General features: G+C 39.6%; 3 protein-coding genes across 11 annotated transcripts in view; 1 reads left to right on the top strand and 2 right to left on the bottom strand.

Annotated features, from left to right (window-relative positions):
- The window catches only part of STK17B (serine/threonine kinase 17b), a 14,264-nt gene extending 12,894 nt beyond the window's left edge, over positions 1 to 1,370 (top strand). For both annotated transcript variants that reach the window (XM_054278024.1, XM_054278025.1), the window contains exon 8: positions 1 to 1,370. This exon is cut by the window's left edge and continues 336 nt beyond it. The gene's annotated coding sequence lies outside the window, so the exon portion shown is untranslated.
- Positions 1,371 to 24,978: 23,608 nt separating this feature from the next.
- LOC128938280 (baculoviral IAP repeat-containing protein 5.1-like) lies at positions 24,979 to 27,593 on the bottom strand. The gene is made up of 4 exons (XM_054278428.1): positions 27,456 to 27,593; positions 26,725 to 26,834; positions 26,318 to 26,432; positions 24,979 to 25,167 (listed from the first exon to the last, which is right to left on the bottom strand). The coding sequence occupies exons 1-4, from the start codon at positions 27,591 to 27,593 to the stop codon at positions 24,979 to 24,981; spliced, it is 552 nt and encodes a 183-aa protein (XP_054134403.1).
- Positions 27,594 to 33,457: 5,864 nt separating this feature from the next.
- On the bottom strand, positions 33,458 to 124,730 carry SLC39A10 (solute carrier family 39 member 10). 8 transcript variants are annotated; one of them, XM_054277711.1, is made up of 11 exons: positions 124,654 to 124,730; positions 107,111 to 107,258; positions 51,444 to 52,517; positions 50,368 to 50,569; positions 46,164 to 46,333; positions 45,001 to 45,219; positions 43,616 to 43,736; positions 41,949 to 42,317; positions 39,963 to 40,043; positions 38,034 to 38,224; positions 33,458 to 36,670 (listed from the first exon to the last, which is right to left on the bottom strand). In XM_054277711.1, the coding sequence occupies exons 3-11, from the start codon at positions 52,506 to 52,508 to the stop codon at positions 36,512 to 36,514; spliced, it is 2,577 nt and encodes an 858-aa protein (XP_054133686.1). In that variant the 5' UTR covers positions 52,509 to 52,517; positions 107,111 to 107,258; positions 124,654 to 124,730; the 3' UTR covers positions 33,458 to 36,511. The 8 variants fall into 8 exon arrangements, with proteins under 8 accessions (XP_054133686.1, XP_054133681.1, XP_054133684.1 ...); XM_054277706.1 differs by lacking the exons at positions 107,111 to 107,258; positions 124,654 to 124,730 and adding exons at positions 64,448 to 64,601; positions 65,812 to 65,913; XM_054277709.1 differs by lacking the exons at positions 107,111 to 107,258; positions 124,654 to 124,730 and adding exons at positions 64,517 to 64,601; positions 65,812 to 65,913.
- Positions 124,731 to 144,179: the final 19,449 nt, after the last annotated feature.

Genomic DNA, 144,179 nt, shown 5'->3' with positions numbered 1-144,179 from the left:
GACAAAAAGGTTCTGGCTTGCCAATTCGTGCAGCATTGGCGTGCTGGAAATGCACTTTGATTCTTTTATGCTGGTGCCTCCTTTTCTATCCATTGCTGGCAGTGGATTTAACTCCTGAGGAATTGGAACTGTTGCGCCAATGAAATGAATTATTTTTTTTAAGAAGATATAATTATAATATTTTTGCACTTTTCAAGTTCTAGTCAAAAGATGGTACTAGAGTGAACAAACTGAAATCTGAAATGAGTTTAAGCATAGCCTTTGCCAAACAGTGGTTGAACACATGCATGATTTTAGGACTACCTTTTCTTTTAGTAAGAAATTGGGAAGGGAAGCAGAGAAGCTGAATCTTGCTGGTTTACTGGAGTTGCTGGCTACCATTCTCACCACTTTGGATAGAGGCTAAATTTGGTATGTTTTGGGACTATGGTGCATCTCTTGGGGCCATTTGGAAACTTGTTTTACCTCTAGGATCACTTGTAGTTCTGCCTTATGGATCTGGCCTATTTGGGCATTATCATGCATATTCTGTGTGGTTATGCTGTGTTGGATCTCTGCAACACTTGGCATAGAAAACAGGTAGATTGTCAATCCTTGTCCTTATGGTCCTTGGCTTCTTACCATAAATTACATTGAAAGATGAAGTTTCTATGCTGATGTGAATATTTGAACTTGGTTGTTTGCTTTAATCAAACCTCTGAAATAGTATAATCTACTGCATTGAATTTTCCTTATCTTAAAAAAAAAACCAATCCCCCCCAAAAAACCCACACAAACAAGCCCCAAAACACAAAGCCTCTAGTTAAAAGTGTAAACTGAAAATAACCATTTTTGCCAGTGAAACAGCAATTAACAGTTTTTCTCTGTGTCCCTCTAATGTAGAAGTGTATCTTGCTGTCAGTTAGTGTTGCCCATAATTATTCAGCTTCATGCCTGCTCTGAGAAATGGACTGCAGTGTGTTAGTATTTCAAGACAAACTACCTAAAAATTGTTTTAAGCCTTTAAAATTGGTTTGGTTTAGTGGTATTTTTTAAAGTTCTGTGCCTTCCACTTTCACTGGTTTCTGGCTCTGAGGTAATAATGCTTGTGTCAAGTTTTGTCTTAAAGCAAATGCCAGTTGTGCCTTAACAACCTGAAAGTAATACTCATAAAATAAGCCCCTTAATCATAACAGAGCCTGTGAGCCTTTTTGGGCAGTAAATTTATTAAAACTCTTACAGATGTTTTAAAAGTAAATGCCACTTCAAAATTTTCCAAGATTTTCCACTCCTCAAAGGTTAAATTTAATTGTCTTCAAATTGGATTTGTTTTCTGTAATAAAATACCACAATCTGATAATCTTTTTCAAGTGTGCCTGTGGATTTGTCAGTAGTTGGGCAGATTGGCATTTTGGAATACGACTGAGAGGTGAACCTGATGAGTGGTAAAAGGTTGTGTTTTATCTTTCTTCACACAAGGAAAAAGCAGGGTTTTCCCAAACATTTCAGTGTAAGGTGTCACCAAAACTCATGGGGGGATTCAGGACTGTTGTCTTGGTGTGGGGGGATGCTCACATTGACAAGTGGAAAGCAGACTGAGGTGTAAGGCATGTAAAACTTTTCAGCTTCTGTTTGTCAGAAGAAGTTGTTCTCCAAGATTTAATGTCATATGAAATAAAGTAACAGGTTTGTTCAGCATAGACAAAGCTCTGATAGCTGGGTGTGAATGAGCCACACGAGGTCTCCTCTGTGGATTAATTCTCATGGAGCTTTTCTCAGTGGTACTGATTGTATATATGATTGCAGAATCACTTTGCAGGAGCCAGCTGTTGGATTGTGCTCAGGTACTTTACACTCTTAACTTTTCAAAGTCCTTGGCTTTTCCCACTTGGAGGAGTCTCACCTGACCTTTTGATTTTTTTCCACCATCATGGACTCCAGTTTGAACTGGGTAAGTTAAAACCACAAATTATTCAATACATATGTGGAAGCTCAAGTTCACTTAAGATAAAGAAGAAAATGCCAAAAAGTAGTGTAAATAAAGGTAAAAAAGAATGTTTAAAAAATTGTTGTAATTTAAAATTCTGCTGAAGTATTCCTGAATTAAAATTAAAACTGTTTTTTAGGATCTGGAAAATAAAACTGATAGCATATGTCAAGCACTTTATGATAAAGCTGTTATTTCTTAATATTTTTATCACAGCATCTGTTTACATTTCTTACTACTTTAGAGCTAACTTAACTTTAAATAATTGGTTTTATTCAAAGAATTTAAGTTTTGAAGACTTTATTTGTATTTTATATATGCTTAAAATAGACATTGAATCAGACTTTGTTTAGATAAGTGTGTTTGAGTTATTTTAAAATATTATTGTGCAAATTAACTCCAGTTGAATGTAAATACATGCACTGTAAGCAACTGTTAGTCTGTTTAGCTTCTTCTCATATGACTGGGACTTTCCAAGTGTGAATGAATGCTGAGTAACATTTGGAGATGACTGAAGTAATACTTCTATGCAATTAATGACCTTTTTCTTTAAAAAAAAAAATAAACTTTGCCATTTTCTCAAAACTTCCATTTTTTTTTTATTCACAGAATCAGAGGCTGATTGAGGTTGGGAGGGACCTCTGCAAGTCCATGCTCCCTGCTCCAGCCATCCCACCTAGGCCTTGCTGGCCAGAACGATGCCCAGATGGCTTTGGGTCTCCAAGGAAGGACACTGAGTCTCCCTGGCCAGCTCTGCAGTTCTCAGCCAGCCTCACAGTAGCTGTATGTTCTTGTGCTCAGATGTCCTCATGTGTTCCAGTGTGTGCTACTCACTCTTGTCCTGCCACTGGGCATCCCTGATGAGAGCCTGGCTCCATCTTTGCACCCCCACTTCAGATGATGGGGTGTGTTGATAAGAGTCTCCCTGAGCTTTCTTCTGGCTAAACAATCCCTGCTGCCTCATCCTGTCCTTGTAAGAGAGGTGCTGCAGTCCCTGAATCCCTTTCTGTGTCTCACACTGGGCACTGCTCCTGTGTGAGGGAAGGGAAGGATCAGCTCTGTCACCCTGCTGGTGCAGCCCATGCCATCAGCCTGGTCTGGGCACACTGCTGCCTCCTGTCCAACTGCAGGAGCCCAGGGCCTTCTCTGCAAAGGGGTTTTTCCAGCTGGATGGCTCCAGGATGTATCAGTGTGCAGGACTCTTCCTCCACAGCCCATTTCTCCAGCCTGCAGAGGTGCCTATGGACGGCAGCAGGAGCTGCAGGTGTATCAGGCACTCCCAGTTTGTGTCACCTGCAGCCTTGCTCAGGGCATGCTCTGCCCATCATCATTACCCAGGATCTTCTGGGAGAGTGTCAGAGGTCTGGGCAGGCAGTGCTGCTCTCCCTTCAGCTCCTGGCAGTCATTTCTCTGCAGAGAGTTGCTCCAGTCTGACTTCCCCTTGCTGAACCCATGCTGACTACTACCAGTGAATCATGAACTTAGCAGCTCACTTCCTGGAACTGTTCTCCACATGTCTGGGGTTTATGTAAAAAATGTTGCTGTTCCTATTTGTAATGATCTAGTTATATCTTGCTGTACTTCATGAGGTGATACTTTTTATATTAAATTCTACTGCCCTTTCTGAATGGCTGTGTGTAAGACAACTTAAATGCAATCTTCGTTATACATATTAACTTCCTAGGGCATTAATGGTACATTTGTTTCATTTTCGAGTAGATGGCTGAAATAAAAAAACAACAAACCCCAAAACAAGTGTGCTTTAGAAAGGGAATTGCACTCAAAAGCGGGGGTTAACTCCTGGTGGCCTGGGTAGCCTGTTTCTTCCAAAGGCACATTTCATTGACAGAGCTTTTCCATTGTTTGAAATGCACAAATGGCCTTTCTTTTTAGTGAAAGAAACAGTGTGTCCATGTGGCTGCTTTGGTATTGCAGCATTAAATTCAGAAATTATCTGAATATTTACATTTTTGCAGTGAGAGTTCTTACCAGGAATGATGCCTAGTTTTTTTAACATATCAAATAAACAAACTATTCTGTTTAATGGCGGTTTGAGACAACTGGAAATTTCTGCTTTTTCAAAAATCCTAAAGGAGGAGATGTCTTTGAGAAATGCATCACAGTGACTTTAAACTGAGAGTTGATTAGATAATGAGAAGAAATTCTTGACAGTAAGGGTTGTGAGGCACTGGAACAGGTTGCTCAAAAAAGCTGTGGATGCCCCAGCCCTGGAAGTGTTCAAGGCCAGGTTAGACAGGGCTCTGAGCAACTTGATCTAGTGGAAGGTGTCCCTGCCCATGGCAGAGGGTTGGAACTGCATGATCTGCAAGGTCTCTCCCAACCCAAGCCATTATATGCTAATAAGTGACCCTCCTTTCACCAGGACAGCAGTGCTTGTGCTCTTGCCAGGTGAGGCAAGTTGAGTTTGAAAAAATACTTGGTAAAATTGGGGCAGAACACAAGTGTGCTATTACTGTGTTTGTTTCAGAAACTGCTCATCTTGGGCATTGAGAACCTGGCAGCTGACAGGCTTGAAAATACTGCTTGGTCCACTCAGCATTGCAGAAATGAGCAAGATACAGAATGAATCAGAGTGTAGGAAGTCTGCTTAATTTAATGGTAATATTACAAGGCTGAATTGCCAAGTCATCTACCAGTGAGTAATGTGCTATGAGAGTAAAAGGAAACTTCTTAATAATTAAAAGCAGGTACAGGAATGATCCCATAAAAGTTCTTATCTGGTATCCCATGTAGTGAATAAACAGCAAGGTAGGTATTGTTATTGTTGTAAGAAGAAAGTTCTTCTGATAATGAAAAATACTACATGAATAAGCATTTTCTTTATAATGTTTCTCATATTAGCAATCTGTTTCTTTCTTCCTCAGAAGAGTACAAGCAGGTATGCTGTTTCCAGTTTCCTAATCAGACAATAAACCCCAAAAGGTCACATGCTAGCAAAGGGAATCCCATGCCTGGCAGTGTGTGCTGAATGTGCCACTGCTTGCTGTAGGTGTAGTTCTGGTAGTTGGAATAGCAGGGAACTCCCTTTGCCTGGTTTCCAGCTGGACTGGTCCATAGCATAGCCAGTACAGATCAGAGCTTGTGTGAATCTCCCTATGCTCATTTAGTATGAGGGTATTTCTCATTTCAAAATCAAAACCAGGTTTTGGTGCTGGCTTGGATTTAGAAAATGCGCTGGGAATTCCAGGTGATGTTGAGCCTTTTGCAGCTGGACAAACCAGAAATACCCTAGTGGTTCTTTGCCTGTGGTATTTGAATAAAGGGGTTTTTATGGTTAAAACTTGCTATCTAGACTCATAATGCTCTGTGTGCAGTTCACAAGATTGGTTACAGGCCTGAATTGGAGCTCATTCATAGGCATTTTTCAGCAGGTTAGTGCTGTAAAATGTAGTGCTACCATTTTTATATTGCTGTGAAAACATCCAGAAACCTCATTTAAAATTCACACACTATTCAACATGGCCAAAATGGTTTCAGATCCCATAGAAATTCAAACCTGGCCAGAGCAAAGTGTTAGAAGTCATACCTAATGTGCCAGTAGTTGATTTAGATTGGTCAAAGCATTGGATTCAGTGGAGGAAACACCCACTGAGTACCAATGAAACGGAATGAGATTTTTTTATTTATATTTTCTTGTATTCTATAATTTTCCAGGAGTGTGGGGGCAGGTTGTTTAAGTCCTAAGTCACTGTGCACAAGAGGGGCTGATGCATGATGAGGCACGTGGAAAACCTTCGGTTGCTGTTGTGGGTTATGCGCCCAAGCCCATTCTATCTTGGTAGGAATCATTTTGCAAACACAGCTGAGTTCCTTTGCATGTTGAGCTGAGGCAGCTGCCCCCCGCTTTGCCTGGAGACGAGCACCTGCACTCACTTATGGGTTATTAACTCCCCCGTGGGTTATTTCCAAAGGTGAGGAGGACACTGCCTCGGCAGCAGCGAATGACAGACGCTGCTCGGAGCCGTGCTCGCCATCCTTATTTGTAGGCGGCAGGCACGGCAGGGCTGAGGCTTTTTGTGCAGGCACGCAGGCAATCGCGGTGCAGCACTGGCACGGCTGAGGCCCGGCACAGCTGCAGACACTTTGTGGCAGTTTAATTCCCCTCAGGTGTGCTCAGTTCCGTGAGAGCCCTCACGTGTGAGGCGTTCTCGGCCGAGGTGCGTCCAGCACGGCCTCAGCGTCCCGGCCACGATAACGCAGCCGCTGCCGGGCTCCCGGTGCTGCGCCAGGCACGGCGACCGGAATTGGGCTCCCGCCGGTTTCCAGCGGCCGGGATGGGGCGGTGGAGCCCGGGAAGCAGAGGTGCCGAGCTGTGCCGTGTCCCGCTGCGGAGCGCCGGGAGCGGCCGAGCGCGGGGCCTCGGGGCGGCGGCTGAGGCGCTCCCAGCGCCCGGGGGCACCGGGCTGCCGGAGCGGGCTCTCTGAGCTGAAAGGTGCGGTTTTTAAAATTTATGATTATTATTGTTATTCTTATATATTTTTTATTTTTTTTAACCGAACTCCCTTTTATGAGTTAACTTTTTACCGCTGCCAGCCCAGCCCTCGCTCGGTGTGAGCAGGGCCTGGCGCGGCGCAGAGGCCGCGGCGCCCGGTCCCGCTGAAGCGCACGGCATTGGCACCCAACAATCAAACCGCGCTGTCTGTGCTGCGAACTCTGCAAAACGGGTTGACACGCAACCCAGTCCTCCTTAAAACTGCCCGGATCGCCTTTAATTGGCTTAGCAGGGCAAATTTAAACAGATGCTTTTGGTTTGGGCTGCTGCTCCTGTAGTGTTTCCAGAGAAAGTGACTCTCTCGTAGAGGCACCCCTTTAGAAACCACAGAAATGAATTTGCGTACCAAGGCTTCAGCTTGGTGCAAAGTACAAAATATTATGTCATTGTCTTGGTTTCTGCTGGACGAGAGTTCATTTTCCTCTCAGCAGCTGGCACAGTGCTGTGTTTTGGACTCAGTGTGACAATTGCATTGATAACACACTGATGTTTTGGGTGTTGCTAGGTAGTGCTTACCCAAATCAAGGTCACTTGAGCTTTATATTTCAGTTTCATTATGTATGACAGGGATTACAAAGAGCACGTTCGAAGTTCAGAGTCACCTGATGGATTCAGGTGATTTTACCCAGGTCAGCTGTAAAGCTGCTGATGAACCCGAGTCCATCAGATCACCTCGGGCGGGTTATGGGGCTGGGGCATTCGGGGTGCGAAGGGTTCCCAAGGGAACTGCGTGTATTGGGAGAAAATAATGAGGTGCAGGGATGTAGTTCCAGCCTGCAGAGCAAATGGTGCCGGGCTCCTATCGGAGCTTTGCTGCAGCAGCCGGAGCGGCAGCTCCCTCAGTTGGCAGCGAGGGGAATTCCCACCAGGCACAGGGATGATCTTTGCAGTGAACGATAAAACAGGGACGTTTCCCTGCAGAGGCACAGGCCTTGGAAAGCTTCAAATCTCTGCTGGACAAGGCTCGGTGCAGTCTCTTTCAAAAATTTTTAATGTGATTTTAAAAATTCAAAAATGCAAGTCAGTTTGCAAGAACAGTAAAGTGACATCAGGGAAGGTAAAAAGAAACGATACAAATTTAAGCAAAAATCATTGCATAACTGGTGGATGGAATTGTGATTTATTAAGCCCAGCCAATGATGCAATTCTTCCATTTGAACCTGTCATCAAACTTTAAGCTATGACAGCCATTAAAACAGAGTGTTGAAATAAACTGAACTTAGACCTTTGAATCTCAAAATATTGAACCAAGACTAATGAAGCGTATTCAATCACACAATTGTTCTCCCTTAAAATAGTAGTAATAATAGTACAATTTGTAAAAGGAAAAAAGTTATATAAAAGTTAATACAAATTAATTATAATATTGTTGATTTCATCTTAATTTATTCTGGTTTTAACTTTTGTGTATGTTTTGTTGTGTATATAATATGTTAGTACAGTGGCTTGTGTGTACAACCTGTAAATAAATAAACATATACTGGGGGGTGTGTTCAAAAATTTCTTGCTTAATCTTTCTTGTATGATCAAGAAAGTTTGGAGGTCACAGATGTAGAGGAGTGTGGTAGCAAGCAGTGTGGCTGGTTAGTAATGTAGGTATTTAGACAGTAATATAGCTATTTAGTTAGTGATATGGGCATTACCTGGACATTTAAAAGCTGTTTTTCAGAAAGCACTGTGTTTGTACGTGATGGCTTGGGCTTTATATAAATGCCCATCTCGCCACTGTAAGCAGCAGGTAACAGGTGTTATGTTTGCCTAATTATCCCATCATAAAAAAAACCCCAAACAATATTAAAAGTAGTAGCAAATTTAATTGAATAGTTAAAATTAAAAAACTAAAAAATTGATACAATATTATTTGATTAAAATAAGGGATAATTAGGTTCCAATAATAGCGCATTAGCAAAAGATACCGTGGGGAACGGAGCGCAGGGCTCTGGGACCCGTGCCACATCACGTACCAGCTTGCCAAGTGAAAATCACCCCTTCTATGCCATGTGTCAATGCCATCTCCTCCCATTTTCGGTTCGTCATATCTGTCTCCGCCCTCCTCACCACCCTTACGGTGCATGTGGCACCACTCGGTTTGGGGGTCACACAAGTCTTTGGGGGTCGTCTGATGAAGAGTTTGTAGTCTTCCTCTGTGTCCTTTAATTCACCTTTGGGTTACACACGTGCACCAAGCCAGTACAATGTAAGCCAGGACTAACATATCACTGCATCTACATAGCAAGGCAATAAATCCCTTATCATTAGCATTTTCTTGGGACCCAACCGGGTTTTTGCTCATTTTTAGCAACTGTATCTTCAGCTTCTTTCCTGTGGTCCTTGAGAACATCTGCTGGGAAGTGGGGTGGGGTGGAGCCCCTCCTCTCCCTTTCTTCTTTGGCATTACAACTTTTAACTATTTTATTATTCCCAAATATTAATTACTGTATCAATATTAATTACTGTTTCAATTTTTATCAGGACGAATCATACCTGTTTATCACACAGGTAATTTCTGTAGTGTGGGCAGCATGCCAGGAGAGTTAAATTGCATGTTGTGCAGGCTTCTGGGCAGGCAGGGCAGTCAAACAGTGAACATCTCTTGGTTTTCCTGAGTTAAATTCTAGCAATTGAATTAGCTGTGGAAGACTCAATATCCATTCCCAATACACTGAATTAATCAAAGACCTGAGACCTGAGGGGTGGAGAACTTGAATATGCATTTACTTCTGCACAAGAAAACTTTAAAAAGCACTCATTGGCAAGTTGTGTGAAGTTAATTTGGCCTTTACAGCTTTTGTTGAATGATCATTTAAAATTTAGCAGATGTAGAGTTTGCAGTTTGGGAACTGTAAAATCCCATCCTCTCATTTCACAAATATCACTTCAGTAATCAACCCCTGCTGTTTCTTTGATGTATTTATGTTTCAGTTCAGCAAAGCACTTACATTCACCCTTGAAATGTAACTTGACTTTAGTCACTTGCAGCTCAGCAAAGTTCTGGTGCATGTGCCTGGTATTAAATGTTTGGAATACAGGTGGGTGCCTCAGCTGAATTTGGGTCTTAGTGATTTGAACTTTTGCTACAATGAGGTTTAATATCAGGCACAATTACAGCAAATTTTTCAAGCAAAAAGTGAAATATTTGCTCTCTGAGAATCTGGTGCCTTTAAGATGAACACGTGTTATGCTATAATTTTGTGTTGGAGAATAAACAAATGGCATTTCATCATGGGTAATAAACTTGTCAGAGCCTCCCACATTTCTCCACGTGCATTAGCAGTAACAAGGCAAGTTAAATGCAAAGCAGAAGAATTGAGATGCCACCTTTCTCTAATCCATCGAATCACAATCCTGATTTGCAAGAAAGACACTGGGAAAGATGTCCAAAGTTGTGAGTTCACCACTGTCTTCTTCTGAAGACTTAAATGTTTTGTCATGCATTAACTTGTATTTTGAACCATTCCTAGGAAAGTTTGAGCCTGTCAGTGAAACAGCCAGCAAAGAATGTTTAATTGAGAAAAACTTTAATGGAAAGGAATTCCAAAGGGATTCAATGGAGTTCTTGACTATACAGAAACAGGAACCCATTTTTTGTCATCTCTAGGTGATATTCAGACCACATTGTCAAAATTCAGACTATGAGAGGATCTCCTTTCATTAAACATTATGAAAAGAGAAAAAGGTGCTTTTTCTCTAATAGAACATCACCAACTATTGTAACCAAACAAGAAATCTCTTCTGCTTAATCTAAAGCATAGAGACTTCAAATGCTTTTGTTTATCCTTCTTAAGCAGCAAATTAATCTTGTTTTAAAGGGATAAAGCTTTTGCACCTTGTCAGCCACACACAATTTAATCCCTTCAAGCTGATTTTTACTCTTAATTAATGATGTGGGAGTGCTAATGCATTGGAGATGTCCCTACATATTTTTAACACCCTCTAGTACTTAAGACAGCAGATGTTTTATATCAATGCCTCTGTTTTACCAGCTAAATCAATACCTTTGTTTTACCAGCTAAAATATATCTGAGCTAGAGATTGAAAAGTTGAAGACTTAGAGAATTTTGTCTAAACTTTCTACTTAAAATATAAAGCTACTGAATTGTTTAGCCCTTCAACAATTAAAAATGTTAGGGCTTATGTAAAGGAGATGAAGAAACTGAAGAAAGACAAATTTCAGGGATGTGATGAAAGATTTATATATTTTTCCCAAAGCAGAAAATTAAATTCTAACATTAATCATTGTGTTCAAAATTCTGTACTTCCATCTTTGAGCATAGATTTTAATCTGGTTTTGTCTCTTCTCTCAATGAAGTACTAACTTCTTAAATCCCCCAAACATAGCCATATTGTGAAAGCCCAGAAGCCTTTCCTAGAAAGCTTGGCTATAGATATCTGGCTACTATGGATACCTCAAAACTCCCCCTGACCTGCAGAAATGCCCTTTCAGATTTCATTACATAATCAGTAAATATGAATTCATATCCCTGCATGTGCATTCCACTAAATATTTATTCTCTAATTGCTACACTACCATAGTATAGGAGCTCCTTCCTTGTTAATGTCAAGTAGTTGGGTTTTCTTGTTTAAAAGGAGTAAGCTTGCCATGGTGATTTCATCATTTCAGTTTTCAGGGTGTTCTGATGACTGACAGTGCTAATGCAAGGTGTCACTTCAATAGCACAGGGTGCTGCTTCAGTCTTTGAGATTCAGGCAATTACACAATGGTTGCTCTCTTAGTAACCTAACAAAGCACGGAGAGTTCTGGGCTGCTGCCAAACAGAATCCCAAATTCCTTGTCTTCATTTTGGTGTAAGCAAGTTAACTGACCTTCCTAAACTTCCTCTTGCAAACTGCATTTTCTCTAGCTCCTGGTAGAAGCAAGGTCACCAGAGATGGGGTACCAGAGCTGAAGGATGAGAGAGGGGCTTTGTTTAGAGGAAATGGTACTTGTTGGGTACAGTGGTCTGTTGTCTAGAACCTGTGGCAGTGAATAAGGGAAGAAGTTAAATAAGTTTTCATACATTTAATTTAACAGGACTTGGTGCAGCTCATGTATGGGTGTGCTGTTGAGAAAATTACTGCTATGGTTCCTTGAATGAATTGTATATTTGTACAACAAATGAGTTATTGAACAAACATACAATATCTATTTTAACAGCATGCCCTTTTGGTAATTCCATCTCTATTGCCCAGTAGTATGACAGTAGTAAAAAATGTCCCTGTTTCTATATGGGAAAGAAGAATATAGATATTTGTTATAGGGTTATAAATAGCATTTTATTTTTATTTATTTTTGCAACTTGCTTATGTCAGTGAATTGGGAATAGAGAGAACTGCTGTCATCACATTTGTGTGATACTGGTGAGATAGTAAAAAATGTCAAATGGTGGTGGTAAATAATTTTTAAATGATGCAAAAAAATTGAGAATACTTAGAACAAATGATAGACTAAAGGACCTTGAATTTTTTGCTTTCAAAGGAAAGGCTGAACAACTATTGAATTACACCCATAGTGGGTGCAGTAATACTGAACTCCTTAATGCATCAACCAAATTTGTTCCACATCCACACTTGGAATTTGAAGTCAGATATAAAATATGACTTAAGTATTGGGCTATTTACTGCTTGAAATCTTTTCATTAAAACCACATGTTTTTGTTGTCCTGTATGCAGGACAAAGCCTGCTTAGTCTTGGTTCAGTAGTTAGGGTGGCTTTCCTGTCTTTCTTCTGCAATCCCAACTATCCTAGCAAAAACAAATAGTGGTTGGGGCTTGGGTGTTTCTCAGAAGTCAGATTCTGTTAGAGGGAATTCGTACACAAATACTGTTACATGCTAAAACATGCCCTGCATTTATTCACTGCTACTGTTTGTCTGTTCATTGGATTCACCTCCTTCAGGAACTCCTGTCACCAGCCTTACACATGATCCAGTTGCAGAAAATAATGTGGCATTTATTAATGTTATTGCAGGAAATCATATGAGGTGAAATCTGCTGAAATCTTAAAGCTTCCACGTGTTGCACGTGCTGCTGAATTGCCCCAGAGGTGTCAGCAGTCTGCTGAAAATGCTTTGCTGGAAGGCCCAGTGAATGCAGCTGAGCTGATGTTCCTCTGTAGGGAATGCAGAGCAAACTCTTGTTCCTACAGGAGGTTCTGGGTGAAAGGCTGAAGGTTCAGGCTGCTTGCCTTTATTTGGAGCCATTCTCAGTTCTGACATTGTGGCTCAGATGCCTGAAGGAAAGTGTATAATTCAGTACTTGACTAAAAGAGTTGATCAAATCAGTTTTTCAGGTACATACTGCTGTCTTAAGAGTATGGAGTGAATTTGTGGTTTGTACCAAAAACATTGCTTCTGATAAAACATAATCCATGTTCTGTTTCATCTTAGCTTCCTTACTTAGGGTCTTTAAAAAATCACTGGTTCAGACAGAATCAGAGAAGCATTGATTGAGAGGGGCCTCTGGAGTTCAGGTAATCTGACTCCTTTCACAGAGCAGAAACTTTAGGCACCCCTCCATCAGGTCAGGTACAGCTTTGTGTATCCAAATTTCAGAAATCTCCATGAACACAGATTTTTTGCAGATTACCTCCAGATGCTTCAGAGCTCCCAAGAAATAATTTTTTCCTGCTGTCCCAGCTGAATCTCCCAAGCAGAGATTTGTACCTGCTACTGGCTACAGTTAAATTCTACCTTAATTTCCACTTCAGCCAACTGAGCAAGTCCAGCTCTCCCAGACTCCTCTCATGCATGCTCTGCAGATTCTGATCCTCAGGGAATTACCAGCTACCTTGTGATTCTGGTAATCCTGTTATATAATTCTAATAATGATTCAATAAAACTGCCTTCCTTCTCAAGATGTTTGCTAATATCAAGGGATTTCTAGGAAGATATTGCATTTTTAATGTATTTGTAAGTGGGTTTACTGAACTGTTCAAAAAAAGGCAAGAAATTGAGAACTTTGCTGGGTATTTCTGAATATTGTGTGCTGAATGATCCATTTTGATAAAATCATCTAATTCAGATATGCAGTGATACTCAATTACAATTTTTTTTTTTTTAATGTGCTACGTGCTATCACTGATAGGGGAAAAAAAAAGTTTGTGCAAGAGAAGGTAAATGCGAGAATGGAAGTTCAGCAGTGTCTGGCTGATGTTGGCTACACAAACAGGCACCAGTTTCCAGAAGGTGGCACTGTCCTTCCACAAATGCAGGGTCTGAGGTTCATGGTTTAAAAGGATGCTCTTCTCCAGACTCTCTGAATGGTCTGTCTGCTTCTTAAAGCATAAAGCTAATTTCAGTCTGTTCAGGCTGATTTTTTTTTTTGCATTTATATGACATTGGGTAATAAAATTGCTTTATTAGCTTAGTTTTTCATTGCAAATTTGAATAATCATACATTATTCCTTCATTATAAATATCTAATTCAAGCAAAGTGTGTTGATGAAGTTTAAATTACTTAGTTGTTTAATTTCCACTTCTCATAAATTTTAAGAAAATCTTGGGTACAGAAGTTTTTCTGTCTTCCTGGGGCAGAAAGCAGAAGGAAAAAAAAAAGGCAAGGAAAAAAAGCAAACGTAAAAAAAGATCCCAGGCTGCAATCTGTGATATAATAAAAGTTATATTTAGAAACTAGATTATTGATGGTCTTTTAACAGGGTACTCAGGCTATTTTGTACACTTGATTTATGTGCTTTTCTTGATACTTTTCCCCCCCAATTGACACTGGCAGTGTCACTGACAAAATAAGTTACACTGATGTTTTGAATCACTGGGAATGATGCCATTCCCTTTTTTATTTCATGCCTTAGCTGTAAATAGGAAACTATGTTGAAGCATAAATTATTATTTCCTTAGCTTTTTTCATGTGAAATAAAAAAAAAACAAGCAGTAAGAATCCCATTTATAGAACTGGGGAAAGCAACACAGCTTTGATTTGCTTTACCAGTTGCAATTATTCAATTTGTTTTTGATAAATATACTAAGAAAGGGAACAAAACTCACTTTTCTCTTGACAACGTGTAGTTATACAATTGTGCATTAAAAACTGTTTTATAAACCAAACTATGAACTGTGCTGGCCTGCTGAGGTCTTGATTGTCTGTGCATAGCTGAAGTTTGTGCAGTTTGGTGTGATGTGAGAGGCAGGAGGCACAGGGGGAATGTGTTCCTGCACAAAGGGAGGGTGGGAATTATTGCAGCAGGGAGCTGCACCCCATCTCCATCCCTGAGATCAGCACACAGCTCTGGGGGTGTCACCAGATGGGAAGGGTTTGTGTGACACCAGCAGGGCATTAAACCAAAGCTGAGTGCATATTGCAAACATTCAGAGCTTCTGGGCTCAAACTGAACTTGGAATTTACTGTTAAATTCTCTGAATCTGAGGAGGAGTTGTGGGTCCAATGTGCTTTGTCCCCCTGTGAGGGGTTTGTTTGTGGGACACCTTTGGCAGCCCTGGCTGTGCCCAGCAGCGCAGCCTCTGTCCTTGGGTGTCCCTGTCCCGTCAGTGAGCCCAGCTGCTGCTCACTGAGCTTGTTCTGCCGCTCTCAGTGCCTGCCCTGACAGGGTGGGTCTCCTTTTGGGACACTGCTCCTGCTGGGAATCCTTTGGGCACATCTTTGTGCTCTGATGTCCATCAAAGTTGTCACTGTCAGCAGTTCTTGTGGGCCCTCAGTAGATGGATTAGGCTGAAATTGTCCCTGTCACTCTCTGTGGAGTTGCTGATGATGGATACAGTTGTGTGTTTTGTTCTCATCCTGGATGTGAGTTCCTGGCTGTGTCCCTTCAGGGGCAGGCACCAGGCACAGCAGAGGGACCTCGGGGTCAGCTGCCATTTCTGTCACCTCCGCTTCCATCTCACCCATGGCCATGCCAGCACCACCAGGGTCTGGGGAATGCACTCTGCTTTAGGTGGGAGAGGAGATGCCTCAGCAGAACCTGTGTTCCCAGGCTTTGGCAATGGAGCAGGGCATTGGTATTAATCAGCCCCATTTCCTTGCAGGACTTTGCCCTGATAGAACATTTTCAAGGGAAATATAGGCTGGATATAAGGAAAAAATTTTTTACAGAAAGGGTGATAAAGTCCTGAAATGGTCTGGCAGGGAGGTGGTGGAGTCACCATCCCTGAATGTGTGTAAAAAAAGCCTGGATGTGGCACTCAGTGCATGGTTTGGTTGAGGTGCTGGGGCTGGGTAGGACTCGATGATCTTGATGGTCTCTTCCAACCTGGTCATTCTGTGAATTCTGTGAATTTTGCATTGCAAAATGAGGGGTTTGGATCAGTTCACAATATCCTGGCATAGAATTGAACTAAAATAAATTGTGTCATGGTTTAAATTCAAGCCTGTACTGGAACTGATAGAAGCATTTGTGTGGTTTGATTTCTTCATTGTAAATGTGCATCATTTCCTACGTTTCAGTGTGTCTTTGCTCCCCAAGCCCTTACTTGATGAGCAAGATTAAAAACTGTAGTGATGATTAGGCTGTAAATGGGTCATAAGGCAATTTAAATGCCAGAACCTGATGTTCACACCACTGCATTTCTTTAAAGGTCTTTTCAAAACCCTTTTGGCATTTGTATTAACTGAGATAACTTTCATCTTATACAGTAGATTTTCTAATAATTCACATTAATTTAATTTGAGAAATTAATTTGGACAGCACTAGAAAGAATTTGGCAAGCACTCCATATCTTAATGTATATTTTGTCATCTGTATGGTGTACAAATACAAGAAGCCCAGTGTTTTTTCAACAGTGTGTCTTGACAGATCATTCAGGTGCTGTTGTGAAAGAAAAAAAAAAACAATTTCTTCTCTTCTTAAAACAAGTAGAACTTTGTTTTGAGAACAAAATTCTTTAAACTTGTAATTAGTTAGGAAATGTCTCAGGATCAGGGAATACCTTTCTTAGATCACATTACTGGTTAGTGTTAGTGCTGAAGTCAGTGTTGCCTGTGTACAACTGCTGTATTAATACTCCTATCTTGTGTATATATTTTATATGGAAGGAAGGATTTTTCTTTGCATTGAATTCTAATACTTGATTACTGGTTAAAATGTGTCACTTCGTTGTTGAAAGTACACTAAAAAATCCATCAAAATGTATGAATTGTTCATGTTGCTTAATTGCACTATGCAGTTAATAGCCAGTGTAAATTGATGTTGCTCCAACAGAATGATGGGAGTTGTGCTCTTTGATCAATTGATCCTGTTTTGAAATGATTTTCAGAAATAATAGTTCATGTTTTGAATAATTTCATACAAACTGCCTAACTACTTCTCTGGTGAACTCTGGCGATGAGCAAGGACAGTAAATTGTGAACCTGGTAATGGTTGAGTAAAGCAGAATGTGAAATAGAGATTCATTTTGATTAAGACTTCCTGCAGTGCTGTGTGGTGATTCGCTTGAAAACACAATAATATTTTTTATCTGGAATAATTTCTTTTCCAGAACAGACATCTGCGGACAGCAGTAACAGCAGACACGATACTGGAAAAACTGAGGAAGTGCAATGAATTTCTGGAAATAATTCTCAAGGGACTTAATAAATACTTAGAGAAAAAGCATCTGGTTTTCCCCAGATTCTTTTTTTTTTTTTTTTTTTTTAATTGAATTAGGAACTCCTTGAGTTTTTTTCAAAGACCAAAGACCTTAATTGGTGTGGAAGTATTTAGTAGGGATCCTGTTGAGTAATATAACCTTTGCTGTAAGGAGAGCAGCTGGGTTTGGGTCCCCATACACAGACTTGATCGTGTGCAGTGACTGCAGTGCAAAGTCATACAAAAACAAGAACAGAAGTGGAAACCAGAATGCTAGTTCAGTGCCAGAGAAACATCCCTACAGTGCAAAGAACAGGAAAAGAAATATTGTGAGGAAAAAAAAAATCTTAAAGCTGTTGGTTTTGTTTGTTTGAGTTTTTTTTTAATCATGGAGAACTATTGTGTTAAGATTGTGCCTGGTTGCTCTACTCAATCTCCTTAATGTTTGCTATTGCTGGGAAGGTATAAATAATAATTTTTTATGGACTGGAGGGGGATTAGCTGTAGAAGAGAGAATTCTTGTTTCTCCTCATTAGTTTATGTGCTACAGAGACTGAAAGTAAAGTTTTACATCTTTAAACTGATCTTCAGTAAATACTCTGGTAAGCATCTTGCAGAGGGTAGGACACAAGAATTATTGCTGAGGATAAACCTTTTTTTAAATCCAACTTTAAATGGTCTTTTAGGTAAATTGTTCAAATGTTTTTCTTAATGATATATTCTTAGGTAGTATTGGAAAGAATGAAATGGAGCCAGTAAAAGAACATGGGTATTTCCTGTATTGCAGGAACTAGGTTGTGTATGCTGTTTTGTTTGCAGATATGTGCCACTGATGTTTTACATTTGGGTTTGTAAAAGAAAAAAAAGCATCTCAGGCCCCTGTTGGGCTTCTGGTGAATGAAGGGCATTGTACTGGTATCATAGTGAGAAGGAACTATTTAATACAGAGAAATAAAAGTCATATAGGAAAAAAATAAGAAATACAAGAAAACAATCACGCCTAAGACCAGCCATTCCACTTCTTAACTTTTACAATTTTTTGCAGGCAGCAGAGGATTTTCTGGGACAGGATAATAGACAGACTGAGGACACTGTCACCTTGGTGTGAGCAAAGCTGGCTAAGCAGAATTGAGTGACTCTGGGAGCACTTGTTGAGCTTGGTGCTCATGCTGAGGATGTTCTTGCATCTCTGGTAAGCAAAAAAGGCAAAGATGAGAGTGACTTTGAATGGTTAAGTCAGCTTAGGTGCTGCTGGGAGGTGAGTGATACCTCTCAATCCTATTAGAAGGTAATTTCTGTTCACAGTTTTTCAATTTCTGCTTGCTTGCTCACACAGGGAATGGTTACACTACAGTGAGAATTTCTGCTGATAAGAGAATACCTGGAACAATCATTTTATGGATTGCTAACTAGAATGGCTGGTAGCCAGACGTAAACAGTTTTTAATTAAAATTACTTGCTTCATCTCTGCTGAGTCTCAGTGCATTTGCTGAATTTGCAGGGAATGTTACAGACAGGATTTGTTGACTCAAAGACTGTATTTTGGTTTTGTGATGCTGCAGGAAAAAGAATGCTATAGGGATGACAATTTTACTTAAAGATTTTAATTTACTTATAATGCACGAATAAAATAATATTGACAGTACTTACTGGAAAAATATGAGTGCTTTCACTGGATAGTGGTAGCATACAATGTTTTACATAAATCAGGACAAGGTCTCTTGTAATACGAAAGACATTTTATGTGAAATATAAAATAATAAAAAAGTAGGGGTCATGCATTAACCATAACTACAATTATTTGCCATGATTGCTTCTGTTTATCTTTTAGAAAGTCCATTAATTTCCTCAATAGCTAGACAAGACAGTTTTACTCTGCAATCCTGTGAGGAGGATCTTACTTTAGGTAATGTTTAGTTTAAAAACCAATGGTTTTGTTTGATACTTTATTATCTATTGATTGGTAATTTTTTCTTTATTTGGCTTGCATTGAAAGGAGTGTCTCAGCAGTCATGCAGTTGTTTCCAACAGCATTGTGCCAAAAAAAAGTGAGTTTTTTTTGTTTTTCTTTAAATGGGCCATAACCATGGAGTTTTATGATATGTAAGTATGTATTAAAAAAATAGTTACATTTCATTAAAAGGATTGGTCTATCAGTTCAATTTAACAGCAAAAGAGAGGTGAAATTACTGGTGGGATACTTATGCAAATCACCAATGGTACAGATCAATTCATGTAAGATACCTGATAAGGTGTAGGGCCTGATTTTCAGCTGTGAATTTTTCTAGGAAGGCATGGAAGCAACAAAGTTAACATCCTCTTAGAGTGCTGCACAAAATTGGGGCATTCTTGAAATGTCCTTGGAGGTTTCTGATAGTCCCATCCAGCCCACAGGATATTTTTTGGTATGCATACCTTTGATGCATTGAAGTGTGGTTTTTTTGGTGCTGTTTCTGATTTGGAACATCTGGAGCTGAGAGCTGAGCAGTAAATCTGCTCTGGGCACCAAGGTCAGTGTGGCCCTTGGAAGCTGAGTCACAGCAGGCTTTTATTTGGCATACCATTATCTGAGAAGGTCTTTGTTACTCAGCTAAAAGGTTGGTAACTGCATGCTTGGGGGACTTCTCAGTTTGGGAACAGCTACTAATATTGTAATACCTGCTGTTAGAAAATGATTTTAAAAGGTGGACTTTAAAGAGCTGCAACTTACACCAATATGTGAGAAATTTTTTGACATGGCAGATAATTTTTATCTGTAAGAACTTTTGGATGTCAAGATTAGCCTGACTTTGAATGTTTTTGAGCACCAAACCCTGCCACTGAATTCAGCTGAAGAACTTAATGTCTACTTATTTTGAAAAACGGATCCAGGCTAATGAAAATTGCTAAAAATGAAGAGAATCTATTTGAGGATATATTTTGGATATTACCTCTATTTCCCCTTTTCCTTCAATGCACTTACTTTGGCACTAGAAATACTGCAGATATAGGGCATTGATTGTACTTCTGGAAGCAAAACTACATGTTGAAATTGGAGGATGTATGCTGGCATTCTGATTGTATATGTCATTTTTTTCAAGTAATTACTGTATTAATAATTCAATCACTCAGGCTAAACAGTCGACAAATGTTAATGAATTCAAGACTTGTACAGTTCATCCTCCATTTCACTTTTACACAGCTTTGATCAAAATTCTTTTTGAACTAATGGAAAATGATTAGCATTTAAAAACTAAATAATGATAGCTTTTAATTTTGAAAGATGAGATAGAATCTACCTCAAATTGATGGTACATATTATGCCTGTAGTTGTGAGTTTATGGCTGGATATTAGGACTACAGGAACTGTATAAAATGCAACTCAGGCTTTTTGTAACAACAAATTTTTTCAAAAGCAGAATTAGTGAGCAATCCAAGGATAATTTGCAAACATACCCAGTGACTGCTTATGCATTCCTGTCAATGAAGAAGGATTTTATAGATGATGAAAGCTGTGTGTGTTGGGCTGCTGATATTAGAGAACTATTCTTTAATTATTCAAATACTAAGTCTGAAGCGGGATATGCTGAAAAAAATATGTGACTGAAACTTTGAAGTAGGGAAAGATATAATGCAGGTTTTAGCTGAGTTTTACCCAAATGCTAAATTCCTATTTCTAGACTGTACTTAACATGCAGCTTTCCTGTGTTCAGTTCAGTCTGCAATTGCTGGTAGCAGCTTATGTTGAAAATGTAACCTGGCTCCATCTCCCTTGGGTCTCTCTTTGGGCACTGACAAGTGACTGAGCCACGTAGAAATTTGGGAGCTCAGCAGTTCTTCCAGCACATTTCTGACCCACTGCTGAGCACTGTTATGTGCTGTGAGAGTCTCTTTCTATCCCTGCTGATGCTACTGCCTCATCTGACAGACATTCAGGTTTCCAATCCCTATTGCTTCTCCAGAACTATGGTGCTACTCAATTTTCCCTTATCTGTGTTTATCAAATCACTCAAAACCCTTGTAACTTTACAAAGTTCGCACTTTATTGATATCATGCTGTGCTAGTGGGTTATAAATGTGTTTTCTGAATTTCTCAAAGCATTTTACCTGTGAAAGCTTTCTTCTCTTGTGGGTAGGCTGCTCAGATTTCCTTTCAGATGTTTTCTTGAACCTTTCTGAAAGGGAGAAGGAAGGCATCCTCCTTCAGCTGGTGATGGGTCTCTGATCCATAACAGAGAAGGTTACTGCCATTTCTCCACCAAAACTTCCTCTCCTAAGTTTAGGCTTTCCTCCACAATATCCATTTTCATTAGTGGAAAATTCCCTTTGTTTATACTTGAAAACAGTCACTTATGCATGCAACTGTACTAAAGCTGTTCAAAACTTCAGAGGGATATTATTATTTTGAATTTAATATAAAACTAAATGTGATTAAACTTTCTAGCAAGTAAGAACTCTTATTCTAAATACAGTCTCTCAAAGAGGAAAATTGTTTTTTGTAAACAAAACTTTAATGTTCATCTCTCTCCTCTTAAATTGCACTATGTGCCTACTATGATTTCATGTGCTTCTGCTGTAATGACAGAAGGGAATAAATTGCCTTAAAAAGCACTTTGAGGTAAACATTTGAAGAGCTGATATTTCAGTTTTGAAAGTTTGTATTTTTCCCTTTGGTAATGCAAGAAGATGGCCTCTGCTGATGGCTCCTTAGGGAGCTATCAAACGAATAAAGAACATGGAAAAAGACAATAGTTTGCATATAATCAAACTCGGAGGCCCTCAGTTTGTTACAACACTGGAAAAGTGCAGTTTGGCAATACTGGAAGGTTGATGACTAAAGAAAGTGTAAATTACAGAAGGACCTGGAGGGGGCACAATTAGCTAAAAAATGAAAGTAGTGAATATCCAATGTTCTTGTAGTTAAGGGAAATAGATATGTTTTTTCTCTCCTTGTTTTGAATCAAGTGAGTACTATTGAAGCCCTCACTCCAAGTTGTACTTAAAACTATACTAAGTTACTTCTTAGCACAATATAATACTTAGTTAAAATTATATATTTGATTGTTTTATGAGAATTGCCATTTCTTTTTTTTTCATGTTAGAATAATAGTATTTCTACACATTATCTTGCTGGGAAATCAGTTAAGGTGACAATTTTGAAAATAAATGTACAACTCTGTTTTAATTTTAAAGCGATTCCTTGGCTAAAACTTGGGAAGAACTCCTGGCATTTTTTTTACACTGCTGGGTGTCTGGTACCGCAAGTGTTGTTCTCATGTCTAATACTTCACCTTGCAATTCTGACATTCTTTCATCCTGTCAGGAATTTATTTAATTAATTACTTTTATCACCTTTCCCAGCTTGGATCTCCTGATGCAAGTTGCTCACCTTTTTGATAAAAATATTTACAAGACTTAATACAGGAGTCACCTCACATGCAAAAGCTACATGGGGCTTTTTTATCTGTAGTTAAGTTTAGGAGAACTGTTTAAGATATTGCTAGTAATCATTTTCGCCAGAGCTTGATATTGTGGGATCATATTTGAATGTATCTTTGAGGTAACCTTTACCACCAAGGCAGTCTGTGTTCTATAAATCTAACTCTTTTACTATTTGACATCTCAAGAAATCCCCTGTATTCCTATGTGTCTAAATTAGAGTGTGCAATAAATAAAATTACCTCACTTTGATTCTGAACCTTTCCTTCAGCAGAAACACAACAATACAGAGCCTGAATCCCAGCTGCCAGAGTGGATTCCACCACCATCCCCAGGGAACAGTTGGTGTGAGCCCTTTTTGATGATGCAAGCAGCATTCCAGCAGAGTCCAGCAGCAACTGAGGAAAGCCACAAGAGCAGCAGAGGCAGAGGTAGGCAGCCCCACAGCAAACTCTCTGTGAATGAATAATTCACATAGCCCTCTTTGCTTCCTTCACTAGTCAGGCTCTTTTTACAACAGGCTCTATGCTGAGATTCTTTTAACCATTCTTTTCTCATTTAAACCATGTTACTTTTGTGACTTGAAAAAAATTTACATTTTGTCCCACAGTCATGTTTGTGTCAGTATTTTGTGCATAAACTGTATGTACATCCATTTAACTGATGAGGAGCCATAACTTTGAAAGGACTTAATGCTAATAATAACTCAGTAATTATTACAGTAATAATATTCAAAATTATCCATTTCTTGTTAACTGAATAGAAGAAAACAGAAATAGATGGAAACACAGATCAAACAACATAGCTTGCTCTCATTCTTGATCTGTCAAAAGCTTTACACTTTTTAATGATAATAGATTAAAATTAGGTAATTACCATTACCTAATTTTAATGACAATAGATTACAATTAGGTCTCAGAATGATCACCATGCCTGAAATACAGGAATGATCCTTAGAGTAGCTCTCTGCTAAGGGCTTGGTGATCTAGGTAATTGGGAGAAAGCTACAGAGATTTTCCACATCTTTGTTTCTACCTTGAAAAAAGAATTTGAAGTAATTTCTGCAAATTCTTACACTACATTTCAAACCACCTGAATGGACTTTACCTTATTTTGTCTGAGATATTCAAGGTATTCAGACAAAAAATTCTTCTATCTTACTCTTCATATCTGACCATAACCACTTTGATGTCCAGGTAACACTTTTGCCAGTTCACTTTTCTTACTGTTAATTTAAATGATGAAAATCTATCACCAGTATTCAGTCAAGTGACTCAGGACTTCTTAGACTCTTTAAAAAAAAATTATTTGTGCATTTTTTTCATTGTAAATATCAAGGCTTTAGAAATACTTTTTAATTAAACAGCATAAAGTATGCAGAGAGAGAAAGAACGGATTTTTGGTTGGAAATGCTCATAAAAAAGGTATAATGAGAGACATTAAAGGAACTAAACAGTTCCAGCTTCTTCACTTGAGCAGATTGCAGGAAATGGGCAAGTAATGAAAACTAGGCTTTCTTTGGGCATTTACCAAACAAAAATACAGCAAGCTGAGGACTTTAGTTCTTTGGGAAATAGTCACTTCATGGATTGATGTATCAAGTTAAGGGATAACTTACTCTCAAACTAGGGAATTTATAAATGCTTTGAAGAAGATTGAAATACATGTTTTTAAGATCTCAAGGATGAGGATTTTCTTGCAGAGTGGAAAGACAAGTCAGGGGAGTTCCAAAAGCTGCTGTTCATTCACTGCCTGAGACCTGACAAAGTAGTGTACAAAACTTTCACCTTGCTGAGAAAGGTCTGTCTGCATCTTAAAACCAAAAATATTTGCAAGCATGCATGCACTTGTATTCTACAACAGTCTCTCATAAAGGAAAACAGAAAAGAATAAGATTTTTAAAAGAACTCCAGCAAGTTTGAAATTGTAATGAAAAGCTTTTAAAAACAGAATAGTAGGACTTTAGCTTTTGTTGTTTTAGTTGCACACCAAAATATCCAGAGACTGTCTTGCACACCTTGTGCCTACCCTTACAGTCCACCTGCTGTTTTTGCTGGATGTTTTTGTCTGTGTCAGTTTGGTCTGACCTAGAGAGACAGCTCAGGGGTAAGCAGGAGTGCAGCCAGTGCAGGTGCTTAAGCAATTGTTGCAGACACACAGATCCATCGAGTTCCTTGCAAAGTGTTTTGAAGCAGAAGTGATTTGAGTCTAGGTATAAGGTTTTAACACAGATCACAGAAAGCACTCTTGTTGTGAATCTTTATTCAAAAAGAAATAAGTCAGCTTGCTAAAAACCAGAATAGAAGTATTTGCTCAGACATTTTTCACCCAGTGGCAGGGTAGTGGAAGTACTCTTATCTCCACACCCAGCAATAACAAGGAAGCACAGGGTGAGAGCCAGCCCATCCCTGGCTGTGCTCACTCCTGATCCAGGAGCAATTCTCTACACACACACACTTCCTCACACACCTGCTCAGCTTTGGATTGGAACTCAGACAAAGACAGGGATGTTTGCACCAAAGTAAGAGACCCTTGTAGAGCCAGAGGTCACAGCTCACTTGTCCTGGGCTCCTTGGGGCCGGCAGCTGAGCCTCCCGGCTGCTGGGCTGCAGGCTCATCCTCGACAGGCAGCGGTGCCGGCAGCGAGGCTCCGGAGCCGAAGTAATTCACCAGCCTCTGCCTCGTCGCCGTGACTTCTTCTTCAAAAGCGTTTATTGTGCGGTTGCCAACTTTGCGCTTGAATCAAAGCAAGAGATTGAGCCGTTCAGAGGAGCGCTTTAACTCCGTAGTTCAGCCCCATTCCAGCCCCCTCTCCTCAGGCTGCATTCAGGTATCAGTGTTTCAGGACAGCAATCATACCCTGGTCAGCCTAGTGCACAGCCCTCCCAGCTATCCGTGACATATCCTTGGGGCTGAGTGTCCCCACCTGAGGCTGCTGCTTCAAATGTTTTATATACTTAGAAATACAGCCATATCATGGCCAAGACCCATATTGAACCTTGAAACATTGCTCTAGATCATTCACAGTTCAAGTTAGGTAATGCCACTCTTAGTCCTCCTTCTAAGATATCACTGTGCCATATGATCCTATTTTTTTGTACTTTAATCTGTTGCACCGTGACCTTAAATGCTTAACCTTAGCAGTCACCAGGTATATATTTAATACAGAATTTAATTATTATTTCATTATATTTTAATTATAATACAATTATTTAATTATTTATTTAATATGTTGAATTATTAGCAAGGCAGAGGTCTTATTTGTGCAAACCCACCAACAACCAATACGCAGAACCTTTTACTGTTCCTCATCAGGGAACTTGGTTCACTTGATTCCTACTGTCCATAGGATTAGGGCTCACAGATCAGCTGATCTTGATCAACTGAGCTGCTCAGTTGTGTGCTTTTTTTACATGTCAACACTGTGGCATGAAACTCCCCAGAAGTGGGGAGGAGTGAAATATTAGAAATGAGGTTTAAAGGTTAATTAGGCAGATTTATATGTTAAACTGGACATGTGAAGCAATAATCTGGTCAAATTTTGTCTTTTTGCATATGTTGTTCATCCCTCGTGACAATGATAGAGCTGCTCATTGTTGAGTTTTGTGCTTTGATTATTGCACCCTATATTTTTTTTGTCTGCTGTGATGAGTTGTTGGAAAAACACTTCTAAAGGAAACAGGTGTGCATTCAAAAGGCAATAAATTACCCTGAGAAGTGCTTAGGTGCAGATTTCTTAGCCAATAATGCACATAAATTATTACTTCAGAATAAGTCATATTCTAGCCTTAGACAATCATTCCAAGCTGATGCTTGGAACTCTTAGCAAGAGAAGTTGTTGTTTATATTCTAGCTTTGCGTTTCAGATGATGTGGCTAACACTTACAATGAAGATCTTCACCCGTGTCAGCTCCAGCATGTAGTACTCCTCCATTGTCAGATCATCAAAGTGCTTGGGAAGGGCTAAAAAGTCACAGGTGTGATGTTTGGTGTGTTCCTCCCTGCAGTATAAACCCACAATAAGAACAGATATTAAACCCACAGAAGCTTCATTTCAGGAGAGGAAGAGATCTGTACAGGCAGGTCTCTTCTGTATTTGTGCTGTCTATCAGCAGAAATTATATCATACAGAAAAGATGCAAGAGATTCTATTGGATCTCAGATAAAAGCTAGTTGAACAATTTCACAGTTACTGGGGCAAGATAAGCTTCTAGTTTTGTGCACTGTCATAGTGGAAATCGACAGAGACATTAACTCATTGTAAAATTACTAAATTGTTACATCTGTGCTTACCATGGGTCATCATTTGGTTCCCAGCCCACCAGTTCTAACAAGCAAAAGAAACATTTTGCGCTATCTGGTTCACTTGCACTTGGGCAGTGGATGAAGCCAGCCTTTGCCATCTGCAGGGAGTGGTTCAGAAGTTTAGAGCATTATCCCACACACACTACTCATATTTCCTGACAATTCAGAATCATATCTAGTCAGGACACTAAAAATTAAGTTTGTTTCAGTAATCAAACACCTTCTCAGGTAACTCTAGCACTATGACTCATCTGAGATTCAGGTTGGCAGTGTCATGTGTGTACCAAAGCAGAAGTGAGGTGGATTTTTTATTTAAATAATTTCCATTTCTGAATTTGAAGTAGTGATCATTCCACTTTTTACTTTATCATTCCACTACTTTATCCTTCCTGCTGGCTCCATACTTGTTTAATGTAGGCTGCTTTGTCACGAATAGAAATTTGCAATTAAAAAGACTATGTAACACAAGAAATTAATTTTTAAATGGCAGCAACAAAACAGACAAAAAAAAAGGTACACTGTGGACTGGACACAGAAAAATCAGTCAATCCCAACTACACTATTTCTGAGCAGGGAACAGAGGAAAGCTGAGTATTTAACTTTTAATCTTCAGGCTTAGTGCACTTCTCTTGAACCGGAATATACTTAACTATGACTTCACATTCAGACATAGCATATACAAATTAAGGCAGAGGCAAAACAAGCATTTTCAGACTTACGTTCTCTGGAGTGCACCTGCAGTTTTCCTGGAAGGGCCACTTGGTGAAGGTTTTCAGACGGTTCTCATACTCATACATCTCCTTATAGTCAATTAAGAGCTTGGAAGATGAGCTGAGCTCCTGCAGCAACCTCTCCATCTCTGCAGCCTACAGCCAGCCAAGGGTAGAGCCTCCCTCCTGCTCTCACATTTAAAGCCTTTGCTAATTGGTGACACATTGCATCTGGAGAGCAGGGGAAGGCCTGACAGAGCCTTAGTCCCTTCCTGACACAGGTGAGTTTATGGCAGGACAATCAAGGGAAATGAAGCTGCCGGAATTTCTTCCCCTTGTGTCACAGTCTGTGTCCTTGATCACACAGGACACAAACATTTTTTAACAGAGAACTTTTTAACTTTGCTTTTTTTAACTGAATGCACCTATGGTAATTGCAGATTTTACAGTTAAAATGTCAAAAATTGCAAGTTAAAAACTCTAGTTACAAATACAGAAACTTTGCATGTAAAGTTTTAAAAAATACTATCCTGATTGCAAGCAAAAGGGTTGAATTGACATTGCTATTTGAATCCTTCAGGCTTTCTTCAATTTCACATTCAAAGATTAATTCTTAGGATTGTCTTTGCAAGTAGTGTTGCATTTCTTTAAAGAGAAAGTGGTTATTTTAAAACATTATAAGTATTCAGTTCTATTTTAAGATATTATAGAGCATGGCCAGATGCTGGATAGTAATATTTTAAAGGTGTATATCTGGAGGAGTTCATAGTATCAAAGCATTGTCATTTTATAAACTGTCTCCTATTTTGGTACAGAGTCCAGTTAAATTCAGTAAAGTTTAAACATCAGTGTCTTCAAGACTGCTGCATGCAGCAGCTTTCCAAGCCAAGATCTTAACACCTCTGAAGGATGTTGCATTGTGAGACTTGAAAATTTAAATCTTCTCTGAAATACAAATGGAGTAAGTGCAGAAAATAATCCAGCCCATTATTCTGTCCAGATGTGGTGACTGAAATGAGATTAAAGAACATTTGTATGGGACTTCCAGTGTCAGCTCTTAGGGCATTGTTTTTGCCTAGAGTTTCAAATGCTACATCATTGATTCCTCTGGGACTGTACTGATGTCTGTTGTATATGCAGGAATACTGTCCTTGAAATTTATATTCAGATATTTAGAGTAACATATGTTACATGAAAATAGGATACTTTAATTCTTTTTTTTTTCTTTTTGCCAGATAATACCAATGGTGCAGGAATTTATCATTCATAACCTGGGCCCTCCAAACACTGATATTAATAGTTTCTCCTGACTCCATGGCAGGAGAAGCCTTTCTTAAGTTTGCTGATGATCAGCTATTTTAATCTCTTTTTTACTGTAGTTGATGTCTGTGTGTGTATGGGTGTGCATGTGTGAATGTATTTGTATGAAGCAAGGAACTTAACTAAAAGTTGAAATGCCAAACCAAAGCCAAAACTGGGTTTAACTGCCCAAAAACATGGTCAGGTTTTTAAATCTCATACTTCTCTTTAATGTAAGGCACTAATTCATGCATATGGATTGTTTTCAGGAATGAATAATTTGTCTGTTGTTTAAAAGAAACTGTAGGTTAAATATTTTGGCATATTTTATCATCTTGTGATGTCACGATCTATTTAACTAATTAGTTTGTGTCATTTCAAATAGAAAATGCAAAAATGGGACAAAGCTGTAGTATTTTAAATGTTTCTTGTAAGCAGTCTTATCTGAAAATGCTATTTTTTTCAAAAATGCATTATGTGTAATGTATTATTTAATCAAAACCACCACAGTCATATGGGACCTTGGAGTCCTGAGTGATATTTATGCATCAGAATTGAAATTTTTTTTTTGCTTTGATTGTTTTTATGGCATTTAAAACAAACAAACAAAAAATTCCCAGCAGCTCATATCAGTTCTTATGTAGAAAAGTACTGCTAGAATACTAGAAACTAGGATTGTACAAGTACTAACACATCCTAAGATGTATTTTTTGCATTTCCTGCCTTTAATTCTTTCAGAATTCTGTGCTGTTAAGAATGACAGGTACATTTCAAGTCTACCCGTAAAGGTGTCCTGCATTTTATAGTAGGTTGTCTACATCCTTCAAGAGAATGCTGTTTGCAGAAGTGTTCTGAAACTGTCAGAATTTCATAGGTCCAGATTATATGGATGGGTAGTTGGAGCTTTTCACTGGAAGATACATAAAAGGTGGCATGACATGAAAGAAAAGATTTAAATTGCATTTTAAACAATACAGTACATTAAATATCTGATATCCACTATCAGATCCTGACTTTTACAATAAGTGCAGAATACCTGTGAGTAGTGTTGCAACTTTGTAAATCAGTTAAAGCCAACCCTGATGAAAGTGTGTCTATGATCTAGGGGAAGAGAGGCTCAGAAATGAAAGAGTTGTCTTCCACTGCAAGGAAATAGTTTCAATTACTGCCAATAGTGGAGTGCATTTATTTTTTATTTTCTTGCTTGTCTCATACTTAATCAATAGAAACTTGTTCCTGTGGCATTAATAAAAGGCTCTCTAGGTGTTTTTTTTTTTTCTAAGAAAAAGGTACCACTGGGAAAACCTATCAACTGTTTTAATAATTGAATGTGTGTTTGCAATCACATTTTACATTAATTTGCATTATTTTTCTATAATTAATGTAGATTATCTAAATGAGACTGTGTACTTAGCTAGATGGTCTCAATTGAAAACCAAATCAAACATTTGTACCTAATGTCTTTGGCCAGAAATCAAACTTGGTAAGGATAAAAAAACCCTAAAATATTATATGAACAATATTTTATAACACAGTGGTGTTAAATGTATGGGTGCATAGTCTCATACATACATTGTACCTAATGCATATTAATTAATTCTACACGAATAAATAGCTATAAAAAATAAAATTGCTTAGAGGTTTCAAGAGACTCTGGAAATGATGCTCATGACCATTTAAAGACCTCCTGCTGAAGGCCTTTGGTTGCCAAGAAAAGGTTTTCCCTGGCTCACAAAGTGTGGGAGCAGGAAGAAGCGGGGCTTTGAGTGGCTCAGCTCTGCTGTGCAGGAAAGGAGAAAAGAAATGAGCTGTTCCTGCAAGGTGCAAAATATCCTACTGCCACCCCTGCTGGCTGGCTGTGATTTATTCAGTGCCAGGGACAAGAGCAGCCCCTGGCAGAGTGAAACCAGCTGGGATGCAGCAGAGGAGCTCTGGCAAAGGTTGTTTCCTTCCCTGGCTGCACAGGTGGCTGTTTGTCACAGCAGCCTCTCAGGAATTTCCCAGCAATAGGTGGCCCTTCTTCATGGTCCAGCTTCCTAAGCAGCCCAGCATGGCCAAAGGCTGTTCAAGTTGTGGATGGGCAGGAACAGGGGTGTTCCTGTCACTGTCAGCCTGCAGTGATTTTGGTTATTCATGTGCTTAAACAGGCACATTCCAGCCATAACGTGATTAACAGGCAAGTGGCTCAAGCAGCTGCACAGAGGTGTTTGTTTCCTGAAGGAGAGCGGGGAGTGGGGGATTGTGAGGGGGATGCCCTCCTATTACATGACCAAAGGTTCTGAACAAATGACAAATGTAGTTCCTAGCATGGAGGGAACCATTTTTTGCCCTGAAAGATAATGATTTGTACATAGTAAACATTTATTGATACTTTTTTGGACTGGTTTGCTTTATCCCAATCCTCAGTGCATCACCTACTCATGCCCTTCCTGCAAGTAATTTTCTTTTATTACTTATAATTTTTTCTTTTTATGCATTTAAGAGGAGTCCAGCTTCTCCCAACCTCAAGAATTCAAGCATGTTTGATTTTCTAAAAAAATAAATAAAATTATGAGCCCAGCTATGGCCTTGTGATAGCAGACATTTACTTTAGAAAGATGTCGAACAAGTAGAGATATTTTTAGAAAAGTTTTCCATAAACTTGTATCCAGGGAGTTTCAGCTGCATTACTATGGAAATTTTTGGTGCTATTACTCTTCAAAAGCAGCAATGGCTGGGTGACTTGAGGGATGATTATTAAAAAGTATTTGAAGGGCTGGAGATGGAATGGTTCAAGCATGAGCTAGCAGAAGTAATTAACAGCTTTTACAGCTTCCAGTGAGAATTCTGGCTGCCTTCCAAGTGAATTACAGTGACAGTGATAGGGCTGCCCAGGGAAGTGCAGGGCTGCTGCTCAGATCTCTGTCCTGCTCTCCTGCAGGAGCTGCCAGCTGTTGCTCCTCACTGTGATGGGGAATGCAGTTCCGGTGCCAGAGGCACTGACACTGGGATTGGCTCTGCGAGTGTTCTGAAGATGTTATTTTCCTTAGAATTCATTACAAATGTCAATGATGTACTTGATCCAAGTGGTGTTTATTTTGCCTCTCCTGAAGGAGATGTCAGAACAACAGAATTAGCAACGGCTTTTTATATTTTCTTTAATAGATGTATCTTTACTGAAACTGATGTGTCTCAGTGTTTACTCAGTCACTCTTTGCTTGGTGGCTTAATCTCATCTCTCAGGCCTTGTTTCAGTGACTTCTAAGAAAAGGACATTATGTAAACACCCAATTACTGCCATCTAAATTGACTCTGTGTGAGTCAGCACTCAGGGGACAGTAAGTGAGAAACACAGCCCAGTGAAGTTAAAAGCATTTTAAAATAGGCATAAGAGAAATAGTTCATTATATTTACTGGAGGCAGAAAGGCCACCATAATCAGCTTAATTTATCAGACAGGAGTTGTGTCAGTCTCAGCAAAACACCTTCAGGCACTTGGAAGGCAGTGGGCTCAGAGAGGGGCAGCAGCCCCTTACCCTTGGTATGTCATTTTAACAGAATTTTCGTCAGCTTCCAGAATTTTTCAGGAATTATATCTTTGTATAATTTGTATCTTAGTTAACACACTTTATTAATCACTCCAGGAAAGCCTGTAGTGGTTTTGAAGTACAGCTTGTGGTCTCTTGTGGGATGGTTGGCTGCTTTTGCATCATTTTTTTTTTGCTCTAGAGGTATTTTCTTCCCACCTTTTCTCAGTACTGAAGCTGTCCTGAATGTACAAAGACACTTGCACAGAATCCTTTCCCAGAGATCTTTGGAATGAGCACAAATGCTGTTACCAAGGATCTGTCAGGAACACAGCTGCTATTTGATGACATTCTTACACAGGTATGATGCAAAGCCACACACCACCTTACCCTGATTTTCTAGTGTATATCCATGTTAGTATGCTCACATTCCCTCCTGAGTTTTCACTGTACTTTATTGTGTTGTATCTCTATTCCAGTGAAATTACTTTTCCACTCAAGAATGTTTTAAGGCCTTTTTTGGGGGGGGGTGGGGTGTCTATTTTTTCTGTCTGAGGAAACATTTTGTGACTGCATAGATCTACTTACAGATCTACTTCCTCCAGCTTTTAACAGTTTTCAACCCTTGGCCACTTCTAGTCCAGTGTGGTACAGTAGTGCCACCACAGTTCAGGAATAAAAAAAGGCACATCTGTAGGCAACTGGATTTTATTAGTTCTAAGCCAAAAACTTTTACTGCAGTAACAGAGGGGATTCTGCTGCTTCAGAGGCAGCAGTGCCACAGTGAATGAAAGAAGAATAGTGGAGGAGGGTTTTCAGGCACTAAACTCTGCTCTGGGCAGACCATGTTTCTGAAGGATGGGAGTGAGAATTTCCCAGGATGGGCAGCTTTCTCCAGAAGAGGCTATGAACCTTTTCCCTGAGCAGTCCAATGATTACAGGATCAGCCAGACAATCACAGTAACTTTCCACGGAATCCCCCAATCCACTGTTTTTAGCATTGCTCCTACCTGACTCCCAGACATAAATGTAGGACAGAGCATTTATGTTGGTTTTTAATTGTTTAAGCAGCTCTGTTAAGCCAAGTATTTTGACACCTTCCTTTTCAGAATTTCTTTTAGAGGCTTGTAGTGTTATCTGCTGAACTGAAAGGAATACTAAAACACAAAAGCAATCAAACCTTAAGAAACTCAACAAAAATATCTGCTCCTTGAATATTTTTTTTATTTTCTGAAGGCTCCTTATGTATAAGGAACATACATAAAATGAACACAACACTGTTGACAATGAACAAAACAGCATTTGATAATTTCCAGCTTTATAAAATTTTTTAAAAATGATTTAGTTATAACAAAAAAAAAACAATAGCTCAGCAAGTTATCTTATTGGACCATTATCACATTTTAAACCATAGACTCAGTTGTTAATGGGGAGAGGAAAGAAAAAAATAATAAAAAAAAATCACACTGCATCTAGCAACTACAACATTTTCTAAGCATAATCACAGCGGATTGAGTGCAATGTGATTTACATCAGAATTCATATGGGATGTCACACAGTGACAGCATTGTAAAATATACAAGTAACATTTATGCCCTCCAACAAATACAAGTTAAATGAGACTCTGGATTCAAGCCAAATGGAATGTTGAAGCCAAGTAGAAATGTAGTGGAATTCAGATTGTCTGTAACATGACTCAGAAGTATACATTAGAATCATCTGGAATTCAATACTGGTGGAAACACAGAGAAGTCACAGCCGTTACACTGCTCTGTTACACTTGCAATAAATACTAGAAAATAAAAGTAAACAATCTATATTCCATGAAAAATATAGTACCTACCTTCAACGACCATGTTTTTCGCTTGTCTGAAGATGGTCTTGGAAGGAAGTTAACTATTTTCCTACAGAGGCAGTGTATTGAGCTATAACCACGTTCCAACTAACACAACAGTAAATATACTACTGGAAATACAGAAATCTTCATTTGAAAAGAATTAAGAGAAATAAATCTTAAAAAAAAATAATTTGACAAAACATCAGCTGCATAATGACCCCCTTATATTTCAGAATTAACAGAAAAGAAAAAAACTTAAGTCAGTCAGTTTAATACAAAGGAAACAGAGATTGTTTAAACTCAGCTCTTCAGAAGGTATCCAGGAAGTTTTGTCTCATTGACTTAACATGGGCACTATGCAAAAATGTCATCCAGGAGTTTTACACTGCAGAAATTCAGTAATCTGAAGCTAACAACAGTGTGTTTGCTAATTAGGGTTCTACACTAAATATGTTTAAAGAGGAAAAAAGAAAACCTGAGTTCAGAACATCAAATGGCCACATGCCTGAACTCTGGGCTTTTGGCTTCTTCACTGAAGAAACTGCACCCTTCTTTGAAATGGACCCTTAATACTGTTTCCTGATACTGCATTAGGAAGAAATACTGGCAACCAACTGATACCTTTAAAACACATGAGCTGCTCTCAGTAAAAGCTAGACTGACCAATGAAGCTTCCAAAGGAAAGGGCCACAGGAAACAGGGGAAGTTGAAATGGAATGCAGAGACCCACTGGCTCTCATTAAAGGCGTCAGGATTAAGTGTTTTTAGCAGCTACACTGGCACCAAGCAGACCGGAACTTTAAACTTACGGCACACAGTCAAAGTACAGCTTTTACCTGGCACACACAGTAGAGAGACAAACTGGATGTTTGGAAAAAAAGCTACTATCATGCTTAGGACTGGTACTACAGAATCAACTTGCACTCCCCACAGACTTACAATTTATTTTTTTTTTTAAGGAGATGGGTACAAGAAGAACTAACTCATGTCTGGCAATAAATGCCTGTCAGCACAATCTGATCTAGGACAGCTGGTCCCAGCAAGTTAAGGCCCAAATTTTCAGTCTATTCTTCTAAATGACACATACCATGGTTCTACCACATCTGCTTTTTAATAATCTAATTTAAATACCAAAATTGTAAAAAAATATCATAGAAATGAACTCCTTTATACTGGAAGTAGAAATCTTCTTACATATTCTTTACTGCCAGAAATGGCTGGTGTCACAATGTCTGATATCAAGGCATTGAGGAACAGATTTGATGCGCTGTTACAGTATCGTAAATACCCTACCAGTACAACATCCACAGAGCATAATTTAACCCTTGTGTCCAGCTTCAGCAACTAGCATCTTGCACCTTGGTTTAACATGAAGAGGAGAAAACAGTCCAAAATAATAATTTTAAAAAATGGAGAAATTCCCACATGGATTCTCTTGTTAAAAGAGTTTGCACAAATTCACAGCCACAATTCTTCAGTAGTTTATGCTGCAAGTGGCACACAATACATGTTTAGCGTCTGTAAGAAAGAACCAGAAACAGCTCAATAACTCCAAGGTCAGGGATTTCCCCAAGCTAACACTAATTCTACTGCATTTTGCATTTTCCTACTAATATAAAGGAACAAACATCAAATAAATCTCAGCTGGGGAAAAACATCATCAAACTGACCCTCGACAGAAGTTACACTTTGCAGAGTACACAGCATCAGCCTGCCTTCTTACACAGGAGCTTTGCAATGGTGGTGTGCAGCTTAACACAGCTTGTAAGAATTTAAACAGTGTTTAGGCTTGGGGCTTCTTTTTAAAAATTTAAGCCAGCACAGTGGTTTCCAGTCATGTCCTGCTGTAAGACAGAATACTTCAAGTCACCACTACGCAGAAAAATCAGCACAGGATTAATACACATATATATATACACAGAGGTGCACACACACACACATATGTGTGCACCTCTGTCTATATCTACACAGATCTATACATACATAGAGCTGTGGGCTACTCAAGACTCATGTGGCACTAAAAGTTTCCTTGGGTTCCTTGCACAGGTGTGAGTTTCAGCTGCAACATCTGGGTTCTGTCCAAGTGCACTAATGGAATGGTCTTTTCCCAAATGGGATATTTTCCTGTACTTTTTCTTTCTTAAGCAAGCAGTGCTCCCTATACAGCACCCTGACCTTGGCCCTTATTTCCCAGATTTAGGGTTTCCTAAACGTCGCTCACTGGAGTTTAGGAGTTGTGTTGGGTAAGCTCATCTGATGGGATCAGAGAAAAGCAGAAGCCACTCTAGGCAGAAGGGAATCTCCTGTCCTTGTGTAAGCAGTGCAAGCACCACGTGTCCTCTGAGCAGTGTGCACACAGCCACACAGTGCAGACTCAAAGCCAGACAGCAACAGATTGGAACCACAGTGATTACCAGCATCAGGTCAAAACTGGATGTCAAGCACTATTTTGTCTTCATAGAGGGCAATCACCAGCATGATGGCAAATCCAAGAAGCAGGCCTAGATTCTGAAGAATAAACTGCCCCACAGGACAGTAACCATGCTCTTCATTATCTCCATCTCCATGAAGCATTTCTGGAAGCTAAAAGATACAGAGCAATTGAGGAAGTTATTTCACCTCTTTTCCATTTATACACTGAGAAGTTTACAAGATTATATTGTCAAGGATGAACACTCCAGGTTCAGATATAAAACCAATACACTAAGATACAGCTTAAACTCTACTGAACAATCATGTTCAATAAAAACACGATTATGTAATGCATTTACAAAACAAACTAAAAATGTCTTTCCTTGAACTTTCACTGGAGTATCCATGTAATTGAACATTAAGTTCCTCAAGATGGGGTTCAGCCCAATATTCTTCAAGTTCTGCTCTTTTAATTTTAAAAGAATTCAAGTCATGCTCAAATAAACATATGACTTTGATTAACCTAGCCAGTCATTTGTCATTTGAGACACTTACACATACTCACATACACATCCCTTTTAAATATGGGGTGGTGTAGGGAATGGACAGAAAACCACACCTCTGAGAACCTCTGCTTACAGCCAGGGAGGAACCAAAATCTATTCTTATTGTGTGCCAGGTAAAGAGGTCTTTGAGAACAAGGCTGATTATGCAAACACCAAGACAAAACCGGTTCTGTTTCAAGTGTCTCTTGCAGAAGCTTTCCACTAATGGGACTTTGACTGTTTGGTTACTACTATGATAGCTGAGGGAAAGAAAAAGCAATGAAGGAATGAAAGTACTGCCTTCCTTTCCTTTATCCATGACATCTTCAGTCAAAGGATAGGAAATAACTATCAGACACAGAGCTGACAAGAGAGTGATATATCAGGCATTACAGGCTACTATAGAACACCTGAAGTTGCAAGAAGGATCACTCTACCCAGACATTCTATTTAATAATTTAGCAGGCCTTGAAAAGGATTTATTCACCTATTAATAGGGTAGACTGACTTTATAACAACAATATATTTACAAATTAAAGTCTCCATAATGAAGTGGAGAGCATGACAAAGTACCCCAAAAGTGCAAAACAATCTCATCACCTTTGGGCTAGTAAAGACAAGAAGTGAGACAATTGCCTTATTTAAATGAAGCTCTGAAGCAGCTTAGAGGAGAGAAATCAAGACTGAATATAGGCTGGTAACATGTGCACAGCAGCACTGAAGGGTCTGATCTATGGTGCACACACACTTAGGATAATGCACCTAACACAGTGTGTGTTCTGGAAGCAGCAGCATTTTTCCACCAGGTAATTTTTTAAAAGCTACTCATCACATCAGCAGCTGCTCATAGTAAAAGTACAGAGTCAACTTTCCAGACCGAATAGATGAGGATGAAGTGTCAGTGCAGACTGAGCCTGAGCAGCACACTGCAGTGCAGCACCCCCAAACATGTTCCCACCCAGAAGGCCCAGCCCAGCTCAGAGCCGTACCATGTCGACCAGGGCCACGTAGAGGAACATGCCGGCGGTGACGGCGAAGATCCAGAGGGTGATGTTGTTGGCGTACTGGCCCACGGCCGTGCCGATCAGCATGCCGATGTAGGCCATCATGGCCGACAGCAGGTTGTACACGATGGCCTGCTTCACCGTCATCCCCGCCTTCAGCAGCACCGCAAAGTCACCTGCGGGGACAGCACGGCTCTCAGTGCCGCTGCCAGCAGCCCAGACACCCCTCAGCAGAGTGCTGCTGCTGCTGCTGCTGCTGGGGCTCATGAGCCCGAGCCACGGGAACTGACCCCCCTGGGAGAGCTGTACTCAGGCACAGGCATCCCTTGAATAACGTGACTGAAAGGTGCCTGCTCATCCTGCTGACTGATTGTCACAAAGGCAGCAGTGATTAACTGTGAAGGGTGAATGCAGGAGTCTGGGTCTGCTCTTCCCACAGAGAACACACCCATGTGCACACACTCAGAAGTTCTCCATGGCACATAAAACCAGAGGCTTAGTTAGGATCAATACCTGTGAAAATTTCTCTTAGCTATACACACCTCATTATGCAAATCCAGGAAGAGGAAATGAGGCATTTGTACCCACAGAAGATGACAATGAATTTGAATTTGAGCACTAGGAAGAGTTACATTCACAAAGAATGACTTCACATCCACCCTGAATCAGTTTTCTGGGTAAAGGCATGCCAGGGTAATGTGTTCTATTCTGAATTCAGGACAGCTCTGCTAATTTAGGTGCTAAAGTAGATATTCTGTAAAAATCAAGACTTCAGTCTTGTAATCAGCTCTAACAGTTTTACTTCATTCAAACTGAATTCTTGTGATCATGAGAAGTGTGAGATGATATACAGAAATCAGGACAATTAATGTAATATTCTTATGTAATGTTCTTATATCCATGCCTGAAATTATCTGCCTAATCTAGAATAAAAAATTAGAATCAAAACATATCAAAATTTTAAAAAAATATAAAAAAATAGGTATAAACTACTCACCCCTTATACAAGGTTCATTTCATCATGCTGTGCTGTCAAGTTCTAAGCATTGTAATATACATTGCAATCCTTTATCTATTGCAGCAGCTTCACTTAAGTAATGATTGTACAGCACAGGGCAAACCATGAACACCTGCTCTATTATTTCTCCCCTATGTCCATGATTTACCTATAGCTCAGGAGCTGCCTATATAAAATGCTTTCCCTCATCACCTCTAAGGTTTTTGAAGTGCTTGTTTTACCTCTCTTTTGATCATTCAGACCCAGCAGCTCTCAAGTGAGCAAGCTGTGAGTACAGACATAGGTCTGTCTAGCACAACTTCACATCAGTGGAAAACCAGAAAATTCCTCCTCTCTCTGGCTGCTCTTTTTAAACTCTCAGGGTGCAGTAAATTTTCATGCAATGTGAAAACAACAGGTTTCACCATGGTTAGCTGCCTCCAGAAGAAATGCTTCAATTAGGGGGACAAGAATCAATGGCACTGGCAACAGTGCCTACAGGCTTTACCCTAAATGGCCACACCTGCTGAACTTGGAACAGTTGGAACAAAGCCTCTTCTGAAGATCCCCACATGGAATTTTACTTATGTAAACTTGTGTTTACTTATGTGACTTAACTTTGTGTAAGACAATGCCACACAGAGTAGTGTGAAACTCCAGAAAATGTAGAGCTATGTAAAATGTATGCTTCTAAGAATATTTTTAAAACATGCTCAAAAAGCTTTAGAGAAGTGCTGTAACTAGACACTACCAACATAATCCTGTAGCAGTACCTACTCTGAAGCAATATTTCTCCCTCACCCTTTGAAGTTCTGGTCACCTCTGCAGCTTCTGCACTTCATTGTGCTTATCACAGGATTACAACAACTTTTAGATAAGGATTTTATATAGATGGAGCAGTTTCTACACTTAGTTACCTAATTCATGGGGAAGCTCGTGACAAAATACTGCTATAGATGTACTAATTCCTCCTGTCAGTCCAGCACTAAAAGCTGCTCCTAGAAAAAAAAAAGAAAAAGAAATTAAAATTATATTTCACTATTTTCACATCAGAAAATCAATTGACTTTGCAGAGCTCACACCCTTCTGTTAGAATGCACACTAATATCTTTCAGTATGTCTGTGTCCTGTCTGTATACAAATGGGAAGTACTGGAAGCACCCTGAATGTGCATTACCACTGCAGGCTTCATTACTCATTTATCTGCAAGACACACCCTGGAGAGGAGAACACAACTGGCCAAAAACGAGACATAAAGACAGCAAGCCAATAAATAACACCACTTTTAGGAACTCTCCAGTACATGAGGGCAGTTGGGAATGTACATGAGCAAGAGTCTGCCTCTCTCCTTTCCAGCTTGGAAATCCAAACTAATGTTTAACCCATAACCTCTCTAGCTCCTTGGTACTTATTTTCAGAGAACATACCAGCAATATTAGTAAGCCAGACCTGGAAAATAATAAGGGTAAAAACATTGCCATAAATATCTTTCAGTACTTTTGCATGAGCTAATTGAATTCAGTCAACTTTAATGTCATACCTTAAATAATTCTCAGATGAGAAAATTGGTATTAAATTTCTGTACTGTAGCAGAGAAAAGCACAACAAGAGCCTGCAGTGAGCAGTCTAAACAGGCTGCATAAAGTAGAAAGAAAAGACAGTCTGAAGACAGAGGGGGAATTTAACTTTCCTCTGGATTCCTCATAGCTTGATACATTAAAAAGATGACCATGCTTTTCTAAAATCTACATTTTACCACAAATTCAGCTGTTTGGGCTTGACCCAGAAATATTCAGAAATGGAATTTCAATACCGTGAAGTTCTCAACAGAAGGCATGGCAATTGTTTTTGGCCTTAAAAGCCATTGTCTAAATGTCTTACCTGTTTTATGTGAAAATGAAGCAACAAGTTAGTTTTTAAGGAGTTTAGTTTCTTTAGAAGTTGTCAGAAAGAAGTGGAGAAACTGTAGTAGATTCCATTGTTAACTAGAGACCCTGACAAATGCTTATGCCCCATCCATCAAAATGGGTGTGTCCCTTCTGCCATTAGTTCAGAACCCTGTGTACCCTTACTCTTAAGCAGCTACCTTAGTAAAAAGTCCAAAGTGTGCACTTCAGTCCTCTCACCATTATCCTGACTTGTATATCCAAATTAATACACTTTACAATTCAAATCACATTTAGAACATTGTGTGACTCCAAGTTGATTTAATAAATCTAATAAAATCTGTTTGGTACTTCCAATTTCTTCTGCACTTGGCTAGAAATAAATCTACACTAACTGTGAGCCAAAATAATATTTTGCTTAAATAAAGATTAAATTATCCTAAGTAATACTTTTAAAATATTATTTGTCACCTGACTCACAGTGTATTTTTATTTGCAAGTACTGTGTAATTCTATGTATTAAGAATAATATAAATAGTATTACTATGATTGTTAGTAAATATCATTCTAAATAAGGCTGAAAGGCATTTATTTATAATTCTAAGGCAACTGAGACCCGAAGAAGAAAGGCTGAATATAGGCTGGTAACGTGCACGGCAGCACTGAAGGGTCCGATCTATGGCGCACACACACTTAGGATAATGCACCTGTGTGTTCTGGAAGCAGCAGCATTTTTGTATACTGTGCTCCATAAATCACCAGTCTCTTCTTGGCAGAGACTGTGATTGTCACTGCTACTGATACACTAATTTTAGTGCAAATAGCACAGAATGTTAACAAAAGGTAAACCATTACAATTGACAGCCTTTTTATTGCTGCTCTGCAGGAGACTGAACGATGGCAGTAACCACAGGTGCTAACGGGAAGCCTTACCTGTGATTACTGATAAGTCAAATATTAGCAGAGTTACTAAAGGTAAGGAGAAACTGTTGAGAAATACTCAGTGCTTTTGCTTACCGATTGCTAAGCCATCACTAAAGTTGTGAATGCCATCTCCCATAATTACCATCCAAGCAATATTAGCTATCCCAGTATCTTTCAGGTCTTTTCCAGAATGACAGTGGCCATGGGAATGATGGGAATGTTTGTGATGCCAGTGGTGACTGTGTTTTCTAGCTATCATTTTATCTTCTCCATGGCTGTCATACTCGGAATCGTGCAGCTCGTGCTCTTGGGCGCCGTGGGCGACGTCGTTGTGAGAGTGGCGCAGGTTGTTCTCCTCTTCTGCAGACAGGTAGTTCTTGGCAGGGGGCTCCAGCTGCCCGTCCAAGTCAGTCAGTTCAGTTTCATTCAGTCGGTCTTCAGACAAAACTGAGTCATCTGCTCCTGCATCCAGTCAGTTGGGAGAGACACTGAGTTAACTCCTGTTCAACCAGCAACCCCTGCACCCCTGGCCTAAGGGTTAACTGCTCTGGGAAAGCAAAACAAGTATTTTAACACATCCCACTCTAGCAACTTGGTTGTCAGCATTCAATCCGAAAACTAAGTCTGTCATTGAGACATTTTGTCACAAATGTGCATGTACAATCTATAAAATTCTCCACTGCAAGGCAGCAGCACTGCATCCATAGCACTCAAAGCCAGTTTTAGCCCAGCCTACGCTCATGCCTGTAATTTTGCTACTAACAAAGTTTATGGTTCAACACTGGCAAAGGAGAGTTGCCAGAATGATGATAATGTCTTAGATGGGATGGGATCTGAATGGTTTAGCAAACCTCACCTGCCTCTGTCTGCATGTGCCCATAGAGGTCACAGCTCAGCCTCCACTGTCATGCAGACATTTCAAATATATGTTCCAACCCCTGCATTGCTGAAAACTTTCCATGTTCTGTGTCAGTGCCCCAAAGCCCATTTGAGATTGTTTGCATGGAGAAGGCTGCAGTCCTAACCCTCTCTTCTACAAACCAATCAAATTAAATAAACCTAATTTGTGCAAATAAGTTCTTGATCAACAAATTAATTCTGCTGCCATGCAGGCAAAAGAATTGGAAGATTATGAAGCAAAGCCTTTGCCCTTCTCTCCCCCTGTGAGAAGGGGGATAGAGCATTTCTTCTGGGTACACACAGAATGAGCATCCACAGCCTGTCATGAAGGAAGAGTGTGCAAAAGTTGTTTTGGATACTTGAAGAGTATTCAGGATACTTGGCTGTATTTGTGGAAAGAAACAGATTTTGTTTATCTGTAACTGGTCAGATGTTGGCTTCTTTAAAGTGGAAGATATCCCCATTTATTGTGTGGGTGTTCATTTTTGATCTAATTTTTGCCAGGGCTGAGCTAGTCAGTAACAGCTTAACCAAAACACCAGAAACACCCTGAAAACAAACAAACAAGCAAGCAAGCAAGCAAACAAACTCCCAAAGACCCACAGCCACCCAAAACATGACTGCTTCAGAAGTCTGAGAACCATCTCTATGGCTTATTAGGAAATGTTCATAGTGCTCTCAGATCTAAAGAAAACAAAATAAAAAAGATTTAATAGGGAAAAGCCTATTAAGTCTTATTAACAATGATTTGCATAATAGCAGCAAAACTGTACAAGAGGTTACATGCTACACACCGTGCCCCAGTAACCTGCTCCTACTTTGGATCTCCCAGTCAGAGAATTCTGACAGTAACTGCCTACCTGCAAGGGGTTTCAGCTGAAGCCAGTCAGCATCTGGTCTGTTATTTAATTTGTGATCAGAGAGTTTCCTTCCAATTGGTGATTCTTCTGGCTGGGGTTTTTTGCACCATTTCTGCTTACTCTGCAACAGAAAACAGGTAACATCTGGTTTGTGACAGGACATTGATGGAAATAACAGGAACTGAAATGCTGTCCAAAAATCTCCTAAATAGATCAAGCCATTCTCTCTTACCATGTATGACAGAAATATGTAACTTCAGAATATTGATCTTTATAAGGCTCAGCAACAATCCCTATTCCAGTGGGAGTTCTTAGCTACTTACCATGGAATCTCACTCCCAAACTCTTACACAGAGATATATTTCACTTTAGTAAGAGGGGATATTCTGACAAGGATTGCTCTTATAGCTCAGAAATGCAGCTATTAGATTTGTTCAAGAAAGCAAACTTGCAGCAAGAACAGCTCCTCTAATTTGTTCAACTTTATTTTTTTTATATTCCTGTAACTTCCTTGTACTTCCCTTTAAGAAAGCAGCAAGCTTTTCTCTATCTGCAGCCCATAGAGCAGATCCCAAGGATTTGCCAGAGCAGCCTAGGAGATTTAATTATTCAATTCATCTCAAAGAAGTTATGCATGATATAACAGTTTTCATCCTTTTATCAGAAGATCTAAGAATTGCCTCCTCCAACACACAAAATCTTCTGCTGCCTGTCCAGCTCAGACAGCAAGTCTGACATGAAAACAGAGAAGCCGAAAAGTTTTTACAGTCATTTTGGGAGAAGCAAGTTGGATTTCACCAAAATAGTTTTCTCCTCAGAGGTGAATGACAAAGGCAAAGGCTAAAACTGAATTTTCATCCACACTCACACTCCCCAGGGTACTTGCTCTCCTTTTATACCCCCACCACAAATACAGAGTGCTCCCACCACTAAAAATCCAATCATTTTTTGAGAAACAAGTTAAAATTTGACCGGCAATTTACAGAAAGCAGATCTGAAAATTTTAGCATTTTTCTGATGTGGAAAACGTGGACACCTCTGTTACACTGGCATTGTTAGGTAAGAGCATACTGCTAAATTTCTTATCAATTGTCTGACAATTGCTGGTTCTATAACCAGATCTTTCTTACCTGATGCTTTCTTCTGTTTTTGCAAATAAACCTAGGAAGCTTTAGATGCAGCTTCCTCCATCAGATTTCTACACTGTTCTCCCAAGTTCCCTTGTTGAGAAAAGCAACTTCTTTAGGAAAGGGATCCCTCACATAACATCAGACAGAATACACAGCAGCAGCAGCATTTGTTCACAGAGCAAGCACAATTCCTCAGCACTCACAAGGTAGCTTTAGGGAACATATTTTTGAACAGCAAACAATTTCAGCACCTACCTTTTGTTTATTGTAATGTTTGTACATTCTTATACAGTGCTCAATGATGAAGAGAACATAAATGCCTCCAAGTGCCAAGAGCCCCTTGAGCACGGGGTCATTTTCCTCCAGGAAGCCCTCGGCGTGCACGGCGTGCGCGTGGCCGTGCCGGTGCGAGTGCCTGTGCTCGTGCACGTGCCCTTGGCCATGGTGGTGGCTGTGGTTGTGGCCTCCGTGCGACTGTGGGAGAGACAACAGTGACACCGCTGGGGCAAACGTGACACTGAAGTGGCACTGGGCCAGAAGAAACAACAGAAACCCCCACCCTGTTTTGCTTTTTCTTCACATTAACACATTTTGCCACATAAGTTTTTCAATAGATTATTCATTACCCTAATCAGTAAAAAAATTTCCCTGGGATTTTTTTTTTTTTGAGGAGGTAGATTATGTAGCTTCAGCTTTTCTCTCACAATGCTCAAAATGAGACTAAGACTCAGAAATATCAAAAGGAATTACCATTCTTAGTCTCCCATTAGCAACCAAGCCTTATGACTTTTTAAACTGTTACAGTCAATTACAGACTAAATTCTGATCTGAAATATGAACTTAAAAAAAACCCTAAAAGCACAACCAAAAATGCGTATTAGAAGTATACAGAGAAAACATGTAAATATTAGTCTTTGTGCTAAACAATGGAGGTGACAGAATTTTAGAAAACACTTCCCCTTTTAAGAATTACAGTACACCACCATGAATTAAAAGCTGCTCACCTTCCTTAGGAAATTGCTCAGTTCAGTAAATGAGAGGTTACTTTTTCCCTCATATATAGCAAGCAGGCAGATTAATCCCCAGGAAATACTTCTAGATACTGATACACAGCTATCAGTAAACAAGAGACAGCAATACTGCTGATTTTAAAATACTCTTGTTGGGCTCCTGGGTGTTTTACAATAGTGTGACATCAGTTCAACAATGAATATGCAACTACTTTTCCCCACCTTTTGTTTAGAGAAACAACATTTCCTTCCCTTCTGTCAGCAGAAAGTCTCCAGAAGTGTTGGTGTCCCTCACAGTCAAGTCAATCTACAGGTGCATCAGTGAACCTTTCTTTATTGACACTATCAAACAATTCCTTGAAAATTCTAGACTCATTTACAATTAAAAGGTGAGGAGACCATACTTACATGTGGCAAGAGATGGAGCAGTGCATCTCCACTCATTGTTCCTACAGCCAGAGCTACCAAGAAAGTTAGAAGAAATTTGAAGCACCATTGGTTAATGATGGGAACCAAGATCACACCTAGCAAGGAAAGCAGGCTAATGACGGTGATAGAGATGATACCACAAAACCAGGCTGTGGGAAGAAATGAACACAGAGAGGTTATCAGAACAACATCTGGAAAACTTCTAAGCCTGATTAATGACTTTCAACTATCTCTTAAGAAGGTGACTTTCCTTTAACCTAAGCTGTGTGATTGTTCATTAAAAAGGTGCTGAAAAATATAAAGGCAGTACTGAAGTCCACAGCAAACCAGAACTACACAGGCTTATTCACAGCACAGTATAATGTAGTGAGACATCAGAAGACAATTAGCTAGAAAGAGCCCAGCAATTCTTCCTGATTGTTAGTTCCAGGCTTAGCTTTGTAACCCTCCATGAAACTAAAAACTAAAGGTTTCATACTGGGACAAAGCCATCTCTGCTACTTAACTCACAAGGGCTCTACAAGCACTAATGTGTATGCAACAGTTGTTTTTAATATGGTTCTGATACAAAATTTTTCTGGATTCTGTATTTCTCCCTGTTTGGAGTCACATGTTTAGTCTGGCACTGTTTATTTCACCTGGTGCTTTGAAACATACACCTTTATCATGAGAGGACTCAACCTCTGGCAGAGGAACTCTCACATTGAATGCTACAACACGAGCTGGAACAGCTGAAAGCAACTTGCTACCACCAAACAGCAGCATTTATTTTTTCTGAGAATCTTTACTGTTGCCATTAGAAGAAGTGATAATGGGATGTGGTACACCCAACATACTCCTGTTAATGAGGGAAGATGTGAAAATTTCTACATGACATTGAAAAGAAGGAATTACAGAAGAAACAGATCCTATAAACAAAGAAACATGGCTCTTTCAATCAGCATCTCACTCTAATAAAGTATTATCGTTAAGTTTTAGTACAGATGCTTTGATTTTCCTCTACAGGGTTTTTCCTAGCTCCACTTTTAATCAAAAATGGATGTCTACCACATTTTGCCAACTTTAAGGTAAGTTACAGCTCCTGACTCAGAATCCCTAACATTTCCACATTTCAGAGTACAATCTGACTTTCCTTGCATCTCTGAGGGCCCACAAGTAGGGGAAAACATCCTGGAAAATGGGGCAGGGTATGTGTGAGAGGAGAGGAGAAGAAAAGAGGAACAAGTGTGTTGTAGCTGCTCAGTGTCAACATGAGGGTGAAACACCCCAAGAATTCTGTCTGTACCAAACCAACTATGGAGCAGATTTATCCGACTTTGCCAACACAAGTGTGGCTGCTGCAGGCTCGGTCTGCTTCAACACCAAAGCTCACAACATCTGCTGCTTTCAATTTTATTTTGGGATATTCATTCTTACTAAGTCCGCGGCTGTCATTCCACAACACTGCATAAAAGGAAATAATCCAGCTGAAATGCAAGGGGTACAAGACCACATCCACTGGGAGAAAATGACTGGAAAAAGCTTTTGCCAGTATAAGGTGTGCACTGACAGACATGAGTACTGAGACCATAGGAAAAGAGAGCTGGTGGCAAGGCAAAGTCTGCTGCCAGATGAGGAACTGAAAAACTGAGGCTGGAAAACAGGAATACAAAAGTAGGTGTAAAGTTGAAGCAGGACCATGGTGACCAAAATACTGCCACAGGTCCCCAGACTGATCCCCAGAGCACTTCAGCCACGGAGCCTGGACCGAGAGGCTGTGCTGAAAAGCCAGCATACATGGAGCTGTCCCTCAGTGCTCAATCTAGCACACATGCACAAGCAGCCCAGATAAAAATGACACAGCCTTTGGGCAGGGCACTGCCCCAGGGTGGGCACACTGGTGCTCAGTGCCAGGGTAGATGAACAACAGCCTTACATGGAGAAAAATGGAAAGGCTGAAGTTTCATCTGTCACAGCAGGGTTGGCAGATACACCTCTGAGGGGCTGGAATACTCCTGTGGATGACACAGGACCTAAAGATGGCATCATGATTAAGGTAAAGCACATGGGATTAGAACATGGAATCTGTGCCCCTCTCAGATTGAGCCCCAGGGAGCACTGGCATCTGCACAGACAGAATTACAGCTTGGACTGATCTCAGACACTTCTCATCAACAGCTCTAAGCCATCTCCAGCTCTAAACTAAATGCTCCCTGTTTACTTGTGTGACTTCTACTGGCTTCGTTCAGTAGCAGGGGGTGCCTTTCCTTTTCAGTTGTTTAGGGGCCTCAGTGGTGACAGTGCCCCCTCCTCCAGCAGCCACACTGTGAAAGCTCAGTTCTATGGAGAAGCCCTTGAACATCCTCCAGCAGAAGATGTCACAGAACTCTCTGTAAGTTACAGGAAGAAAATCCAACATGGCTTCCTATGATTTTGGCCACCAGTTAATTAAATTATCTTGCTTTAGAAAACCACAGTTAGCAGAGGTAATGGAAACCTACAGGCTGGTATCAATGAACAGAAGCAACACTGGTCTGTTAAGATTGATTGAAAGCTTTAATTGAAACTAAAGTAAACCACAGAAAGCTCATGTTTAAAAGTGACTGCATCCTCCTAACTTTGGAGAATACTTCTATCTAAAAATGCTTATATTAGCTTAGGTGGGCACATGCTTTCATTTCCATACAGTCCTACAAGCTATAGGTTAAGTTACTCTATGACTGACATTTGCCCTACACCTCCCACAGCCCCCACATTCCAATAAGGACTTGTTATTTTTTGATTCACTTCCTTACATAAGAAAGAACAATTATTATTATTATATCAACTGAAATCTTGCTCTAATTAATACAAGAGAATACAGGAAATTGTTATGAAGAATGATTTATCATTATCTAATCAAGCTGACTTTTTCTGCAGGTTACTGTTTGAGAGCCAAATCAATGAGTTAGAACCCCAATTTTTACAGCTAACTGGCAAAAGTGTTATTTATACTCAAGTATCAGATGCCATAAAACATGTTAAGTGTTCACAATAAGCTTCACTAGTTTTGGAGATTAAGTCTCTTAAAACGTTAAAGGTCTTCAAACTGAGTTATTAATGAACTCCCTTTCTCATTACAGAAAAATAAAATGCAATCTTTTAAAAAGAAGCACTCATCTGTAGAAGCTTCCTAATTAAACTGGTCCAAAGCACGTGCAACATGACAGTTTTGTATAGGGTTTCAACATTTTAATTGGCAGAAAATGCTTAGAGTTGCTCTAGCAATGCTCTTGGTAATCAGGCAGGGGTCAGCTCTTACTACACTGAGACCACAGCACAAAGCAATTTGCTGTCATACAGAACACGCACTGTATCTGCTCTACAGCAATCTCTGAGCAGCTAACAAGACAGCAGATGTGTCACTAGAGGAGATTTATCTATAAGAAGTTAATTATTTTAATGAATCTGCAATTGGTAAGAAAGATAACCAGCAATGCATTCTTCCCAGCAGTTATTTCAAGCTTTATTTCTAATGATGCTAATATGCACCTATGTACTAATCAATCCTCACAGTACCAATACTTTTCATTTTCAAAATACCAACATTATATCCAAGATTTTTTAGATTTTTAATATTTTAATGCAACTAAACTTCAACAGTTCCCTTATAATTTATGAAAGATAGCAGAGGCAGACGTATTTGAAAAGTACATTCAGTTATAAAATAACAACAGTGGATTCTACCCTTAAAGTAACTGCTTTAACAGTAGTAAAAATATTTTAACTTAGAATTATGGTGATGAGATAAGAAGTCTACTCAGTTTTACTCAGGGTACACACACACAAAAAAATAAAACTGGCAACAGAAGATTTTGATGGAACACTTCTCATGTGCTTAGAGAGACATAGTCAGAAAAGGGAAGTACCAGAAATGACAATTTAAATGCTCTTGTACTTGCTTATGCCTATTTCTTAAGTTCACAAAAAATTATGCATGTCAATTCTACAGCCCTGTAGCACTGCTAAAATATAAAAATAGTAAGACCTAAAGTCTCATTTTCCAGTGAATGAACTGTAATGATAGTGTTGTTCTCTAATTTTTAATTAACAGGTCCAAGTCAAATTTACTAAGAAATTTAGTGCCAAAATAACACTGCAACTTTCCAACTTTGAGACAAACATACGGACCGCCTCAGTCCCACTAAGAAAAAAAGACACCTACCTGATGCACCTGTTTTATCTTTATTCTCAACTGATGCATTTTTATTTCTTGCAAGATCGTCCAGCTCATCATAATGTACAATACAGAGCCTTCTCTCAATCTGGTAGAGCAAAGCAGGACAGATGTACACGAAGAGCTCAGGAGATATTAGGGAGCTGGCTTCCAGACCATAGTACCGTAGCAGCTGTGTAGCATTTAAGCACTGCAAGCAAATTGTACAAACAAATAAAATATAAAAGCATCTATTTTCATGTATGGAAAATGCAGGATATTATTTGAGAACACAAACAAAGCAGAAACTTTGGTCCAAATGTTCTACCAGTGCTAAAACATGTCTTAAACTGATCTAAGTGGTTTATGAGAGAAAGAAACAGTAAAAATATCTGCACCACACACTCGAGTCTCCCAACACCTACATAACTTTTGATAGATGTCACTGAAAAGCAGTTTCCATATTCTTTACACAGTACAAGCAATGAAGAAAAAGCAACAGGTGAAGAGTGGAAATACGTAAATCCAAAATTGGTTTTTCAACACTTCTGTTTACCTACCAACCTTCCGTGTTTTGAGTTTCACTTTTTAAGACAGTTTGAAACGTTGAACTCAGCATTCCCTTCATCCTTGTAGTTTAAAAATATGACTTTACAAGGTCCTACATCGGTACTTAACTGTAAGGGGAAGGGATTTATGGTGCTGGCAGAACTAATGAATGCCGAAGGACAGAACAGAAGAGCTTCCACCGAGCACAGTGCTACTGAAGCTACACCTGCAATTGCTTCTTAATCTCTCAGGACAAAGACATCAGAAGTGTGCTGAAAAGATGCAGGTATTTTAGGAAAGAGTGTCTGTGCAGTTTTCAAAGATGTTAGTGATCTCAGATTCAGAACGAAGTCCAAAAAGGTGCGTGTGGTGGTAGTATTCTGGAATATTGGGAGGGGGAAAAGCTTTACAGATCAAATTCATACACTGTATTAGGCTATGGTCCCAAACACCCCCATTTATTTGTGGGTATGCACCTTCAGATATTATGTGACAGCACTGAAAGCAAACTTACCAGCTCTCCATGTCACACTCACCTCTTCATGCTTGTGCTCATCCTCACTGTGGTCCTTGTGCCCGCGTGCCGCAGGGAGGGCGTGTTTCCTCACGCTGATCTGCTTGTGCGAGGCCTCTCGCTTGCTGGTGTGGCGGTGCCCGGTGGCAGTGCCCGCGCTGCCGTCCTGGTGGCCGTGGCCGGCGGAGCGGTCACCGCCGCGCTCGTGGTGGTGCACGTGCAGGTGAGAGGCGTCGTGGACGTGGTCGTGTTTGTGCACGCGGTTGTGCTCGTACTGATCGCCGCCGTCGTGCTCCGCGGCGTAATCCCACGTGGCGTCTCCCGACGTCTCGCTGATCTTCTTCTGCTTCTTCTTCTGCTTGCGCTGCTTGCGCTCGGGCTGCTCCTGCGTGGTGTTGGTGTCCGTGGCGGGCTCGTGGCTCTGCTCGGCGGGGTCGCCGTGCCCGCCGGCGTCGTGGCGCGAGTGGCGCGTGCCGTTGTGCTCGTGCCGGTGCGCGCGCGGGTGCTGGTGGTGCTGGTGCCGGCGGCTCTGGTTGTGCACGTGCTTGCCCTCCTCCTTCAGCGAGGGCACCGCCGCCTCTCTCTCGGCGTCACATTTGTGGTTTCTCTTTGCAGACGCACCCACCGTGGTCTGGTTTTCTGAATCCGAGTGGCTGTGAGCATGGTTATGAGGATGAAAATGCTTTCCTTCCTGTACTTCCAAAGCATACAAGTGAGAAACATGATCGTGGCCAATATCATCATGATTTATCATCACTACTTTTACCTCTCCCAAACCAAGGCTTATTAACAGTTTTTCCAGGCCAAAAAAAGATAATCTTCCATTTTCACCATAGCGATCAAAAATCTTTTCAATGTAGTATTTTTGTTCATTTTCTGCTTCCAACGTTGAAAATTTACTGGGCATAGATTCTGTTCCTCCATTCTGGAAGTATGATTCATTTGAGATCTGATAGTCATTATGGTCGTGCACACGATCCTTTTTGGGACCGTTGTTGTGTCCATCTCCATGGCAATGATTGCACTGATGAAAAATAAATGTCAGCAAACAAATGATGCAAAATTTTGTGTGCATGTGTACCTTCATCTCTGTTTCCTACAAGAAACACAAAGGGATGCACTTAGCTGCAAAGCAATCTCAATGTCAATTTATATGGCCTATCAGTTTGGTACTTATGCCAACTGAATCACTCACAACGCTTTTTAGATATTGGCAATAAAAGAATAGCAATTGCATTACTTTTACTGCAGAAATTGTGTTAATGTACTTTTCTTATCCAACATTGAGACAGACTGTGTATTTTAGAGATGTGGTTTTACAAACCATACTGACAGGAGGTGATGATAAGAAAAAGATTAACAACATTTACAGTCAGTCATATCAGAATATTTTTGTGCATATTTTCAGAGGCACCTATACTTATGATAACCTATAATACTGAAAATCTTGATAAAACACAAGCTACAAAAGAATGAAAATTATTTTAAAATAACAATGCTGTAATCTCCTGTTCACAGGGGTGACAGGCAGGTAATACAGCTGAAAACCCACACACCATTTGCTCTCTTTTTGTGCTGCTGAAGTGCCTCCACTAAACACACACTGCACAATTCCCTGTTTTGAAATCATCCATTATCAATGTACAAATAAGCTGCCATTAACTAACTTTAATGTATTGCTTATATGTTCATATTTTTAGTACTTTTCACTTACATTGGTTTACTGACTTCAAAGATCTATGTGGACAGCCATTTAAGAGTAGGGTTATATGGAAAACATCTGCTTATGCAACTCAAAAAATACTGTTAATGCTGACAACTGTTGAGCTGAATGCACTTAGGGCTGAATTTCAGAAATTATATCATTGGGACAATGTGGTTTTCAATTCAGTGTTACATGTAAAAAACTTACAATTCAACATCAGGTTATGAAGGAGACACTGCAAAAGCTTTTCTTGTGTTCAGAATTGAAAACCAGCCACTATTTTACCCTGCAGCAAATGCAGGAATGTGAGGGGACAGGACACAGGCCAGCTGTGCTTTAAGCTCTTACTACTGCCAGTGGTTTTAGTTCCTGAAGTGCACCTTGACTGGAGCTGCCACTGGCCCTCCACTCCCAGACACGAGTGACCTGCTCAGCACATCCTGAGGTGCCACTGACTCTCACATGGGACAGCAGAAATTTGCTTGTTCTTCCCAAGCCCCCACAGCTGCTCACTTAAGTGTGCTTTGTGAAACCGGCCAGGAAAGTGCTCTGCAGCAAACTACAAACATTTGAAGCCCATTTTACTTTCTCAAAATATCTGTTGGAAGCTCCTATAGTTGTAACAGGTCAGCAGAGAAAAGGAAGGAGCTGCCTTCTAAGGACTTTATATGGTAAATAAATGTGCCAACACAGAAGACTGGGAAAAAGTCTTTCTCTTGTTAATCTCTACAAATCTCAAATATGAAAATTAACTTTTTCACTGGAGCTTCAAAAACGTACAAATTTTTTTAAAAAAGCAAAACTCTTCTGCAATGCTGTCCCATTTAAAAACATAAGCCCAGAAGAATATCTGGGCCTGTTTTTAAATGCAAAATGTAGGCATCTGCATCAAAATTGATTCTATGGATGTCAGATAGGTCAATGGCTATTCACTGTACATTAGTGGCTTATTTTTATAAACAGCTGGTCAATTATCAGTCTGGAATAACCATAGTTTATCTCCAGTCCCCTACATTCCCGTTACTGATTTCAGGGCTGTGATGAATTTTTTCAAGTAGTTCAGTATGGTAAGTTCACCCCCAAAATTTACTGAAATATTATTTTCATATATTAATATAAAGTAATACTACTTTTGTAGGTAAGAAACCTTTTCTCCCCCTTTGCCACAATCTGGTAATACAATATGAACAAGCAAAGTTAAATTATTCTCATTTAAACAAGCATGATCCAGACTAAAATATCTCTACCAGGAAATTCATGACTAAAGCATGCTCATAATCCTTTTCACAACCTCATGATCTTTTCCATGTGACTGTCTCATACAATACTACTAATACATTACTTGGAAACTTTAGTCATGCATCCCTAATTGTGGCGTTTAGCTTTCAATGGTACCTTTTCTCCATACCCTAGTGGTTAAAATAGTTTGTAACCTATGACTGTCTCATTGCTGAAGAGCTGAGCAGTCTCAGAGCAGTTTCAAAATCAATTACTTGTCTGTTTTCAGTTAAATCAGTAATAACCCAAGCACAGTATTTTTGATCTTCTACTGTGTAATATTCTGCATCTTCCACTGCATATCTTGTTATGGAACAGATACTTAAAAAACAAATGTTCCCATAATAAAAAGTTTCCAAAAGAACAACCAGAAAGAATGAATTCTTTCTTTCTTTTTAAACGAGCTTCATTATTCTCTAGGCAACTGTAAATACCTGTCATGTTTAACCTGTCAGGCAGCACTCATGTGTATAATACTGGAAAGCTGAAGTCCAAGTTCTGTACACTTCAGTGGCACAAAATTGTGTATAGCTGATCTCATTATAGGAACATTAAGACTCTCAAATCCCCCAAGAGAATATGCAAGGGCAGCCTGAGGACAAGGCTACAGCAAAGTTGAAAAAGACTCTGCCTATTAGCGCTGTCAGCCTTAGCCCGGTTCTGTTCAGTGTTTGATTCCCTGCTGCCTGCCCTGCACAGCTCTGAGGGGCAGAGGAGGGAAAGCAGCTCCGAGCTGTGGGGCAGTGAAATAGGGCAGGGCTGAACTAGCAGCACCTGCTGCACCTCCCTGAGCTGCAGGGAGAACGAGCAGAGTCCTTCTGACACCTCAGGCAGCAGGAGAGCCCCCCCAGCCAAGCTGCACAATCAGAACGTGTTTGTTTGCAGGGGGGCAGAGATGAAGGGTGCCCCACCAGAGGGCATTTCAGGAAGGCACACGGTGCTGCCCAGGGCACCCATCCCCTCCCCACACTGCAGTGCAAGGGATCATCCCCAGCAATGGAGAACTGATTCCTTCCACACACACAGAGCCTTCAGGTGCAAGCACATGGGCAGTGCCATGGAAAACTCAGCACATCTCAGTGCAAACCACTCTTTGCCTAGAGTGTTTCAGCTGCTTAAGCAAAGGCACCCGTGATCAGAGTTGGGTTTGGTTTTGTTTCTTTTAAAAATCTTTCATTCAATGTCCTTTGGATTGCTGAAATTTATCCACAGTTCTTACTATCTATTTCAACTGTTCTTTTTACATAGCACTTTATGCCTTAAAGCCTGAAATATAATTTGTGGGAACATCTTTGTTTATTTATTACCAACTGTTTCACTGAGACTAGAGAACTAGTTCAAGAGTTAGGCTTTACTTTGAAACAACAAACTTGGATTCAAATAATGCAGTCATACAAAATTCAAACTGAAATGAAAGCCACATCTGTTATTCCAGTACTTGCAGCCCACGCAGTACAGCATTTTTTCTATGTACAATGCTGACAAGAATATTTTAAGTGCCCAACTTTCTTCCCCCCAACCCTTTTCATTGTGTACTGCCAACAATTTTAATAACCTGAAATATTTGTAATATAAATGCACTGATTTCTTCCCTTCCCACGCTCCTTCCCAAGTAATTTCAGTTTCACTCCCTTGTTGTTCAACTTTCTTATCCTTGTTTTCTCTGAAGAACGTTCTGCTCATCTACGAAAAACATCTTTGACTCTTCTGAGTTACTCAGCTTGAATGCCACAGAGAGTAAAGTGCCTTAGCAAGATTTCATGGAGAGCTACGAGTTCCACACCAAACACATGCTCCAGCTAAGCCAAGGGGTGCTAAAAATAAGGACAAAGCAATATTCTTACCAAACTAAGGCATTCTCACTGTGAGGCAGGGTAAGTTCAGCACTTGTGTAATTCATTTCTATTAGGAACTTCTCAGAGTAACAGCTCTATGAGAAATGCCAATTTCTTAAAAAGAGAAATATTCCTTGAAATAATTATTGACTACACAAAGACAGTTTTTCTTACAAGTCCTAGAAATTTAACAGTGTTTCTATACTGGTAGTCACTCCAATGTATGTGCAGGAGTGATGTATGCAGCTTCCCCCCATCCTGAACAGTGCACTACTTCATAAAAATATTCAGTTAAAAAAAAAGACTGGAATCTGAAAATCCAAATGAACCTAACTCTACATTTTTAAAATTTCACATTTTTAACAAATAATAGAATACAAAATCCTATTAATCTAGCACACATTTTTAAGGTAAGTTTTTAAAAAAATTAATGTGAAATTAATATATTGTTGTTACTGAAAGACATTTTAAGAAAGCCATAAACACATTTTAACTAAATAATAACAATCTGGTTTTGTTTTATCAGTCTTAAGCCAACAGCAGCTTCTGCTAATGGAAACAGGAAAACATGCTACAGATCAGTAAAGTTAAAATTAACCATTTCTGACTTCAGTTCTCACCCATCTCCTGCACTTTCTTCCTTCTTCAATTTCAGTGAAACAGGTTTGTGGATTTCAGTGAAACAGGTTTGTGGATTTCTGTGAACCTCATTCATTTGAAAACCTATAGCCCAGTAGGAGGGGCACTTTGTAAGAACAGAGCATTAACTAACTGATCCAAGCCCTGTTTGCCAAGTTAATACCAGATAAGACTTACAGAGTACTGAAAGCATTTATGCATAACTGAACACACCATGAATACTTCCTAAAAATCTGAACTGTGAAGTATTTGAAAAGCCAAGTCCCAAGCATAATAAAATGATCCTGAACTAATACAGTAGCAATCTACCAGCTCAGTTATCCAGAAAGGAGCATTTATTCTGAACACAGGAAAACTGGAGAGCCTACTTCAAAGGGTCAGTTATTTGTAAGAAATTGCTGAGTACAGGATCCTTCTCAGAGCTCAAGATAATATAAAAACTTCAGAATACTTGGAAGTTCTGTAAGTACTAGTTCTGCTCACCAAGAATTAATTTGCAGTCTTTCATATATAAATTGGATGTACTTCATGAAACACCTATTAATGCACAGAATTTATAACAGTGCCAATTTGCTTTTGTGCCAATATTCTGTATTAAATATACTGTTCCATTAGATCCTATTAAGATACCAACCAGCACTTGTAAGATTGAAATACTTGAAAAGATAAACCAGTTACAGCTGCATTTTAATACTTCATTTTTCTTCTGAAAGCAAGCAAATTGTTTTGGTTACAACCAAAGCTAAAGTTCAACAAATATTTTAAGATGGTGTTGCACTTAAAGCAGCAGTGCTGCCCTCCCCCACTGCTTCACTCTCTCGTTCCCATGCCCACAAAACCATTTTTGGACACCAGCACATTTGTTTGCTGATCTGTTCACTGTGCAGCTGTACAACTAGATTCTGCTGAAAAAAAGCCTAGAAAAATTAAAAAAAAAAGATTATTTTCATGACAGATTACTTTTCCTATCTGGCTCACTGTACAGCTGCACAAACACCACAGTCCACACAAAAAAAAGAGCCACCCAGCTTTAGGTGGGAGCACCAGTTACTGATCTGGTTGATCTGCAGTCTAACAGAACATTCTGATAGAGCACAAATAAAACAACTGGCCACCTCAAAATGCACTCAAATAACATTGTAATTATTCCCTGTTGAAAGCCAGTTGAAAATAATTTCTCCAACTTTCCCTTCAGAACAGACTATAACAATATTTCTAATAAAGTGTTAAAACCAGTTGCAGTACTTTTATTCTTATAACTTACACCACTATCCCTGCACCACGTTGTAGTACTTGTGGTATGTTAGAAGGCATAAAAGGCATCTTTGATGAGTGTTTATTACCTACATCTTTATAAACCTCTCTTCATCACTGCTACAATCAGAAAAGGAATTATGCATGCCTACTGCTATACCAATGACTTATCTCACTTGAAAAAAACCAGAAAAATAAATTTAGAAAAGCTGACAATTATGAAGTCCACTCAAACACGAGACTAAAGCAAACTTTTACATGTGCTATGCCAAGTTAGTGCCTGTGAAGGCCATTCCTAGAATGAAGAGGTTGCAAATTATATACTATTAAATCAAATCTGTATTTTTAAATCTGTATTGTTAAATAATGAACCGACATCACAGACTTTTCTAAGGTGCTCTACCAACAATCCACTCAAATTCTTCTTAGCAAAGTTACTCAGTCAAGAGAACAAACCAGGAGGACTGCTACTCTTAGACAGCAGGCAGCTACTGGAACCAGCGACATCTTGAGTTAGTGAACTCCCAAATGTGTCTGTTCAGTAATTGTGGGAGACAAAGGAGTTTGTGAAGGTGTCCTGCCAGATTCAGAAGTAACACTTATCCAGTCTGACACAGGAATAAAATAGCAGTGCATATTTCAGCAGGCAAATCCACCAACAAAATACCCAGCTGAACCAGTTAGTGTCATTTTCACCACATTCCAGGTGAGACCTCAACAGAATTCATGCCATTTCCCTGCCATCATTTATTTTAACCAGGATTATTCTGAAAGATCTACCTGGCTACTCATTACAGGTTTGTGTGGTGATGGAGGCAACCATTCAAACGGATACAAATACTGACTGGCTTTAAAAATCACTCACCATGAACAATAAACCTTTCTCAGCAAGGTATTAGCTCAGAAGGGACACAAGTTTAAGGTGAATTAATGAAGACACAGTATTCAATACCCAATATTACTCTTAGTGCCAGATTACATACACAAGAGGGGCAAGGAAGCACAGTATTACTGGTAATATGTGAGGCAGAAATATTAAGGGTCTGGCATTGCTTATTGTCGAGGAAGTAAAACTGAAGCAAATTGGAACTGTGTGTCCAGAACAAAAACCTGCAGAGAACGTGAGGCATCATTTTGGTATTTCACTAATGTTCAATCACTGCTTGATTGAATACAAGGAACTCCTGTATGACACTTTTCATAGGATATGGGCAAAACTCAGCAAAAAATGTGGGGTTTTTCCATTGCAGAAATACATTCCTTTTATATGTAGAACAATGTACTCCTCTAGGTGTTTCACTATGAGAATATTTTGTTTATAAAATATAATTAATCCTTTGTCTTTGCTGATTTACTGTTAACAATTAAGCTACAGTAATGGAGAAAATTCCAGTAAATTCGTTTATTTATAGGATCTCTCAGGATTTTCCACAGATGAGTGGCAATTTGCCTTTCTCAACTTTATTTCTGTTTTAAGAACTCAACAACAGTACAATACAAGGCAAAGTATCATCTTCAAAGACTGGGAAAGTATTTTACATCACTCAGTGTAACTGTTTACTGCAATTAATTTGAATCATGGAGCTTGATACAAGGGAAACAACAATCATTTGCTATACTTGCTGCATTGGTATTAAAGCATCTCATCTTCATCTGTTCTTTTAGGAGGCAGCATCAACTCCTCACATTCCTCTCCCTACTACTGAACATACATAGTTAGCAAAAGGCAGTGTAAGAATTTTTGCCTAAAGCCACCAAAAATTAACTTCTGTGACTCTTTCATACTCTGCAAGACACAGATGCATAAATTTAGACTACACACTTTACAGAACTCAGTCTCTTATCTGGAGTACAAAGACAGCAACTCAGTGAAAAAAAAACTAGTTATGGGCATAATACAATGAAAAGCAAAATTTTATATACACATCCTGCTGCAGCTACTGAGTATTTATTTACTGAATGTATGGTCTGGGAGCAAGTGGACCCTGTTAATATAATGCAATGCCTCTGCTGGACAATTGCCTCAAAGCACAGTTCAGAAGAGCAAGGATGGAACTCTATCCTGTTTATGTGTTGTAACAGACATCAAATAAATAGGAATATTTTTTATTTAGCATAAAAACCTAGTATTGCAAGGCAACCACGTTATTTGGACTGTAGCCAAGTAGCATTTCTCAAGTTTTAATGTATGTTAATACAATTTAAAACTATACTTTTTGGCTGAGGTACTGTGTCCTAGAGACAGATGTTCAGGTCAGCACAAAAAAAAAAGCTTCTACATTCTGCAAACAGCCCCAGACAATATATATGGCCCATATGATACTGTTTGCATTTCATGGATCAAAGTACTTATCAGGCTAGTGGAGCTGTGGTGGGAAGAGGCCTTCCTTGACAGGAATGGTTAGAGGAATTGCACAGAGCCCTGGGAAGTAATGCAACCATGATGTGAAACACAGAGTGCAGTCTGCCACTCGCAGTGAAGCAGCTTTTCTGGACTGCTCTGTACAAGACATGGATGAAGCAGGACTGAGAAGCAGCCCTGGCTCGCTGCTCCCCCTTGCAGGAACACTCACTTGGGACATTACTAGGGATTGAACTCAGCTGCCAGCTGTACAAATGACATATGGCTATCATGAGCAATCCTAGATGGAATTCTGTGCCACTCAATCCTATTTAAAATGTAAATCAATGTTAACAAAGATATTGCTCAAAAAAAAACCATAAAAAGAATCATGTTGAACAATGTCTACTGAGACTACCTTGAGGATTACACACACTTTTCCTTTGTTTTTCTTTGCTGCTCCAATCTCAATGTGGTTGCATGCTATTATCAGCAATTAGCTTGGTTAAAGGGTAACTATTTATAGATATCAAAGCACCAGGTGTAAATATTTTATCATTTACAGTTATCTTTGAGAATTCAAGGTATTATTTTTGTCCATTAATAATCATCACCCTAAGGAGCTATTTATGAATGTAGTGTAAGTCAGGTAATCTAGATATCTGCATCTTTATATTTAAAATGGTGAGACAAACCCTGCCTGGAATTCATGTTAAATTACAGTGGTCTTCACTAGGAGCTGTGATTGGTAACTCTTTCTAAATAATTTAAAACCTACATGCAGAAACACTGCACAAAGTCTCTGTTTATTGTATTTACAATTCTATGCAAATTCTGCATGAAACTTCTGTCACACATTCTTAACCTAAGGAGCATTTTATCTCACATATGCATTTTATCTAACCAACCACAATGTAGACTGATGACTTTCAGACATGATCAGTTAGACAGCAGCTTCCAGTATTACAAAGACTTTCTCCCAAAGCAAGATTGGTTCAGCTACCTTGGTGACTTTAGAAGTGTGTCTTTATCAGTTAAGATATTATTCAGACTTATTCACACTTATTCAGAACTGTGCTTATCACTTAAGCACAAACTGAATGCTTATACAATTTCCTGTGCCTCTTAACAGTCCAGAAACTCAGAGTTTTAAGTCCTCTGTTAATATTCCACATTTTGTACAGACATGCTACTTTGTTTAATACTGACTTGTGACTGTCAACACAGAACAAAAAGAGGGGCAGGTTTCTCTCACAGACTTCATAAGGCTACAGAGAAGGTGACAGTCAGATGAGAATGAAGCTCCAGGTCACTGAGAGAGAAAGGCCAGCAGCTGAGTCATTCCTGCTCTGCAGCAATGGAAAAAGCAGCCAGGAAATGCAAAGAGAGATGAGGCAGCACCATGTGAGAGGAGAACATTTCCAGTCTAATGAATCATGTCCCCCAGCATGGGTACAACACCCTACATGTAATTCCAACATCCCCTTCTTCTCAGAAGCTTTTCAGACTGACATCAGCAAACCATCATCTTCCAAGTCTTTTATGCTGCTTTCCAGCTTTCTGGGTATTAAAACCTGTACAGACTTTGCACTATCACAGAGGTAACAAAAGTGACTTCAAACAATTATTCTTTAGCTTCCTTACTCCTCAGATTTTTATTACATGCAAAAAGCCTGGAGCACTGGCACTGACTCAATAGCACTAAAAGAGTGTGAACAGGGGGACTGACACAGCACATACCTTTCTCTCCTTTAGGAGGTTACACCATGGCAGGACATGGTTTCCAGCATTTCAATCAGTTTTTGAAATTTAGGAAAAAAGGGTTTTATTAGCTTTGCCTAAGTGGTACACATTTCCTTACCAGACCTTATGAGGTGTATTTCAAGTAATATCTCAGCTGTAATTAAAGAATGATGTAAGAGCAGTCTTAATTCTTTCTGCATTAAGTGTTACTTCAGGCCTTTATCAGCAAGATAAAATTACTAGTTTCATTTAAGATAACTTCAGTAGCCCACCCTCAAAGATAATACCTTTGAGATTATAAAATTGTTTTAAGTAATTGCTCTCTAAATTAAGTTGGACTCCCACAGTAAACCAGGAAGTTACACAGATTTTCTTCACATTAGAATAGAAATTGCTTCCCGAAAGGCATAAATTCTCCTAAGGAACTCACCCTGCACCTAAAGCTCAATCCTGTGAAAAAATACCTGCCCAAGGAACAGAACTGCCATTAAACTTTCCTTCTCTGAAACTTCTACTGACATTTTTAAATGTGTTACAAAAAGTGAAGATAATTTGACAATTCTGAAAAGATCCTAAAAAATAATACACTGTGACATACCAAGGCTTCTGACATCATTGATCATCAAACTGAGAAGCAAATGGAATGAGGTTTTCTGGTATCATTTTCACTGCTGACACATGCAGTTATGTCTGTCCATCAGTCTGTACTGATGCCACCATCCTTTCACCAAGTTTCACTCCAGTAAATGACCAAATTGTAACGTACAGAAAAACTTTAATGGACTTTGGCTTTTAAGTAGCTTTTGTAATTTTAATCAGCAATTCCATCTGATGAAAACACATAAATGTTCTCAAATTGATTTACTTCATCACTGATTTATCAAGTGCCTATCACACATTCAAAACAAACTTCCACTTCTGTAACAACTGAGACAGAGACAGGAATAAGTCTTTACAATAGGCACAGTCATGATCAAACGACATTGAAACTGGGCAGCAAAGGCAAACAAGTCCAAACACACTTCCTTTAGGACTATATACAAGCTTGAAGTCTGTGTGATCTGGGCACTACTTAAAAAGCCTCTTCAGACTTGAATCAGCCACTGCTTTGCAGAAAATGTATTAAGAATAGAAAGAGTAAATTAAAGCTGTTTGACTTACTTAGTGAAAGACCAGGAAGGAAACCTATGCCATGTTGGATACATTAATTTTGCCATACATACATACATACATACATAAATATATATATATATATATATATATATATATATATCTATATATCTCACTGGCAAAGTAATGATGGTCAGCATGTGCTTTTTCACATCAAGCAAACTTTCTAGAACATGTCTGAATTACCCTGATGATCCAATTTAATGAAATTATTTTCTTGCAATGGGAAAAACATCAATTAAGACAAAGCCTGTGAGCATATTTGAATAACTTTAAACCACAGCTCTGCTGTAATGGCACATTTCATGACTGACAGGATATAAGCTGCAAACTTAATACCTAGGTTTTATGTAAGCCAACCTGGAAGACCTACAAAGCACAAAGACCTACACAGATATTAATTGAAACAAAGCTCATATTTTTGGAGGTTTTTTTTATGTAGCCAGAATCTCCAGTCATATTGCCTATTCCAGAGAGGTAACAGTGTATAATAACGCCTCTGCACCCACCCCTGGACACTAACATAATGCAATATGGAACTGCCACCATTAATCTCATCAAACACACACAATTAATTCACAGTCTGTCCATCTATGTAGACCCTGTTCTCCTTTAGAAATAGGTTGCATGGCTGCATACTTTTTTACTCTAAAGTATGAATTAAAAGCAGTCTAAAATAAAAATGCTGCAGGACACCACCACTAATTTTACTTTAACCATTAATTTAGCACAAGAATTTAGCTGCTAAAGTATAGTGACACTGGTCAATGTTCTTGGGGACCTCGGTGATTTTTCCAGTTCTTGTCCTACATTACCATGCTAGACTGTTAGCCTTCAGAGTAACCATCAGTCCCTCACTTTGGAGTTACATAGCATGCCTCAGTCCCAATTCCTATTTCCCTGCACATCTGAAGCAAAGCACATTATTCAGCAGAGGAAATTTGGCATTCTCTGTTGAAGTCCAATTAAAAAAAACATACGATACCTTTTTAATATAGAAAGTGTTCTATTTTTATGTCACTGTGTCAGTTACTACTACCCAAAGGGATACAAGAACATACCCACTGGAACATGCCAGGATTACTTTTGTTAACTAGATGACAACTGCTTCCGCTGGTCTGAAAACTAACCAGGTCTTCCAGTGTGCATTTCTCAGCTCTGTATCAGGCTCGAGGTTATCACAGGCTCCCTTGGTGTTATGGTACAAGATCCTACCTTAATAAAAAAAAACACATTATGATTGCTACTTACACACATACAGCGTTAGGAGTGCTAGAAACCAGAAGTATTTCTACTCGGGCAACTCTTGTTCAGAGTCTTATCAACTAGCAGGCATGAACATTTCTACAAAGAGGCCCAAAAACGACAAAGATAGCTAGAGATTTTAAAGAGCAATTTTATTCCGCAGTTTCAACGTTAAGTGCGTGTTTCCAAAGGACGCAGCATAAGCAGCAGAGATGGTCGAGAACAGGAAATCAATGTTTTTTGCTCATCATTTCTGTGTCTGCAGAGCACAGCGACAAAGCCGCCTGACCCTTCGGCCCTTACCCTTATTTAAGGTTACGTGCAGGTTACAGCCCGAGTGATTTTTCCGCAGCGGTTAGCGCTAAATCCCAACCGTAAGCCCTGCAAGATTTAATGGCCGGGCTTGTTCATCACCCACCGTCCCAGGCTGTCCCCAAACACCGCCAAGTCCTGGGGGCCCCGCACGGCGCTGCCGCCCCGCACACCCGCAGCGCCCACGCCGGGCGGCCAGGGCCGGCTCCGGCTCCTTCCCCCGCACCCGCGGCCTCCACGTGGCCGCACCGAGAGCGAGCTCGGCAGGGCCGGGCGCGCCCAAAGCCGCACTCCCGGCAGGAAGGCTGCCGGAGGGAAGCGGAGAGCGGGCACCGGGCGGCTCGAACCCGCCGGGACACGGGGCCCGCCGCAGCCCCCGACCCCCGCCGCCCCCCTTTCTCTGTCCGCCCGAGCAGCCCGGGCAGCCGCAGCGCCGCGGCCACGTCCCGGGCCCCCCGTTCGGGGCGCGGGGGCGGGGAGGATTTACCTGCCGCATGGTCGCCTCACGAGCAGAGGAAGAAAGAGGGTGGGGGGATGCGCCAGGGCCGCGGCGGCGCCTCGCGCTCCGCCGCCTCGGGGGGAGCCCGGGCGCGGCCCCCCCGCCCGCCGCCCCCCGGCCCCCCGCGCGCACCCCGCGGCCTCGCGCCCCGCCGCCACGTGATGAGGCGGCCGCGCCGCCGCGCGCTCCTCTCGCCGCTCCGCATCGCGGGCGAGCCGCTGTCCGCTACCGCCGCTCGGTCCCCGCCGCGGCTCCTCGCCCGCACCGCCGCCCCCCCGCCCCGGCGCGGCCCGGGCCGGCCGCCACCCGCTCCGCGGCGCCGGGCGGCTGTGGGGGAGGGCATGTAAACAAATGGGGTTTTATAGCTACCTCACTCGAGTGCCGTGTGCATCTCCCTCTCCGCTCGGTACCAAACCGCCGCGGCGCCTCCTCCTCCTCCTCCTGCCGCTCCGCCGGCGCTATTCACAGAGCCGGCTACGCCGCGCTCGCCCTGCACACGCGGCCCCGCAGCCCGCGCTGCCCAATGCGCAGCCATTTCCTCCAGCGCTACGAAAGTGGCGTAGCGGCCCTGCCCGCCCGCCCCTCGCTGCGGCGGCTCCGCGCACGGCTCGGCCATGGCCGCCGGGCCCGGGAGAGCCGGAGGGAGCGCAGCGGGCCCGGGGCAGCGCAGCCCTGTCCCGGCCGAGGGAGTCCGGCCCCGGCTCCTCGAGGGGAGCCGGGCCCGCGGGGCCGGGGCTGAACTGCTGCCTCTGCAGCCGCCTGGGGAGACGGTCCGTCAGCAACAACGGGGTATTCGTACCTTCCTATCGGGGTACCTTCCTACGGGGGTACTTTTCGGGGCCGAGGTGGGCACTAACCCTCGTTTATTTCACTCCACAAACTCCTGTTCGGCTCGCTCAGGCCACCAAAGCCTGTGCAGGCAGTGAAGGTCTCCCCATGGCGAGGTGGAGCCCCTCGTCACGACACGCACCATTCCTAGGCAATAACTATAGAGCTAAATAAAACCCCTAAACCAAACCTTAGGTAAACCAAAGCCTTCACTAGCTCAACGCCGAGGATCAGGGGACATTTTGGTTTATAACGTAAGACCTGCAGTATAGTAGAGTCTTTCACAACAAATCATAGTTTGAAATAGACCAGCATGTTTTGTAATGGTTATTTATAGACAGCACGTTCAAAGGCTGAAGCACAGTTATAGCAACGTTTCAGATAAGTTTTAAGATGTTTCATTTTTCTCTTGGAGAAATTTGCATTCAATTTTCACGACATTTTCCTCCAAAAAATAGTGTTCCCATTGCAGGCTTCAATCTGGAAGAAGCCTGCAATGTATCTAGAATGTATCTAGAAACAAGCCGACCTTCCCTCTATTTTCTATATTTTCAAGGATGTACACATTTGCTTTTAGAGTCTTATATTAGTGAATGGAACTAACTTAATTATTTCTGAAAATGTTTCTTTGTTAAACCAGATGATTCACACCAACACTACCTTAAGTCTGACCTGGCAGAGCCAGTGTCCTGTCCTATCCTATCCTAGTAATGTCTGAAGTCTGGGGCATACCCCATGGTTACCTCCTCCAAAAGCCTCCCAAAGTTACATGATTTTTCCTTGTAAAGGATTACTTCTATTTGTTTAGCAACTAAAAGAAAGCTGTTACCTGTAAGAGTCTAAAAACCACGTAAGCATTAAACTGAAGTCACGGTGCAAGAGAGAACCAGAGTAAACTTCTCTAGATGTGATAAATGTCCATTCTAATGCAGCTACTGTAGCAAACAAAGACATGTAGACCTCTCAAATGACCTAAGCACATCAGCTGTGTGCATTACATTACACCCATTTTTTGCTATGTGATGCTGAATCTTTTCTGAGTAGTCTCTACCCATGAAGTTCGTGTCTCGGTGACAGAATGTATAATTTCATATCTCCTCCAACATCTTTCTTTCTGTTTAGTATTTACTTTTGGGGAAAAAAACCCCATAATTCCTCCCTCATTTTTTGCTCTATGTCTTACCAAATCCACCACTAGACTATAAACCATACTAGTCCAAAGTCAGTGGCTCACATCAAGTTTTAGGAACTGATATAAAGTGATTATGAGGTAGTATACCAAAGCATTGGACCAGATCATTTTGTATGTTGATTTGAATGATTTTTACCTTGAAGCAGGTCCCTTATCTCTCAGAATTTTAGCACAGCAATTAAAATACAGATCTGATTATGACAATAATTATTAGACATTTATCACAGTGCCACTATTCATCAATAGACATGGCTGATTTGTATTGCTGTTTGCTCTAGAAATAGATCTACTGAGTGGAAAAAGAAATTTTAAAATTAAGTTTTCTTTTTCCATCAGAGTTTATTCCGGGAATTGTACTCAGTAATAAATAGAGCATATGGGATTTGTTAGCTTTTCTGAGTAAAATTCAAGTAATGCAAAATCTCCTTAAAAATAAATCAAGAACTCTAATAAAATGAAACAGTGATTCTACACAGCGACTTTCCAGAAACTCACGCAGCCCAGGTGTACCAATAAATAGATCTCTGTTAGTGGGTTCTCCTCCCCTCCAGCTGTTCCGCACTCTAACACGTATCTGTTCATTTTAAATCCAGAAGGGGCCATTAGCAGGCCTGCCAGCCCTCTGCTAACATTTCCTGCTAACAAATGAGTCTCATTTGTAGTTTGAGTTAGGTTAGAGCCTTCCTAGTCAGTCTGCTCGTGGCTTCCTCCTGATACATTGAAAAGCCTGCTTGTATCTAGAATATTTTTCCTATAGTGTATCCATTGTATCTTGCATTTAGGCTTCTTAGCAGTTTTCACCATACATTTTAGAGCAAGAACTGCACTAAAGTATTTGAGGAAAACAGAGTAGGACTTTCTATAAAATAGGTTCTGAAACCCACACCAAAAATTATTAGATCAGGCATTTACCATGAAAAAAGGCTGAGGAGTGTGTTTCCCTGTGAAGCCTGTGGAACAACTTTCTGTGCTGCAGGGAAGCTGGAACAGCAGAGCAGGGCAGCAGCACTGCAACAGTGCTGAGAGCTTGAGAAAACACCAATGTATGCAACAAACCCAGACTGACTTTTCAAGCTTCAAAAGGAATATGTTACCATACTTTTAGAACAGAACTGGCTTGGGGTTTTTTTCCCTCTCCTCTCACAGGGCACTTCCGTGCTGAGTAGGACTGGAGAAGACACACTCATATTTTGGGCTGAGGGAGAGAATTTTATATATATATATATAAATATATATATATACACACACACATACAGAAATCTCACACACTGCTTTCCTGTTCCCCCTTGCAACAACCCAATTGCAGGTGAGGGGGTAGAAGGTTGACATGTCTATGTATACAAAAGAAGTAGTTTGTTTGAGAAAATTATTTTTAAAAAACTCAAAAAACAAACAAAAAACCCCCACCAAAACCCAAAACCCCAAAGCTACTCCATAATTCTGTGCACAGATTTAGTTCTTGTATCGTGATAGTGCCTCTGACTGTAAACAGAAGTAAGAGTATTCCTTAGAGAACTGGAACAGTAATACTGAAAACTATTTTAACTGGGAGAAATTAATGTAGAAAGCTGGTAGTTGAAGGTGTACACAAATCTTGTTATGTAAGTGGGAGAAAAATGTCACTACTTGTTGCAAAATGAACTTATTGGCAAATTCAGCTTTTTTTTGGTGGAAGAGCCCAGCTTAATTTTCTTACTTTTGAAGTACTGATGTCTCATGAAAAAGCCAAGGTAATGGCTTGAAACATCAACTTCCTCCTTTTATTTTAAATCATCTTGTCCAAGATTTAATGAGAAATTAAGGCATTTGAATGTTAACATAGCTGGGTTTGTGACACGTTACATTTTCTTTCCTGGTCTTTAAAACATTTTTTCTAGTTTCTGTCCCTGCCTTTCATTCATTCTGGGAGCCTGAAACAAAGTCAGAAATGCCATTTCTTCTGTGACAAAGACCAACAAGTATTGTTCAGTTTGCTAGAGAAATTCAGTGGCAGAATTAACCTTGAGGAGAAAATAGCTAACAGGGCACAGGGGTTGTGAATGCAGACTTGCCAAGCAGAAGGATTTTACCCAGTTCCTCAGGAGTGGAAGAGCTTTGCTGCAGGAAGCTTGCTCACAAGTACACTGACAAGAGCTCTGAAGTGAAATACCAGGGAATCATACAGAAATCATCATTTCCTACTCTGTGTCTCAAATATGACCTGCTGACCATTGTCTCTCCTGCTCTGAATTTACTGGTTGCATTTTCTGCCAGACCATCTCTGGTTGTTGTGTTTACAGATTTACCTGTACTTTCACTGCCTGGCACTTTGGCAGTGCTTTCACTACCTGGCACTGCCTGTGCTCATCTCCAGGCACTGAGGCTGGTGCTGAAGCAGCAGAGACTTTGCTTATGGCAAGGACAGAAGGGAAGTGTTTAAGCATCAGGGGGAACTTAAACAAGCAGGTAGTGATTCTGTGATTAAAGCTTGTGCTTGGAAATAGGAAGTGATGTCCTCTGGGGGATTTCACTGCCTCAGGACTGCTTAGATTGCTTGCAGTGATTTTAAAGCTCAAGTTTATTTTACTCCATGGCCATATATATAAAAATGGGACTTTTAGTAGAAACTATATATACTTTTTTTTCCCACCCACCTGCCAAACTGGGTGCTCTCTCTGAAGCCTTCCCTTGGCAGGTTCCTTTAATTAGCTCTAATTGGTTTCAACTGTGTGAATTCCAACGGTAAATCAAAGTAGATCTGGCTAGCTTTGCATGAACTAGTAAGTATAATTTGAAAGTTACTTTAGTTGTAAGATGGGGAAGAAAAGGGAAATCCATCTGAGCTTTTTGGTTTTGTTTCTGGAAACCATTCTTATCCTCCTTCTCTTACAACATGTAGATACCCCTCTGTTCAGACAGTATCTAAACATATATGAGCATTTGTACAGATTTTGAAGCAAAAGTATCAAAATCAATGATAATTTAATTAATCAATGATACCATCTGCATAATTTTAAATACAATATCAGTGTAAGTGCCAACGGGAAGTCAGTTCAAACAGAAATCTAGGAATTTTTTGTTTGTTATTTTTTTACATGCCAAAACAAGATATAGGTTTTAAAGGTCATTGTTTTAGAAGTTTTTGAATTGGTCTCTTTGTGGGGAAGGGCTGGGCTTTTTTGTTTTGTTTTTAAACATGGGCTGACATTTTTAGAAAAAATGTAAACCCTTTTTCATTGGCTCTAGACTTAAGGTTACATAAACATGAAAGGACATAAGCACAAGGGTGTGATGCTGCAGCAGCAACTGAAGGCTTTGGTGCACTCAAAGGTTTGTCTGCAATTTGGGAAACAGCCAATATGACCTTTGGCTAATTTTGCAAGGCTAGCAAACACTGGCATACTTATCCACAGGAAAGCTTGCTGGCAAACTTGACTTTGTTAAATGACTCTTCCTTTGTTTAGTTATTATTTGTTTTAAACATAACTGTCTAGTCCTGCTCTCTAAGGCAGTCAAAAGCCCTTTCATTGGATCTGAGACAGGCAGGATTTGCTGGTTGCAGGTCTGGGATAAAATTTGACTTGGAGGATATTAGAAAGTGTGTCACAGCCTTCTTCCTCTCCTGCAGTCTCAGGTTTATTTATTTTTCTCCCTTCCTGCCTGCCTGCTGAAAACACTTGTTTGCTTGTGGCATCTTGTCTGTAGGCAGTGGTTGTGGGGAGATATCATCTCCATTCCAAAGGAAGTGGTGGGTGGGAAAGGCCAGTCAGCTGCTTCCTGCAGCACGAGTGGGGTGAGATTGCAGAGCACAAAGAATTTCTGGTCATGTTCACACAAGACCTCTGTATCAATAAATATGGATATTATCTGTTGGAGCCAGGCAGGGTTCAAAACATTAAACAAAGCTGTACTAGCTGCCTGGGTGGGGTAGAAATTCCTCTAAAGGCTTTCACTTATAAAAGCAAACGACTGATTCCAAAACTGACTCACCTGACCAAAGAGAAAATATTGGCTTTAATGTAATCTCTTTACAAGCTGAGGAATTTGTTTTACACTCTTTTCAAACAGAATGGAAAAAAATTAATGAGACTGGCCCTGACATTATTTGAAGAAATCAATGAGGAGCTTAAAATAAGAAATCAAAGGTCAGCATCTTTTTATTGTCAGTCCCTGTCAAATTTTAACCACTAATTTGGTGAATTGGTATTTTTATATATGACCTAGATTTAGCTGAGTAGTGGAAGCACATCTCTGCTAAAGCTGGATTTTAGTAGGCAGCTAGGGTGAAGTTCCCATTTCTTTCACCTCTGTCACACATGGGAGTGGAAATGACAAATTTTGAACTCCTGCAATTCTGCCATTATCAGCAGGAAGAATCAGGAAGCCAAGACATCCTTAAGCTGCTGGCTGCCTGTTTGGGGCACCTCTGGGCCAATGCGCCTCTGTGAAATTTGGCAGTGGAAAGGGAAGCCAATATGAATTTGAATGGATGTCATACAGCCTCACCCCATCTTTAGCACAGATCCAAAACCTCAGAGACACCTACAGAGAACAGGTGGGACAAGAACATGCAGTGGCAGGGAAAAAAACCAGGTATTGTTTGCAGAAATTAAGCAAATTACTAAATGGGTGTTTTGTTGGCTTTTCTTTAAACAAACTGTACCGGTAACAAAATCTAAAATCAAGAGAAAGGCTCTCAAAATCAAAAATATCGAAGGCTGACCCACAGTTTAGGGAAAGAATTAACTTAAGGTCAGCTGTATTTATCCTTCCATGCCTGGTAATTCAGAACTGGGAACTGAAGGGACCTGCTGGCCTTTAGGGCACTGTTAAAACTACATGACCTTTGATTTGAAATGCTGGTATGCACCTAAACTTTGATGAATTTCCCCCATTGTTTACATTTGTGATTTTTACACCTGTATTTCATGATTTCTAGAGAAAATAAATAAAGAGGCAGAAGGAAGAGTGCAAATGGTGTTAGGGAACACCCCAATTTCCAAACCTTCAAGTACAGCCATTTGACAGTGCTTTTAGGTGTTGCAGCTTTATTTTCCATGTTGCTGCCCTGATCCTTTGCACAGTTGGATGATAATTTTGGGTTTAATGATGCAAGAAGGAGTGTAAAATTAAACATAAAGATCTCTGAAGAAGGGAGTAAACTTTAGCTGATACACAAGAAGATGAATCATGGGGACGCCTAAATATGGTCTAAATGACAAGAAATGTGAAAACCAGAGAGGAGTATCAGTGGAATTACAGGGAGAGGCAGACCATGGGGATGTGGGACAGTAGAACTGGGAAGAGAACAGAGAAATGTAAATGTTACATAACTATTTCTGATCTGCATGACTTAGCAACCTCACCTGATACCTCCTTCAGTAAGCCAGCAAACTCCTCTGAGAGCAAGTGCAGCAGCAGCAGGACAGACTCTCACAGTGGTGAATACTTCCTGTTATTGCTTAGAAGGGAACAAAAGTTTTGGAGCATTTTCTCAAGCACGGGACCAAGGAGACTGCTCGTGACAGAGGGGATGTGGTCATGTGTCTGCTGACCCATCAGGTGATGGATTTGCCATGTTGTAGAGCACTGAGAGCTCTGAGGAGACTCAAGAGTGGCAATGCCAATAAGCAAGCAGAGAGAAAATAAAGCATTCCTGCAATGATTAGGCTGGACTAACTTTGCTGAGGTGTTGGTCTGACATCCAGTCTGTCCATCCATGGATATGTCATGCAAGAAAATGAACTCACAAGCTCAAGGAAGGAAAAATCACTCAGAGACAAAACTCAATGCCAGTTTTGTCAATAGTGAAATTGAAAAGAAAAAAAGAAAAAGTTAGTTTTGAAAACAATTGCTTTCACTCACACTGTTAGTGCCTTTCTACTCCTCTCAGATAACCTTGCCTTGTATTTCTTAACCCCTCTCTTCATAAATACAAATGAAAAATCATTTCCATATACACAAAGAGTAAACTCTTAATGATTTTCTATAGTAGCTCTAATGAAATTATTGTGCACTTCTCCAAGAAAAAACATGAGTACATGCCTTTTCTTGGTTAAGGAGAACATCCCAAGAATGTTCAAAATAAAATGTTGAACAGCAAATGCAGTTTGTTCTTTATAAAATATTTACATTATTGAATGTGTACCAAAATGCACCACAAGCATGCAAGCATGCAGTGATGTAATTCAAGGCTGAATATTAATTGAAACAAACCCCAAATACTACTGCCTTTTGGACAGATAGGGGCAAAATTAACGGACTTGTGAGTGAACTGATATTTATTTTTTCATTTAACCATGCTGCCATCTCTCACCAACTGTCTGCTCATGGAACTGCTTCCAACAGGTGGCTTTCCTTAAATATGTGAAAAGTATATGTGTATGATTCTAAAGAGTTTTTCTCTCCTGCTCAGGTTTGTTAGTTATTTCTCAGAAGAAAAAAAATTACCCATGAAGTTGCTTCCCCTGTTCATCCATTAAAGTGAGTGGGTGGTGGATCTCGCTGAAAGCAATCTCAGAGCAGCTTTTGCCTATCAGGCCACTGATGTAGTTACGTACATCCAGTACCTTAAAACAGTTCACAGAATCATAACCTTACTTGGAGCAGCATTTACTTCAGAGAATCACCATTCTCTATTTTTTGCAGACAGTTTAGCATAAATGTAGATGTGTGTAATATAATTTGTAGCTGGGTAAGCATTATAATGTCATTTACATTTTCAAATTAGTTTTCTGTTAATTATTAGATGTATGAGAGAAATCCACTGGATTAATTGCAAGTGCAGTCTGAAATTTGAAGACCAAAATGTGTCCGATTTTCAGTTTACTAAAATTCTGAGAACAAGGCTCCAAAGCACAACAGAATATCCTTTGGCAAATCAATACTCATAATGGAAAGAAGGAATTGGTACACAGGAGCTTCAAGGCATTGCTTCTTAAAGATAAACAGAAACTAAAACTAAATTCAATACTTACTAATGATTTGCAAAGGAAGCTTGAAATGAGAATATTTTAGTTAAGGCAGGTACTTGAAGAGAGACTGCTTGAGGCTCTCCAGCTCACATGAACCTAAGCTGGGCTGGCTTATTGCCAGATTTTAGGAAATTCAAAGCCAGCTGACAGAGTTTTACTCAAATTTATCTCAGATGACAGAAAAGCACTGATTTTGGACAGTGTGATTCTGGGATAACATTATTTATATTGTGGGGATGTGTCAAATTCGTAACATAAGAATGACCAGAATTTGTTCCTGTTTTTCAAGGGATTTTAGTTTTAAGGTAATGTGCTTTTCTTACTGTCGGAGAAGTATACAGATTTTAGCCCCATTGTCTCAGAAGACATTAACAATATCACAGCTATCACTAATTAGATGAAAAATAGACTGGGTATGCAGCTTCTAAAAACAGTGAATCAGAAAATGAACTGCCAGTGCCTGGAAGTCCTGCAGGCATCCCCTTCATGAGAGCAGCATGCACACACTACAGATCAGATCAGGCCACTTACACGATGTTGGGTGCCAGCTCCATCCTTCAGGACAGCAGTAGCTGATTCTTGTCATTTCTCTCTTTCTCCTCTTCCTCCTGTACAGGAGGGAGAGACTGCATGGCCTTTAGTCATTTCCCTAAACAAGAAGAGTTGCTGTCTGTGCAGTTTCTTTTTTAAACTACTGTATTTTTAAGGAGCTGTTTGAAGAGGGTTTTGTTATTTATTATTGTATTGAAACTGAACCTTGAGCTAGTAAAAACAATATTATGGTAGTGCTCTAGTTATAAAACCAGGGCGGCTGTTTTCACAAGAGGGCACTTCAAATTGCTGCACAAAACCTTTGACTGTTGAGCACTGAGAGGTTTGCAGTGTACAAGCCCCAGTTACTGTGAACAGCCAAGCAGCAATAGATGGTTTTTCAGAAGTTATTGCTGGTAATTTAGCTGTAATTTGAAACATAGAAAGAAGTGATATTTTTAGTGAAGGGTTTGGTGGATCAATATTACTGCAATGCTTTCAATTTTTTAATGCCACTTGTGTTGTACAGAAAAACAGCGCACAAACAGCATTTGTTTCCAAACTCAGTGATCTCCTGAGGCCAAAGGACAGAGTCCTTTGTTAAGGACTGTGTAAGTCAGCTCTTAGTTTTAATATAACCTGATCAGCAGTCACTGAGAAAGCTGAGTGAGGAGGAAAGAACAGGACTTCAGGAGTTTGGCAGAGACAGATGGAACTGCCCCCCAGACATCTCTGTCTCTTCATTGCACCATAACAGTTGTGTCTTCCTGACATATCCCAGAGCTTTCTGTCTTGGTATGGCTCATGTTCAGCCCTTTGGCTGGAGCCACAAGTGAAGTCACCCAGCCAACCTTGGATTATAGGTTATAATGCTCTCTAAAGACAACACACAACTCTGCTCTCTTGTCCTCAGAAAATCTGCTTTCCTGAAGTGTGACAGATACAGTGAGAATTGCCACAGAAAGCTTTTCAGAGATGATAAAATCACAGAATTATCAAGGTCAGAAGAGGCCTTTGAGATCATCCAGTCCAACCATCCGTCTTGTACTTCCACTAACCATGAGATGATTCTTTATAAGGTAGTTTGTATTTTCAAGAATCTGCACAAGCAACCAACCTCCTTTTTCCTAGCATGACTTCCGTGTACGGTCTCACCTGGGTGGAGGCCCCAAAGGGACATTCTGGCTTCCAGTTGTAGGAAACCAGGCCAGCAGTTCTGTTTCTTCTGGGGCAGTATTTCCATGTCCTTTTCTGTCAGTGTATTCTTCAAAAGAACATAATCTACCTGTCAGTCAGTCTCACCTGAGTGCCTGGCAAGACCCTGGAGCAGATTCTCCTGGGAACTATGCTAAGGCATATGGAAAATAAGGAGGAGAGTGATGACAGCCTGAGGGCATGGCTTCACAAAGGGCAAGTCAACCCCTGCTGGCATGGGGTTAGTTGGTGATGGATAAGCGAAGAGCTACTGACATCATCTGCCTGGAGCTGTGCAAAGCACTTGGCACTGTCCCTCAGTGACATGCTTGTCCCTGAAGTAGGAAGACATGGATTTGGTGGATGGATACTTGGTGGGTAATGGATTGGTTAGATGGTCATACTCACAGCCAACAGCTCAATGTCCCCGTGGAGACCAGAGATGAGTGATGTTCCTCAGGGGCTGGTGTTGGGATTGGCACTTTTTAGCATCAGTGACGCAGACAGTGGGGTTGAGTGCACCCTCAGCAAATTTACCAACAGCACTGAGCTGTTTGGGGTTCTTGGCACACTGGAAGGAAGGGATTCCATCCAGAGGGACATGGACAGGCTGGAGAGCTTGGCCCATGAAAACTTCATGAGGCTCAGCAAGGCCAAGTGCAAGGTTGTTTGAAGGTTGTTTGAAGGACAGGAAACACAGTACCTAAACTCGTGCTGGTGATTCCTCTGTGGCAGTGCTTGCCAAGGTGGAATTGTAACTGAATAGTAACAGACACAGAGGGATGAATGAGAAAAATCTGTTGCTGATAAGGGCTCAAACATGAGACTTCAGGTAACTATTTCTCCTCCCTGCCCTGTCATTCTTCTCACTGCAGGCCCTTCAAGTCTCTCACCACTGACTACTGTCACACAGTGTCTCTCTCAGCCAGCCAAGCCCTGGTGACACAGAGGACATGCTATATGTGTGCATTTGGTCCTGAGATACTGGTGAGGAATGACTTGCCCAGAATTAAGTTTTATCCCTCAACTACCATGCAGGGAGAGACCTTGAGAACACATTCCTATTTGACATTTGCATAGTGAACCTACACTGGAGCAGACTTTCACAGCACCACTGAAGTTAATGTCTTAAAAAAAACCAACTTCTCCTCAATGGACTTTGTTTGCTATACCCTGACCTTATTTTCAAGGGATTAAAATTTAGCAGTAATATTTTTATGGTCTTGAACTCTCTTCTGTTTTTGGAAAAAATCATGTTGTTAAGTTTAGAAAGGAGGCAGACATTTTTTTCCTTTAGTTTCATTTTGCCACATTCTAGGAGGAGCAAAACCACACACCAGAAGCCTCCCAGAAAACAAAAAAGCTGACAGATAGAGCTTTTTTAGAGAACTTAATTCCACAATGATTTAAAAAAATATATAAATTGTGATGTACGCGATTTTGATACCTATAGCTCTACTACTTTGTTGAGATATTTGAAGCTAGGATTTAGTACAATTTAGTCTTAAGTACTGCAAAGCATCCACAAACTACAGGGAAGGAATGATTACTGAAATACCTAAAAACCCATATGTGAGTGACAAGGTTTTAATCTTTACCCACACACTTCAAACACGTCCATTATCTTTGGCAGAAAGACAAAGCTGTTCGGAAAAATTGACACTGGTGTTCAGTAGGGAACAGGGAGTCCTGTGGAGACAATGGGATGTGAGACTTTCCTCCCTCCGCCCCCCATTGTGCTTGTGGCTGGTGACGTTCCAAGAGGAAAAAGATTTCTAAAGGTTTCTATTACCCTGAAACAACCGTTTTCAGTAGACACCTAATGAACCCAAAGGAAATTCACTTGGTTTAATTTTTTTCCCTGAAAACGATGATCAAACAGATTTACAAAGGAACACGGTACTTACCTTTACCAGGCTCTGATTCAAGAGTTCAAAGCATTTTGCTGGCTTTACACAGGCAAGTAAGTATTTACCTCACTCAGTTGCTTAGTAGCTCCTGTCAAATCAATAGGAATGTAAATGTGCTATTAGTGAGTGGTTACTCCTGCTGAATCATGTCCTTTGCATGTCACAGTCATTACTGAAAAATGTGGTTGTGACCATGCACCACATTTGTTATGGAAGGCAGAACGTGCCACGACATCAGGCTGGTGTGTGAGTGGTGGGGTAGGAGAAGGGGGATGATGAATATTTTCAGCTGTGAGACTACTAAGGGTTTAGATATTTAGCAAATTCTGCCATTTCCAGAGAAATCCTAGATGCTAGAATCCAAGTATTTTGAAAGCCGTGTTATTTCTTTAGGTACACTGCATGCATATTTGAAAAAAAAAAAAACCCAAACAACAAAACCCCGAAAAATCCAAACCAGCACTTTGATTTCTGCCAGGTGTGTGACACCCTAACAACCACTAAAACAACATAACAAATCTGCTTTTTTAAGGAAAGGCTTCACACACACTCAATTCAGTACGGACCAAGATGACAGTGTTTGCTTCTATAGCTGATAGCAGCATTTAGGACCCTCTGGTATGCAGAGAAATATTATCCCAGATATTACATGGCTGAATGAGAAATGTAGTCTACCAAGAAGCTGATACAAAACCTACAAAAATCAATATGCTCACTTCAGACAGCTCTGAAATAAACTCCAATATTAGTTTTGGTTCTCAAGGTTCAGTTTCAATAGAGATTTTTTTTTTGAAAATGGCAGAGAAAAATATAAAAGATAAGCCTAACATCTACAATGAGGCAGTAATGCTCACCTATCATTAAGAGTCATGGCTTGCTTTCTTTCACATAGAAATCTTTGCACAGGAAGAAAGCTTCCCTTCCCTCTCACTCCTTCATGAAAATTGTTTTAGTTTTTAGTTCCTTGAAGCCATCACAGAAAATTTCTGATTTTGTTGTAAGCAGCAAGGTTTTTGTGTTTGATTGCTTCCAACTGCCAGAAGCTGTTGCAGAAAAGTCTGCAGCATTGCTATTCCAATGTCTGCCTTGCCTCTTTGATAATGTTCATATGATATAATCCTACATATATCATATGTTCACATATATATCCCTCTCTATCTAGTCTGTATCTGTGTATCTGTCTTCATAGATATGCCCAAATCTAAAAACATTTAATGCAGAGATGGAATCAGGGTGAGTAATCTTGCAGATGAACAAAGCAAGCATCTTGCTATGAAGAAAATAAAATATTTATTGAGGTCAGAGGTGGAAGTTTACTAGATTAAGGCAGTACAGTGGGAATAGGAAACTAGCTGTGCCTTGAGGATGGTTTTGCAGCTGAAGCAGGGGAAGATATGCTCAGAGTGCAGTTAGCTCAGCCAAACCTAATTAGGTACACAGCACTCAGCCTGTTCGTAGACCCTGTCTCCAATGATTGACACTCATCTTTTGATCAGGCTGTTTTTATTAGAAGGCTGGGGGTTTACCAGATGATTTTAATGATCAATAAGTTCAAAGTAAAAGATAAGCTCATGATTTACCTGGTATAAATCTGGAAAATACAATGCATTATGCTTTGTGTTGTCAAGCATAAATTACCATGTTCTTTCCAGAGTGTGATATCTCTTGTGGGAGTAACTGGTTTGTTTTAGGATTCCTCATGTCAGATAAAATTAATGATGATATTTTCTTCTATTTCCTTATTCAGAACATTTATTTGTACAATCAGCTCTAAGCTTAGAGTTTTCCAGGCGAATTTTTGAACACAGAATGAAATACAGGAATAAGAAAAAACCCTTTCAGGCAGTAAAGCTGCATTTTTAATCCCAGCAGTGATCTGTCATTCTCTGTTAAAGAGAAGATGCTGGATGTATTTTTAGACCAGCTTAATTCCAGTATCTGCATGAGGTTTCTCCTTGCAGAAACAGGAGCAGTGCTTTGCTGTGGAGAGTTGACACCTCATCTGTGCAGAGGCAAGGTGCTTTCTTTTTGTGAGAGAGGATGGTTTAAGGTTAAGCCAATAATTATGCCAAAGCTACATGGAATGAGTAGTATTAGGTCTACAATAAGAGGATATGGACTTAGAACAGCATTGCAGGGAACACCTGCAAAGTCCTTCATCTGAGAAGTTAGCCAGAGATTTGCTTCTCTTGAACTATGGTTTTTCTTCTATTATCTCTTCTGGTTACTGAAGACTTTTATTCATGTGCAGATTTACTGGAGGTAAAGTGTGGAAGTGGGCTAATTTAACTCTCCCTGTTAGTCCTGCCTCTTGCTGTTTTCCTCAGAGTTAGCAACTAGTGATAAGAAACCAGAGAAGGGTATGGGAGTGCATACCAATAGAGATAACAGTGAACAAATTGTTGAGGAGGTGGTAAGCATCTTTTATGCAGATGGAATTATAATAATGTTTTTTCTTGGCCAAGACAAAACAGATACAGTCATAAAAAGCCATGGGTTTTGAAATTCTGCTAATCAAATTGCTCTTTTGAGCCGCATCTGTTTATACTGGTGGGTACACTTTTAAAAGTCAGAATAAAAGAAAGGCACAAAGTGAACAACTAATATTCCTAAGCAGATGCACTGCCTTGCCCTTAATTCTCTCCTGAGAAGATTGAAGGGATAACTACCAGCTACCGCACAGCTGAACTAGAATTGGGGGTACTGCTCTAGAGAAAGGCTTGGTTGGGGTGGGAGGTGTAAGTGAAGGTGTGTGTTCACTACAAACCTCAGCTTTGGGATGCAGTTCAAATATAGCTGAAGACTGGACAGCAGGAGTCCTCACATTGGGAAATACAGTTAAGATGTACAGCATGGGTCTGCTTCACAGAGGGTTTTAAAATGTAGTTCAAGATCATCTCAGGGTAATTAAAATCAAAGGGTCAGGATCAGTTTCAGACAAAATTAAAGAAGTAGAAAAAGCTCACAATTATATGTTCAGTGCATTAATAGAAGAAAATAAAAGGTTTGACCTGAAATGGAAAATGGTAACTAATCTGCAATATACACATGTCACTTGAGTCAGGTGCCTAAAGGAATTGGCAGTGCCAAAAAGCCTTCTGCTCCCTTCCCCTTTGCACAGGTGGATGGCCAATGCTCTGAAGTAGTATTTTAGGGAAAATTCAAAAGCCATTGCTGGCCTGGAAGAATGCCTAAAAGGAAGCATTTGAGAACACTAAAGTATCTCTTCTGACATACTTAACCAATTTTCCAAGGGACAAAGGTTATGAGAGATTTAGATTTTTTTATCCTCAGTTTCAGCAATTTCCAGGCTGTATAGTGCTGTCCCTGAAGCTCTTGGAAAGCAGTTCTAACTATTTGTCATTCACAAGCCACTCTTCCCACATTCAGGCTTTGAGCAGATTAAGATTCCAGATTTCTCTAACTGGTACAGCTCTAGGGAAGAGTCTTAAGAAGTTCCTTTAGCAATTACCTCAGCAGTGACAAACTCTCTAACAGTCTTAAAATTCAAGTGTGACATACATGGAGATCCCCATGAATATCTACTGGTGTGAGATGATCTGGCCAGTGATACTTTTGTGCTTCCTAGGAATCTTCAAGTCCTGAATAGAATCTTTTTTGAGAGAATAAATTATTTGGCATATTGATCCCATTCTCAGTGAAAGCCTTCAGACTCCTCTGCAGTTATTGCAGATTTGTGCAGTTGTATGAGGGTTTTCATGCAGGATTGGCTTTTATCTGGAAATCTGTGGTATTTTACTGCAGCTTACATGCAGGAAGCTGAGGTTCCCTAAATGTGTCACATTTATTTTATACAAAGAAAGGGGTGCCCTTGCAAAGTCATAGCTGTGAGCAGACAGTCCCTTCAACCTGCATAAAACCTCAGAGATGTTGTCTTTTCACCTTAATCAGAATGGAAAACTGAGCCTTAACTGACAGGACATAAAGAAAAAATATTCTTATAGAGCTCTCTTTCAATGATGTCTAAAGAATCATGCTCTGAACATTAAGTTTTTCAATTTAACATTAACTGTATCAGAAATGATGACATAAAAAAAGAATGGCACAGTGTCATTCCTGGGGCTACTCAAAACCTATGCAGGGGGACTAAAAGTGACTTAGTGATGAGAAATGCAAAACCTAGAAACCATTTAATGTATTTGGTATTAAAAAAATTTGATGTGTTTGGTTTTTATTAGTTTTCCTGTATGGACCTAAAAGCCCACTTAGTGTTTCAGTTAGACACAATTAATTAGCAATAGAATTTCTACTGGTGTGAGGAACAAGGCTTGTAAATAAATGCAAATAATTAGACTATGCTTGCAAGAATTAAGATAAGCATTGCAATGCCTAAGCTTGGAGCTTGAAATTAGAAGCACAAGAAAATCCTAGTAAGTTACAAACCAGGAGAGATGCACAACTGGAAGCACAATACAGAGTTTTTGACAGTCAGTTTCACCCTGGCTCTCTGCCAGTAAATCATAATTTCCTTTAGAAGGAAAGAGTACAACTCATGGCTTTACTTTGAGAGAATTGAATAGCCAGTACTTTAACACCTGGAATGAGATGTTAGTGTCAAAATGGGAGCTTCATAGAATTAGTTTAAGGGAATAATGAGAACATATCAAATGATGTGAAAGAACATAATAATCAGAAATACTAAAAACCCCAAACCAACCAACCCAATACAGCACTCCCCCTGCCCCAACACCTCCCTCAAATCTGTCTTGGACCAAGTTAGAAATCATAAGGGCAGTGGATATAAGAACAAGTTTGATAGAGTGAAAGGTTAAATACTTAAAACCTTAAGAAATCTGAACAGGCAAGACACTTCTTAAAATTTATCAGCATTGATTATTTTGTAGTATTCATTCAGTCCCAAATAACTTCAGAATTCCTCTCCCCTTCCACTGAGCACTTGTTTATGCTTTCAATGTTCATTTCCTTTAGGCCTATCCAGGAGCAGCCATCACCTGCCTGGAGAGTAATCAGATTATGCTAATGGTGCTCCAGAAGCCCAGATAAAGTTTTAACCTGCTGTGATGTAAAACACCCTTTCTTTTCAAGCAATTCAAGACCCAGTCTGATGCTGTTTTCACACAGCTTCTCATGCAACCTGGTACTTCATGTGCATATGCAACCTGCCAGTCTGATTTAATTGTATAACTCAGTTTACCTGCAGTTTATCCAAGATCAGACCTTAAATCAAATGCTGCATTTTGTAGAAGTGCATTTGTGAAGACTATCTCTTCTGCTCCCTGAACCCTTTCCCTCTGAAAGTTGTTTTAGGGGGACACTATGATATTGAAACCTCTAGATTTGGTATCTGACTTGAGGTGGCAGCCCTTACCTTTGCTTGATTTCAGCTACAGATGATGCATCACTAGAAAACTAAATTTTTAATTCTATAGCACATTTTTTAATCTAACAAAAAAAAAAAAAAGAAAATAATCACTTTTATGCACACTTTAAAAGATTCCTTGCCTCATCAGAATATAACCAATTTATTATAAACCTTTTTAAATGCAAGTATTTGATGAATCCATTTGGACAAGTATGTAACCTTCTGCTCCACCACTTTCACATTACTGCTGATCTGTTTCATGTCTAAACCAACCCTAGAGAATAGTACAAGAGGAAGTGATGTAGTTTGCCTCTTTCTTTTGGAGCTGCTCTTGAGCACATGCCTTAAACACTCTACACATGAATGATGGGAAAATAGTCATGGTGTGTCATTAAAGGCTGGTGATGAACACACTGACAGCATATTTCTCTCATTCATTACTGTTCAAACACAATACAGCTGATCCAGCTATATTCTTCTCTTATTCCATACATGCATACTCTTTTTTTTTTTGCAATCATCCAGCAGGTCTTTACTTATCAAGCTCCCTGTTTGCAAAGTAAATGGCACATACTGGGAGCCAGACTTGTGCTGCTCATCCAGCTGCTAAATGCATTTAGAGTGCAACATGCTTTCATCTCATAAAGCTCTGCTTTGAGCTTTAGCACCCAGCACTCCCAAGTGAAGACGTTGCAGAAGTTACAGCACTTTTGAATTCATACAAGAGATGGTCCCATATATCGTTATTACATCTGATAGCATGTTTCCCACTCAAGAACCAATTTCCTGGAAGAGTATTTTATGCCCACAACAAATTTTAATCTAAAAGTATGAGCCTGAATTTTCACATTTATTTCTTCTCTTTACAAACTGAAGGATTACTTCTCTCTCTTTGCTCTCCCTGATATTTCACAGTCTATGGGACAGGACAAGCTAATTGATTTCTTGTAACCCCAAATTTATAAAATAAGCCAATTTTTAATCCTTGGGTTTACACCTGCGTCCTTAAAGATTTTGGAGCAAACTCAAATACTCATTCTGCATCTGCAACTTTCTTAAGAATTCTGTAGAAGTTTTTTATGTTTCACCATTTCATTGTCTGGTAACATACTGTCTGCTCAGCTAGGATAACAGAAAGAAATAAGATACCCACTATACTTACTGCCTGTCCTGGAGATGGGCTCTGTCTTCACAGGGAGGGAAAAGAGATTAGAGATTTTACTCTAATAAATGTAAAGCATTCCCTAAGCCTCTCCATCCACAGAAGTGCCACAGTAGACTACTGGGACAATATTTTATGGAGAAGGAGGTCTAAAACACGTGGAGGATGTTTACATGATACTGTTGCCAGGAACTGACCATGAAACAGGGCACTTTTGGGAAAAAGCTTAGCATGAAAACTACGTAAAATTCCCACCTCTGACTGCCAGTAGTGGCTTCGTGGATTCCCCTGAGATGATTTACAAACAAAGGGCACCTAACTGTGCAAAGGACATGGTTATGTAATTCTGAGGCAATTTCTATGCTACAGAAATAAGATTATAGCAGTAATAAATTATTTCCTTTTTTTTTTTCCTAGCGTCAGACAATAGAACATCAACTATCAAAGAATTACGAGAGGTAATTTCTTTCCTGTTGCTTTTACGTCAGTTTTGACAGGAACTAATTACAGGTAGTTTGCTCAGACACGATACTAATAGTCTTTGTGTATCTGCTGGGAAAACTGCACATTTAACTGAACAGAATTAGTATTATAAACAGAATTAGTGTGATAAACATATCTGAGATACTCAATATCCATCAAATATCTGTCTATCTAAACAAGCTGTTTCAGCACTGCAAGCCAAGTTTAGACACATGCATTTTACTGTGTTAAATATGGATATTATTCAAACCAGGGCAAGTGAGCTGTAGATTAGAATTATTTGTACAGGTAACTGAAACAAATTAAATGCTCCCCATTACAAACCCATATTCGAGTGCTAAGGATTTAATCATTCAGCTGGGGTAGAGTTACTTACTTAGATAAAATTCTAGAAATCTGATGCAACTGTTTGTGAAGACTTATTAAATTTCTCCTGGGCAAAGATTATAGAGCAGCATTAACTTTCAAGACTTAATTTAGATGATCGAGGTTACCTTTCATATTTGCAATAGTGCATTCTCTGTATAATCTAATGCTTTGCCATGAATATCTTATTTTATTACAAGAAATTATATTATGTGTGGAAAGATTTTTAAATTATGTGCAAAGCCAGTGTGAACATACCTACAGAGAGAATATTTTAGTACTCGAGAAGTAAAAAATCATCATGATTATGGAGCACTTAGAAGAACTGCTCAAAGATGATCTCTCAAATAGATTTCTAGGACAGAAAACAACAACAAGTAGCTTACTAAAAATTCATATTTAAATATGAGCTGTCTTCTAGATGCTGAACTTTCATTACAAGGTTAAGGCTAATACAGTCCAGATTTGTAGACTCGTGAGTTTTCTATCTAAATAATTTTCAAAGCTACTACAAAATAGTCAGAAACCTTTCATTTCTTGCACAAATAACAAACAAACAAACAACCCCCCACACCCATCAAGTTTGTAAACAGAATGTTCTGAATACAAATACTCTGTCAAACTCACAGGACTTCAATCTAATTGCAAAAATTGACTCATTGAACTAAGAAATAGTTAAGGGATTTGAATTCAGATATCTGCCAGAAATGAAATGTAATTTTATTTTTAGGTGATGCAATAAGCAGAAAGAATAACACTACTACAGGACATACAGGAGACTAATTTATGTACAAACCCTGAGTTAATGAGTGACACACATTTTAATGCAGATAGATGTAAAAGTGGACCAATGAATAGATATTTGCTGATAAGAATGAAACAGATGTGAATGCAGGGCAAGTAAAAATAGACACCTAAAGCAGCCAAAGTAATTTGAGAAAACATCACTAATGACGGTGGATTCCAGGGAAGAAATGCCCAAAATGCCTCTCACATATTAAACATAAGCAGTGACCCGATTTTATACTTTTTTAGATCTCTCTTGATACAGTCCTTTTTCTGAAATACACCACAAACCAGACTTGAGATACAAATATATTTCAGAATGCTCAGGAAGAAAACCAGGAGCTATGCAGGGAACCCTTTGCAGCAAAAGCAAAGCTGTTACTTAAGGCCTGAATACTCACAGTACTTAACTGTTGCTGTAATCTCAGTCATTTTCAATGCCTCGACTTGTTGAATATTTCCTTTCATTGCTGTCACTCAGTTGCCCTTGTAACTCAGCTTGCATTTACCAGCTGAGTTCTGTACAGGCTGTTTAACAGAACCCCACATACCCTAAAAGTGCAGTCCTGGAAGCCATTTTTCACCTGTCTGGAGGATGGTCAGAGAACCTCCAGATTCTACATGCTCTCACACAAGACATAGCAAGAGGATTCATTTGTTTTCATAAAGGTAAGATTTGGAACGTGTAGGATTTGACACGTAATATGTCACTGAAAGACTGAGAGCTCCAAACAGAGCTCTGTTAATTAATTAATTAAGGAAATTAATACCAAAGCAAACTTTGTTGTAATAATTTCAGATTTGCTTGGGAAGCAAGGGAAGCGATGGCTAGGATCTGCCATGGGACATCCTTTCTTGGAGAATGGAGGCTTCTCAGCTGTTTTTGAATGAAGGCATTAAAAAACTCTAAGGGTCTCTGGTGATCAATAAAATCCAAACCTCCTAGATTGTTTAGATTAAGTAGGTAGGCTTAGGCCAAGGAGAGTGGGAGAGCTAGCAGCAGACAGCAGCATGACGCTTATTCTGTGTCAGTATTAAACCAATGCCTGTGATGGCTGTAGAGATTTCAACTACTGGCTTGAGGTTTCATTTCTTGGAATCAAGATCAAAGCTCTGATTATATAGTGGCATTAACAATTTAATGTATTTTTTTTTTTTTTTTTTTTTACAAGAGGGGGCCTGTTACTGTTTGTGATGTTCATCCTGCCAAAATCCAGTTTGGGCTGTTGAACACTCCCTATCCAGAGAAATCTGGTTTTGTTGCTGCCTGTTTTATTGGAAAGAACATCATGCTGCAGGGTATGCATTTAATAGTTAATATACTTATTATCAAGTGCAGCTTTTGCCATCCTCTGCATTTCATAACCAGGTAGGCTGGTGTTGAAGGATCACAAAATTGTAAACGTTCTCTGTTTTTTCATGTGGATGCCCACCAGGTGAAGAAGAGAGATTGAGCAAGAGCCCAAGCTGTTAGGAGAGACTTCCACCAAGGTCATTATCAATGGCCACCTAAAGCCACAGAGTAGCTTTAGCTCACTCACACAGTCTGATTAAAATCTGGACTATTTTCTGAGGGCAAAGTCATCTCCACAGAGCCTATACCTGGGGCTGCTTCACTCAGCAGCGTTGCATATGAATTTGGTTAATTAGCATTGAAGGAAGGCAACTGAGGACCTCATTGCATATAGAGGAGTCAAAGCAGAGTGCTGATGCCCAATCATCTGAAATCTGGTGCTTCAGCAGATTCTCAGGGAGAGGAGAATGCCACCTCCTCTCATCCAGCAGCTCTCTGGTTTGAGCTGGCTGTCCCTGTAACAGCCAATTCTTTGACAGAGAAGCTGCCAATGCGCAAAGCTATTGATGGTTTGAAGGCAATGCATTTTCTGAATTGTGTAGGTGTTAATTCCAATATATTTGCCTTTATCTCCAGACCAGACACTCTTCCCCACTGTAGTGCAAAGCCTATTTCATTCCTATTCAGAAAGCATCAACATGAATATCAAAACTCCAGGCTAGCAGTGTATTTGAAACCTAGGCTTTTGTGAGCAGGGAAACAACTCACCTAAATATGGAAATGTTTGCTTTCCTGTTTGGAATTCCCCCAGGCAAGTACCTATTACAACCACTTACCTATTTTACCAATGAGCAGCTAAAGGGTGATGGTAGATAACAAATATTTAGTAACCAAGGCTGCATCTTTTTGCTTTACTCAGAAGTCTGGTGAGGGCATCCAGTTCCCAGTGAGTCTGGAAGTCAACAGGAACCCAAGAGCTAAGCTAAGCCTCTCTTTTGGCAAGAAAAGCACCACCTGGTGAACCACTTTGAAAGGCTGCAAGAAGTAAACTGGTTTGCAAACACGTAGTGAAGCCCTTTGTTCTCACAAAGAGCAAGGTGGAGATACTTCCCTGCAGTGACACCAATCAGATGGGGCCTGAGGATGGCATGAGGGGCAGGATAAAAGGAAGGGATGGTCATGGTACAATGCCCAGCCCCATGTGCTTCCTGCACTGTTCCTTGCCAGGTTCTCAGGTACTGAAAAATGATTTGTTTGAAGGTCACCCATTCTTCTGTGTTTAAACAAAGTTTTTGGTAAAGTGTTAGTCATTCACAGAAGAATTAAACCATCAGAGCTGTAGTTTCATGCCAAGAAATCATAATATGGTTACACTCTGGGCCTAGGTCCAAAGTGAAAGTAGTTTGTAAAGCCTAGTTAAAATATTTGTATAGTTTAAGTATTTTTTATGCTCTCTTCCATCCTTAAAATCTACACCCGTGTATACACACAATTTAAGCATTATCTGTCTTTTACATGCTCTTTAATCAGCTGAATTAAAAAACATTCCTGCAAACTGCATGTGTTCATAGGAAGTTTCTGGAGGTCACTAGATTTCGTAGCACTGTATGTTACCTTATCTTGTCCTTTTCTGAAGGAATGGATTCCTGACAATGTTTCCAACTTTTGAGTTAGGAAAAAAGGGAAAAAGGAAACAAATATTTGAGACAAAGCAATCAATGGTCCTAAACTGGAAAAGCCTTCACTTGAAGATGAGGCAGTGTGATGATTCACTGCCTTATCTGTGTTATATACTAGAACATAGTGCAGAGATCCTGAGGGCAGTACTGGGGCTGAAGGCAGAGCAGCTGAGCAAATGTGCCTCTGTAGGACTGGTCTAGTAGCTGTTCTTCACTGCCTTTGGCTGTGACTGGATATAGGGGACAGAGAGGATGGTACAGGCAATGGATTCAGTTGGGGCTACTCTGGTTGCAGATTGGAAAGAGTTCAGTAATTTCTGGTAAAAAGTGAAAATATCGTCCAGTGGAAAAGACATTTTCTTCCACCACTTAGAAATCTTTTATTATCCCCCACAGCTGTTTCCCCAAGTTTATGATTATCATCTTTATTTTTATGAAGTATGTATTTTCTTATAGTAAGCCCCAATATCTGTCAATGAGAAGGTCTTGCCTGTCATGCTAAACCAGCTGGAGCTAAATCAGTGTCATGGTCCAAGACAGGCAGTAAAAGTGCCTTGTTGGAGTATAGCAAATTATGCTGACAGTTCTGCAGAAATTTAACTTCTTTAGGCTCTCAATCTCCTTCTAGCATGTCCAAAACAGAAAGAAGATAGAATAAGTACTAACTCTGCTACAGACTGGATGGAACTCTAGGAAGCTTGTCTGCAGTTTCCAAAGTTATCCTTTGCTTTTGGAAAGGACTGTTTTGGAAAAAGCTTTAAAGCAAGAGGATACATCTGGCTTTTAAAGCTATTGATCAGTTTATATGTTTCAGACATCCACCAGTACAGACTAGAAAACTTTTGATAAAAGCAGTCTCCTGATTAACCTTTGCTATTCTCTTTAGTTTCTAAGTTGAAGTCTGCTGAAGTGTCCTTAATCTTTGCTACGTGGGCCTCCAAAGCCCTCTGTACCTTTCAGTGGATCCAAACCCACGCATTTGGGATTGTAAGCAAGAAACAAGGAAAGTCAGGAAGTCATCAATCTAGGAAAAAGGTAAAAGTTTTAACTATGGCTCCTCCCAACAACTGATTAAAGGCTAACACAGCAGCTTGGCTGGAAAGACTGCTTCCCTCCTGAGCCCCAAGGTAAGCAAACACTGTAAATGCTCTGGGGGAGTGGCAGCAGAAAAAAGGTGGAAAATTTCTCTTAGCAGCATGGAATTTTTTGAGATGGGTCCAAACAAAATCCGAGTAACTCTTCAGCTATGAGATGTGCTGATCTTAGCTATGGATGGGAGCTCCACAGCTCATGACCATTGTTAGGTGAGAGTTTATGTGGGATATTTAAACACAAAAACTGATGTAATATGACATATGGATGCGTTGCCAGACAGCAAACGTGATGGTCACACACAAACATTCACATGATTTCTTTGATGCTGGAGGCTTTAAAACAGTTGCCCTGAATGCTGGGTTGAAGATAAGCATTCAGCTCAGAACTGGGCACCATTAACTGTGTGGAAAGTACCTGCAAGTTGGACCCAAGTGCAGAGGGAAAATATGGAGGTATTGCCTTAACTCTCTGCATCTGTGATCATAAGTGGGAAAACTACCAGCTTATTGTGGTGTTGGACTGAAACAAAGTAAAGTAAGAACAGAGAAATAGCTTCACTAACATTCAGTGGCTGTCATGTGTACCAGCATCATCTGGATTTAACAACAACAGATTAGCAGGATCATTTAAAAAACCCAAACCAACAAAACTGAAACATAACCGAAACCAAAAACCCAACTCAAAACCTCCAAACCACGCCCTCAAAATTACAAAGAATAAAGCTATTTTCATTGGAGAGTCTAGAAGAAGCTGTGAGTGGCTATACTGCCAGGTTTACTCAATATATATTATGTATAATTATTAAGTGACATACACATGAACTCATTTTCGAGAAGCTATTAGTAGAGCTAAGGATAGAATACTTTGAATTATGATGCTAAGAGTCCAAGCTAACTGTAGGTCCATATAAAGCCATGAAAACCTACGGGCCATCAAAAAAGCTGAGAGAAAGCCAGCATCACTAAGGAAAAAAAAAAAGGAAACCAACTCCGAAAAATTCCACCATAGAAAAACTAGGAATGGCAGAATAAGTTAAGTAAGAGGCATCAGTATCACAGCACTACACAGTAACTCCAAAACAGAGGCTGGATAAAGACTGCAAGGGAAACCTTTCCCCCACACCAGCTAGACAAGCAAGCTAATGATGTGAGTTAATGACATGACTGAGGTGTTCAAACACTGACTAACCATTGTTATCTCTTCTCTGCAGTACCAATAACACACCGTGACTGCCAAGCTGAGTGTAAAAACCCCATCCCAACCCAAAACCTCTACCCTTGGCAGGCCTAGATAGATGTATGGTACAACAGGAGACATTCTGATGCTGAGTATGGAAAGCTGCCCCCTGCCAAGTTCACTGTAGTTTGAGAAGAACTTAATAACCTCAGTTGCAGGGAGATGGGCACAGGGCTGGAGGTGCCACTCTCCGCATTGATCCTTTTGCTGCAGCAGATGAGGGGTGTGGGACAAGAGGAACTTCAAGGTGTCAGGAAGATGCAATGCTGGCAATAAATTATTGAATTCTATTTTAAACATCACTGCTTCCTGTCATTGCAGTTGCAGCCACAGTCAAGTCAAAATGTGTCTTCAATTGAAGTACTGGAAAACAGCATGTTGGGCTAGGCCTTTTGTGAAAGTCCATTTGTTGCAAATAGGTTTCAGTAGGCATTGGGCATCTGAGCTTTACTGGACTCAAAAATCTCAGCCTTAACATTTGCTATACAGGTTTAAGGGAGGATTTGTGCATGTTATTGAGAGTAAAGTAAGTGGATTTCAGGGAGAAACTTTCCAGAAATCAACACTAATTATGTTGCTTTGGTAGTAAGAGATCAAAAAAGTCATAACCAGATTAAGCATACTTTTCATATTTTGGAGGCTTTGCTAGATCACATGGCTCAGGTAGCTAATTTAAAAACTAGTCCCTCAGAGTTTCCCACTTTGCTGTACAGATAATAGCAATTCTAAACACAGTTGGTAATTTTACTTTTGTAAACTATTTGATCTCTTACCTTTGCTTGATAAAACATTATCTGTGAAACAGAGAAATGAACCAAATATTATGGAGCATTTTAATAATTCAAACAACAAAAAACCCACAAAACCCTTACAATCCATCACTAGTTAAGTTTGAAAATTCAGTTCCTTTAATTAAATTCTTCTGCGTGACACTTAAAATTACTTTTACTTTTCAGCCCATATCCATAAAGCATTGCTACTCATAAAACAAATCAAACAGATATAGAAAGAGACAAGAGCAAAAATTAAAAGCAAAGTCTGGTTAGCAATGCCATTTCCAGTGGAGAGATGAATTTCAAGAAGGTATGATTAATTACTGGTATTAAGAGCTGAATTATAACTACAGAGGTTCTAAATAGAGCCAGCATGTTTGGCTTAATTAATGATGGGAACAGCTGGGAATATGGACAGAAAGGCTGAAGGAATGGAAATGGCTACTGGCACTTGACATGACTAAGTGACAAAACAGGATGTGATTGTTGCTGTTTCCTTGCTTCAAGTCCTTTGGAGTCAAAAAGCTAGAAGGCATTTTAAAGTTTATTTCTTTCCCAGCTCATACCTTATTCATCCTGACATTCTAAACTGATACATCACTTGCTAAAATTCTTGAACATCTAGAGGATGACAAATGCTTTATGAGTTTGATATAAAAATTGCCCCTTTATGGCATGGCAGCAGCAGGGAGATGGGCCTGGAATTCAGTTTCCAACAATCACAATGCCAACACAATTGAGAGCCCCAGGTCCAGCTGGGGTTGGTTGTATGCTTGTCACAAGATTAGCAGTGAATGCATTTTAAACTGCTGACAGTGAAATCCTAGGCAATTTCTTTTTCTTCATGCAGCATTTGTTAGCCTCAGTTAATATTCTAAACAAGTAACATGATCCAGGTTTATTTATGTCTATAATCTGTTCCATCAATCTGTTAAATCATATGTTTACATTTCGAGTAAAGGGCCAATTACTAAACTTTATTCACCTCTTCCAGTGCAACTTTAGCAAGAATTACTGCTGATGGTACCTCATGATATTTTAAAATACACTGCAGTTAGGTTTCACACCACAGTAAGATTCAATCTGCTGTTACTGAAGACCCACAATATTTATTGTAACTTGACTGTGAAAATTCCTGTTTATTAAATCTTTTAACCTGTAGTTCAGCAGCTCATTTATCCACATTTCTGTGCGCTTACCATTAGGTCAGCAGTACAGTGTTCTCAGAAGTGGATAAATGTTTTGGAATGCTCACAGGGCTGCAGTGCTGTCACAAAACAATGCACACACACACAGAGGATTAAAGGCAGTGATGCAGGCTTGCAGGCAGCTTTGCCCTACAACAGGGGCAGACAGTCCCTGCAGGATCAGCAGAAGGCATTTTACTTGCACACACAGATTTACAGAGCTTTACATAGGAGGTACTCAGTGAAGTAAACAAGATGATTTGTCTGCATAAAATGAAGCATGCATGGAACTCTTCAAAGCCTATGGACTGAAGTTTCTGCCCACTTGTTCCCCAACTACATGTGCTGGATTTACACTACCCAGTCTCTTGCACAAGCCATTTCTCTAAAGGCCCCAAATTTGTAACAAGGAGTGTAAAATGGTATGTGCCTTGTTCACTGCAGAGAAGCACTGAAATGAACTTCATCTAGTTAGGAGTTTTCAGCTTAAGAGATGACTTTCAGTTCTCCCTATACACCTGTTCTGACCATAAAACTCATACTGTATCTTGGGAAGTTTCAGAGCCTGTGCTTGAGGTGCTGCCACAATGCATCCCATGTTTCAGTAAAAAAACCACTAGAATTTATTTCTCTAATGCTCTAGGACTTTCAGTTCCCATTTGAGTTTTACACTGAAGAGTCAATAAAACAATTTGTCAATTCAGTTTCCTTGATGCTATCAGTGTTTCTAAATGGAAGCAGATTTCTTCCAAGACACAGTATGTTTTTTTTCCACAGAGATTCTGTCTAAGCTGCATTACCTGACTACAGATAAAAAGTGTCAGTGCCGGTATTACTGTGACTCATTTGGCAGACAGCTATTTGTAAAAGATTGTAATTTTGCAGTGTGCTGAAACCACAGTTCAGCCAGTCTGTGAACAAAGACTTGCTTTCTCATATTTCAGATTTTCAACTTGCAGCCTGCTCCCCAACACATTAATTAAGGCCTGATTGTCTTTAATCTTCGTATTGCAAAGGTTTTATGGTGCTGCTTTGTATAGAGCATAGTACTTAGAGAAAGAGTGAGCTGATCTCAGCTGGCTTGTCTAGATGCTAATGATCTAAATATACATCTCTGGAGAGGAGCTTGTTCTCCTCAGTTACTCTGACAGTGAATCAAAAGCCAGTTGTATGCATCAGTGTTCAGAGCAGGCCACTCTATCTAGTGCTGAATATTTTGGTTTGAACTGAGAAGAACTAATGTGAGATAGGAGAATCTGCATGTGCCTTGTATTAAAAAAAACCAACAACCTAAAAACCAAGCCCATAAAAAAACTCAAGCCCCCCAAACCATGACAAGAAAAAGCCCTACACATATGATATCCTGCCATGCTATAATTTCTCAGCTGCAAGATTAAAAGAAGGTCAGATAATGAGAGAATTGATATTAAGGAAACTTGACTAATTATTTGTGACCACAAAGGAATTCTATTGGGAAGAGGAGAGAGGGCAAGCAAGACCAGAAAAAAAGGAATCTGACTGATGGGGATGGAAAATGAAGGAACAATTCAAGATTTCACACATGCCAACACATTACTTTCAACTGCTCTGTTTCTTGTAGTTGTTTCAGGCTCTGATGAAGACTTTTGCTCCTTCAGTGGGTCACTGGTAAGATTTCTTTCACTACTGTGTTTAATCATGTAGACTCTAATGTGCACCTAGAGTGCTGCTTTTACCATCATCAGGTCGCTTGCACGTGTTCTCTCTCCTTTTTCTGTTGTGTTTTGCTCTCTGACCTTCCCTTGACCATCAGTGCCACCCCTGAAGATCATGATTCCCTTCCTGCTGCAGAAATCTGTTTTCTCTCAGAGCCATGACCATGTTGCTACATCTTTTGTGAGCTTCATGTCAGTAGGTCACCACTAGCTGAAGTAATAGCAAGGTTCAAGTCACCTGTAGGTCAAGGAGTTCAATACTTCTCCATGTCCATTTCCATTACTTCACTGGAACAGAAGGAGCCCCAAGACCTTCAAGGTACTTTCCTGCTCTGCATGAGATTCCTGGGTTGTTGTAGGGTGCAACTCCCATACTCTCTTTTGTACTGGCCCAATTTTGTCTTCATTCTCCACTATCCTTGATTATTTCTCTAAAACTTGTAAACTGGGAAATTATTGACTCCAGCCTTCTAATTTCCTTACACCAACATTTCAACTGAACATCTGTGGCTCAGCTATAGTGTTAATAAATATTTGAATACAGGAAATGGGATGCTGTAGTGCTAGAGATAATCTGTATGTTCACTCAGTTCTTACAATAACATCTCTTCCACATCTCCTTTCCTCCGCACTGCATCTGCTATGATAGATAACCCTTCAAAGCTTTGCTCTCCTACAGAGAAGCTGCAAAGAGAAAGGGGAACTAACTGCTCCATCTATCAAGATTCCCTCTGGCCCAAATCTGTGTACACTCCCACAGGGGATTTTCAGTGGAAGCACATTTTGTACTGCAGAACATGTGCTAGTTTACATCCTGTTTTCATTTCTGCAGAAAATTCACTTCCCAAACTGTAATGGGGTGAGTTTTTGTAATCTCTTGATGGGCCAGGCTGTATAAGAAGCCATGTTCTCTGAGCCACACAAAAACCTGGAGGCTTCAAATGGGCACAAGGTGTGCTGGCCCTCTTGAGACTCACTGTTACTGTGCACAGGGTGCTGTGCAGACCAGCAGGATTACCTCTGGAGACTTCATTAGGAAAAACAATTATTGATTAACCTGCACAGGAATATATACCCAGTACAGTAGTTCCAACTGATTCCTGCCTCTGTGTTTTCACTTCTAAAACACAAAGAAATTACACCTTAATGATGTCTAATTATTCACCATCTCCACTACCTTTGCACCATTTCCAGCAGCACCACATTTCAGAGTATCTGCCACATTTCAGAGGATCTAGTACACCAGATTTCTTTCACCTTTATATTCAGTTCACTCACTGGATAAATTCTGTGGCCTGGTAGATTAATAGCTTCCTTTACCAAATGTTAAGAGTTTTTGCTACTTTTATCTTGTCATCTCTAAAAGTCCAGCCAAGAATATGCTGAAAACTTGCTTTTTTCCTAGATCTTCATTAATAGGGGAAAAAAAAGAGGCTAGGAGGATAATTGCTTATTTTAAGCCACTAGCAACTCTAAAAGGTTATGCAATTGTCAATGAAAATCTAGTTTGACCTACATACATTTTATTAATGTTGATGAACCAAAACAAAGGACATAAAATCTTATTATTACTATTTCACAAGACTAATAATATTTGATATGAAGTTACAGAGAAACAGATACAGTGTTTTGTACTATTTTCCAGTATATACTAAACACTCTTTAAAAGCATCCTGCATTTCAGATGCTGAGATGCAAACCTTCCAAGAATAAAATCTCATTTGTCCCTTTCACTTAACCAGTCTCATAACAGGTAAGTGAACACAACAGATAAAGCCTAATCTGAAATGGCTAGTGTCGAAGCTTCTGTATTAAAATGTATTAATGTGCTCGCTCATCACTCCTCTCTCACAAGGCACATAATTATTTATCATTTGGGCTTGAACATTCCATGCCCAGTACATGGCTGAGTTTGGACTTTTATTTTTAAGAGCGTGGGTGAGTATGTGTGTAAGGCTTTGCCAGTTCTAGCTATTTACCAAGAATTATGGCAACAATTTTCTGTCTCACAGAGCAGACTGTATGTACAAAACAGAATGAGAGAAACATGTCAAGGAGGGATCCTGTGCTGTTTCAAGAGAAGAAAAAATCCATCCAAGTTTGGCCAAGTTAAAAGCTTTTGATAGAAGCTCACAAATGCCATTTGGACCCTCCTGCCCCAGCATCTAAGTATCTGGCTGTGGTATAGGTTTGCACTTGCTGATTGTGCCCAGCTTTCTTAGAGTTCCTAGCACTTATTGGCTCTATTGACAGCTCTTCAAACTAGACAGGGGAAGAGACAAACATTCCTAGTGGAGCTAATTCTGGATCAGGGCAGACACTCAGTATGGGAGCAGCCTGTCCATTTTCCCCAAATTCTTGAATATTATTTTTCTATAATAGTTTGACTTGATAATCTTAAAGGTCCTTTCCAACCTTAACAATTCATAACATTGTATGACATTCAGGAAGAGGAGGAAAAAGATTTTTGGTTTTAAAGCAGAAGGTCAAGCAGAAAGGTACTTGACTCATAATTTTGGGAACAACCCTTGTACTAGCTAGGTCTCATGCAAAACTGTAGAAAATGAGTCTGCAAGTTCTCCTGCTGTCTTTTTTTTTGTTTTTTTTTCGGTGGAAAATCTTATTTCCATGATATTCATGACTTAAAAATATATGAGTTACCTCTACGCTCTTTAAGAGGAATGTAAAATGATATCCAACCCCAGCATCCTTCTCACTCTGCAACCTAACAAAGAGAGAACGGCACAATGGGTAATGCTCTTATCTTCTAAATCTTACCCTAATAACAACAATATGCAAATAAATGAGCACCTACTTATAAAGTTAAACATAGTAATTAAATCTCTGCTATCCCAAGTCAGTATTGGAACTGTGGGCCTCATGGCATCTTGAAGCTTGTCTTTCTTCCCTAGCACCTTTATTACAGTCCCTTTTCTGTTCTTTGGACTTCCACAACTCACCAGAGTCATTTCAGGGCTTTCATTTCCAAATGTTTGAAAATGGCAGCTATAGAAATAAAGCTGGCTCTTCATTTACTGTTCTCCTGCCTCCATCAAATCCCATTAAACAGGGGGAAACTATAGAGTTTACTTCATCACAGGACCCCAGTTTCAAATCAAGAATTAAGGAGTTGTGGAATTGCTTTGTTGCATGCCCATTATTGGCACAGCTAGTGGTGGATTTGGTGTGGAATGCTACTGACTCTAGCCCTGACTTCCTTGTGACCCCCAGTGTGCACACAGCAGTAATCCTGTCTTTTGGGCAGCAGGGAAAAGCCCAGACTGCATCTCACCTAGGCAGGAGGGAAGGCAAGGCTGCCTGAACTGCACTGCTTTGTTTGCACATCGTTGGGTTTTTCCCTGGCTGTATTGAACCTTGTTTTGTTTTAGCCATTGTTCAGGTCTTGGCTGTACAGGACTTATGTTCTAGATCTCTATTTTTTCCTGTAATTTATTGGCCTTATCAGTAAAGATGGTTCCCTGTGGAGCAGCTATATTTAGTTGATTTTGGATTCAGTTTTAGTCTTATAGTGACAGCTGTGCCCTCAAAAGCAGCTTGTAAACAGTTCCATGGAAAGGCATAAAGCACTCCAGGGGCTCACCAGAAGAGGAAATGGGGCCACAAGTGTAGGACAGATAAGATTCCCTAAGGGGATAAAAATAAAGTTTTACTACAGAGACCAATCATTTCAAATGAGATTATGATAATAGGTGACATGAAGGTAGGCAAGGGGTTTTGGGGTACCACACAGATGAGCTTTGGGTGACGTATATTAAAGAAGAAAGTGTGGTGCAGGCAGACTATAAGAAAGCCAGGTCTATTGCTTCATGCAGAAGAAGAAAAGTGAGATTTCACTTTGTTAAATAATAGTAGAACAGTTAGGAGAGGAGAACAGCTCTTTAGTGAGCTGTTTCAAAAAGCTGGTTTAAAAATTACTCCATTATCAGCATAGAACAATCCTGTTGGAAGAACAGAAGCCATATTCTTACCCTCAGACTCACATCTTCAGCTACTTCTACTCTACTTTCCCATGTTTCTTGTGGCACACTGTGCTTGTTGGTAGAAGCCCCTGCAGCTTTTCTCAAACCTCATCAGGACCAGCCTGGGCAACACCAAACATATCCATGGGCAACTTCTCTAGCACTCACTATAGGAACTCTCTTCCCTGCTCATACAACAACTTTGGGGAACTTCACTAAATTTAAAAGCTCTCCCACCAAAATGGTTAAAAGCGTCCAATGTCTCTGAAACTGTGACAGATGAGGCTATATAATTCTAAAAACATTAGTAATTTTAGGTCCTTGTCTTTGCATTCTAATGAAACTTGCAAAGGCTGTCGCCAATTATGTACCTTCTGCACACCTGTTATAAACACCAAAAGCATTTGGCTGGTGGTTCTTTCCTTCCAGTCTCTTTGATTTCCCCTACAAAGATTTAAAAGCATGCCTCATGACAGGAAATCCAAAAACATTTGCTACCTTCTTTGCAAAAGCTATTTTACCTGGATTCATTTTACACTTCTGACGACACTCTGCTAAGATTTCTCTGAACTATCACCATTAAGAAATGTTCCAGTAAGAAAAAGGATATTGTTCAAACATTTTCTGTCTTAATTCCCACAAATTTCTAAGAAGAAAAACCCAATCCCCCTTCAGTCTCTTATGAGGTTGGAATATGCACCTGGACAGATAGAAAGAGAGTATGTGAGAGCTGCACTTGCATTGAAGGCACAAGTATATTTTTAAAGCAACCTGTGTCATCAAAACTTTTGTTTATTTTAAGTAATTTGGTGATCTGTTGTTTTATATGTTGTCACACAGAGTTCATCCTGATTTTCAGCAAGGGATAGCATCAAGCAGAGAGGAAAACTTTTCCAGAGTTTCTATGTGGCCACCCAGCCTTGGCTTTTTGCACTGGTCACTGGCCAATCTATCTGCATTTCAACAGGGCATCTTGACCTATTAAAAAATGCACTTTAGGCTGATGTGATTTGGTTTAGGAAGATTTACAGAACTCACCCTTCATCTGTCAGCATGGTCTCAGGCAAAGTTTGGGTATTTCACAAAAGAAGGGGAGGAAGCCTAAGGTATGGTAAGGTATGGTACCTGTTACCATCTTATTGCAGGGGTTCCATACCTTCTTGGTGTTTCTCGTGGGCTTCTCCTCAGAGAACTGACTCTTTGTTCTTCACAAAGCAGGCAACTGACTCCAGCTCCCTTCTCACCCAGCCACCCCACTCTTTTATAGCACTCTGCTTCTCATTGGTTACAGCTGTGGCCTGTTAAATCAGGCGTGTTCCTCATCTTTGCTAATTGGCCCAGCTGCAGCTCCTTAGGGGTAAGATGACTTTCTACACTGTCTTTATTTTCTTATATTCTATCCCCCTACAGTACCTGACCCAGGTATGCAAATAATTGCTGTCCTATGTAATCCAACATTTTGGACATTTTTCTGTAGTTGGGTTATTCTGGCTTGCATAATTATAAATACACAACATATTTAGATGCCACAGAGCTAAAAAAAAATAAAATTAGATCTTGTTTTCTTTTCTATTGTTTTGCAGTGAGTTTGTTCCATTTTGCAGCATGAGAAAACCCCCAGCATTCCAGTTTAGCCCTTCACACTGCTATGGCTCATCAGATGTTCCCAGCACAGCAGGTGCTCTGTGGCTTTCTATCCCCAATAAAGGGACAGTCACTTTCAGTGTGGGTGGCCATAGGCTGTAGAGCCCCTGTTTGCATGTAATTCATCTGTACAATACCTGGCACCAGTTTCAATGACAAATTTTTACCTGAGGCATGTCTATCAAATGTTCTCAAATGGAGAAAAATATCTCATTGGAAAAAAAAAAAGTAGTTCTTAGAAAGCTGTTATAAAAACACACATGTAAGGACTGTAGACAACTTGTGCAAGATCTTTCATTTCACTTATCAAACGGTTTACCTCTGCTTGAGAATACCCAGAACACAGCTTAGTCTGGCAAATGCTAACTTTAGCCTTCTCTTACACAGAAGCATTTTGTCATACAGTTATTGTTTATAAATATTCTCTTCTTCTTTCTTTCAAACTCCTCATTTCCAATGAAAGTTTTTCTCAAACAAATGTAAGCCACATCTGAGAGGTTGTTTTGTTTTGCCATACATAAGACCTTGAGATTAATTGCTTCGTGCTTCATATGGGTAAAAGTAAACCACTGAAACCTGGCAACAATATTTGAGTCACTAATTCTCTTTTTCAAGCTATGTATTAATGCCAAGTAGCCCCCAAATTAGCACAGATTAAAAAGAAATCATAAACCATACTAACGTTTAGTGAAGCACACTGACATTTCACTTGCATAATGGGAAAAAAAATCGCTCCAGCTGAACTGTGCTGAAGCTGAGTGTGAATAAGCAATGTTCATCGATGGAAACATCCAAGGAACCTAGACCACAGTGTTTCAAAGAGTTTGAGAGATTTAAGTTACTAGCAAGGTGTGGCTCTGATCCCATAAAACACACTAGCTACATCACACACATGGAATTTTATGGTGAGCTGAAAGGGAAAATGAGTAAAGAAAGTTTGCAGGGTTAAGCTTCTATTGTGATGAAGAGAAAGGGTTGTAGCATCTTTATAAAAGAAAAGCCCAAGTAAAGGAGGGAAGACATCTGTAGAATTTTTTCAAAATTTAAATGTTTGTCTTGAGTATGACAGAAATTTTACAGAAAGTACAATTAGTTTTTCTCAATTTTCCTAGGCCTTTCAGTGCAATCACCCAGCTACATTTGAAGTTCTAAGAGCATAAGCAAACCCTGTCCCCTAAATAAGATTGTCACCTAAGCCCTGATTATTTCTGGCTTATTGAGAATTTAATGGGCATGGCCAGAATTCATACTTTGGATTTGATTATTTTTAGTCCTTGTGGCACCATTTCCCCCTCTCCTGTTACCCAGGAGACAGCTATCCATTGTTTTCTTTTGAAGAAAACCCAAAGCTGTGCAAAGCTATACAAAGCTATGCCTCCTGGTGCTATGTATTCCACACCTGATAACACCATTTTTGGCTTATTCTTCAAACATGCCATTCCTGTACAAAGTAGGTTTGCCTCCCTCCATAACCCCAAATATTTCCTGCCTTCTTTCCCCAGATTTTGAGGCTAGGAACATATATAATCCCAGTTATCCTCTGATATCCTACAGATCTCCCTTTGCCTTAGAGGCTCAGTGAGCAGCAGCATCAACAGTAGACATTGCTCTGTTCTAGCAGCCTGTCCTGATTTCATGCACCTTCCTAATGGTGCTTTTCCTTCTGCCATCCAGGAAATTATCTTAGCTAAAAACCACTGCTGTAGTTAATCTCATTTCTTTAAGGATTAAACAGGGTACAAAAATCCAACAGAAGATGCACTGAGCCTTCTCTGGTAACCATGCTGCCACTTCCTGATATTCCACTCTTACCTGCTGTGATTGTGGCCAGTTGTGTAGCTAGATAGGAATATTATCTTTATAGAAGTATCCAGATCATCTTCTAGAATCATTTAGGTTGGAAAAGACATTTAAGATTGAATTCAACCACGCATCTAATGCTGCTGAGTTCACCAGAAGTGATGGGATGAGCGAATATGCTTTTCCAGGTGCTCTCTAGAGTGCAGATGGTGGTGATGATAGTGAAGATAAGGATTACAATTTTTGCTGTGCTCCTTTTCTAGTAAAACAGACATTTCCTCATGGACCTCCCCAAACTCCCTGCCGTACTGTTCCCACCTGCTATGCCACTGGAACTGACTGGAGTGTGGTTGGACAGTAATTGGAAGTGTTCAAACTAACCGTTAAGCTTCCTGTGTGATCTTCCACCATCCCAGAAAGTGATCCCCTCCCCTGAAGGCCTTACAGACAAGGAGTGCAAAGCACCCAACTGTCAGGTTTCCCACTGCCCTTCCTGCCTCAGAGTGTAGGCTGGTTCAGGCTGATGATTCACAGACCCATCTATTTTCAGCATGGCTTCTTGGCCTTTTAGGTCATGGCACTACTTTTGCTTGCAGGGACCTTGCTTGTGTGAAGATACCTGCCTGATGTCTGCTCCCAGCAGTCTTTCAGCAGCTGCCTCACATGCCCTGCCTTGCTCCAGAGCAGGCTTATCTCTGCACTCAGCAACACACTGCACTCATCTGAGACAGACACTATCTTCTCATTTGAGTGCAGCCCATTCACATTACGGAATGAATGCTCTCTACAGCACATATCCTGGTGGGAGGTCTCCTATCGGCTCTCTGAGCTTGTTTGCTCATTTTGATGAGCTGCTAATTCTGTTTGATCTGGGGAACAGGCAGAGCAATGGGATACACACAGTACCCCCAGCACCAAGTCAAGACAGAGGACACCCAACAGAAGCTTTGGAAGGAAGTGAAAGATTTTGGCTGACTTCCACTGTCCAGTCCCATGACAAGAACTGCTCCACACAGTGATCTGACTTCAGGCACACAGAGCCTTTTGAAGAGGCTTTGTTCGAGTGTAAAATGCTCAGAACATCTTGGTAGAGATCAGTAGATAGTTACCTTAGTTATGAATGGCTCCAAACCAATTCTCTGAACACCACTGAGTCTTAAAGGCAAACAGTACAGAAAATCAGCTGAGAAGAGGCTATTTAGAGAGATCTATGTGTTTCTCAACACTAGGACCACCACAGCTGTCAGGCAAAAATGATGTGAGTAAAAACCCAGTAATCCTGAAATAAGCAGTGTCCAGGCAGACAATAGACAGCTGGATGAGTACAGAATACCCCTGAGCCACACCTGCCCTGGGAACTGACCAGCAGATTTGCCTGGTTAATGAAGACCTATACAAAACAACCTATACAAAACCCTTATACACAACCTGCTGGGCTCTGTCTATAATGCATATTTTGAAGATATGTTGTTTGTATAACGTTATGATATTATTCAATCACACTATGAACAATGCTATCAGCATCACTTAATAAACTACTTCATATATTGCAAGTTGATATTAAAAAATAATAACTTTTTTTGATGCTCAGTCCTACAAGAGAAATCTGACCTTGATCTTCTGTTTACAGTACAAACCCATTACATTAAATTTGCAAAAAAAGAACAGTACAGATCCCATGGAAGTCATTGGCCTGAACTAGCCAAGCATGAAGTCTTCTAGTGGAATCCTGAAAGGGGGATTATGGTACAGCACACACCTATTAGAAGGATAATTATGCTGAAGAAATTAAACAACCTACACATGATGCCTCAAGCTGTTGTAGAGTTTTCTTGCAGTGTGCTTTAGAAGGCCATTGGCTGCATCCACTTTTTTTCCAGATGCAGGGAAATACCTTCCTTTGAGACTGTGCCAATCTAAACTACAGAGGTAATCATAGACTATAATGGCTTAAAGTTTAGACCAACTTCAAGATGAGAGCGCTGAGCTCATGTTCAGGCTGGAACTGTGACCCTGGTTGTTCCAAGTCCAAGGACAGCCTACTACCAGACTCTGTTCTTATATAACATTGTAAAACATTTCTAGGAGTCTCCTTCTTAATCTTTTAGCAAGAAATGCTTCTTATCCCAGACTTAATGGGGTATGACTGGGCAGCACAGGAGAGCTGCACCAACTGACAGTGCTTAACAAGGGCAGAGCTCTAGCTTTTCATCAAGAAAAAGCTTTTAGATAACAAGTCCCCTTCTGCTGCAGCTGGCAAGCTGAGCCTGAAATGTACCTCCCCAGCTCTCCTTCTGCAGCACTCTGCATGTAACATTACAGAGAAAATAAAAATTAGAGCAACTTCAAAGGGGTTTGGTGTTTTTTTTTTTTTAATTAAGATACCAACTGTAGCTGTTTTAATCATCAGAAACCAATACCAACAAAGGCTTTATTCTTGCTGGAGATATGCAATAAGGAAACATAGCACTAAGATTTTAAAGGTGTCCCTTTTCCTATAAAGATTAGATTAAAAATGTCAGTTTAAACCAAACAAACCCCCCCTTCCTCCCTCCCAACCTCCACACCACAAAACCCAAACCTTCTGAGACAGAAACAAAAGCCAGAAGTCCCTGGAGCCTGTCTGTTGTTTCTGGAGGTGGGTCAGCTGGACACTGCCTTAGTTCTGTTTCCAGTTAACTGATATTTTTAGGCTATTCCCACTTTGTGCGTACTATTTGCTGAAAAGAACGCAAGCTGCAGTAATATCTTCTTATCTGAATGTCCTAAAGCCCCTCAAACCCTGAGAGGAAACATGAATAGATTGAGTTCTGTTCTAGACTGTCATTTTGACAAACGAACATTTATGGTTTATACATAATTACATTATTAATACATAGCAAAAAAATTTAATTCTTTACATGTTCTCCTTATATCTAATAGTTTTGCACTTGACTCAAGGACCAGTCCTTAAGTAACACCTGTTTGCTCATAGGAATACGACTTCAAAACCCAGAGAGAGCAAGGCCCCAAACCCATCATTACAGCCAAGTGCAGTTTGTAATACTGTGGGTAGTTCTATTACACCACTGGTGAGGTTTGGCACAACTGAGCCTTCCAAGACAAAGGCAGACAATGAATCAAAGTAGATACTCTGTAACAAGCTTAAAATTTTAACAGCAAAAAGCGAATCATTGTCCTTGAAGTGCAGCTCCTGCAGTCCCACAGCACGCAGCCCATACTCAGCCTCAGCACACTGCACAATTTTCTCAGCTGTTGCTCAAAAAGCAGAGCAGTGCAAACACACTTACCTGGCTGTCCGTGGGCAACAGATGTCCTGGCACAGGCTGGATCCCCTTTATACTGCAGGCCTTCCACTGCTCCTTCTTCCCAATGTTCAAGTAAGGGAGAACTGTTTATGCTACTGCACTGATAAAAATCACCTCAGAGGGGCCCAGAGCTGCCCTCATGGCTCATAAATTATATAGTTTTACTCTGCTTGGCACAGGCTTGAACCCTGTTATAATTTAGGTTAAAAGACAACACAAAGTTTCTGCCTTTTCAGAGCCCTTCGGCAGTTTTGCTGCAAACCACAGGGTCTGGTCAGGCCTCTACAGGTGTTCTTAATTAGGAAAGAATCCATGTAAGGTACAAGCCTTAAAGATATATGGCTCTTAAGCACAAGCCTTCAAAACTCAGCCATATCACACCATCATCTTCACTGAGTTATGCTTACAAAGAGTACAGATAAAATAGTGTTTAATCAGAACTGCTGCTTCCCTTTGCAAGCAAAAGATAATGAAATAGCTATCCTGCAGTATGAAAGCATTGAGTTATCTCATCCTAATGTGAGTGCATGCCTGAATCACCTTCCTGTCTTTGGCTTGCTTTAACACTTGGATTTAAAAAAAGTACTTCTGTCCTTAGAGGTAAGAGTTGTGTATAAAAAAACAGCATGGAGACTTCTTGCAGAATGTGATTATTTTTGGGACCAAATCACCTGGTCTCTTATTCACGTTTTCAGGAGAAGACTGAATGACTTTAAAAAGCAAAGACTTCAGAGAGACAGCATGAAACCATGCATGGAAATAAATACACAGCTGTGGCCTGGATGGTCATTAATGATGCACAGCCTGTGAGGATGTATGGGAGTAACATTCTTCATTTTGAAAGAGTCAGAGGAAAAAAGCCACTAGAAATTATGCCACACAGTGCCATGAAATATATTAGACCCTTTCTTAATGCTGGATAAAATGAGACAGGCTTAGAAAAGCGTGGACACTGTCATACCCCAAAGGAGTCTCCTAAACAAGAGCCCTGGCTTTCCAAGCACCAAATTTCCAGAGCAATCTGTCAAGGAATTTATCATATAAAACAGCTAGAAGGTCTGGGATCATAGACATTTGTCCTTTCAAAGGTCATTAAGTATTGTCAGTGGAGCATTTTCCTGCTCCCTAAATTATGAACAACAGATCTCTTCTGTGGCTGAGTTGGTTGGACCTTGATTTTTGTTTGTTGAGAGAGTGAGGATCATTTATGGCCCGTGGAAATTCCCTACCAGGTTCTCTGCAGTGGGTCTGTGCCCCTGGGGTTCCTGCTGCAAACCACTCTGAAGATGTTGCAATGTTTCAGGACTCTTCAGATCACCAGCTCCAGAAGAATTTCAGGAAGATGTCAGGATTGAGGGAGCCAGGTTGGGATTCCACCTGCGCAAAAGCAACATAAGCCAGTTATAAAAGGTTCTAGGTTTGTGCTACCATATTTTGAGTGCTGTTGTAGTACCTGGGACATCTCTGAAACTTCAGGGATAACATAAGGCCTCTGTCTTTCCTAAGTATTGGACTGTGCCATCTAAATAAAATTTTGAGAGTCACGAAGGGAGAGGGAATGTTCATGCTCCTTTTGAACCTAATTTAGCTGTTATTCTGAACCATGTCCTGTAACTGTCCCCACTCTCTGTTAATGTTTATAGAAAGCCTAGGAACATTAGCTTTTGCCTTTGGGCTTCTCATCAAGATGTCTAAAGCATGTAAATAATTTTATAGAATCAACAACTGAGCTGTGAGGAAATTTGGACCACCTGATAAGGTCCCAAAATAAAGTTATGCGATTTCTGTAGTGGAGTCAGCAGACCTAAACATGAAATACATTCATAGGCAAATCTTCCCAGAGAGAATCTCTAGGTTAGATTTTGATTGTATTTATCTTAGCTAATTTACATATGCCTTTAAGAAGGGTGCTTTTAATGTCTCTGTACTCCCACACATCCATGGCTATTTTCAGAACTACCCAGGATGCATTTGCATTGATTACAGTGCCCAAACAAGAGCCTGCCTTGATACTAATGCAGAGCAGCTGGGTTTCAGGACCTGGACTACACATTGCTACAGCAGCAGCCTGAACTGCACCTGCCCTGCGGCAAATGCAGGAAGGGATGTTTAGATTTCCTGATTCTGGCCGGTGGATATTGTAAACCAGAATTTATGGGATGTACAGTGAGCAGCATGGCCCTCAAACTGGGCTGGAACAGGCAGGTTTCAGCAGCAGACACTCAGACTTGCCTACAGGATGCATTTGGCCATGATTGTACAGCCACAACGTGGGTTCAAGGAAGGTGAGAAAGAATCAGTGCACATCCCTGTCGGTGTCCCATAATAGCAACACTGTAACATAATAATAGTTTTATTCAGTAGCTGTTGTTTCTGAGGGCTTGTAAATGCTTGATGAACCTTCTTCCCCATCCTTTATTCCAGAAACCCTCAGTGTTCCCAGCCTCCAGTTTAACAGAACCATCTCCACAGAATTCAGAATTCCCCTGGATGGACTTGGTGGCTTAGTGTTGGTCAGTGTCACCAGCTGAGTTAGGAACCTTCATTTGCTGGTGGAGTTGCTTACCAGTGCCTCTTCTGGAAGAGTATTTTAATTCTGGATGTCTAGAAAGTCCTCAGTATCACCTCAGAAATGTGCCAAATCGACATTAATTTTCAAAAAGTTCCAATATGAGAAGCAATTATGTCAAATAAGATTCTTGGCTGACAGAAGCTGATGTTATCATTTAAAAAAGATCTGGCAAAGCCGCAGTGTTAATGATATGAAAAGTAAATAAGCACAGGAGATAATGCAAAGATGCTGAGTTGGGCAGGAAATTATTTCTAATATGAAGTAAGTCTCTCTTTTATAATACTCACTCCACCAAAATGGATGCATTTAAATTGCTGTTATGTGCCCTTATTCTTTGCTGTTTACAGAATATTTAAATTCAGAGTTCATTTAATTCTGGCTAGGTCAGTAATTGTGGTAATGAACAAGGTCGAACATTTGCTTTAAGAGGAATAAATGCTCATTTACAAAATAAAATTACTTTCTTTTTGTGATTCCATCCAGGCATAAAAAAATTATGACCCTGTGCAGGCTCAAGTGAAAAGTTAGATTCCATAAAAGCTTAATTTAAAGTCATGACAGTTCCTTGTGCACTACAAAATCTGTCACTGCTACGAAACAAGACCCTATTTAATACCCACACATGTCAATTCTCCGCAATAAATGTTTCAGATTAAAAAATTAATTATAATTTGATTAAGTGGTAAAATGTGGTGGTATAAATAATACCAGATAATCTGATAATTTCCTTTTCCAACTGATAAATTCTTGATAAAATTACTTGAGTACCAATGGTCTACAAATGGTTTTGATTAGGGCCTCCATAGTTTCAGTCAGTGGTTCTTCCACTTTGAATTGCTGTACAATGAATAAATATGATTTAAAACTTGTAGTGAGAATATCTTATATATGAACAATTGCTTAATTCACAAAATAGATTATGGAGCTGGCTAGGTGTGTCATAGTTCAGCTTTTAAAGTTGTTAACTTGCTTGTCTTGCCTTTACAAACAGAGAAATTGCTTCCTGATTTATTTTTTAAAAATAAATATCTTCAGCATATTTTGTAATATAACCCAAAAGTCTTCTTTAAATCTGCTAGCTTATAATATCATGCAATCCAATTATATCCATTCTCAAAGGGTTCAATTCAAAGCTTTGAAACTAATACCAATCAGTTTCTTCATTATTTCTTAATAAATCACAGCATGATCAATGGGTTCTATGAGACACTTCTGTCTCTTCTGCATCCTCTGTAGAGAATGCATTGGAAGCCGGGTCGATGTCTAATTTGGGGCACGGCATGACAAGTTAATGCAGACAAGAAAACCACAGAAATGAAACTCAACTGGTGTCCAAAAAGGTGGGAGTGGATTTAGGGTGCAGTTTTGTAACAGAACTCCCATTTTGGGGCAGTGGTGCCGGTGTGCTCACTGACTGACTTGAACCCTGGCAGAGAATCTGACAGCTCTGCCTGGCCATGGGGAACAAGAGAAAGGCCTCCCAAAGCTGTTCTTCAGATCTCTCACTGAAGAAGGGGGATGTTTATTTCTGTGGGAGTATGCTATATTTAAAATTTATAAAGCAATAATTTAAAAGTAATAAAGTTCTTTCAGTTTTGTAAAAGAGAAGAAAAACATTCAAATTAGGGCTTTGTCCAGTAAGGCAGGAGATCTCTTTTCTGGTTTTAGCAGTGAGACATACTTTAAAGGTGCCCAAGTAAACCAGCAAATTATTTATTGCCTATGCCAATTTCTCAGCTATAAAATAAGTTTAATAGTGCAGGAGAGCAGCAAAATGCCACATGATAGGTATCTATTTCATGGTGATGGTAAAAAGAAACAGGAAACAAAATGAACTGTGATATGCAAGTAAAGACTGAAAGAATGTCACTGGGGACACTACAGTGGAAAAGGACAAGCAATTGGAGAAAAGAATATGAAGGAAAAGAAATATGAAGTAAAAAGGAACAAAAAGCAGGTGGGAAACAGCCTGGTACTGTGATACAGATACTCATTTACAGTAAAGGTAAATATGAGGTCTTATTAAATACATAACTATAATGCAAAATAATACTCTTGCAAAACTTGTTTTGTCCAGATGCCTGTGCTCCCGAGTCTCCTAAAATGTAGTTGAGGTATATCTCCATTTGAAGGCCAGAAGGGCTCTCCTAGTCTGATTTCTCTTCCATATACAGTGAGCATCCAGCATTCACAGTGTGGAGCACAGTAACTGTGCAGAAGGAAATACCTGGCATTTTTTAAGAATCTACATCTCTCCTATATTCTCTGAACCTTCTTGGAATATCCAAAGCTTCAATTTATTGAAGGCACTAAGCATAGTTTCTTCTTTCATGTGGGCAGAGATCAGTCAATGTGTCCTTAGAAGAGTTGCCAAAAACTAAACTGGCTTTGCTATAGTTTTCAGTTTAGGCTCAAAACCTTTGTAGCTGTTATTTTCTTCATTTAACACAAGCTTTCAGTGATAACCTGTGAATCCAATTACAAAGTCTTACTCAGAGGTTTCTGGTTTTCTTAATTTCTTTATAAACAACAAAAATGTTCCCTTAAAAATGCAAAATACCTTTTAATTTATGAATTCATTTGAAGAGATGCCATCATTCCACTTACTACCCTTGTGTTAAATTAGTACTTTTCAATTCATAGACTTCACCAATGAGCCTCAAGGACTTTGTTCCTTCCCTGCACATAATAGGACTTCCTACCTTCCTTTCTATCCTAAATAGAAAAATGAAATCATTGCCAGTGTTTAGGCTCCAGGCAGTTTTTGGCCTCGGTTTTATTCTCACAGTTTTTTCTCCCCCAGTGCAGAGGCAGGGATTTTGCCTGTGGTGACGTGACGTGCTGGTGCCTGTGTGTGCAGGAGCCTCTCCTTGCCAGGGAGGCTCTGCCCGGGCACCACGCACAGGAGTGTTGATCTCACTGGGAGCTGAGGCTGAGCCCAGTACCACAGGGCAGTGCTCCTCCTCCTGCACAACCACCTGGAACACAGGCATTCCCACCATCCATGGGTTTTAACCCCAGCCTTCCTAAAGTTGGAAGAAGGGAATTCACAAGTGGGTGACAGTATTGTGTCCTCAGTTTAATTTTGGGCATAGAACCAAGTTCTGAGGTTTGAAAATGAACCTTCTTCCCTCAAGTTTGCTTCCTGTTGATCTTACTCCCTTTGCTACTTCAGCTGCTGAAGCCAGCATAGTTTACTTCCTATAGTCTTCTTGGAATTATGATATTGCCCCCCAAAAAATAATTTATATTGTTTAAAAATTACAGAAGCCAATGGATTGCTTATCCATTTGACATGTTTGCATTTACACCAGTTTCTGATAGTCTGACTTACAAGATGATAGTTACTTTGGAGTTAAGAGTAATTTACTTATTGAATCCAGTTTGGTCAATCCTAATAAAGGGAAAAATACTCATCTGCATTTAGAAATACAAGTATATAACTCTTCTGCTTATGTTCCAGTGAGGATGGTGAAGAACACTCAGGACTGAAAGGATCAAATAGAAGGCTACAAATCCCAAGAATTTACTAGATTTTTATTTATAAAATCTTACAAGCTAAGAGTGGATCTAAATGCTCCACTGTCTTCCAGGGGCATGCCATTGAGTGTTTAGCAGATATTCCATTCAGAGAGCACTTTCTTGTAAAAGGGTTTCTTTTGTTTGTGAGATTTTTCAGCTATTAGGTGAATCTTTATTGTATGCCCTTCTCCAGTGCCTGAAACTGTTGTTGGAACTTGCATTCATTCTCATATTCAAAATGATGTAATGAGAATACAGCTAATGTGCTTAGTTTTTTAAGGAACTAACATGGGAAGTCTTGGAACACAAATTTTGGTAATTATCATGTTTGCTGACAGAAGCTATTTGTGTGTTGATGGCAAGCTGCTTCTGTATTTTATGTGCGGATGAAACTGCATGTAGGTACCTTCAGAGCTGAAACATGCCTGATATGGAGCACCTTTCCTATCTCTTGGTAAAGTGCCTGAAGGGCAGGACTGAACAGAAATTGCTTGGGTATGGATTCCGACCTTGAAGGGTAAATCTCAGCTAGAAGGGTAATTTAGACCCTCTTTTAGGAGACTGTGTTGTGAGTTGTTTCTATTGCAGGGTAATGTGATGGAGCACAATGCTGCTGCTAAAGATGAGATATCCCTTAGGTGTCTATTGAATCCATTAGGCTCTGAAAATGCAGCTCACTGATTATTGACTTACTCTGCAACAGTTTAGTGTGTGTGTGGAGCTTTTGCTATCAAAAAGCTTTGGTGATTCCACATTAGAAAGTAATTTTCCATATGGCTTACTGGGAATTTAGGCACATAAACAGATACTCATCAGTGGTAATTAATGTAGTTTATTGAACAGCTTTCAGATTAGCGACATAATTTTCAGAGCTTTGTCAGTTTCTGTCTGAACATGGTGTTTATGTGCCTGGCAATTTGACTTTTCCTCTTGTATTTTATTTTCCTTTGTTCTCCATTTGGATGATAAAAGGTAAATGCAAAGGTAGGATTGTGCTGATGCAGTGGAAACATACTTCATTGCAGTTTATAGACAGAACCTCTGCAAGAAATTATGTTTATGTGATCATCTCATCTTTCCGCAGATGTTTTAGATTAAGCTGCTTCCTACACAGTCTGCACAAAGTACATGAGCAGATACTGTAATATGTTGCCTAGAAAATTGGTATGGAGTAGGAGCTGATGTGAAATTACAATAAGCAGTTTAAGTGCAGACGTGGCCATATCCAGTTGTTTGCACTTAGTGTTTATGAGCAGAAGAGGAGCTGGAAACAATGAGGACCTGCTCCATAACCAGGTCTGCTGGGTGTCCTAAGTGGATATAAATATAAGTAGCAGCATATGGGGTAGGGATTCATTTGTACTCTAAACAGTTCTGCAACATCTTTCTTTTGATAGAAGGAAAACAACCAAGCACAGAAGCCTATGACACTGTGCAAATCTGTCACAGGCAAGGAAAACACAGCCCCAGCCTCATCTGTTCTGAGCCTCCTCTGAAAGGAGAGGGGGAGGGCATGCTTGGGAATTGCAGCTGTGCACATCCTGTCCAACATCTTGAGGGAAGCACAGGCCAGCAGGGCTGCAGCATCAGGCAGCTCTGACTCTGTGTTCCAGCAGAGCCACCTCTCTGTCAGGACACAGTCCCACAGTGCATGGGTGTTTTCTCCCCTATAAATTTCCTGTCTCCTTTTCTCCCCTGCTTTTCTTTAGTTTTGGTGTTGGTTTTCTTTTGTTTTTCATGCTTTTAGGTAAAATTCAGCACTTAATCTTTTTTAGTAACTGGGGATGATTCTCTGGTTAATGAAGGTCATGGCTAAGGTTCCAGGATTAGGTATTGTTAAAAGCTGCTCTACCAAGTTCCTCATACATAATTCCCAGCAGAATTCTCTTCTAGTGTTTGTCATGCTAACATAATTTCGATTCAGAATTAAAGACAAATGCTATTAGGACTCAATGAAGCAAATGCAGGAAAGGATCATTTAACATAACACTGATAAAACTGGCAGTAGATTAGAGGAAATTTCTTGTCAATGCAAGTGTTGTAAGTTTCTGCATTTATGACATTTGCCTTTAAATCTGAAGGTTTGATGCATTCATTTTATGAGTAAACAGATTTTTCTTATTTCGTTTTTTTTAACTTAGTGTAAGGTTCCTCAAAAAAAAATAAATGCTCTTTCATGCATAAATTTTGCAGCCTGATTATGAACTAACAATATTTTTATATATAATTCATAATAACAGAGAGAGAATTTTGAAGAGATTTGAACACCTAAGAAATACTATACCACTATAACTTCATAATACTTTGGTAATTTGTAAAGCTTGTTGTGGGCTCAAGCTAATAATTGTGTCTTCACCTAAGATTCATAATATAGGCAGAGAGTCTGGTAACACAGAATCTGCATTTCAGTGACTAATACCATCCAAACTCTTCAGTGACTAGTCTCATCCAAAAAAGGTCTGTTCTTTGAAGTCAGCAGATACTGGGTCAGACTTTAAAGGGAATTCATGCATAATTATATTATAAAAAGGTGAAGTTCCTTTTAATTTTTATATGAACACTTCAGTGACCAACATCATGGATTCCTTTTATACTTTTTGGTGGTTTTTGGAGTGGGGTGGGGCAGGGGGAGGAATAAAAGATAAAAGTATACCTAGTGGGGAAAAAGGATTTCCATCATATGAAACATTTCAAGGTTTCTATCTCCCTTTTAAATATGAACCAGAGTGAAAAAAAATTTAGATTTTCAGTATCTGAAATGCAATTTGGAAAGTGCTCTCAAGCTTGAAATAGCTCATTTAAGAAACTTTAATGCCTTTTTTTTTATTTTGACTCTGCTTTAATATGAAGTATATTTCAACTTTTTATTTTACTCTATTAAATCCTAGGAATTGGTCTGTATCAAAAGAGATGTAAGCACGCTTTTGAAGAAGTGCTTAATCGTTTTTCATATGACAGATCTGGCTTTCTCAGTAGCAGCTGGTGCTATCACATTCTGGTTAAGCTGACACAGAAAAACATAAAGACACCTCTCATAAGAGCAAGAAGTTCTTCTGGTGCTCCTGAAATATCTCATCCTGGCTACAAGTTTTAGAGGAAGTCTACAACAACTGACACTGCTTCTTCACCTCATCAGACAGGACTCCTCATCTCCATGAAGCAGCCTGTAAAAGCCTGTGAGTATTATGGGTCAGGATGCAGATGCTGCTCTTTCGTGGAAAGATTTATGCTGGCAGAACTCACTTGGATACCTTTGAAGAAAGGCAGCTGGAAAAACAAGGCATCTAGGTGAATTCTTGAATTTCTTCCAGAGACAAAGTGACCCAGACTGATAATCCATGCATTCCTACAGTGGCAGGAAAATGCATAGCTATGTCCCAGCAGTAATTCCCTCTCCCAGATTTACATAGTTTTTCTTTCTATTCGCAGTCATAGGTGATACTGTTAAACAGGCACAAGATTTTGATCTTTCCCAGAGTCTAAAGGTTTCAAACTGTAAATCCTAAGAATGCTGCAAAAGTCATTAAATACGATACTGAAGAGGTTCTTCAAATAAAAAGATTTTGAGGTTCTATTGTAATGAATTCTCCAGCTGTTATCACTTGTACATAATCCTTTTTAATTGTGCTTCCAATTGCTTGTGAAAATTCAAATTCAGAACAGGTGTTTTTGGTCTCACCCATCTTTAACCGTTCCCTTAGTAATATCTATGCAAAGTATTAATTACTAAATTGAACTTGCAAGCATTTAAAAAATGGTTTCCTTCTCTGTTTGAAAGCATTTCATTCACAGCACAACTTCATTCATCAAAAGCATTGAAGCATCTCAGGATACCTGCATATTTATTTTTCCCTTGGCTCCCAGCTGAGCCACTGAATCTTATGCTTTCTTTTCAGACTTTTTGCTGCTCCGTGGAGCAGTCAGGCTGAGAATCCTCTGCAGTCCTCTGGGGTTAAGGAAGATGGTGTGAAAAAGAAGCCACAGAAGGAACACCTGTGCAACTAGCAGGAGGAAATATTGTTTTGGGAACAGAAGAATTAATTGCTGGATGTTGTGGCTGTGTGGAAAATTAGGTCACCCTAATTTTTCATACTATTTTAAGAGCAGGTAACTAATCACAAAGCAGTAGTGTAATAAGGTCAGAGGGTTTTTATGGGGCTGTTAGACAAGTCACAGACACAAGTGGGAGAGCTCCCAGGATGTGTGAGCTCAGCAAAGGTTTTGCTCAGTATTCTACCATATCAACACTTTATGCATTTTCTGATTAATCATAAAATCTCATCCAGCTGACTTCCAAAGCCAACTGGATCAGGTAGCCCTCTGTTCCTTAGACACAGAGCCCCTCCCTGTCCTTCTCCAACAGAAATTCTCCAGGAAATGTCTGATGTAAACCATGCCAAGGTGCCACCAGCTGGATTTCTTGCTACAGTTTTAGTATTTCTCTGGATTTGACTTGTTCCTTACAATGACAATTATTTTGGTTATACAAAACATCTGCCCTATCTTTTCTCCTTGACATGTAGAAGTTTGAACACTGCTGTATTTTACTGGATTATTTTCTCCTTTTTTTTTTTCTTTTCTTCTTTTTAAATTCTGTTTTGACAGCCAATCAATTTTTTACCTCCCTTTGAAGAAGTTACTCAAAAGGGTAGGAACACATGAGCTAACTTCAGAGATGGTAAAGGAGAGGTATTTTTAGAGTAAGGGGAACACAAAGAAGAACTGGTTTATTTATTGTAAAAAGCTGTGGAGGTCCTTAGCTTTGAGGCAGGCTGATGGCATGTCTGCCACACTCATGACAGACACTTCAAAGTGCAGAGACAGTCTACAGCACTTCAAGGAGTTTCCCACTCTGCAAATAATGCTGCAGAAGAAACACTCAAGTACAAGGCAGCACAGCATTGCAGAAAATCCAGGTGGGATGTTTAACGAACCTAGTTTTATGAAGTAGGGGAATTCCATCAGGAGTGTGGACTATTTGCTTTAACACAATCATTCATTGGGATAAGAGAAGTAGAACTTGCTCTGTAGGTTTGTAATTGCTGAAATTAAGTGTGGCTCATCACTCTCTGCAGTACTATACCAATTTACTGTGCTCTTTTATCTCAATTACTTTCTGTGTGTGTCTTATATTTCTCTATTAAACTTCAGTAATTGTAACACTGTGGTAATAACATTGACATACTCAGTATTATATGATGGGCTATTTTACATTACTCTGACTGCCTTATTTACATTATAATTATTAGTGTCTATATAAATGTGATTCATTGAACTAATAAAGTTTTCAGACAACTGCCATAGCTCATTGATTTTTTTTCTGTGCAGAAATGTACCTTGCACTCTTAGTTGGATTTCCCTTCTCTTTCAAGGCTGGCATTGGACAATAAAGACCTTCCACTTTAGCCCCACAGAAATTATATTTAATATCTCATTTTTTCTTGATTTCTTTAGACTGAGAAAGCAAATGGGAAGTACCAAAGTCATATCTTCCCAACTGATCTGTTCTTTTGTTCAGAAGTACTGCCAAAAGCACCCTTCTCACTCATCCTGATCATCACCAAATGATGATTTTTTGAGACTAAGCAGTTAGCACTCTGAAATCTTAGTGTGGTTCATTAGCCATGCAATTCTCCCCCAGAGGAATTTGGGCAATGCTTTTTGAAGTGGCACAGTTGCTTCAGCCTTTCTCTGTCTGCAGAGCTGAATGAGTTCATGCCTTATGTGCTGTGTACCTTGTGTGTCCTGCAGGGACCAAGTCTGCAGCCAGTCCTATCACAACTTAAGTATCAGTTAAAATGTGGTAAATGAAGGTAAACATAATCCAGATTATAACCTCATGCTTTTCAGGTCTTGTTCATTTACTGGAGTTCTAGCAAATCCTTCCAACTCCATCTAGCACACCACCAGCTTATAACTTTAAAAACTACATATAGTAGATTTTGTGATAATAAGAAGATTGAGATAAATAACAATTATCAAAGAGATAGGTAAATATGGACTGTAAATGTTAAATCTATTTATGGTTCTCCTCCTGTGCCCTGGTCTAAAACAATTCAGTTGTCAGCCATTTCATAGGAGACTGAGATTTCTCCCTGGTGGAATGCAGTTGTTCCCAGTTGCTTTTCTTTCCAAACAACTGTGATAAGAGGGATTTCACTCCATCTCTCTTGTTTCTCTGAGCATTTGTTGACAGTAAACTGTGTACAGCACTGTGGGTTGGGATGATAATAATATGTTATATTGTGCCTTTTGTCCTTGGCATACAATGATTTTTTTTCCCTGAGGTGACCTTCATATCCTGGCTGTGTTGAGCACAGAGGGTATTTATTTCAGACTCCTTCCCTGCATGCTTAGCTAAATCCTGCTGATGCTACCAGAAATTACAAAACCACTGTGTCAGGAGATCCCAAATTTCCATGTCTGTGGGTCAGAGATCCCAGTGCTGCGATTCCAAGCGGTGATAGAACCCACTTTTAAAGCTTTTAGTTTTCCAGTGTCTGACTTACATTTCAGATATTTATTCCAGCTGCTGGGAACACTCATAGCCTGTGACACCACCTGCTGGGTAACACCTCTGTGAAATTTCTCTCACTGTAATCACTAGTGTTTGTAAGGGATAAAGGACAATGTAATTTAAATGAGGAATAGAATTTAGAACCATCAAAGGTCTGTGTTAAGTTTTTGCTCTTTTGAGAGTTTGATACTTTGTCATTAGTGGCACATATTCCCTGCTCTGTTTATTGATGTAATACCAATGCAATTACACTCCCTACAGCTTCTTCTAATTAACCATGTGGGGAAAACCTGCAAAAAGGATCTTTACACAGACACTGACCGGTAAACTTTACTGTAACAGAGATTATGCCCTGCTATAGTAATATCAAGATGCAAAGCCTTGTTATTAATGCAGACAGTTCTGAATGGAGGAGCAAACAGTAAGAAAAATGGCTTTCAAAGTAATTATTTTGCAGACCGGGGAGTAACTGTGGTATACAAAGCTGATTTATCTCTGTTTCTTTTCTGTCCACAGCACATTAATGCAGTACTTTTAGTGTCTTCTCAGTGGAAAGAAAAATGGACAAAATAAGAAATTACTCAGCAGCCATAGGGAACTGGTGTCTAGGTCTGGAACTATAATTATACTCTAGGCTTAAATGATTTGCATTTTTACTGCAAAGTAGATTGTGGATAAAAGGTTAAAGTCTAAATCCAAAGTAATACAGACCCTCTTTTTCAGGCTTTGATCCAAGAATCTGTGTTTGTGGCTGTGTAAGGACTACATAGTCATTCCCAGACTACATTGGAAAGGAATGAGAAACAACATAGCTCCTGATAGGATGTTAGCTTCTAGAGAGGAAAATGCCACAGATCTTCAGTGAAATCAAAGAGGAGAAGCATGATTTTACCCCTTTTTGTAGTGCCCCAAAGGGATATGAGGTATAACTGTATTGATATTACGAACAGAAGACTCTCAAAAGGCCTGGAGTGTTTGAAAGGACAGTACCACGGAGCTGGTAAAATCCACCACAGGATAATAATCACATTTCCCATGCTCCTTGCTACGATCTGGCCAGAAAAGAGGCAAGATTCTGAAGGAAATGCTATCTATTCCTGGGTCTGCTGGTCCTTGAAAAAGAAGCTGTCGATTACTCAGTAATTCAACTCAAAGTTGCTTCTATTTCTCCCAGGTGATTCAAACATGGTGGAATAAATCTGCCCCTCTTGCAGCCAAAGAGATTTGTTGTGCACTATAAACTGTCGTGAAGCTCTCTAGAAGAGAATGAATAAAGCAAATCTGTAGAAAAGCTAGTGCTCCCCAAGGATTTATTCTCTCCACATTTAAATATCCTCTTTTCATAGTGCTATCTAGTGCAATGTGCAGCCCACCCATGAGTAAATATCAGGTTGTTGCACTAAGACCTGTCAGTTCTGGGGTCCCAAAAGCTGCTGCTCTCAAAGCTTCTCCATTACTGTCCATCCTGAGCTATAAATCAAGAAAGGTGCACATCCCACTTCTTCACAAGCTCAGATAAGGAAATCAATTTTACTTCATGAAAGACAAACCTACTGGTCTGGAAGATTAATGAATAATTCCAATCACTTTATAGCGAAAGAGTCTCAGTGATTGATCCCAAACCAGACAAAAGCCTTGTCCTGCATCACAAAGCTGGGTTTCTGTACAAAGGGAAAGGGAGAAGGATACATAATTTGTGCATGTCACTAAAGTGCTACACATCCAATATAAGTAGCAGTTTATGCAGGAAAGTCCCAGAAATAGAAACAACCAGCCTCTGGTGAACTGGAGGATAAAAGCTGGAATGCTTATCCAGTGAAAGGATCTTGCTTCGCTTCCTTGGTGTTTCACAAGCACTAAACCAAGCCCTAAACAAGCATTTACCACATTTGAGCAAGATACTTAAGTAGATTCTCTGATTATATCTGACAATTATTTTTATCTATTTTTATTTTTCTGTGAAGATAAACTGCAATTACCTGCAAAATTTAAAATACATTGACAATGTAATTATATTGCAGATATTTTTGCAGTGTTGATATTGTCCTTCTGAACAAAGTGATCTTTCAGGACTCTTCCTTTGAATGTCTATTTTAAATAAAATTAGTAAAGAAATGGATGCAAAACAATAATTTAAATAAAAAAATTTACAGCAATGCCATTAGGTTGTCACCTTCATGTTTAAAAATATTCATTAAAGCCAGAACATCAGAGTAATGCAATTAAGATATGGCTTGCAAATGGAGCACCTATAAGTCATATTTCAGAAAAAAAAAAACATAAAGAAGAGCCTTTAATTTGCACTAGAAGCAAACCTTAGCTGTAGTTTTCCTGTGCTAATTTGGTTTGTTGGTATGTACTTAGGTCTGAAGTGTTCAGATCCAAATCCTGACTTCCCCACAACTGAGAGTATGCTTTGTTCTTGAGCTTTTCATCTATTTGCCTCATCAGTCAGTTTTTCTTTGAAGTTTCCTCCTGCTAAATTCATCCTGTGAAGACAGTTTTGCCCTCTATCACCCTGTGAAACTCACAGGCAAAATTTTTGGCATCATCTTGAAATGCCAGCAAACATTTAAGGCGTGGAAGAAAATCTCATGTTAAAAAATGCTATGGTTTATTATACATGTATCATACCTGTGAGACATAACTGGTAACAAACTTCTGGCTTTGTTCCTGTGAAAAACAGCTTGATTCTGTTAATTCTGTGTATGACTTTATCATGGGTCTGTTGAATTGTAAATGCTGAAAAGGCTATGTAGACTATTTCCTGGAACCACATGGGTGCTATGATGTTTCCTCACTTTCCCTGTTTTTCTTTTAAGAGGGGAAGAACATTCTGTGAGTTATGGGACAGGTGCAAGAGAGCATGTGCCCAAAGGCTTTGGCTTAGAGCACAAGTGGCCACATGGATCTGATTAGATTTGGGTAGTTTAAAGACCATTCATCACTTAGAGCCTTGCACTGATGCTGCTGCAGCTTGAATAAGTGGCCAGGGAAGAGAGGAGAGGAAAGGCACTGGGGCTGATGTGAGTCAAGTACACCTCAGGTTAAACAAAACTCTGGTGCCTGGGAGGACACCTTGGCCACGTTGTACCTGGAGCTTGCCAGGCAGCTGAGGGACCAGATAGAATCTAAAAAGCCACAGCAGATTTTCTGGAGGTGTCCAGTGTGCTTGGGGTTCCATTCACCACACACTCCATTTAGCTTTGATGGCTTTAAATAACAACCTGCTTGAAATCCAGTGGGCTTTACGGTTACTAAACCAAAATACCAGAGGAAAGATAGAAACTGGGAGGGTTCTCCTTCTACTCCTGTGCTTGTTGCTTGAGCAATTTTAGGTCTCAGCTCTAAAACCTCACTGATGCTTTGCTGAAGGATTGTTTACTTGTTGAAGGATTGCTTGTTAAATATAATCACTGATAGATATAAAAAAAAAAAAACATTTTCATTAATTGCATGAGAAAACACCATTACACATTTCAACATTTTAGAAACTGGGCTTTCCCAATGGAATGTCTAGCTATGTATCAAAAGTTACAAGGACCAGGATTGACTTGGAAGCTGAACCAGTTTGTGTGAGAAGTGAATTGATGATGGCCTTCTAGTGTGCTGCCTCACATGGAACATCTGGGGTTTGCAATCCTCCTGTTGGCACAGAGTTATTATCCCTAGCAGCTCTTTGTCAGGGTATCTTATGGTAATGCATGCCAAGAAAGTTGACTTAGCAGCTATATTATGTATACTATGTAGAGCTCTGGTATATAATAATGACAGAGATTCTAGAATGAAGAACAGAATTAAAAACAACAGAAACCAAAAAAGATTATTTTTAGATGGCTTACAAATATCAATTACATACGCATTCTGATAACTTTGCCTTTGCCAAGGAACTTGGATTTTACAGGCAGGAAGATCTGACCTCATTTTAGAACAAAGAGAACATATTTTAGCAGATGTTAAGTTAACTTGATTGTCAGCTAATAACATGGAAGTTGTTGTAATCCTAGTTATATACAGCACATGATGTTGAATATAAAGTACCTAAGCATTTTTCAGTATTGATTTCAATACCATGGTAATTAAGAACAGGTGCATATAAATTAGATGTGAGGCACTCTAATTGTTACTAATGAAATCCTTTACAATAACTTTACATAATGCATAATTAAATATTAATGACCAAGATCATTAGTGGCAATTTTATTCCACTTACACATGATTTTGGCCTTAGGTGAAGCCTAATGTTTTAGTAAAGCTGTCATTCATGCTGCTGCTCCTCTGTTTGCTTTACAACTACATCATATTCTAGCCTCGAAAACCTCCTGGATATTGATTTCTTTTATGGATTTAAAGGAACACTGCTTCAGAGTGACAACATAGCTGGCAAACCTAATGGATTACCCCAGGTATTATGATGAACCAGGAAATTTTGTGGCCAAGTATCTCTAGAGAGCATTCAGCAGGAAATCCAGCCAACCAGGTAAGTCTGCATGTTTTAAAATACGCTTTGATTTCCTCTAGTGGCTTGAGGTAACACCTGATACTTCTCAGCTTTATTTTCAAGTGACTGTTGTCACTGCATTCAGCATTGCACACCCTCTTCCCTTTGGTGCCAGCCACTGAGGAAGACATTGATGAAACAGCTGTTTTCTACAGCTGCAGTCTTATCCTTCAAGCTGAAGCCTAGCCTAGCCCTGTGTTTTTATTGCTTCAATACAGGATGGTTTGGGAATAAACTGCACAAGACTTTGCCAGGATGCTGCACTAGATCTGGCACAGAAATTCCTAGAATTTGGCCAAGCAGCAAAGAGACTCTCAACCTACTTGTGTGTGATAATTCCTGCCCAACTGAAGAAGAGATAGCTCATGTTTCACTTGAGCATCTGCACTTACATTTGAGTAGCTGAGGAGGTTGGGGTCACAGTAACATTTCTATTTGATTACTGATTCAAAATCTTTGCTCCAAGAAATGTCAATTGCTCAGTGAAAAGCAGGAAATATTCCTAGAACTGTGTTTGTCCAAGCTTTGTAATAGGGAGTTGCCTTTAATGGCTGCAATTCCAAGCAGTTATTTACAATGTGCTTACTACCTGTAAAAATTCAGTAATATCTTTTTAAAAGGTCCCATTTTATACCCTTTGCTTGTTCTACAATTGTTTACAATATTAAAAGGTTGAGTTTAAAATATTAAAGCTTACTTCTTCTACAATCAGTATAAAAATTAGAAATAGAAGAATTTCCAAAGGCTTGGTATAAGCAATCTAAAGCTCAGTAGCTGTGGAATGGGTAAAATGGGACAGGGCATTCGCCAAATTTTCAGTGTTTCTTTCTATAATGTGATCAGAATATGTTTGTTCTTACCAGATTCTTGCTTAACTATTTGTGCTAAAAATGCTTTAAAAAAAGGAACCAAACAGTGCTTTACACGTACTCTTCTTATAGTGCTGCATAAACTGTCTTCTCTGTTTGTCAATAAATCAGTCAGAATATATTGATTTTTTTTTTTACCCCTGTGCTCTTGCATGATCTCCATTTATTTAATGAAATGAAACACACTTTGTTTTCATTTTATTGCATTTCTACTATGGCTTTCCCCCACTATTTTCTCTTTCCATACAATCTTCCTATCTGCCCTGAGATGCAGTTTGTAAAACCACAGCCAGAAATGCAAAAATTTATAAGATGAAGCAACTGGGAAAATAAAATGGCAGGTGAAATTGAATTGAAATTAATTAAATAAATGATGCACAGCAATCATGCATGGAATGATGAATTCCAAGCTGAACATTATGACTCAGAAATCTTGGTGTTGTGACAGTTGTGTGAAAAAGACAACTTTTTGCTCAGTGACAGTCAGAAAGGCAATGGGAATGAAGCACCCTTTTAGTGCCTGCATTTCAAAATAGAGAACTCTAAAAGCGGGAAGCAGTTGTACATATACATAAACTCTGCCTATTCCTATGTTCTTCCCTTGGCATCACAGGTGGAAGAGAAATCACCTTTGGGGTGATCCAGCCCAGGTGTGCTGCATTCCTGCTTTAAGCAATACATTGAGAGATGATATTTGTGTGTAATGTAAGGACCAGTAATAAAACTATGATGGAAATTCTCGCTTAGTTATCAGTAAATTGTGGTTTGGAGTGTCTGTACCCAATGCTTACCTGACTCTTGCTCTGGCTTCAGCCTGGCTGAGCTGTGTGTGTTACCAGGATCAATATATTCTCTGCTATCCTTTCCTAGGAAAGAAATTGAGAATTGCCAGAGAGCTTCCACTCCTTAAGAAAGCTAACCTGTGTGAGACTACAGCATGAAGAACACAAATTGCAGTTTTCATCTCTGTTTGGCTTGCTGCAGACAAGGAGACCCTTCACTGTTATTTTTATAATACAAATGTAGTCCCATGCTTACACCTATTCTCATCCTGTGTTTGGCAAAGAGAATGGCTACTTGTTCATAACCATTTACTAAAAAATTATATGTAAGAAAAGCCTACTAACTGCAAAAATAGGGGCAATCCCTTCAGGGAGTTCCTAAGGAAAAGACTATGGCAAACTGGGAAAAAATATCACTGCAATTGGTGCTGTATTCCTACTTGCTTTCAATGTTCTTGCCTGGACATCTGCCTTTAGCTATTATCAGAGACTTTTGGTCCATTGTCAGTGTGTTCAATCTCATGAGTCTGATCACAGCATCTGTGTTTGTATAGTAACAGTGGCAAGCTACACTTTCAGAGTCTTTTAAGAACCCAAATATCATAAGACACTGTTTTCAGATAAAAGTACTGACATGTAATAATAATTTAGATAATAACTATAAGGGCCTCCATTCTATTTCAGCATCTTAATGAACTCAATATTATTCTCCAGAAGAAAGAGATTGGAAATCTGATCACCCTGAGTGCATGCAAATCACCCTCATTTCAGTGGGCGGTTTGAGCAGACAAAGAGTCCAGGAGCTGCCTTGGCAAACTGCTGGAGAGAGCCCATCTGGGAGGGAGTGGCCAGCTCCTCCTGCAGGAGAGGATCTCACCCCGTGCCCAGCAGTGGTGCCAGCACAGGCTGCACTCAGTGCCAGCTTCAGGGATGGCTCTGCTCAGGCAGCCCCCTCTCACTGGGAAGGTGAGAGCCTGGAGTTGGATTGTGGATGCTGCAGGGATTCGGGGCAGGGTTGATGGCAGGGAACTGGCAGCTGTGGCTGCTGAGCCAGTGGCTGGATACAGCTGGAGCTGTCTCAAGGCAAATGGCTTCATTCCTGCTCTAATGGATTGCAATAATCAAGCCTAAAAGTCGTGTGTGTGCATTGCTGTTGCCAAATTAGAGTTTGATAAGAAAGGACAGTTTTCTGGTGCTGCAGGGAGAAGGTGACATTTTAGCAGCCACCACGAAGGATATTAAGATGTAGCAAAAATCTCTAGAGAGGTTCACATATTTCTTATGTGAACAGAGGCCACTGCCTCTGGTATAGTGACTTAACTGTATTTATGTTAATTTTCTACCACCAGCTTTCTTTTTCTTTTCACATTCAGTCATAGTTTTCAATGGGGTTCTAATAAATTTCAATTTGCCAGTAAATTTTACAATGCTACTCTTTCCTTGTGCTTTGTTGGCCCTGCACTTCTGTCATTTACAGAGCATCATTTCCAACAACAGCTTCGTGCAAGTGAATTAGAGAGAGGAAAAGAACTGAACCTCTCTGAACCTCCTGTGTGAAGGGCTGGGGGCAACAGCTGGATTTCCCAGTGATTTCTGCTCAAAGATGAAAGATTTGAGCTATTTATTTTTTCCTCTGGCTTACAAAAGGCTATGGTTCATCTGCTGGTGAATAGTGTTGGATACAAGAGACATCAAAATAAAAATGATGCAGCACTTTGTTCTCACTGAAAAACTGAGTTTAAAATGATGTTGACTTTTTATGTGTCTTGAAAGTCTATATGCATAGAACACAAATTTAAAGGAATATTCAATATACTTGTGTAAAGCAGCAAGAGGAAGATATGCTGCATCAGGGTGCCTCCTCTCATATAGAATCCTCAAACTTTAATTTTATTCTGGAAAGAAGGGCATTCAAGAAGAATTTTCACCAGTAATCCCACTTCAGACCTTCTTGTGCCTTTAGGAGATATAGATTAAAGTTTTATCCAAAAGGAAATGAAAATAAAAAGCCCAGCAATTTTGCCTCTGAGAAAAAAAGCAGTGACATGTTTTAAACAAAAATTTATATACCACAGGCAATTTAGTGGGGAAAAATACATTTTAAACTTGAGAAGGAAAAAGCGCCTTCAACAACGTCATATGTATCAGAGTGTGTGTACATCTTCAAAGTCAAATCTGCCTAATCATAATAAAAGAAGGTTTCAGTCTTATCAGCAAATGGAAAGATGACATTAATACAGACAATAAAGACAGCTTATTCTGATCATGCCTTAGCCACCACAAAGCTGTTAGCTCTGATAATGGAATTTTTAATGTTGATCATTACATAATAAAAACATATCTAGATCTGCAGCTTGCTGGTGTTCTGTAACACCAAAAATATTGTACAAACTATTGGTTTATGCAAATTTTCTGTATCTCTGAAGGTCATATTTGTCTCTGATTCTCCCAAGTTACTGATATTCAATACTTCTAAATGATCACACTGAAGTGGTCTTGGATGCCTGCATAGTTCAGTGGCATGGAGTAAAAACAAGGAATACCTTTGGTAACAAACTTTTACATTTTTGTGCTTTTGTATGTGCCTGCATTCTGTTTTTAGTCATATGAAGACAATCCCCTTTAGCTGTCTAAACCAAATGGATGCTAATTATGAGCTGAGGCATTGCTGGAGTAAAATGAACCAAAATATTTTGCTGCTCTCTGACTCATTAAAGCAGCACTTCATGTACTGATTCTGAAAAAATATTTCAGAAACACTGACCTTTATTTAGGAAATAATATACTTCAATGGCAAGAACACTATATCTATTACTATTATTATTATTTACTGTCACAGGAATAAATAGATTTGGAAAAATCAGTGTCTAGAGCAATTATGCTTTGAAATTAGAAGGGAAAGCAGGTGACATTGTGATGAACATATTGCTGTGATTAATTACCATTCATGGCCAGCCAGATAAACTGCCATTGGCACTCAGAAATACACACACACTGTATAAGAAAATACTAGTTCTTTTTAATGTGTTGTTTCTGATAGTTTCTTAAGAAAATAAAATGTTTCTAAAACTCTTCAGAAACTGAGTTTTCTCATTTTAGACTAGAAGTGTCCTGAAAAGCAGATTATTATTATTCTGGCAAGTGTTAAGAGTCATACTTGCTAAAAATTTGCCATCACACTTCAAAAAATCAGATTATATGAAGGTTTTATGTTAGCTATACTGTATTTCTGGAAGTACTTTTGAACTCAATTATGAAACATTGTGTAACTAATTTTAGAGAAGATAAAGCACTGGTGAAAACACAATTATTCTATGGCATTAGGTGCTGTTCAGGAAAGTAAGTATCAGAATTAACATTATCTTTGCATTTTTGAAAAACATACAAGTAAAAAATATAAACATCTGCTAGTAGCTGACGCAGACTGAAACATGATTTTTCCTGAGCAGAGCAGAGCCTGTAGTGCAATAAGTAAGTTTTCACCAACACAAAGTTTCTGTCTTTCATGAGCACCAGGTCAAACTCTTTATTTAGCCTCAGTGCATGGAGTGCTCTGAGTGCTGCACTGAAACCTTGGCTGCTGCCCTGTCAGGCACAGCCCCAGCACCAGTGACACACAGCATTTTACTTTTACAGCTCTTCTCCCCCCAGCTTCACTGCAACATGAGGGAGCAACAGAGAGTCCTTCAGGATCTGAGAGCACCAGAGACTGATTGCCTGTCCATTATATATGTGTTTTCTAGGAAATGTTGGCCTGCTCCTGCTTTCATTGGGCTTTATCTGTAAACTTTCATCTGAGGCACACAAGTAATTCAACCTTGGCAGTACCAAGCTGAAATGATAATGCTGGAAAATTAAAAGACCTTTCCACTCTGAAGAAGAGCAATGGCTTTCATAGTGATGAACACACCTGCAGGAGTGCAGCCTTGCTCAGAGAGATGGAAAAATGATCACCTCTACTTCTTCTCCTTCTGTGTGTCACATCACACCTGTCTGTCACCTTCTGAATTGTTAAAAGATTTTCTTTACTCATCCTTAGTTCTGGGCAGTGCTATTTATGATGCACTGGGGTATCTGCATTTGAAAGGTGACTTATGCAATGTATGATCTTCATTTAAAAAAAAAAAAATTACATATCCTCTCAATTTCTTGTAATGGCCTTTTTTTGAACATGTGCCCCTGTGCTGCAGCTCTCTGTCCATCCAGAGCAGACTAAACACAGCAATCTCTGCTAGCCTGTGCTGGACTGTAGGTTGAGTTTGCCCAGTTCTCTTTGCAGAACCACAAATGTTCCCTCTTACTATTCTTACTAAAAGGCAGAAACTGCCTTTTAGCTCTGCATTACTTCAACCTGAAGCAGTGACAAAATCATATTTTCTGTCTCCATTTTCAGGTTTAACATTGGCTTCAAAGGGAGAAGTATTTGTTTTCCTCTGATTGGTTAACACCACTTTTCTGGACGGAATTGAGACAAAACAACAACTCTTTTAGACTCTGGATAAATTGCTTTAGGTAATAAATTTCCTTTAAAAAAGTTTTAGACTAATACAACAACCTGATCAGTTTGTGTGGTTGGACACAACATTGACAGCATTTCTACAGACTCTCCCAGCTTTCAGGAAGCCACAAGAACCTGTAAATTATTTTAGAGAGAGAAGGTATTTTAGACAAACAATGAAAATAAAATGTGGAGCTGACAGACAAAGAGCAAGATCCTGCCAGATATTATGTCTGTTTGCATGGCTAGCTGTTTGAGAAGTAGAAAAATGAGGCTGTCAGTTTTGTAACTGACAACTGCATAATTCACCTCCTAAGTAAACTCAATTTAAGGCATAGCTATGAATGGGGAAAGGCCTAAAGCTAGATTATAGTCTATAAAAGGATTAGAGCCTGAAAATTGTATAATGGAGAGTAAGCAGCTACTTCTGTTATCAGGAGTAGCAAGAGGTGCTTAGTAAAGCAGCTATTCAATGTTAATCATGGAGAACCTTTGTGACAGAGCATTGCTTTCCACAGTTTATCCAACCAGAGCACAAATGTTGTTAAATAATTGTAATGAGTTTAAGAAATATAGGCAGCTTGTCACTGTTTAATTTAAGTCCAAGCTCTGCTGCATAGCTGGAATAATCTTCTCTACTCTTCATAGCCTGTTTTAAAAGAGAAACCTACTATTCCTTTTCATAGCTTTCTGGCAGAATTCCACAGTGCTTTACAACAACAATGTCAAGGAGCTGTATCTCCAGCCCTGAGCTGCATTTCCAGTCCTGAGCTGCGCTTCCTGCAAGGCCATGTATTCTGTGTCATGCTGAAATTCAGAACTGACCCAAGAACCTTTCCAGGATAACTCCTTGTTTGACCTCCAGCAAAGGGTTGGGGCAGCTTGGCTCTGTTATCTGTGAGTGAGTCTTGCCCTGGCGCTGATGGGCAGACACCTGCAGTGCCACATCTCTCTAAATAAATGATGTGCCATGTCCAGGAGTACAGCAAGCCAAGAGACAAAGAACAAAGGGAACATGGAGGGGAGCAGAAGTGCTCTGGCCTCAAGGTCAGAGAACCCAGGCTGGAAATGGGGATGGAACAGAGGAGTTTGCAGCTGCTGTGACATCCCAGCTGCCACTGCCTCAGGATGAGCTGGTAACTTGCACTGAGCATTGCACCTCTTCCTGTCTGCATGGTCAGAGAGAGCTGGAAACAGGGGCCTTCTTACAGGACACAAAATCCAGATTATTCTGGCAGACGACTAAATATAAATATTTCTCATTTTAGCTGCAAAGAGCTAAGGAGAGATATTTGAAAACCAAATCTAACCAATCCCAGTTGATTTAGATTTACTGTACAAGGATTGACATAATTTTTGAGGAAAAATTACTTTTGAAAGTCATGATTTATGGCTCAAAATGGAATACAGATTACAATTGCTCAGAGAAGCAATTTGACCATAGGACAGAATTTCAAAATTGGAATTTTTAATTCAAATTTAAAGAAAGGCTCTCAAAATCAACAGCACAGGGTACTATGCGTGATTAATATTTACACAAAAATATCATGCCTTTTTTTTTTCCAGATTTGAGGTTGATCCAATAAGGACAGGATATACTATGAATAGGAATGTGAAATTTAGATCTGGGTCTAAACTAAGATTAAATGTGTTTAGACCTGAGTTTTGATGTGCTGTTTACAGAAATAACACTCAGTTGGGAAGCTGTAATTTGAATGTACCAGATTTGGAGGAAATTTTTCATCAGATGAATTTCTTCATGGCATAAATATTTCAGGACTAAAGGACCTGAGTATGTCTGTATGCAACACACTTCCCAAAATATTTGCAAGATGCATCAGTTCACTAGTTTAAAAAGAGTTTTGTTGTCTTGAGTTCTGTCTATAGAATTTATCATTGGTTTACTCTGGAAATGTTAAGGATCCACTTAGGGATTACAGCACCAAATTTCAAAATATTAGTGAATCAGAATAACAAAATATTACTTATTTTGATATTTTCTTCAGATTTTTTATTTCTGTAACACCTTCAGAAATCTCAAATACTCTTTTACTTGCTGTTCCACAAATTATGCGCTAGGGATTAAAACATCTGTCACAAAATGTGTTTAAATGACTGTATCCTATTTTTGCCTCATATTTAAATGTCAGTCTTGCTAAAAAATACAGCAGTTAAAATATTCACCTCAGCATTTTGCAGAGTGCTGGACTGAAAAATGTTGATACGCTGTTTCTCTTCAATTAGAATTTAAAAAGACCCCAAACAACCCAAAATTCAGCCAATGCCAAAAATGCCTTATGAAAGGCACTCTTTGCAGAGTGAAGATAGGATTTGTAATTCTTACAGGAAATTCAAGTAATCTTTTCTACTCTACACACAGAAGGCAGTGGAAAGGTGGGAGAAGAAACACAACCCAGATTCTGAATGAGCTCAGAGAAAGAAGACTTGATTCCCACTTATCCCCTTCTTCCAGTTATCTCCCAGTCTGCATCCAAGTGTTTTGCCAGCTCCTCATTAGGCTTCCTTAAGGCCAGCTGGCAACTCCTCTGTAATTATAATATCTATGAAAATAAGTTTTGCTGCTCCTTCCAAACAAAGATCAGGGTTCCATGTCCTGTTTGTCCTCCAAACTGTGGCAGGGATAGTTTTCCCACTTCTGATCTTGCCCAGCTGCCTTCCCTCAGTATCCTGTCATCAATGAGTAACCTGGAGCCACCAGAGCCTGGGGGTTTTGCAGAGTGCTCAGGTGCTGGGGAGCAGCCCCTCTCTGTCAGAGCCCTCATTGACTGCTGAGCACTGTACAGAAATGGAAGCACTTTGTCTCTGCCACTCACAGTGCAAGGGGATGCACTGAGCTGGCAGTGGGAGACACTGACACTGCCTCTCCAGAGCAACAAAACCTTCTGCCTGCCTCCCAGATGTAACACCTTACACAATTGCTAAAAATCACCCTCAAAAAATCCCTGAAAAAATCCCTCAAAACATAAAACTGGTTTAGAATGCTAGTTCTAGCCTTTTAGCTATATTGTTATGTTATGAACGGAAATAATGAGTTAGAAAATATTAACAAAATGTTCATTTTAATAACTAAGAATTCCTGGCTAAGTATTTATTTCTGAATTACAAGCAATGAGTATGTATTCATTAAATATGCATACATATATCTATATATGGACAATAAATAGGGAGCAGGTTAATCAAAATCTAAGAGAATTAATGACCAGTCCAGGATTAGTGACAAGTTACAGGTGTTTCACTTACAAGTTACACTTGACAGGTGTTGTTATTGAAAGTAACATTGAGTACGCAACTACCTCTACTCCTGGCCTGAAGGCTCCCTCTATCTTTCACCTCATTTAAAAAAAGGTCTTAGTGCTGCTGTTTCTATGTAGATCTGGAAAAAAATGTTAAGCTTCTTTTCTGGCTACACATTAAATGAAATTTTGTGCTTTCACAGCTAAAAATGGGTCTAAATGTACAAAACATGCAAGGAACAACAGAAGGACACAAACAGTAGTAAAAGAACCACCTTTGTGTGTCAGACAATGAATCTCACTGTGTTGAAATTCAATTCAAATGGAAGCCTCACCAATTTTTTATTGATTTTAATTCTCAAATATCTTGTTTCTATATTAAAAATTAGTCTAATGACTCCATGATGTAATTTATTGCCTTTAATGGAATGCATAAAAAACCTCAAGGATTCATCTGGAAAAAATGAGTTTAAGAGTAACAGTTTCAGTACAACATAATTTTTTCTTTTCATACTGTTAGAAAAGCATTATGCATAATGCTGTGCCTTGTTTTGTATATTTGATAATTCCCTCCTAGAGAAGATATTTCTCCTTGATGGTTGAGGAGATTCCTGTGAGAATATATTTTTGACTGTCTATTTTGGGTGCTGTGTAGCACAACCAACTTGTGAGATTCTCCAATGAATGATAAGACACGTTAGGGACAACTGCTGTTATAGACAATGAGAATTCTGGTGAAAAGCAAAAAGACAGCACACAACACCTTCGCTTAATGGAATATATAAAATATTGTCATGCATTGACATTCACCAGGGAGTAGCTAACTCTTACAAAATTCACACCACAGGAAACCTCTCTGCTGTTCTGCTCTTACAACCCACCACAAAACATGTTCAGAACATAGGCAATGTAGAAAGCACAGAGAAAAACCTGCAGTTGCACAGGACAGACCTGTGTTCCCTTGCTGTTCTTCTATGAAATACAGAGTGCATGGTTGTTGTGAGCAAGATATTTACCAAACTGAGAACTGATCATAGGGGAAATTATATGGAAGTAGAGAACTGCTGGTGGAAGACACTTTAAAATATTCAAAAGGCTGTTGAAGAACCCCAAGCAAAACTTTAATGAGGATGAAGTGTTCATTGGAAAAAGAACCTGTACTCTTGAGGCAGCAGCTAAAGTAAATAATGTACAGCTGCTCCCAATACAGACCACACTGTGTGTAGCTTGTTTCAAAATAATCTGTATATTTTTGATATTCCCTAAAGAACTTGTCTGTATGAGGGTGTGCCTGACTGAAATGAGCAAGCAATTTTGTGGATTGTCATTCTGTGTGGAGGACCAGTGTAAAGCTGGAATAAGAGATTAATGCAGGACATAGAAAAGTCTCCAGCAGAGACTTGCTCAGGTGACTCTCAAATGTCCACCTGAAAAATACCCACTTGTGGAACAGGAAAATAAGAATAGAGATAGCCAAGCTGGAGTTTGCTGACAAGTGCTGATTGAGCCTGTGCATGCCTTTATTTTCAACAGCAATAGTGAGGAGTGTCTCTTTGAAGGCAGAGAGCTTTTCAGGTACAGAGTACAGATGGAAGAAGTGGATTAAGATAGCACTGATGGGGTATTTGTGGGTAGCAAAGAGCATTCCATGAGGCTCAAAGGGAATTACAAAAAAGTGTTCCTAACAATGTATTTTTGCAAGAAGAATTTAATTACCTTTCCATTGCAAAGCTAAAATTGCTTATTTTTCATTGCCGACTGACAGATTCTTTCATTCTTTGACATTAAGAATTCATCTCAATAATGTTAGTGCTTTACCTTAGGGTAATAGAACGTCATGAAACAACAGAAAAGAAAATACCACTTCCAAGGAAACAAGTAATTTGTTTAGTTTTCTTTCTGTTTGTTTTCTTTTGGTCTTCATGAATTCAAACTTTCAGTTATACAATAGGAAATCCCAGTTCTGCAATTTCCTTGCAGGCAGGTTAATTCATCTGACATGAACACTATCAGAAGGTTAAACCTTTGTCATCAAAGCTGTGAATTCTATGTGAGCAAGCTCCTGTTCCCATTGGAGTTAATGCTGCTTGGGCTTTCCTCTTAGGAGAAATCTGAGGAGAATATATTCTAATTTAGAGAAAATCTGGAAATTAGAACAATAGCTTAAAAAAGATTAATCAAGAACCCTAAATAGAACAAGATATTTTAATTTAGATGTTAAATGAAGTCTAATTTAACTTTCATGTGTTGGGATTATGAGTAGCTGCTAGAAGAGTGTGCATTTTGAGCATAGGATCTCCAGAGAGATTCTGTGATCAGAAGGATGGTGATTCTCTTTCCCATTCTGACACAGACTTTTCCAAGTCTTCAGACCCAAAATGTTGTGCTGAAGGAGAGTGCTATTTGTAACAAATCATATTACAAACAAACTGTATTCACAGTTTCTCTCAACTTTTGAGAGGAAAAGTCAGAAGCATTGGTGATTGAGATGTTTTCACTCTTTTGCTAAATACATTTTATTGGATATATCTCTGAATAAGCTCTCAGTTAAATGTCAGAACACATTCTTGCTTCAAAGCAGAGTTTAAAATGCGTGCAAAGGCTCCTTCTTAGCCTCTCTGCATGCCTTCTCTTTAGTAAAAGCATACAAGTGACACAGCTTTAAAATCACTGTGTGAACCAGTCAGCTGGATATCCAAGAAGTCCTTCAAATGGAGGCTTGATCAAAATCCTCACAAAGTTAGGGATTAAAAGCACTGAAGCTGAGGTATTAGAGAGAACACACATATTTATCAGGTCACCGTGTCTGTGACAGAGTTCACTTGAATGTCTCAAACATTCTCTGTGCCTACCAAGAGCTTTGCTGTGCTCTGTGCATTGAAACATTCCTTTGGCACAAAAGACTCCAAATGTTGTGGTGGCAGAAGGCTCAGGGTTATCACACAAGTGTCACTGGTACCTTTCACACAGCTATTTTACTCTATCAAGTCAAAGTGTAAAGGACAAGTGGTCAAGGAAGAGAATCTGAAATACACAGCAGTAATTCTGAATAAAGCAGAGTTTCTCTTGCAAGATCATGGTTTTTTCTCCAATAAGTATTGATACATTTTAGAGGAAATTACTATTGAGAGATAGTTGTAGAGGAAAAAAGGAGTGGGTACTGGTTTCATTTTTCCTTTTCAAATACTTTAATTGTACTTTTCTTGAAGCCATTTTTAGATAATGGAATGAAAATAGGTCATCACCTACTAGATTTTGTTGATTTGGTGGGCACTAGTCCATATAACAGAATGGCCCAGGTCATTTGCCAGGCCATTAATGGGCCCAGCATTCCAACAAGTGCTGAAATTACAATCTTTATGGACATCACTGGCTGATATTTGAAATCAAGTGCAAATGAGTGTTGGTACAGCACAGGTGATGGTGCATGGGGGAGTGAAAAATTTTATCAGAGGGCAGAAAATAGTCAAAAAGTTCTCTTTTACAAAACATCCTGGGTTGTGGCTAATGTGAAACACACATCTGCAGGATTTTCATACTTCCTTGCTCCCAGGAAGGACCACTGAGGTCTGGGAAAGGCAGATGGACAAATACAAGTGAAATCCTGGTTGACATCAATCCCTTCAGGGTTCATGGTTAAGCTGCAGGGTGATGGGAATTTTCCATGTCTTTTTAGCATTAGAAATCTCAAACCCAATGATTCTTTTGGAAAAGGGAAAGACCAAAGATTCAGTCAGCTAATGAGAACATAAACTGCTGAGATCAAAGTGTCAGTACAAGCAATTGGTCTAAAATATGGGATTCTAATCACTGGAACTGATGGATAAGAAGAGAACCATTTCACATCTGACAAAGTAAAATGTAATTATTATGAAAGTGGTGATAGGGCAGGTAAATGACTTGCCCCCAAATTTAAAAAGTCAAACCTAGTTAATTTTATCTCAGCTAATAAAAACAGCAGTGATAAGACTGCTACAGATTGGTGAAAAATTAATGAAGTCTTTAATGAACACTATGGCAAATTACATAAATCAGACCTAACTTAATAAAAGCCCAGAAGATTTTTAGTAGTGATTAGATTTTTCAGTTGCTGAATGATAAAGAAAATAACTCCAGTAAAATACTCTCTGTCCTACTGGAAGATTCTGCAAGATGTTAAAGTAGAGCAACCAGAGCCAATTAACAATAGTTTCATCAGAGAGATCATTAAATAAGCTTAGAGTTTTATTTTGAAATGAAGAGCTGACCAGAGCATATTTTGAAAAGGCCTCATAGCAAACAACAAAGTCAATGTTTCTTTTTGGATGAACATGAGGAAAGAGCTGTTCATGCTGTGCAGACACATAGATAACAACGTTTCACATGGCGAAGGGTTTTGCTGGAGTTGGGGTAAGTGATAAGAAGCCTTAGTTTGTAATGTTTCAAAAATTATTTAAATAAACCCTAAAGAGAAACAAAAGACAAACTCAAACAGAGACAAGATAGATTCCAAGGGCTGTCCTAAGATTAGGGTTCCTCATAGCAGTTATGTGAGAGAAATTTGCATTAAATGCTCAAGTGTTTGGATGTAGACATATTTATAAACAGGCAGAAATTTCAACAGGGATATTTAGTAATAGACAGAGACAGCTCATGGGCCTGATTTCTATTACATGTCAGTATGTTTGGAAAATGTAAATTTTCTTCTTTCCTCTGTGATGTACTTGCAATTAAACCATCAATAATCATATGTTGAAAACTTATTTCAGATTCAGAGGAGAGTCCACACTTCGTGCAGGTTTTTCTAATTTATGTTACTTTTCGGGGACCAGTAAGGGAAAAAGAAGAAAAAAGATTGTACCTTGTCTCCTAAACCATGCCAAGAAGCCTTGAACCAAATTGGTCACATGAGAATCACAGGCAGAGTCATTAAAAAGGCTGATTTACTTTAGAATTTATCAACTGGTGAAAAAATCGTCCTTCCTCTTTCTCAGACTTGCAGAGTTGTATCAGAAGTAATATTCAAATCAACTATATCTGATTCTCCTATACAAATGGAGAAGTGCATTACAGGAGTTAAAGATGTCACAGAAGGGTGAATGGAGAAGAGGACTGGTGGCTTGCTTCCCACAAGATGGCACCGAACAACTGGCAGACTGTCAGATAATTTGTAAATGCATTACCCTTGTATTACTCTTTTATAAGAGCATTCCTCCACTCCAATAAATGTTGCTACTCTGTACCCTCTGCAGCACCAGAGATCCTCCTCACGCCTTCTGTATTTCAAAAAACCAACCCAACAAACCTGTTCTCTGGCTGCCTGGAGTCACTCCATTGCAGACAGGCATAATGAGAACTTACTGAGTGTTGTGGCTTGCTGGTGGTGGAATTCACAGAGCAAAAGCCAAACAATCTTCCCACAGTATTGCAATCACTTAATGAAAATACAATGTAAGAATTGTCAGCTTAATACTTCCCCAACAAAGATATCCTACCTTTTCCTTATTTTTTTTACTTTGTTTTCAAATTCTCCTTGGTACCATAAAGTAGAATTATGGGAAATTTCCTATTTGAACCTCAAATTATAGCATGAATCCTTCACCCAAACTAATCCTCAGGACTTTAACATGAGCCTATTTAAAAAGACTTGTCCAGACATTGGCAACCATGGAGGCTGTTTAATAAAACTAGATAGGATGGATATTCAGAAGTGGAATTTTACTTCAAACACTGACAAATCATCCAGTACCCACACTGAAAAGTAAGATGACCTCTGATCTCCAGGCACTTTGTGACATGAGATTATACAGGCGCTCCCACTCTGTTCAGTAAGTATGGCACACTGATGCAACCAGAGCAATAAAATGCAGCAGAGCAATAAAGAAAAAAATGTGTTTTGATAACACCTCCTCAGCAGGACAACTGAGCATTCAGCAAACATTTGTCTTTACACAAGGATGCTTTTGAAATTACCTTTGAGCACCACTCCAGGAAAGGGGACCAGAGTGAGCTGTTGGTGCTCCCTGAGAGCAGGAACATGAGAAGGGAGGCTCTTTGCAGGCCTGGGGAGCAAAGCTGACTGAATAAAGTCAGTGAGGGCTTTCTTGTCACACAGATTGTACAGGAGTGCTTTCTACCCCAGCCACAGCAAGGAAGGAGGATGAGTTGGCCAAGGAGCATTGCCCTCTCTTGCACACATGTCTATGGCCCGGGAAAAGCTGTGCTGTTTCCAACCTTGGAGTTTTCCAGAATATATCTGGGCACAGCCTCAGGTAACCTGGTCTTATCTGAAAGCTGCCCCTGCTTTGAACAGGAGCTGAGATTAGAGACCTCCTGAGGCCCACCCCAGTCTGAATGATCTGATGATTCCCAGAGCAGCTGGACCATAACTGTGCCCAGGCACAAATACAGAATTTTCCTTCAAGGCTGTCCTTGTAGCTCTCATTTAAAAAGAAGTTGGAAAAATGTGTCCAAACTATTTGTATATAAATGTGCAACAATTTGTGATGAAAATGTGCTACATGCAGAATTGTGCTGTAACCATGGCAACTTCCATTGAGATAGACATCCATTGTAAATCTAGAAGGATCTCATTTAGAAAAGATTTAGTTGTACTACTCACTCTATTTATGAATATTCCAATCATGTAAAAACCACCCCAGTTTCTTACAGAATTGTTTTAAAATAGTGCAGCTGTGTTATTAAGAATTCTATCAGAAGCTTTTACATTGAACAGTTTTTAAATTTTATTTTATGATTCTTCTGCAACTTCGATATTTTGGAGACTAATTTGGAATCATTTGCTATAAAATCATTGCAGATTTATTTAGTCTGGCTTCTAGTATTCCACTCTTCTTTGCCTGATTATATTGTTTCACATCTAGACTACTGGGAAATATGTTTTAAAATACTCAGCTTCTTGTATGAGGATAAATCCACAAATAAACAAAGGTTCATCCCTCTTAGTAGCTTAGCTGTGAGTTCTCTTTAAAATTCTCAGCTCTCTGCTGCCTCTCATGGAAGCAAAATGCTTCCCTGTTGTTTCTGCCCATCTTGTAACCTTTCTTAGTGGAATATTGGCTTTTATTTCTCACTAACCTTTTGTAGATTCTCAGATGGTGATCTTGTCTCCAAGGTATCAAACTCAATGTTGAAATTTGGGACAGTAATTTTGTGTCTTGCTGACAGGCTGATTTACCTACTTACAACCACAATTTAGGATACACAGAAATATGTCCTAGGAGAGCTTAAAAATTTGCAGAGGACATTAAGGTTACAGCTTTTCTTTATATATATTTTTTACTGTTGGTTTACTAGCTCAGTCAAATGAAGAAAGGGAATGAATCATGAATCATCTAAGCTATGCCTCCTTTTCTTAACACTAGAGCAGAACAAATCCCATTCAAGGTGTATTTCTTTGCATGGGAAGGCATCAGCCAGACATCAATAAAGTTGATATGTGCCAAATAGCATTTTAGAAATTCAGAGCAGCCTCCTCAAAAGAGCACAGCTCCGGGGACAGAATAGCACTGGTGATATTGGATAACAGAGCATATTCATGAAGCAGGGATGCATGCATGTAAAGTGGCTAAATATATTGGTAGTGATTTTAATTTTGTTGGGGGATGTCTTTATTTTTGATACTGCTCTGATCCCATTTATTTAGGGCATAAAATCAGCATCCACAGATGCCCAAGGACCTTCTAACAAACTCTACCTGATGATTAACTGTGCAAAAATATGAGAGGCCTTGGGGAACCTCCAATTACATGCATCCAGGCTTGTTCAGGCCTTGGGTTTTGTACTGACAGCATCTGCATTTCTGCAGATTTTAGAGGGAAGTAATAACTTTTCCTGGGAGAAAGACAGACCTCCTGAAATGGCATGGGAAAAAGTCAGAAAATCCATTATTAAAGCCCATCTGAAATGCTTAAAACAGACTCAGTCTTTAATAGAGAAGTGTGTTAACAAATGAAATCGAATGTGTTGTTGAGGAAAAAAATACTTCCACTACTCTCCTATGAATTTGTTTAATGGAAGAATACTTAACTCATAAGAGATGTCTAATTTTTCAGGACCTTTTATTAACAATACCAAGCACACTGATGTAATTACTCAGTTCTACAGTTTCCTTCTCAACAAGAGAAAAGAGAAATGCTTCTTGTACGTATAGAACACTCCAGCCAAACTCCCTTTTCCATTACTCCAGCTCTGATACACCCAACTATTTATTCATGTCTTGACCATTTAAAAAATCTCTTTACAATCAGAATTGTCTCAGGGAAGTTTCACTTTATCAGCAATATTGCATCCTGCTACAGAGATAACACAGCTCGCATGGTAACACTGCCTGCAGGTTACAATTCTCTCTGATATCTTCATGGAAAAGGAAGAAACGTCATCCGTTTTGGAGGCAGCTATTTTCTTCAGCTTGCCAGAGACTTAAAAGCAATTAATTGCATCTCATAAAAATATCAGTCTTTTACAGAGTGTTTGCTTGTCCTGTTTTCTCACTGAACTTTCATTTAGTACAGTGGTTCAGGACTGTGCTTTAGAATTTAAGATTTGACCTACATCTCATTTTTAAATTAAAGCCAGTCCTCCCCTGCTGTGATCCCACTTTTCTAAATAGCTCCCTCTCATTTTGGAAAGGCAGCAGGATGCCACATGAGCATTTCTCTCACCCCACAAGGGCATGTGGGAAGGGGAAGATGTTTAGCAGTGAAACAGAAGGAGTGAACCAAATGCACCTGTGGCTTCTGGCAGGTATCATGAAAACCTGTAGCAGTAAACTTTCAAAACTGTTTGGAAACCAGACTTTGCCACCTTACAGGTTTGAAGTTAACACAGTCAGAGCCCTTCCCACAGGATTTCTGCCTCACCTGGAGAGCAGCCACTGAAACACAGGCTGGAGTTGGTTTTTCTCATTGATGCAGCCAAAAGGAGGAGAAGGACTCCAGTGTACATAAGTATGGTGGGATGGATCTGCCTGGTTTAAGGTACACACTAGATCCCATGTGATTTTAGCCAGTGCCTTTGGAATTTTCAGCCTAGTTGATATTTCTGAGTGTCCCTGTAATAAAGGAAGGTCTTTTCTATCATGTCAATCCTTCCTCCTTTATTGGAAATGGAACAGTGAAAGGGACGTGCAGCTTGTGGGATGGACGTGTTGAAAAAGCTTTCTTATAAATATAATTACTGTGACATGCAGTAGTTATGAACTGAAGTTTCTCCACAGTCCCTACACTTGAATCTGAATTTTCTGAGAGCAGCCATTCATACATGGAGGCAAGAACTATTTTGTTCTGACTGTGGCTCACAGCACTCACACTTGTGGCACTTCCTCATGGCAACCTCAACTTCTGTTTTTTTAACAGTGTTAACAGGAGCCAGATCAAAAATATGTAGTTGCCCTTTATTATGGACAATCCAACTGTGCTGCTGCAGCTGGCTAACCAAGTGCTAAAGCCCAGGGGCAGGAATTATTCCCTGTGCTCTTTTCTGTCACCCACCAACCCAAGGGAGTGCAAAACTATCTTGTGAAGACTCTGATCTGTACTTTTAAAAACCTTCCCCTTGTCAAGGCCCATCCTTTCAGTTTCTCTGCATGAGTGTGCTCAGATAGGAACATCAGCTTTGTGCAGAGCACCCAATCACCACAAACCTTCCACGTCTCTTACAGATGGGGAGTGGAAGGAGCTGATCTGATTGCAAGCTCCATGTGGCTGCTCCTTTGTGGAATGCAAGTAACTGTACCAGAGAGTTGCACAAAATACTTGTTTGGATAACTTATCTTGGCCACTGTCAGAGCCAGACAGGAGGAAAGCACAACACACCCAAGCTTTCAAAGCCAGCACCCACATCCAGTGACATCAGTACATGAGGATCTCATGTTTGTTACTAGACAAATGAGATGGCATTTCTAACCCCTAATTATGGACCAAACAAAAAAAAATTTAAAAAAAAAATCCGGAAAGCCTGGAGGTCTCTCTGTCATGGTACTGAAATCTGCTAAAAACCCCAGGCTGCCTTAATTCATGTTTGGGACTTCTGCCCATCTTTACTGCCTAATTAATTATAAAGATGAACTTGCAGGAAGTGCAATTATCTGTATTTTCTGCTGAGTTTCAAAGTGTTTGGCAAAGAGATAGGTAAAATCTTATTTGTTGAGCAGGAAATTTGTCAGTCATTATCATTTCAGGAAGCTAAAAGTATTTGAAAATTTGCCAAAAAAATTCAGTCAAATGAGGGAATTTTACAAGAAATGTTTCCATTTTAAATACAGATTTGTTCAAAATAACATTTAAAATATTGCAGTAAATCATTAAAAAGAAACAAAATATTTAGAACAAACTTTTTGAAATATAACACTTAATTTGGTTAACAGTATGGCATTTTGTGTTCTGGCAAAAGATCATGAGATAATTTGTCTCTTTGAAATCAAAAATCCTTTTCTCTATCAGCACTTTTCACATAGGACAGAAAATTCATATCCCATTACCCCACCAGTGCCCTGGAGTCCATCATGGTTCATTCCTGACACAACATCCACTTGCATATTAATTCCCAAATCTAATGTGGGCAGTCCCAAAGCACAATGATGTTCAAATAAAATCTTGTTCAGAACACCTTCCATGAGAGGTGTTCTTCAATTTCTAGCCAAAACCCTTTTAAACTAGGAAACCCCCACCATTTTAAATAGCCCTGCTGTTTGTTTTGAGCTATTTTCAGAAACCAATGTCAGGCCTCTCTGACGTGGTGCTAACATCAATCACAAAAGCAACAAACTGCATTTGTTGAAAGCAGATTCTGTATATGGATGGATTTACTTCTCTGGAAGGAATGAATATTGTACAGTAGCTACTGTAGAAAATGACAGATGAGGTTAAAAAATGTCTGATTAGTCATTCAGGCCCATGATTATGGGAAGTTTTGGAAATGGTTCATTTTAAACAAAAAACTTGCACAGACAAAAAATGACAGTAAATGTTTATGTTTTCCCTGCAATGGCAATGGGGATTTTGCTTGGATTGGAAGCAATTTGAAACTGAAAAATAGTAATAGTAGCCTGTCACTGAATAACTAATCAGGCATGGAATCTAAGGAGATCATCCACAGAAGGGAACAGCTTTTGAGTACATAACCCTTGTTAACTCTTATTCTAGAACTTAAAATGGTTTGTTTCCACCTCAGGCTCTGAACTAGATTAAAAAAACACTACTATTCTGTTGTAGGAATCATCAAAAATGATGAATCTTAAATAGCTACCCCACCTCAAATAAAAGAAATATCTTTTTTTACACAAATTAGTGACAGCGTAAAAACATTCCAACTGAACAGCTGAAATCCTAATTCTTCCTATGAACTGGAGTAACAAGGTGACAGGAGATCCTCCACCACTACTGGAAACTGGGAAAAACCAGTTAAGTCTTTTCAGTCTTTTCTCCTAACGCAGAAACTGTGTTAGGAACTGGGTGGGACAGTGCCAAGGGAACCCTCACTATATAAACTTGGTGTTTCTCTTGCGTGTAAAGTTGCGACAAAACACAAACTGCATAGACCTCAAGAAGAATTCAATACAACAAAGTGAAACTGGTAAAAAAGATGTGCAAGGCTACTCCCTTGACTCTGAAGTCACCTATGCCATTACATAAACTATCTCCCTCCTCAGTGTTAAGTCCAAGACGCAGCTATGAAGATCCTGAAAATGCTTTATTTCACTTGATACAAAATACCAACTAAACACAGATAAAAACCCAGAAGTGTTATGTACTTAAGTGTGTTTGCAATAGTAGGTACATTTT

This window comes from Melozone crissalis, unplaced genomic scaffold (genome assembly GCF_028551555.1).
Source record: "Melozone crissalis strain CALT ecotype California unplaced genomic scaffold, PUWL_Pcris_2 ptg000023l_1, whole genome shotgun sequence".
Taxonomy (NCBI): Eukaryota; Metazoa; Chordata; class Aves; order Passeriformes; family Passerellidae; genus Melozone; species Melozone crissalis.
This window is presented reverse-complemented; position numbering and strand designations above follow the sequence as displayed.

What these genes read in the sequence shown, in the direction of transcription:
- LOC128938280 (XM_054278428.1), bottom strand. Translation starts at nt 27,593, where the DNA reads ATGGAGAGGTTGCTGCAGGAGCTCAGCTCATCTTCCAAGCTCTTAATT. An exon ending in GCAGGTGCACTCCAGAGAAC is followed by an intron (nt 26,835 to 27,455) that starts GTAAGTCTGAAA and finishes CACTCCCTGCAG; the next exon opens with ATGGCAAAGGCTGGCTTCAT. An exon ending in GAACCAAATGATGACCCATG is followed by an intron (nt 26,433 to 26,724) that starts GTAAGCACAGAT and finishes TTTATACTGCAG; the next exon opens with GGAGGAACACACCAAACATC.
- SLC39A10 (XM_054277706.1), bottom strand. An exon ending in AGATAAAACAGGTGCATCAG is followed by an intron (nt 46,334 to 50,367) that starts GTAGGTGTCTTT and finishes TTCTTCCCACAG; the next exon opens with CCTGGTTTTGTGGTATCATC. An exon ending in TCAGCTGAAACCCCTTGCAG is followed by an intron (nt 42,318 to 43,615) that starts GTAGGCAGTTAC and finishes GACTGGATGCAG; the next exon opens with GAGCAGATGACTCAGTTTTG.